The sequence below is a fragment of the Cyprinus carpio genome, chromosome B21 (assembly GCF_018340385.1).
Source record: "Cyprinus carpio isolate SPL01 chromosome B21, ASM1834038v1, whole genome shotgun sequence".
Classification (NCBI taxonomy): Eukaryota; Metazoa; Chordata; class Actinopteri; order Cypriniformes; family Cyprinidae; genus Cyprinus; species Cyprinus carpio.
The window spans coordinates 6197474-6341652 of record NC_056617.1 but is presented as its reverse complement, the minus strand read 5'-3'; the positions used below and the strand labels follow the sequence as shown (position 1 = coordinate 6341652).

The following is a 144179-nucleotide window of genomic DNA, read 5'->3' as shown; positions in this document are numbered from 1 at the left end:
GTTTAGGCTATATCTCTCAAATCTGAGTTTAAAACTTGCAGTTGTGAGTTTATGTTGCAATTCTGATAATGTTCTCAAAATTGCGATATTGCAAGAAAACCATCTCAAGTCAACTGTGAAATATAAACTCACAATTCTGAGAATAAAAGTCTGAGTTCTGAGAAAAAAAGAGAAGAAAAAAAAAAGTTCAAAAAATAACCTGAACTGAACTGCGAGATGTAAAGAGCAAAGTCAGAATATCGGGATTTAAACTCAAAATTGCAAGAAAGAAAGTCAGATTTGTTTACATCTCACAATTCTGAATTTTTCCTTCAGAATTTTGAGTTTATATTGTGCAGTTTAGGTTTTTTCTTAGAACTGTGAAAAAGTCTGAATTCTGAGATATAAACAAAAAAAAAAAAAAAAAAAAAAACTGAACCGAACTGTAAAATGTAATCTAAAAATTCCAAAGAAAAAAGAATATCGAGATTTAAACTCAGAATTGCGAGAAAGTCAGATTCGTTTTATCCTCAGGATTGTGAGTTTATATTGTGCAATTCTGATTGTTTTCTTAGAGTTGTGAAAAACAAAGTCTAAATTGTGAGATATAAAATCATAATGACGAGAAAAAGTCTAAATTGAGAGATAAAAAGTCAATGAATATTTGTATTATTTTAATCCATGGAAACAGGCTTCCATAGATGTAAAACCCCATTTAAACCTGACAATTAACATAAAGTTTAAGAAAATGTAACATTTTTTAAATGTATAAATACTGTAACATTAATATATTAATGTTAAACACTAATATAAGATATGTAGTGTATACTGGACAGCATGACAAACCGTTTTGGAGATTGTGGTCCTTCCCCATTCAAGCAGAAGCTGTGCTTGCATGACTAGAAAATAGCTGCCAGGGGGTTTCGCCAAGATGGCTGCCAAGTGAACAAACTTGCTCCAATACGGATTTCAGTTAAGCAGAGAAAAGACTGGAAAAGATGGGAAGCGAGGGGGAGAATGAGATCTGGAAATGCCACAAGCTGGATTCAAATTCAGAATGCCTTAATGAGCCCCACTGCTCAATGCGTCAGAGCATGTGCACTAACTACTAGGCCACAGCTCCAAAAAATGCATGCAATCTTCTAACGAGCTAATAAGTATTTTCATTTAGTGGTATTAATCTTGTCATCCAACACCAGGGCTATTGTTTCCACATGTATCCTTGGGTCAAGCCTATGTGGCAGCGTATATCCCATTAGAGGATCCTGTGCACGACTTTTGTTGTCCCCCTTTATATTTTCTTATTTTTCTCTCTTCATTTTGAAGGACATTTTCTGTCACATATTATCTTGCCTGAGCATTGGGCCCACAGGCAGGGAAGATTCTCTGGTGGGCATAAGGTGATTACACAATGCCTGGCACATGCACCACAGAGGAGCACCATGCTGACTCCTGGACAAACACTTGGCCAAACTAACGTCTCTTTCTCAATTCATCCTTCTGTTCCATTTTCCCGCTTCTTGATTTCCCCTTCTCCCTTATCTATATCTTTATTTTTCTCAATTTTTACCATTTTTTTTTCTCTTTCAACACAGTTTTCTCCTCTTATCACAGCCCTTAAATGTATCATTTCAGATGATACGTTTAATTAATATACCGTTTGGATGGATGGATATTTTTATTATATTTATTTTTATATACTCTACTTGAAGAAATATTTTTTGAACAGCAAATCAGCATATTAGAATGATTTCTGAACAGCCCTTAAATGTATCATTTCAGATGATTGAAGAAATATTTTTTGAACAGCAAATCAGCATATTAGAATGATTTCTGAAGGATCATGTGACACTGAAAACTGGAGTAATGATGCTGAAAATTCAGCTTTGCATCACAGGAATAAATTACATTTTAAAATATATTTAAAAACAAAACAGTTCTTTTAATTTTTTTTAATCAAATAAATGCAGTCTTGGTGAACTTTTTTTCTAAAACAAACTGAGAAATAAACATTAGTCATTACATTTCCGCTCATATATCTCTAAAGCTTGCTTGAGTTTTAGATTATGATGATATTATGTCTTAGACGGTAGAAAACCTTCATACAAAACGGCTGCATGGCAAGTCATTGACTTTCTGGGCAACGAAGCAGCAAGGCAGCCTTCGGTTTCAGATACAGCCTTGGAAAGCATTGCAGCTGAGAGAGGATGGTGCAAGGAATTGTGGGATAAGCAGAGAGCAAGAGCTGCAGTGCAGCCATCATAATCTGTTTACGGCGTCTGTCTGTACAGATGCCAGCTTCTCTTCTCCTCTCTCAGAGTTCATACTCTAAGCTTTAGCACTACACAGTGCAGTCAAGGCAAATGGAGGCTGTCATAACATCAGCATCCATCATTGTCAGACAGGGACCTGTCAGCTAGAATACAGGTATGTCCCACAGTGCTATAGCTTCAGACAAACACCCAGTCCCTGGGGCACCACAAACCCACGCACATATAAACCAGCAGTCTGCCTGACCACCTGAAGAGAGGCGGTGCACGGTGCTTGTAAATATGTATACATGTAAATACAGTCATCACCCACATATGTTTGTTTACAACTGATGAACCCAAAAAATTACATAAGCACATTCTGAAGTGTGCATTTTATTATATTTTATTATTATTTTATGCACATAGTGGTATTTGCCCATGCAAATTACCATGATGCCATATATGTGTTTGTGTGTGCATGTGTGTTTATGCAGGACGCTAGTACTGAATTCCTAACATACTGTAGCCACAAAATTACCTATACGTCTCTATGGTGGTCATGGTCTGGCTGATTAGTTTCAATTAGTTCCTGCTAGAAATGTCATAACTGCAGCATTATGCAGGGGGGAAAAAGCATGAGTGAGTGATGAGAGTCTGCAGGTAAGATGACACTGCTTGTACAGTTCTTGTGTAACTCCAGACACAGTGTCTCCACCTGAGCACACCGGACGGCACCGGACCTGCTGTCCTCTGGCTGCAGTCCACAGGGAGCTGCTGTCACTGTCTCGCCGACAGGCCTGATAAGACAAATTATTATGTAAATTGTAATATAAGCTATTTAAAGCTATGAAGGTGTAGAAAATGTGTCAAATTATATATATATATATATATATATATATATATATATATATATATATATATATATATATATATATATATATATATATATATATATATATATAATTAAATATACTGTATATATTAAACAAAGTATTATTGTTCTCTTTCAAATCATTATATAAGTAAATGAGATCTGTAAATAATAAAATGCAAACATTTCATAAAAAAGACAAATCAAACTTTGTAGTCTTGAAGCCATGAATAGAGTGTTAGCAGGTTAAAACTGTTCAGAACAACCACTGACATTCAACAAACGTAAATCCGATTGATTCAATCACAGCATTAGAGATCATTAAATATCCATATAGAGCCGCTGAACACATCTGAATAACTAATCTGCATTATAATAGACAGCAGCGACCTTTCCATCTGACCCCAATCAATATACCTTACTGCATATCTGTAAGTCTCTTCCTTTATAATTACACCAAAATGGCTTTTAACCATTTTTATCAAATCGGATCCATTCTGTGGCCTTTCTCTCCTAATGGCAAAACAAGAAGAAATGTAAAATTCTATGATTATATAATTCTTGCATATGAAATATTCTGTAAGTATGCCAGTGCCGTATGCTCAATACTGTCAGTGCTTGAATGAATGTTCCATTCTCAGATGAAATACTCTTGTAAATGCATGTTGGAGATTGATGCAGAAGTGTTGAAAACTGTTGATTTCTTTATTATATTTGCACATAAAAATCTCAGAAAATTGAGGTTGAGTCATATGGACTACTTCAATGATGTCTTTACTACTTTTCTGGGCCTTTACAGTGGTAGTCCTGTAGGCTGTCAATGGAGGGACAGAAACCTCACAGATTTCTTTATGAATATCTTCATTTGTGTTCTGAAGATGAACAAAGTCTTGAGGTTTGAACCAACATGAGGGTGAGAAATTAATAGAAGAATTTTCTTTTTTGGTGGACTATCCCTTTAAATGAATTGCTCTCTTCAATGTAAAGAAAATATATATTTGCATATCATATCAACATATTTGAATTTATAAATGTGTTTTCCCTAATGCATTTAAATCATAATTATCTCTGTCTCTCTCTCTTACACATTGCCTTTATAGCTCCTTAAATGTCACATCTCAAAATAACAGAGGCTCTGATTGGCCCCGGAGCAAACGTCCTGCCCACCCTCTCAGTCTGAAGCTGACATCTTCATCTCAGGGATGAGTACATGCACTGAGGAAGACGTCTTGGAGTATATTGACTGTCTGTGTTTCTTACGTCTGTTTAATTAAGTGCAGTAACAGTGTACACAACACGCCTGATGATGTTGCTAAAAAGAACATTATTTTGTGTATTTGGTGTAATGAAATGTGTTTATGCACTTTAGGGTTAAAAAAACACATTATTTTCCACATACTGTACGTTATTGTTTCTCCTCTATGACCCGCCTTTCTGAAAAAGGAGCCATTTGTTGCATCCAGTGTGGACATAATTACAGATTATAATGACTTATACTGTGTATTTATAATGACAGTCCTCCGTAAAATGCGCTGCACACATCTGAATATGTGGGTTGAACTGTTCTGGAACAGTGTTGTAAATACAACTTAACCACTGATTTCTAGTTGTGTCCACTTTTGGAAGGCAACACAAAGTAGTTTCATTTTCACAAGGAAACACAGCGTCTCCACAACATGACGCCGGCGGCAACAATGACAATCAAAGGTTACGGCTTCTTTCTTTGTGTGAACATTTGGGTGGCGTTATGCAAATCTTCCCACATCGTGACGTAGACATGTGGGGGTGTGTTTAAATGAGGCGTTTAGGAGGGCGTGGACGAGTCTTAACTTTTATAAAGAATATCTCTTTGGATTTCAGACTTTAGTCTTTGCAACTTTACAGATCTTCTTTATGCACCAAGAGCTTGTAACACTCCAAAGAGAAAGGAAAACTTGAAATCACATCATATGACCCCTTTAATGAATCAGTGACACCAAGCTGAGATTGATTCCTTCAGGACAGCTGTAACACCACGCTGTCGGCTCATGTCAGTGGCTTCAGTACATCACATTATTTGGCTGTGCTCATACCATGGATTTTTATTCAAGGTTGTCATTGAGTTTCACAAAAGCATTTTCCATATTTGCTTTAATGCTTTTAATTAAGCAGGCTTTGACCCTCTAAAACTTGCACTCTCTATTCAATTTCTTTTTCATCTGCTTGCTTTCTTTTTATTAAAAAAATGACCCTCTAACTCTAGTGTTCTCTGTTCTTTTTCTATCCTTTTGACTTGTTTTCATGCACATCTGATTGACAGATGGAATAAAAAACAAAAAAAAAGTTAATTGCGATATTATCCTCACAAGCTCACAATTCAGATTTTTTTCTTACAATTCTTAGAAAAATGTCAGAATTGTGAGATGTAAATTCAGGATTATAATGTTAATTCAGAATTCTGACTTTCTCACAATTATCAGTTTACACTGTATATATCTCGCAATTCTTATTTTTTTTCTAGTATAGAATAAAAGTTAAAAAAGTAACTTTTTTCTTACAACTGCGTGTTCATATCTCAGAATTATGACAATTCTTTGTAATTGCAAGTTTATGTCTCACAATTGTGAGTTCTAAACTTCCTGTGGCTCAGTGGTAGAGCATTGCGTTAGCAATGCAAAAGGTTGTGGGTTTGATTCCCAGAGAACACATATTAGGTAAAAAATATTAGCCTGAATGCACTCTTTGGATAAAAGTCACTTTGGATAAAAGCATCTGCTAAATGCATAAATGTAACCTAACAATTGAGAGTTAACATCTTGCAAATCTGACTTTTTTTTTTTATCTTACAACTTTATTTTTTTAATTTCTTCACAATTCTGTGTTTACATCTCAAAATTTAAAAATCTTATACTGTACTATCTTACAAATAAAAAGATAGCACAAAAAAACTCACAATTGGGTCTTATCGCAATTCTGCATTAAGAATTGTGAAGAAAAAAGTCTGAATTTTGACATATAAACTGAATTGTGAGAAGAAAAATCCCCAATTGTGAAATAAAAAGTTGAAATTACCTTCATTTTCTTACCCTGTGGTGGAAACAAGCTTCCATAAAAAAATCTTTGTCCATTAGTGCATAGTGCAGAGATTTCTGGCTTATTTACTTTAAGATCTCAGGTAATGTCAATGGTACAACCCATTACATTTCAAAATTACCAGTAAAAATCATTCAGACCTATTATAAGTATGCTACTTTCTAGCATCCTGTTTTGACATCCTTCAGTGGGTAATTTGCACCCTGGCAGTACAATTATGGATCAGAGTCGAACACTCTGTCTCCTGTATAAAGGGGTTAAGTATTGCTGCTACCCCGTGACAGCCGTCTGTCTTTCTGACTGAACATTTCTACCTTACGCAACACAAAATTGAAAGCCAGTTCTCCTGTGTTTTGTCCTCCGGAAATTTAACAGCTCCCGGAGAGAAAATGAAACACCTTGTAGTCACATCCTGACCAGACTAGAGCGACAGAAAAAACAGAAGCTTTTGCGCCCACGTCTACCACGTTCTCAGCACAAAGGCTTCCTGAGGACAGCTACACTTCTGCTAGCTGTAAGAATGGGAATATGTCAGCTCATCTGACAGATAAAGGACATATACACTTGAGATATCCCATAATCCCCTTCAGACAAGGCTGTACTGTTTCTACAGGAACTCGGTGCATCGATGGCCTGAGGTTTCAGTCCTTCCAACCCCTGGAGACCTTCTTATTTAGCCATGCATTTCTGCACACACAGACCAGCCCTGGAGGTCACCACATTAGCCACACACTAGCGGCACTTCAGCGTGACATATGTTCGCAAGATGTGCAGCAATGTGTTTTGAACATTTTGTGAAACATATATTGTGCTGTTCTGAAAAATTATGACCTGATTTAAACTTTTTATTGTGCGCAGTCCAAGACATCTGAAAAGAATCAACTGTCATTGTAGCAATGAATTTCCCCCCCATTAGCTTTATGCAAAACTGCTCTTCAGAGAGTGCATGTGGTTCTTGATTCTCTAATGCAAGACAGAAATATGTTTGAATGATCCTCTAGGACATGCTAAAACAACACATTAATAAAATGACAAATAGTGCAGATAAATAATATAATATAATATAATATAATATAATATAATATAATATAATATAATATAATATAATATAATATAATATAATATAATATAATATAATATAATATAATAATATTATGTGTATGATTTGTAACAAATAGTAATAGAAATAAATAAATTTTGAACAACATGCTTTTCAGTACAATGCTGGAAATAACATTAGCCTAAATAATAATAATAATATGCATTGAGAATAAATTGAGTGAGTACTTGTACCATTTGTATGTTTTGTCTGTAATAATAAAAATAATAATACATTTAAAATAAAAGTTATAAAAATAAAACAAACAAACAAACAAACAAAAAAATAAATTTAATTCATTAATTAGTTTCGAATGACAACCTTTTCAATGCAATGCTGGAAATAATAACCAACTAAATAAATTTTGATTCAATGGTGAAAATAAGATTAGCCTTTTAAAATAAAATAAAAAACCTTAAGAGTAAATTCATCATTCATCACAAAATCAGTAGTTACAACAATTATTAAACAGTTAATTTTTTTTCTTTCAATAGATGTTAAAAATGTACTGAAAATTAATTGGGGGAGTACTAGTTTTATGTTTTGTCACTAATTAACTAACTAACTAAAAGAAAGAAAGAAAGTTTTTTTTTTCCACCATGGAATAAATGATTAAAAAAAAGGTAATTGCAACTCTTTTCTTCTCAGAATTTTTATTTTCTTCTCAGAATTGTGAGATTACAAACTTTAATCAATTTAACACACACACACACACACACACACACACACACACACACACACACACACACACACACACACACACACACACACACACACACACACACACACACACACACACACACACACAATCAGCAACTGTTAAAATTTAAATGTACAGTAACATATTGAAATTTAAATGCAGTTAGAAAGAGAATAACTTTCCATAAATTGCCAAGATTTTCTCTCAGTAAATGCTAAAAAAATAAGTATTTTGAATCATTAAAGATCATAAATTGCCCTGTGATGCACATGTGTTTTTAGTGCTGTTTGGATGCAACTGTTTGGAAAATGTCAGAGGTGTTGGTTTCATAAGACGGAATAGCATGTCCTCGGCGTATTTTCTCTGATGTTTCCTCTCACAGGCCCCATTGCACTGGAATAAGTGACTGCTCACACCATTCTGAATTTTTCATTGGCCCCTGCAGTTCGAGACTCACATAGTCTCACAGGTGTCTGCTACAAGAATGTGTGTGTGAGAGAGAGACAGGTCACCTGATCTCTACCTAAATCAGTCAGGCAGTCATTCTAGACTTTAATCGGACCAAGTCAAGAAGTTTTGACCAACAAGGGCAAGTGTGGGAACCAGAGACTGAGTATTTGTGTGTTTATATGCCCTTCATTCAGCATCTATCTATCTATCTATCTATCTATCTATCTATCTATCTATCTATCTATCTATCTATCTATCTATCTATCTATCTATCTATCTATCTATCTATCTATCTATCTATCTATCTATCTATCTATCTATCTATCTATCTATCCCTTTTCTAGTAAATAAGTGATTAAGCAAGTCTCATTTTTGTATTTAGTTCATGGCATGAGTTTAAGTATTTTAGAAAGTAATTTGTTTAAACAGCATGATGTCTTCTAGTGTTTCAGAGCCAGATGTTGTGGCTGTAGGTGACTGTCAATCATGTGTCTCCTTCACATCAATGTGACATCCCTGCCTGGAAGACCAGACAGCATATCGTTGTAAATGTTTGTGTATTTGTGTCTGTTTTTGTTACATTATCAAACTAACAATCCTAGAAATCTCTCGAAATCCCAGTCTAAATTTGTATAATGCAAGTACTACCTCCTAGGGTGATACTAAAGTTATGAGCTGTCAGTCAAGTCACAGAAGAGTTGATCCATGAATTGGAAAGTATGGTTTCTTTTGTGCCCTTGAGCAAGGCACTTACAGTTTTTCTCAGTCGCTTTGGTGCATTTCTCAAATCAGAAATGAAATTCTCAAAACAACTTGCTCAACCTCCACATCATAGTCACTTGCACATCATAAAAGCAGTTTCTCTTTCTTTTGAACGAGTTGTGACTGCTTTGGTACATTCATGCAACTGATTATGCACATTTGTATAGACCACTATAGTAAAAGTGTAACTGTAAATCCTATCCAGTCTCTTTCAATCAATAGTAAAAGTGTAACTGTAAATCCTATCCAGTCTCTTTCAATCAATATCCCACATACAATGATGTGTAAATTTGTACTTTTGAAATGGATATATGGCATACATAAGCATATGGCATACAATACTATCATCCAAACTGTTGCCATAGTTACAGCAGGTAATACTAGAGTGCACTGTTATATTTGATAACATGACTAAGCATTTTGACTATCTTGTTTGTGAACAATGACACATGGACTTTGCATTCTGATGGCACTGATACAGTATGTTTATTGACATAAATACTTACTTTTGAGAGATGATCTAAGTGTGTGGTGCTGTTTGTACGAATTGTTTTGAGAAATGCACATACTTCTTTGCAAATATTAAGGATGATCTGAGAAATGCACTAAAGCGACTGTGAAAAACTGTAACCCTACAGTACAGATGTTTTTTGGCACTGATGTCACTCATTTCTTATGAAGAATCTTTTGGTTTGCATCCATAAAGTTATAAATTACATTGAAAAAGTATTTAAAACATACTATATAATAACTACTATTCAAAAGTTTGGGGATCTCTTATGCTTACAGAGGCCGCATTTATTTAACCAAAAATACAGTGAAAACAGTGATATTGAGAAATATTACTACAATTCAAAATAACGGTTTTATATTTGAAATGTAATTTATTTCTGTGATTTCAATTTTCAGCATCATTACTCCAGTCTTCAGTGTCACATGATCCTTCAGAAATCATTTTAATATGCTGATTTGCTGCTCAAAAACCTTTATTAGTTATCAATGTTGAAAACAGGTGTACTGCTTATTTATGTGGAAACAATGATACTTTTATTTTTCAGGGTTCTTTAATAGAAAATGTAAAAAGTGAAATGTAAAATATTATTAGAACAGGAATCTTTTGTAACAATATAAATGTCTTTAATTTAAATTTTTGGATTCCTTGCTAAATAAAAGTATTGTATTAAAAAAAAGTCTTACTGACCATTTTGAATGGTTGTGTGTGTGTGTGTGTGTGTGTGTGCGTGTGTGTGTGTGTGTGATATATAACCAATGGTATAATAATCTATATATGTGTTTAACATGACACCACTGAATTGCATTATTTTGTATATCCTTGTTCTGAAAAGTCTCTTAATAAGTCACAAGAAGTCAATTAATTTGTTAAAGGAGTAGAATTGGTTTGGTATGGGTTAAAGGATAGTTCTGTTTTGTTTAGGTCCATCTATCAAATTATATATTGGAACTGAAAGCATAAACTGGATGCAAACTACATCATATGTGTTAACAGCAAAAGAAATTTCCAAATCAACACAAACCAAAATAAAAAATAATTTAAAATAAATAAAAATTCCAAATAAACAAACATAAAAGTAAAAAAAAAAACAACAAAAACAAACAGAATATCCATCCTATTATAAAATCACAATCAAAGCATGTTTCACAGTGGAAAAAAACTTTGACATTAAGACCTCAAGAGCAGTTTTAGGCTCTTAAGATGAAGGTCTTAATCTAACCACTAAGATCTGAAGGGTTTTACACTATCACTTTATGGAGCTCCTGTGGTCAGATATGATTGCAAAGGAGGCTTTCATCTACTGCCCTCAGGTTTGTTATGTCAAATTTTTTAGTCTCAAACAAATAGATTTCTTTTACAGATCTTGATAGATTTTTGACCTTGGTCTGAAGGTGCATTATTTAGACAAACACATACATAATTTATGGTGTGTCCATCTGCCACTCTCTCTGCCTGTCTTGTTTCTGGCTTTCAACCCATTTCAATCATGGATAAAATCGGCCACTTCTGTAGTCTAGCCCTGGGAAACCACACCACTCTGTCCCACAGTCCAGCTTTATACAACATCTGCTGAACTGAGGTTTGATTTCTCCATATAATCATCTGTGATTAAATGACAACCGAACATGAAGGGCATCCGTGTCTGTTTTATAGTGCCCGCTCTCTTTTTATCCGGAATCATTTTGCATTCTTGGTAATCACGAACATCTGGTGATTCCCATCTGCTGCAATGATGTGTGGATGGGACACAGAGATTATAAGACCAAAAAATATATTAATGTTAGGGTTCCGGCTGGCAGGGTTATTTAGAGACAGCAGAAGGTCAGAGTTGCTCATAAATAGAAACATTTATAAATATACATATTCTGTATAGGCAAAACAACTATCCACAGAAGCCTATTTATGCTTTCACTGAACACTTTTATTCAGCAAAAATGGATTCAGTTAATCAAAAGTGACTGTAAAGACATGTTTATTAAATTCTATTTAAAAAATGCAATAACTTTATATTCATCAAAGAAAAAAAAAGTATCACAGTTTTCAACTGTTTTCAACATTGATAATGATAATAAATTTTTCTTGAGTACAAATCAGCATATTAGAATGATTTCTGGAGGATTATGTGACACTGAAGACTGGAGTAATGATGCTGAAAATTCAGCTTTACCATCATAAACTAATTTTTAACATTTATACAATTATAAAACAGTTATTTTACACTGTAATAACATTTGACAATTTTACAGTTTTTACTGTATTTTTAAAAATTGCATTGGAGGGAATAAAAGACTTCTTTCAAAAACATAAAATACTACCAACCCCATCCTTTCATGATTTTATTGATCTGATTAATAAAAAGGCATAGTGACCATATATACACATATATATTTCCTCATAGAAAGATAGAGAGACTTGAGAAATTGATGAAAGGATGATGCGGCTGACTGAGCATTATGATCATTAAATCATAAAAGGCATTTCAGAGAGCACTGAGAACCACAGTCACAGGAATATTTAAACCCCTGTCTGACTGCAATGCATGAGGCAAATAAAGAGAGAAATTTCAGAAAATGACTTCCAATAAATACAGTGATCTGATATTTAAAACAGAGCTCTCACTTTAAGCACTGTTTCTCTGATAAATGATTTAATTATTTTAAAGGTGAATAATGTCATTTTATTTGATGTTTTTGTTCCTTTATCCCACAGTTTAATGTACAGAGAAAATGTCACCAATTCTACAAGCTTACTGAAAGAATACAAGACTCAAATCATCTGCTTGAATGAAATGAATGCTACAATTTGAAATCTGTTCTCCAAAAGATTTGTTCACTGATTTGTTGAATAATTACACAGAGTGATTTACAAATGCATGGAATTAAATGAGAAAGATTCATCCATTAAAAGATTCATTAAAAAACGTTTACAAAACCGCAATACCAATCGAAAATGTTCCACTAGTGGTTTGAAGGTTTAAGGGAGAGAATATTGATTTTTGATTGTATAATGTGTGTGTGTGTCTGTGTTCGCTCTGTAAGAAACCTAAAAGAACGACACTTGTTTTCTAATGTCTGAGAATGATACATAATCACTAGCGGGACTTTTGCTTAGTCATCAGGGCAAGAAAAAGTAGACTCGAAAAGAAGTCAATAAAAGAGAAACAAACAGAGCTACCTTTAAATGCCCACGTTATATGGCCATAATATCTGTTCCTCTCAAACACAAATCTTCTCAAACTGGAACACATTACTCATACAGAAAGTTCATATTTGTGGATTGTCATTAAAGGTATTATTTGTGAATTTTAGGTTTGGGGGTTAGAAAGTAATACCTCAGAATCCATTCTATGACTCTTTCTCACCAAAGACTATGTTGTAAGATTCACAAAGCTGGAATTTATAGCTGGGCTGCCGTTTGTCTTGTCCAAGGCCAAAGGAACGTCACATACTGTATGGAGCCCTGAGCAATGGAAGAAAATAATGAGTCATCTTTCACATTTCCAACATCCCGATGTCTTTATAATTGGAAAAAGCCAAAGTAAGCTTTAACACATAAATCGAGCCACTCTATGTATATGAAACACACTTAATTAATCAATCCTTCTATAATGTCTTGTGGCCAGTGCTGGATAGTAACTGATTACATGTAATCTGAATTATGTAATCAGATTCCAAAAATTAAGTACTTGTAATTACATTAAGTTACATTTTAAAATACTCATAATCAGACTACAGTTACTTTTGTATTGATTACATGATTACATATTTTTCACACAATAGCAATAAATTATTATTTTAAAATTATTTATTTTAATTTTACATTTTTTATAATTTAATTAATTATTAGCATTTAATTAAACTTACAAACACCCTGCAGTTCATTAAGAACCCCAGTTTGGGAAACCTTGACATAATGTAATGTTTAATGCACTTAAACGAATGGAATATATTTTCTTGCGCTTTATTTTGGAATATATTTTCTTGCTCAAAAGGTAGACTGATTTATACATAAAATGTGTACTGTAATGGATTATGTTAAAAACTAAAATTTTTGTCATGTACAGTAATTTGGAATAAGAAACGCATTAAAATTAGTAAGTAATCTACCCAGCACTTCTTGCTTTTCTTACTCTTTGGTATTTTTTACTATTTTTTTTTCTCTGTATTGTTTTCCATTGTCTCCTTTCATGTTCATATGTAAATAATGCAAGCTAATTTCGCAATATTGGATCGAAAGAACAGAAAAAGCCCATACACACACCCAACCATATACCCTCCCCTCAAAGAAATCATGAAAGTAGTTGAAAGTGGAGAAAAGAGATAAATTAAAATGCTTTCAGACTACAACCTGCTGCAACATGACGTCTTTTTATTGGCCAAAACCTGGAAACTAGTCAGTGGGTCTTTCAATGTTTTTTCCTTCTTTTCAGATATTTTCACATTTTACGCTACAACATTAAATACATCAGTAATGTGTTTATTTTTTTAAAGTCTTCACTTGTCTTAAAAATGCAGTTTTTAACAATATGACTACAGAGAATGTCAGGTGCATTATTTTGGCTTCAAAAATCATAAAAGTTAATTATGATTATTAAATGTAAATTTTTAAACTATGTTAGTCAAAGTGCTTTTTTTCTGTAATAAAAACCAAAAGCCAATGGAAAAACAGGACAGAACACTTGAGAGAGCTACACATTCTTTGCATGCTGTCTTATAGTGCATACAGGGTTGTATTAAGTCTTTGAGTAGTCGGCTCATTTGTTTTCTCTGGCCCATATATGTTGTCTTACACGATTTTGTCGTCAAAAGCTGCAAGGCCATAATTCAATGGGTGATGCATCCGCTGGAGCCTAGATAACTACATCATCAATCATATAGAGGCTTCATGCCGTTTGTGCGTAGTTTGAAAATCTGCACATTCAACAAAACCAACTTTACCATCTAGTCTGCCGTACCCTCCGATGCCCCAATTTCTGTCTCTCCACGGGAAGTCATCATTTTGTGAGGTTTTATTCTCATCTCCATGGCAACAGTGTTTTTTTTTTCTCCTTTTTTTGTGTATGTTTGATTTTGTGGAGCTTATTTATTAATTAATGTGATTGACTCTTGTAGTTCAGACAGAAATTATTATGCTTATTCAGATCCACCGCGGTGGTAGATTCAGCCTTGCTGATTGACGTTGTTTTCCCCAGCACGTTTATCTTCACAGTTGTTTGACTGCTCAGAGAACGCCCGTGAAAATGAAATAATGGACCATCTCGAGAAAATCTTAATCACACTTCAACACAGGAAGCAGAACGCTGTTGTTTGCAGAGATGGGACCCTGGTAAGTCAAACCCTGTGGTTGTATGTGAGAGGCAGGTGAGGTGGCTTGTGTTTCAGTTGCGTGTAAACACATCCCAGCTTGGTAACAATGAAACCGGGCACATGGTAATCCAACCAGCCCAGCCCATGCCAGGGTCTGCCCTCACGCTCACCTTGGTAAACACACGCAAAGCTGCTTTATCCATGATGAAGTAATACGGCTGTCCTATTGTAATATTTCAAAAGATGCAGCATGCATATCTGAGCAGCAGCATAAACTATAAATAAAGTAAATCTACACATATTTGACATTTATTTTGGAGTTTGGACCAATAATAGCATTGCTTTTTGCAGAATTGGTTATACTAAAAACTAAATTAACATGGAAGAGAATTTTAGCAAAAAAAAATTTTTCATTTATTTTTTTAACTGCATCACACCTGGTCAGGATACAGTATAAAATTATTTAAATTTTAAGGATGCAGCATCTAAAATGAAACAAATTCTTCAGTAACTCAAAATTCACAATAATTCCACAATAAATTCCAAAAATAAGAGCTGGCAAATATGTAAGTCAATGCAATTGTGGTTCCAGCTCAAAAATGTCTATCCTACTTAAAGAAAGCTTACTATAAAAGTTAGCATTTCCATTCACCTCACTGTTCAACTACCGTTCAAATATTTGAAGCATTAATTTATAATAATTATAATAAGCATAATTTATGCTTGTGATGCAAAGCTGAATTTTCAGCATCATTACTCCATCAGAAAACATTCTAATGCTGCTAATGAAACACTTCTGTTATTATTAACGTTGAAAACAGTTTACTACTTAATATTTTACACAAAATTCCAACATCACTTTCACAAAAATCTTTCATCAATAGAAAGTTCAAAAGAATAGCATTTATTTGAAAAATATTTTTTTGTATCATAAAAAAAAAACAAAAACCTATACTCTAAATTCATCCCAATTCATCAATAAATTAAAAAAAATCACTCAAAAAAAAAAAAAAAAAAAAAAAAAAAAAATAGACTGTGATATGAGTAAATAACTTAACTTCAGGCAGGCTATGGTTGTAGTCTAACAATGAGCCCATATAGAGGAGCTAATCTTGCTAAAAGATCTTGCTCTTGAGTAAATCACTTAACTTCAGGTATTTCCAGCGGGACTGTCCTAAAACTTGGCATATTTTGAGTTGAATGAGGAATATCTACTAGATGCCAAGTTGCTAATTTGACATTATTATCTCACGTAATTTTTTATTTTTCATCATACTTTCTATTAAACAGACTAGGCAATGACAATCAAGCATACACAACTTACGTTCTAAACGTAATAGATATGCCAAGTAGAGTGTACAGTTATGTATGTTCACTGACATCAAAACAGGATCTAATAAACATCTAACGTACTAGCAGAATATGGTTCAGTGCGTTTCCTCCAGGCCTCAAACATGGAAAGGCCAGAAGATCTCTTTGGTAATGCTTCGCACCCTCATGCCTAAGGGAAGACCTCTTTATGTCTTTGATTTTTGCTTTGTTGTTGTTAGTCTTGCTAGCCTCATTAGCTGGCTCAGAAAGCCTTTCGATAAAGCATCCAAGCAAAAGGAGTCTATCCTCAGACGTCCTACAGAGCTGGAGCCAGGCCACGAGACCTTTTACCATTACATTTTCTCTTCATTGGGTTTTCTTTAATCTTCTCCTGTTTCTAAAATGAGATTTGTGGATGTAAGTTGTAAATAAAACGTTTATTAAAAGATTATTGGTGTACATTTTACAAGAAAATACTATTTCAGTTTTTCTATTTAATTTAATGTGTCACTTGCCATTTATTTGTAATTATAAGTGAAAATTACTAGCCACTGCTGAACGTAAATCACACCATATTTTCAGTGCAGGTTCAAATAATTAAAAGTTAATGCATTAAGTATCATAATGAACAACCATTTTTAAAACGTTTATTATTTGTGATTAATGTTAATTATTTGTGATTAATGGTAATGTTACTCATTGTAAATTATATTCAAAATACATTTAATAATGTTAATTTATGCATAACATTATTTTCTTAGGATGTAATTTAATATATGTAGAAATTGACATTAATTATTTTGCATCATAAATAAACATATTGTTAGTATTCCAAACCAATGTTAATGTATTCAACCTTATTATTGAGAAAAAAAACAAAAACAATATATAATAACTTTAACTCTCGGACGATGAAAAATGTCCCTTTTATTTTTTTATTTTTATTTTTTATTTTATTTTGTGACACACAATTTTGGACAGAATTGTGAAATATAAAATCAGAATAGGGAGGTATAAACTTTTACTCACAATTGTGAGTGCACATCTAGAAATTTATGATATTTGTTTCATAGAATTGCATGTTTAAATCTTGCAACTCTGACTTTTGTTTACACTTGCATTCTGTTGATATTCTATAAAGAGTCTATAAAATTCAAATATTTCACAATTTAGAAAAAAAAAGTCGGAATTGTGAGACACTTATTATTGTGAGGAAAAAAACTGAATTGATTTAATTTTTTTTTTTTATTCCATGGCAGAAACAAGTTCCCATAGAAATATGTAAATACAGAAGTTTATTGTGTTGCAAATGCCATTTCGTTAACTTTAAGGGTCTTGATTAATTATGTATTGGCTTTTATTGGGGTATAAACTGCAATCTTTCAGTGACCAGAACAAAACATTAGTATAGTTTAGAATTTCTGCACCAAACAAAACTGAAATCTGAAATGTTTTATCATCATGTGTGGTTCTGAAACTTAACTTAAGTTGAGGAAAATTTTGTTGACAGTTCTTATTTTGCCATTGTGATGTTGCTAATGACAAAGATACTCACCTTAAACCACCATAACCTAATGGTCATCCATGAGTCCTTCTGCCCATGCTGTCTGAACAATCCACGTCTAACTGTTTTCTGTGAATCCGTGAATAGCATTTTAAATGATTCTGCTACTCAAAGGCATGACCTCTGGGGAAACTGCATGATATAAGCCACATCTCTTTTGTTCCACCCTAATGACTGCACTGCCAAGAAAACATATTATTAGCAACCATTACAGATCAAAAGAGAATCATTATGTAAAGAATGAGGCAAAAATAGTTTTGCTGACCTTGAGAAACATGGTGGGAAACATTTCAGCAGATCATCGCAACCAGCTGTTCCCCTGAGCGCAGATAAGTCTTAAATGCATTGTTAGCGTGATGTGATTTTTATTGTTGCATAAGAGAATTTTGGGAAAGCTTCAGAGAGCTGATGAACAGACTGAGAGAGAGATGCTCACACATCTGGGAGCCGTTCCTGACATGGGTGACTGGCTCTTTCACTTCAATAGTGCCGATGTGAAGAATGATCAATCATGATACACCTCATTCCCTTTATGGCTGAGTGTCACATTTCTAGGACAGCTGCTGCTGTGTCTCATGTACCTATTTTTGTGAGTTATGGCAAGTTGCACAGGGAAACAGGGAACTGTGTTTCTGCAAACACACATGCAAGCATAAATATTAGCATATGTACAATGAATGAAGCATGCACAATCAGAGGTCCATTGTATTACAATTCCAAATAGTTTATTGCAAACATTTGATAAATACCAAGCAATTCATAGCAACAAATGAATTTAAAAAAGTAAGTTAAAGGAATATTTAGCCCAAAAGTAAGAATAAGCTGAAAATGTACTAGCCCTCAGACAATGCAAGATGTGGAGTCCAATAAGAGTCCAAACCGCTGAAAAAAAAAAACATCACAATAATCCACATGACTCCAGTCCATCAATTAATGTCTTATGAAGTGAAGAGCAGCGTGTTTATAAGAAACTTTAAATAATTATTTCTGGCTAAAATACGAGTACATAAATCAATAATAAAATTTCATAAAGTGAAAAAGACCATTCCCTGTTGTCCAAAAACAAATATTTTTGCTTCACAACATGTTAACTGATGGAAGGGATTTGTTTGGTTTCTTGTGGACTATAGTGTTTTTTTTTTTTTTTTAGCTGTTTGGACTCTTTTTCTGACGGCACCCATTCACTGCAGTGAATCCAATGGTGTGAAAGTGATCCAATGGTAAATTTCTCCAAATCTGTTCCGATAAAGAAACAAACTCATCTACATCTTAAATGGCCTGAGTGTGAGCAAATTATATTTTTTCAGTGAACTCCCTATGGCTCTACGTAATACCATAAAAAAAAATGTGTGAAATACCTCTATAATATTAATATCTAAATTTACACAAGAAAGAAAGTCACACAGGTTTAAAAAACATGAAAGCTAATAAATCTCTCATTTTAATAGTTAGCATATTCTTAAACCCTTTTAACTTTTCTTAACTTTTGGGTAGTTATTTTTTCTAAAGTTAATTTCAAATGGCACTTTAAATTTTGAATGTCTTTTGGAGTATCAAAATAGGGGGGTTATGAGCAGCAGACAGTCATGATGGATTTGTTCTGGGGTTGAAGGTCAGGTACACCGCTTGGGTTACTTGTGTGTAAGACGTCGAGTTTAATTTCAGGTGATGCCAGAGAACGCAACAAACCGAACATGATTCCTTGAGGACTGTAGTCTCTCACTCAAAGGTCCACTGGTGACAGGTGCACATGTGTCTGGAGAGGTTTCTTTAACCTGTTAAGCAGACACAGGGCTAAATCAATCCACAGACCATCAAGAAACAAGGCAATGAGTTTTTTTAAATGTAAAGTACTAGGGTAAAAAATTCAAAATTAGATTGAAAATAGCTTCCACTTAGATGGATGTTCACCCAAAAATTAACATTGTCACCGTTTACTCATCCTGCGGTCATTCCAAACCTGTAAGACTCCATAACCCATAAGGTTCATCTTTGAAACACAAATTAGGATATTTAAAAGTGGGTAATTCAAAAATTCGAAAATCAACCAAAGTTTTGTTGATTTGGAATGGCATGAGGGTGAGTAAATGACAGAACTATCCCTTTAAGAAGTCCACATGTAGTTCATTTTTATATTTATTAATTTTATTTGTTCATCAATCATTAGCAGCTTTTGCTATGTCTGTAAAATCTAACTGCAATGCCACTTACCTTATCCAGGTACTAAAATCTGAGATCCAAGAATAAACCAACCTTCTCATTCATTCACCTCTGCAAATGTGATCACAGCAATTATCCGATAATTAGCATTGGTGCACCACAACAAACTGCTAATTGCAGAAAGCTTTTAAGAAGTACGTAACCACAAACTCTGAGCTGATCTAAATTAGAGGCAGAGAGGCGATTCACGCCCTTCATTTATTTGTAATTTGATGTTCACTTACTAAACTGAAAGTTCATTATGGTAACAATTAAACACGTGGCTTTTGGGAAGGACAATATCATTTTCTCAGCACCGGGGGTGACAATTATCAGAAAAGACACTGGGAAAAGAAAGTGGTGGGTATATAATTCATGTTCATTGTTTCATGAATATTGCTCAACTGTTAGCTTTTTAAATAAACTGAAATTACATCTGCAGATTTGCATATTTGGTTGTATTTCTCAATCTCAACTAGGCTATTCTTTCCACATTCATTGTTTTCAACAGCATATATTTAAATACATCTTGGCCAAAAGAGATATACATACATACAGTGCATGTTGGCCAAAATTATTAGAACACCTGACAGATCTGAAAATATTGACCTTTTTTGCCTCCAAAACATTATTTTATTTTATAATGTTTAGGAAACATGCAGATGGTTGCTCTGAGCACAACAAATATTAGACGAAGTGAGTCGTACAATTTTTATCCACTTTTAACTTTAATATTTGGTATGTCCACCTTTTGCAGCAGTTACAGCAGCACACCCCCTCTGGCAGTATATTTCCTGAGAATTTCAACACTAATGTTATCCTATGCCTTCTGCAACTCAAGCTAAAGGCTTTACTTTGAATGTATAACAGATGGGATTTGTGGGGCCAGTCCATCATTTTCAATGTTCCAGCAGATTCCTTCCGTTGCAGGTAGTTTTATGGGTATTGTAATGGCCAATTCAACAAAAACAACGGAAACCTTTTTAATTTGCCAAGTGTTCTAATAATTTGGCCACTACTGTCTCTGTGTGTGTCTGTGTATGTGTGCATACATATGGGAAAGATTACTTGATGTAACAAACTATAGGACTGGTTTTAACATTTTAGGACTGGCATGGGGAGGATTCAGAGTGAAATATCTTCAGATAGCCTAATACAGCTGCTGTTTTCAGCAAACGTGAAGAAAGACCACATAAACAGATTTTTAGGACTGAGATGAAAGAGGGGCCTGAAGCCCTTCTAATTAGTGTCTAGCAATGCCTATGTTTTTTTTATGTGTCTATAAATGAGTCAAATGAGGACATAGCAAGCAACTTAGTATCAAAGCTACCATCTGAGCATTTGATTGGCAGGTTCTGTGATAAACTGTTCTTAAATGCTGGACTCAGACTCATATAAAGGTCATTGTGTGCTATGCATCTGTCAAAACCGCTGCCATTCCCCTAAAAAACAAGAACATCAGAGATTAATTATCAAATAGCCAGGGCTTTAGTGAAGGGAACAAAAGGTTACTAAAGCTCCATAACAGATGCAAAATGGGACATTGACCACCAGCTGAATATGACGTCTTAATCACAGGGGCATGTCAAGGGAAAAGCTTTGAACGGTAACGGCAGAGAAAACCTGACCTCCTGTTGTAAAGTGTGAAGTGGTTACAGATGTGTGTGTTTACCTCTGAAAAGCCTCTGCTATGTTGAATGCTGATTCATATGACTTGAGATGAGTCATATCTGTTACTGATAGGAGAACTGAAATAATGGGTTTTAGGATAAAGAAACGCATAGATTTCATAGAAACACATAGAAGTTCATTTATGATCAAGGAAATATTATGTAGGACAATGACTGTACAGTCAGCTGGTCATTGTCACAAAATAGATCCTGATGCAGAGCATATTAATATTACTCACAAACAACAAACTGTCAATCAATTTAATTTGGAAATGATTTTTAATTCAAATCTGCACTATGCAGTATGCTCTCAATATTGCAGTATTTTGAGAGCATAGGGAAACTGCATTTTTTGCAATGTATTTTTAATGAGATTGTCTGATTGGTAGAGATTTCGGTTACACTTAATTTTAAGGTGTCCTTGTTACAGTGTAATTATACATTAAGTACAAAGTAGTAGTAATTAAATACATGTACTTACTTTATGGCTAGGGTTACTTGCATGTAGTTATGCAGAGTTTATTGTTATTATAATAGTAATGAAATGTGTAACAAGGACACCTCAAAATAAAGTGTTACTAAGATTTCTTTGCAGAATCATGCATGCATAATGTAATTTATGACCTGGAATTTTAATGCTAAACTTGATTATTTCAACTAATAAACTGAAATCTTAAGGTTTCAACAAAAGCACATACCACTGATCAACAACCTTAGAGCTCATAGTAGGTCTGGTTTTTAAAGGTTTTAAAGGTTTCACATGAGGCTGAGACGATCATTTAGGATCTTGTTAAAGCTGTATGTAACAATATTAAATCTCTCACTATGACACAACTGCTTACAGTTTGTTTCTCAGATCTTGGTAAGTGCTAGACAGTGAGAATTGTGAGAAGAGCAGGACTCATCGGTCCAGTTATCTCTAACAAGCCTCTGGAAAAATGCCAGACGTCAAATATGTGCTCTAATAGATCATTACATGCGTGGACGTGCCTCAGCCGTTGTATAAAATGTGGTGTAAATGTATTCAAATTTATGCAGCCTGTTTTTGTTTATTTATTTATTATGTAAGTGAATTCATATTTTCAGTGGTCCTATTAGTGTGAATCTGTCAAGAACATTACATTACAATTCACCTCACAATGTAAAGAAAGAAATAAGAAATTACATTTTAATAAAGAAAAATGTTATATTAAGTATATTATATTAATATGTACTATTAAGATGTTTAAAAATTTATGTAAATTTAATAATAATAAGATATTTTGGAATAATTTCAAGTATATGTAAATTTAAAAGTAACATGGTAATGAAAATTTCTAAGGGAAAATGTGTGATGGAAATAACATCACACTGCAAATAATGCAAATTAACTTATTCTAAAATAAACCTATTTTTTTCATGAAAATAACATTATTCTTTTGTGTAAAATGTGTAAAATATAAAGAAAAATGTAGAACTATTAATATTTGCATTATTAAAAATTGCAAATAAAATTTGTCAAAAGAAAGTTATAATGCAAATAATCTTAATGTATTCATTGTTAATATTTTTCATAGTTGGATTCTTTTTATTTTGGTGAAATGCAACCTAGAAATATTTTCACGAAAAAAACAAAACAAAAAAAAAACAGGACCTCTATCTAATTTCAGTCCTATACAAACTGTTTCAAATAGCGAGTGTGGAAAGTTAATATGAAGACATAGTTGACTTGTGGGAGCAACTCAACATCTCTGATTAGGTTTGGATCTTAGCCAGACAAACAGACGTCTCTGAGGATCCACCATAACTCGACAAACATCTCTCCCTCACTTTCTCTTCTCTCTCTTTCACACACACACACAGAGGCAGATACACATACATACTGTATGAGCTCACAATGCGGCACCTGTATATCTCTGCATTATTATGTAGATATTTCTTCACATTTGGATGTGCCTGTCTGTGTGAGTTGTTCAGCGTGGGACCACGTGTTCTGGGTATCTGACCTGGCGAGGCATGACACCAGCTGGTTTTACAAACGCGTTAGCCTCCCTGGCTTACAACCCTAGCTCATTATCCAGAATCAGATGTTGTTCTGCAGGGCAAGAACAAATGTCATCAGGGTATTCAGCACTGAAGGATTGAACAAGCACCTTGGCTCTGTCTCAATTTACATACAATTATACAGCCAATACGTCAGTTTACATAATTGAAATTAAATGGATGAATCTAACAAAGAAATGTTCAGGGCCATGTTTCACCTAAAAACAAATATTGAAATATTAGCATTTAAATTAGCAGTCCCACCTGTCTCAATACATAAAAATATATGGTTAACATGGTTGCTGTTTTACCTTTCAGTCAGATCAAGATACACAGTCTCTCAATTTACAAGACAGGTAGGCCTCGACTTCCTGCATAATCGGTTTCTCCCCAGACTGTTGTTGTCCAGCAGCTCGATCTATACCAGGTAATGAGGTGTCAACTAAAAAAAAAATGTTGTGTAGCATTGTGGGTCAAGAGGGTGGCCTGCAGATAACTTGAGGGGCTGAAAAGAGAACTTGAACTTTAAGAAGAGCTTTGAAACTATAGAATGTCACCAAAGTTACATGCAAAAAGTTATTTCTAAAGGTTTAAGGTGAAGTGTGTCATATTAATGTACCACTAGTGCCAGGCTACTTATATCTCTACAAATTGATCTGGATAGGAAAAAGTGCTTTATCATTAAAAAACGCAGCTTTAATGATCTGGTTCTGATTCTAAAAAAAGGTACTGGGGTTAATATATGTGTGCTAACAGTAAGTGCATTGATCTTGGACAGTGTTTGTGAACTAAAGGTGGTCTCCTTCCCAAGAGGGACTTTGTAAGCAGTTTGATTGAGGTCCACCCAGTGGTAAGACCTCTGGAGGTCACCTTACTCAACTCTACGCCGCAGGACGCCAAACTGCATCTGACAGGCATTTAGCAGCGCATGGGATTGTTGAGATGAAAGCCACCCTTCCATTTGTCCATCGACCCCTGTGGAGACAGAGCCATGTATCCATCAACCTGCTCAGGAAGGAGAGGTGAAAGAGCAAAAGAGAAGGCAACTGATGAGCAGCTCTTCAGAATTCAATAATTAAGTTGTTGTCAGGTGTAAATACCCTGAGGGAAATAAAAACGGGCTGGTGCATGGGAGGAAAAAAAGAGGATAGAAGGACATTGTGTACAGAGAAGCGCTGATGGAGTGAGCTGGACCAAAACAGGTGGAGGAGAGACGGCACGTGTGGACGGATTGCTTTAGGGGGGAAGTCATGCGTGGCCTGCAAGATGATGAGAAGATCAGATAATTAAACGTGATGACAGAGAGCCCGACTATCCTGTATGAATTTTAATATCCATTGTGCCAACAGATGGAAGCATTGCAAATGTAAATTACTGGTTAAAAGTTTGGAATAATTAGGTTTTTTATTTATTTTTTAATAAATTATTAATATTAACCAAGGCAGCATGTTTTTAAAATAAAAAATGAAGTAAAAACAGTAATATTGTGAAATATTTATTAAACAAATATAATTTAAAACACTTAATTTCTATTTAATATATTTTAAAATGTAATGTATTCCTGTGAAGCAAGGCTGAATTTTCAGCAGAAGCATTTTGAAAGTAGTTATTGCAGTGTAATAGTTTTATGGAAATCAGACTGTGGCACTGCTGAGGCACTATTGAGCCTTCAGGTCATCTGTATTGTTGGATCGACTGTTTCTCATCTTTCTCTTGAAAATATCCCATAGATTCCATATGGGGTTCAGGTCAGGCATGTTGGCTGGCCAATGAAGCACAGCAATATCATGATCAGCAAACCACTTGGAAGTGATTTTGGCCTTGTTGGCAGGTGCTAAAGTCCTGCTGGAAAAGGAAATCAGCATCTCCGTAAAGCTTGTCAGCAGATGGAAGCATAAAGTGCTCCAAAACCTCCTGGTAGAAGGCTGCATTGACTTTGGACTTGATTAAACACAATGGACCAACACCAGCAGATGTCACGTCACCCCAAATCATCACTGACTTGGGAAACTTCACACTGGACTTCAAGCAGCTTGGATTCTGTGCCTCTCCGGTCTTCCTCCAGATTCCAGACCTTGATTTCCAAATGAAATGCTAAATTTACTTTTATCTGAAAAGAGGACTTTGGACCACTGAGCAACAGTCCAGTTATTTTTCTCTTTAGCCCATGTAAGATGCTTCTGCTGTTGTTTCTGTTTCAGAAGTGGCTTGGTAGCCCTTTTCCTGAAGACGTCTGAGCGTGGTGACTCTTGATGCACTGACTCCAGCTTCAGTCCACTCGTTGTGAAGTTCACCCAAGTGTTTGAATTGGCTCTGCTTGACAGTATACTCAAGCTTGCGTTCATTCCTGTTGCTTGATCAACTTTCCTACACAATTTCTTCCTTCCAGGCAATTTGCATTTAATATACTTTGATACAGCACTTTGTGAACAGCCACCCCTTTCAGTAATGACCTTCTGTGACTTACCCTCTTTGTGGAGGGTATCAGTGATTGTCTTCTGGACCATTGCCAAGTCAGCAGTCTTCCCCATTATTGTGGTTTCAAAGAACAAGAGATACCCAGAATTTGTACTGTAGGGATGGTAATTTAATGAAACTCAGAGAGTTTCATGAGCTGTAAGCTCTAATCATCAAAATCAAAAAACAAAAAACTTTTGAAATATTTTACTTTACACATAATAAATCTAGGACATATGAAAGTTTCACTTTTTGAAATAAGTTTCACAAAAAAATGGATGAATATATATATATATATAGATATATATATATATATATATATATATATATATGTATTGATGAATAGAAGGTTTAAAACTTTTTTTAAAAATTTTTTGTAACACTATAAATGTCTTTACTGTCTTTTCTGATCAATTGAATGTGTCCTTGCTGAATAAAACTGTTAATTTTCTACAGTGATAATAATAAAAAATGTTTCTTAAGCACTAAATAATGTGGATCATGGGGCACTGAAGACCGGAGTAATGATTCTGTAAATTCAGCTTTGCAAATAAGCCATTTAAAAATAATATAAGGTGCATATATGGTTTGTGGTTTGAGTTTGGCAAACAAACACTATGAAAATTATTTTTGCAGGTCTGCTTCATCAAAATATCAAAATTACCTCAAGAAAGTTGACAATTATGTTGAGATTAGCTGGTGAGTTGGAACCAGGTGCAAGTCTGATATAAACAAATGTCTGTGACGGTCAAAGTTGCCCTCTGGCTTGAGTGCATTAAATTCACAGCCTGCAGTAATGAATCATGACATCTGATCATTAAATTCGTCCTACAAAGTTTGCTAGAGCTGAAGTACACTAATGAGAGGGGAAGTTTTATAGAAATATGTTTTATAGCCTCGAACAAGCTCAGAGTTCAAGAGTAAGAGATCGTTGTAGTCGGTTCTTCCTTAATCACTGCAAAACTTACTAACAAATGCAACTTAAAGGGATAGATCATCCAAAAGTGAGAATTATTATCCAAGATATTGATGAGTTTATTTCTTCATTGGAACAGATTTGGAAAAATTTAGCATTGCATCACTTGCTCAACAAAGGATCCTCTACAGTGAATGGGTGCCGTCAGATTGAGTGTTCAAACAGCTGATAAAACCATCACAAAAATCCACATGACTCCATTATAAGATTTTGATGTTTTTATTAGCTGTTTGGACTCTCATTCTGACGGCACCCATTCACTGCAGAGCATCTCTTTGTTAGTAATGTTGCATCTCCAAATCAGTTTAGATGAAGAAACAAGATAACAGAGTTCCCAACTGGATTATGAAAACTGCAACAGAGACTTACATTTGAAAAAAGTACAAAGGGATTGATCTCCACCTTTTGCACATCAATTTCAAGCACAACTCAATCAAGCAAACCCTGGAGCGACATCTATAATTATCAACCTTCAAAGCTCAGAAAATTGCAGGTTTTGAGATTCTCTGTACTGTATGTCTTGAAGGTGAATCCTTGAGGTTTTTATCCAAACAAGGTGTCATCATTTTCCCCAAACAGAGGGCAGAAGATAATCATAGATAATTGCAGTCATGTGTGAAAAATATATTACAACCTCCTTTGCTCCATGTCACATGACCTCCACCAGCCCATGCACGAAGTAATATGCTTCCGCACAGATAATTGCAAGGTACTAATAAATTAAATACTGATGAACCACCATTTAAATTGGTGTCTATGTGTGTGTGAGGAAGAGGAAACTACCTGCTGTTTATCCTTATGGAAGTGTTATTATTTAAGGGCAGGGTGTAAGAAACGGCTATAGCTGTGACCGTGCAATCTCTAGGGTCTGCCATAATGATGGCGGCTGACATAGATTCATGCTTATCATTACTCTGTGCTGTTTACAATAACACCTTGGCCAGCTTGAAAGTGTCAGCGGGGAAGCGGTATTAAGAAAAATACCCAGCATTACATTTTTGCCTGCAGCGCAAAAATGCCTATCCATCTCTCATTCTGGGTGGCTAACTGATGGATATCAGAATATTGCAATAACACGGGCAGCATGGTAAATTGTTGGTACGCTCCTCACCTTATTGGACAAGGTCTTGTGTCGGCCTGTGCAAGAGGAAACTGCCTAATCTTCAGTCGCATGCATTAAGACTGCAATCCTGTCTTTTACACCAGTGGTTTTCAACTGCTGGGTCACGACCACAAAAATGGACTGCAGGTCAGGACAGCAGGGAAAGAAAAAATGCTAAATGTAAATAGTAATATACAACATCAAACCACCAAGAAAAACACTTTTTTTTTTTTGTTCTTGATGTCAAAAAGTAAAATGTCAAATTTCAGAAGTGTTAAGAGACCATGAAGGCTTGTTTTGTCATGATCAGGAGAACAGTCATAACAAAAGCTGTGTTCTTGAGATCTCAAACTAAAAGCTGCTTTCTTGTGCTGTTTGGTGAGAACAAAAGTTTCTGAATGTGGACAAGTGAATTGATTTTTGTTTTAATCAGGGACTCACTCAAGATGAAATATGTTCTTGTCTGTCAGTGATGGACTGAGCACTTCAAAATCAACGACTGACACTTGAGAATGAGACTACAGCGTTATCATTACAGTCACTAAAGTCACTTTAAATATAAGTGAAAGTGACGTGACATTCAGCCAAGTATGGTGACCCAGGGACAAATGGTTTGAATTCTACACAAGAAAAAAGTAGAGATCATGAGATAACATTTGTCATAATCACATCAAAACAACAAGAAAACAAAAAAACAAAACAAAAAAACAAGAAAAAAAATAAAATAAAATAAAATAAAATAAAATAAAATAAAATAAAATAAAATAAAATAAAATAAAATAAAATGGTTCTTCCATAATGTTGAAAGAAAAAATGGTGTGTTCAGCGTCATGTGATCCTTTAGAAATCATTCTAATATGCTGCTTTATTAATGTTGGAAGCAGTTGTGCTGCTTAATATTTTTTGGAACCTGAGATACTCTTTGATAAATAAAAAGATATAATTAAAATTAAAAAGTTCAAATTGATTAAAAATAGAAATTCTCTGTAACATCGGGTGGTATAAATAGAGAGAAAGAGAGAGAGAGAGAGAGAGAGAGAGAGAGAAAAAAAACAAGTCATATACTGATATTCAATATGCATGAATTTTAAAATGAATAAAAAATTAATAATATATTACTGTTTTACATACTATTAAAAGAATCTTGCTTGTCTTCAAAACTTCAGATCAGACACATACAGTACTTATCAAAGATATATTTAAAACTAAAACATCAAGGGATACCAAATCTGACAACTGTCTAAAGATCCACTAAAAGCTTCTGCTTCCTCTTTACAAATTTGTCTGGACAGTGGACACACATAAAGAATCTCTATTTACTACCCTTCATTTCCCTTTATGGAGCTTAATGGGTCTATGCAGCACATTAATCCACCACTGATGCATTCAAAAAAAAAAAAAAAAAAGAAAAAAAAAAAGAGAAAAACATCCACCAGCTATGACTCTCTGTCTCTTAAAAACAGACATTTTCCCTTTTCTCCATCAAAAGACACAGTACATAAACCCACTTACATCTGTGCCACAGTTAAATTACCATCAAGACTAATGGGGAGGTGGTTTCAAACTTGACTGGCATTTGAAAGTGTCTTTCTGACTGAAGAGCTATTATTGACACAGATGTGGTGGTCAAATATACACAGTGATACTATTTCAGTGACGGTTTCATTATCTCATGACAGCCCCATCAACACCTCCGATAGCGCATTCAACATGTGCGGGGATTCTGAATGGCCAGGCCCCTCACGCGTGTAGAAATGATGAGCATATGTTAAAAGAGTCAAATTAAGCATCTGTTAGGAAATTACTGATGTGCAGCACCAGTAATGAATATATCTGATATGCAGAAGCGAATCCACAACACAAACTTGGGGTCTGACAAATGGATGTGGTGATTAAATTCACAGACTTGATTGGGGAAACATGGGCCATCTGTGATGGTAGAAAACATTAGCAGCTGAGAGTTAGCTCTCTGCAATCAGTGTTGAGAGGGCGCACGTATTTTACATACCTTTTCAATCAAAAGCAATCAGTATTTAACCTTTAAGTTACAGTACCTGCTTCCTGGCCACACACAGCTCATGCACACTGGATCTATCTATTCATCTATCCATCTAGCTATTTATCCATCCATCCATCTACTGTATCTATCTATATATAAATTTGCTTTTGTTCTATTGAAATTGCATTTCTGCAAAAATACTGTTTGCTTTATTAATTCAAATTCAGAAACTGAAATGGAATTTAAAGTTCCAGCAATAAACAGGAGGAACTTCCTTGGTTTTAGTGTTGGGTTACTTCATCCCAGCCTTTACATTAGCAGAATCTCATCAGCATCACCTCTGAGTAAATGGATGTGAATAAACTGGGGCCTGAGTGATTGATTCATTAGTCTGATCTTGAGCACCTTGGTTCAGGGACAGTTAATGTTTAATGAGGTGGTTTAGCCCAATGGCCTTAACCTGGATTTGGAGTTCAGTCTCGGCTGATTCCATCACACATGATAACCTGTGAAGGGACCACACAAGGAGATCAATAATACCTGGAGAATGTTCTCAATGGTACTTAAACTGGTGCAGGACTCCCAAGAGGTGTGTGAAAAATCATGACATCATGAAAACAATTATTAACTGAAGGCACCACAATAAATAAATAAATAAATAAATGAATGAATAAATAAATAAAAAATATATATTTAAAAAATATAATAAATAAATACATAAATAAATATATAGAACTGTGATGCATCATAATTGTCCATATATTTACATACATACATTTGCATATATTGTTACACAGGCCATTATAAAGTTAAATCTAAATAAATAATATTAACAAAAAATTGTCAGTCTGTTTATCTCATAATACCTACAATAAGCAAGATTAATGATATAATATGTAAAACACATGGCTCTTACTTTTATCTTACAATACTTTACATAACACTTTTTTTATTTTCTATGTTTTTAAATGTTTATATGATAGATAAATAAATAAATAAATAAATAAATAAATAAATAAATAAATAAATAAATAAATAAATATGGTATTTAAATATGGTCAAATAGTATTTTCAACCAGAATTAGTATGTCCATCATCAGAAGCTGGATGATGCTAAACAGCAAAACCTTGACCTCTTTGAAACCACCAAGACCAAAACGACACTATTTTTAAAGACGTTATAGTTTTCCATTGCCATTATGAATGTAAGGAACTGAACTGTGAATGATCCAAATCCACTGTGAATTCCTCTGGGAGTTGATTGTTTGTTCTGTGCTGTAACAAGCTAAAAGGAAAGCAGAGCCTTGTTGTTTTATTCAGGGATATATTTCGGTCAGTGGAACATGAGTCCAGACGTTGCTGAGATGCTTGATCCAACAAATCTATGTCATTTCATGATTTCAGGTTTTGAGAATAAGATATATTGCAAAAATAGCTTGGATGTGAAGGTCAAAAATAATTAAAAGATGTCAACACATTGACAAAGAGGGTCAAAGAGAGTGACTGTCTGGTACTGTCACATACATCAAACATGCACGCTTCTCACCTCTGATGCACGAGTGTGCAGTTCTGATATCAGATGCATGCACACGTCCTTTAATAGTGGATGTTATAGCATCTCAACACCACATGATGACATCATCGATGACATCGTTGAGAGACATGAGGGCATGGGTTAATGACCTCTGGCACCAAGCCATATCCCCTGTCCATTTCATATGCAGCCGAGTGCAGAGGACACGGCACGTCCACTTCGTCACGATTAAGCCTGAGTTAAGAGGCGTAACTTTACATAGACTATTAATGAATAATAGGTTGGAGATTTCGTTACGTTGCCACACAACCTCATGTTACAGGTATGTTTAAACATTCCATTAAGGCATACAGTAACGCTCAGCTGGATGTCCAAACCAACTGGTGTCGAATCTTGTCACAGATCAGATAAAAAGCAAACAGTGCTATTTAATAAATAAATAATGCCAAGACAAGAAAAATGTCATATGTAAAAGTATTCTAGTGTGGCTGGAATGAACTAGAAAATAATATATTTGCCTGGTGATATTATTTATAAATTACATAGAATGAATAGAATGCAAATTGATTATTATTTAATAATATAAAATTATTTATTATTTACTGACTTTGTAGAACATTGTTGACAATTTTTTTTTTAAACTGTTTTCACCCATCATAATTATCAAGCCTGAAATGTGTTGATTAAATTGGGTCTACTTAAAAAGAGAATAGTGTTTTTGCATGTGTAAATAAAGAAATACATTTACTTAAAAAGGGGTAACAAAGAAAAAAAGACTAACAAAAACAAACAAACAAATAAATCAGATCAAACCTGAAATGTGTCCTTTTCACATTTTTGACAAAATTATCTTGGATCTACTTAAAAAGCGGAAAGTGTTAATGCATTTTATAAACAAACAAACCTGATTAAAGTTGACATTTGTCCTTTTTTACACTTTTTTTCCTGTTAAACTGGATCTACTTAAAAAGGGAAAGTGTAACCAAATAAATAAGTTCAAACCTGAAATATGTTCCTTTTCATACTTTTCATTAAATTGGATAGACAGACAGACAGACAGACAGACAAATAGATAGATAGATAGATAGATAGATAGATAGATAGATAGATAGATAGATAGATAGATAGATAGATAGATAGATAGATAGATAGATAGATAGATAGATAGATATATTAAACTGAATTGCAGGGCTAAAATGGCAATAACACTATTTGAAATTAGTAAAATGAGCTAAATAGGTTATGTGCTTAAATAACTATATAACGTAATACAGTTTAAGGGTTCTTATCACGTTCCTCCTTAAACCGGTTTAGTGAGACTCTACAGTAACGTGGAATGAACTGATTAGACTAACGCAAGAGTTAATCCATCACAATTAGACAGAATCCCGAACCCGGACCGCTGGGCTCTTCACCTCCTTCACTCGTCACATGGATCATTTTCTGCTATACATTATAACCCAAAACTTGATTCCTATTGGCCACTGAAATATTCAGTCTGGCTGGTATGTTTGTGACCCAAAGATTCTTATCTTTTTGTCTTCATACTGGCAAGACAAGGCTTTCAATTAATATTTCATTTGGCACAGAGTGAATGGGCAACCAAGGAATGACATGAAGGTAACAGTAAGTGGTTGTTGAGCATTACACCTTCTGTTGTGTCGTCTCAATGTTTCTCAGCTTTCCACTGAAAGCTCAAGTGCTGAGATACCAAAACATGTCAGAGACATCTGAGAGCACTGAAAACCTCGCCTTGAACCAAATCGAGCAGAATTACACATTTATTTAAGCATCAGATGCACTTTTCTTATGCTCTCATGCCACACATCCATTCAGTCTGAGACTGCCCAAATCAATCTCCAGATTTAAATCTGATTAAACATGAATTTCACCAGCTGAAGAGAAAACTAAAGGCAGAAACTCCTCAAAACAAGCAACAGTTGGAATTGGCTGCATTTAAGGCTGGGAAACGCATTTCAAAGGATGAGACCAAGAGTCTGGTGATGTCTTTGGGTCGCAGACACACTGCTGTGATTGCACGCAAGGGATCTGCAACTAATTAATAACTTTTAATCTTTAACATCTGACTTAAGTTTCATAAGTGACTTAACTTCCGATTTTCACCTTGTGGATGATAAAAATGTCAAAAAATCATGTTAAATGTTTGAGGTGCAGATATCCACAAACTGCTTTATCTAATGAATTACAGACTGCATTTTAACCACAGAAGACATCTGCATCATGTTTTCCCCCTATATAATAAAAATACATGCTAATTATAGTAACAGAACACATTTATGTCGTGTGTGAATTATGTATTTTAGAGCATCACACTGTTCATAGTATTACATGAAAACTCACATTATATGACACCGAGAGAAAAAACAAAAACAAAAAAAAAACCACTGTCCTTTTCCAGTTCAGTTGGTACTGCTATCTTTCCATCCTCACTCCTAATGCTGTGTGGAGATGATGGATCAGCCTCCACACCTGGATAACCCTGCTCTCCTCTCCTCCCTCCTGCACGGCTGTGTCCCCCTTCACATCAGCCATTCCCTTTCATCTGCCCTTTCAGAAATCTCCTTGACTCACTCTCACAGGACATTGTTCGGAAAAAGATTTTTTGCTGAAAGATTGTCTCAGTGTTCAGCCCCATAACCCCACTGGAAGTGCTGAGTGCTGATCAAAGCAGGTTGGGAGAAATGTACCCATGTACCAGAAAAGGATAAAGACTAATGCTTAAGAATAATGACTAATGACTAACTTAACCTTAAAATATGAACTACTGTTACATAAATAGACTGATATATATATATATATATATATATATATATATATATATATATATATATATAATATATATATATATATTATATATATATATACTGTATATATTAGTGCTTTCAAACAATTAATTGTGATTAATCAAAATCGGGCTTTGGTGATAACTACACAAATATTTAATCACTATAATACTGATTTCTTGCTAGAAGTAACATCGAAAGTGCAAAAAATTAGTCAGAAACATACATTTACACACAAACCGACCACCATACACAACTTTCAGATGCCATCTTTATTTTTTGGCTCAACCGTCATGGAATGGAACACACAGGATTGTGGGATATCAAAGGCAGTGAAGGATACATCTACGCTGCCTTCAAAATTAAATTAGAAGAATGCAAAATAAATCCAAAATAAATGCTTTTGTTCACATATATATGTGTATACTATGTATATTTATCATGTGTATATAAATACACACACATACAGTATATATTTTGAAAATTTTATATATTTATATTCTTATATTTTATATTATATATAAATATATTAAATATATATAGATTTTAAATACACGCATGTGTTTGTATGTATGTATGTATGTATGTATGTATGTATATATACACAACGTGAATTGAAGAAAAAAACACTTTAAATTAACTTAAAAAAAAACCTCTATTGCAGGTTTTGATGGATTCCAGAAAAGTGAGCAAACATTTGTAAAATTGCCCCTACAGTGGGCGATTATTAAAACATTCATCATGCACATCCCCACAGGTTTCTGCAATAAATAATAATTCTAACTCACAATACTCTAATTTACCAGCCAGTCCATCTAAATAGGCGCACACATTGAAGTGGATAGTTGGACTGAGACTTTTGCATTTGAAGAATTGTTAAGCAACATTATAATGACAATGTATTTAATTCTGGAGATTTAAATAAACATAACAATCATTTATATTGCGTCATAAGCAACACAGAAAATAAACCTTATGAAACTGCAGTCTGACACACATGCGAGGTAAACCAGAAATCTGTTATGAATAATTACTCAAAAGGTAATGATGGATCTAATTTTTCGTCAATATTAAGATACTAAGTGTAGATATTCTATTCTATACATTCTTCAGTTTTGTGCTGTTCCATTCAAAATATTTTCGCTGAACAAAACTGGTCTAATTTATTGTTTTTCAAGGTCCACTGAGATCTATTAAAATTTAAATTAGCGCCTCCAGCTCTGACAATGGTAAAATATTAAAATCAGTTTTGAGTAGAAATTGTTTTCTTCAGACCCTTATTTCACAGTTATAGCAGATGGAAAATAACAAATAATAACCACAGCAAATAAAATAATAACATGATGAGAATCCAAGTAACTATGAATATTAATTCTAGAATATTGAAAAAAGCATCTCCGATTCATATGATGAGAATGTTGGTTACTATTAATATTCATTCTGCTCTAAGGACATAATACTATGGAGCTTATAATATGACAAAACTAATTGAATTTGTATTGTGGAAATCTGAATTATTGACAAGTGTCATTTAACAAAACTGAATTTTATGTGGCATTTAACATAATTCAAATTTACACAATACAAATTCAATTAGTTTTGTCATATTATAAGCTCCATAGACATCCAGGTTGTTCTGCCCCTCAGCGTTTTTTTCTATTTTTACATTAAATGTATAATCAAGCCTGATCCTCTGGCTTGTGTACGTGCGCTCGGGCTTGTGTGCAGAAGACTTTATATCTAAAGCGGCCGCTGTATGTGCTAATGAGAGACGCGACAGGGAACATCCTGATTTTCTCACATACTCATCCTCCCATCTCTGCTGAGACAGCAAGGCCTGGCCCCAGGGGTCCCGAGAGGGAAAGAGAGAGAGTATGAGAAAGGTGAAAGGAAATGAGGACGAGAGGAAAAGAAGTAGAGGAAAAACAAAGAGGTGAGAAGATGTAAAGGAAATGTTGTGGTAACAAGTGCAAGTCCTTATTACATACAGACTCTTGTTATAAAATAAACATGTTCTTGTTTATAGTATTTCCCAAGTGAGTTTTAGAAGAGTGGAAAAAATATTAGTTCAGTGGACTTACAGTATATAATCACAATTAAGATTTGCCTCATACACTATATAACTAAGATGCATTTTCTTCAGGTACAAAAAAAAAAAAAAAAAAATCCAGTGAGCCTAATAAAGAAGAGCAATACTGTGAGTTTTCAGCATTGAATATCTGTCAGTCAGGTTTAGAAGTAATTGCAGAAGCTCATTTTGAAAGGAGCTGTAAAGCAGAGCGACAGGCAGGACTAGAGTTCTGATTAGGGATTTTCTTTCTTTGTCCCAGTGGATGGACGGTGGCGAGCCTCTGAACACTGATAGTGCTGGTGAAGAGAGACAACACAATAGCCAGAGCAGTTTAATTAGTGTTTACTAACTCTAAGTGAAGCTGAGCTGAGTCACAGATCCCTTCAAAGACAGACAAGCTCTTACTCTCAGAGTTAAAGTGACCATGATGAATTGACCAAGATTGTCTCTTAATCTGTCTCTCTTCCTTTGATTTTACCCCTCCTTATCATTCTTTCTTTCTTTTTCAATTTCTGATGTCTGCATGTCTCTCTTCCTTTACCTTTCTCTAAGCAATCTTCTTGTAAACAGCTTCGGAACCACACCTGGGCAACCACCTACTGTGAGTCTCCACCTTAGTTTCCACTTGCATCTCTCTCTCTAATGTCCTTCCATTAGAGGTAATGCCTCATGGCTGCTGGAAGGACAATTTCATTTTCGATGCCCTGATGCTTCTCGTTTGCCCCCTTCTGTCAAGGTGGATAAATCCATACCGGAAGTAGACCACTTGATTGCTTTAGTCCACACCACTTACAGTATTTTTGTGTATCAGACACTTGCTTGTGGAAGAGTTTGACTTCACAAGAAGAGAACTGGCCCTGAACTGACCTTCAGTTTCATCTGAAGTACAGTCATCAATCATTAGCAAACCAGAACTAGCAGATGACAAGGGTGAATAAACAAGATCACAGACCAATCTGAATTCATATTACAGTGGTGCAATGTGAGGAAGTAAAAAAACAAACAAACAAAAAAATCTTTCTGTGTTATTTGTCTATTTCATTGCTTATATAGTAAAATCCAAGCAAGAACAAAGTATTTTCATTACATTGTATTTTGGTTGCAGTTATGTTACATTGCAGATTAAATAGGTGTATATGACTGACCGAATGGTAGTACTGCCACATAAAAGTTATAATCCACACACAAAATTATTATTTGATCATGATTTCCACAAGCCATTGGAATATAGTGGTCTGCAAAACAAACAAACAAACAAACAAACAAACAAACAAAATTATTTGTGAGAAGACAGTCATTCAGGTTTGGAGTGACATTAGCGTGAATATATAATGACAAAGCTTTCATTTTTGGGTGAACTATCCCTTTTCAGCAGCCTATGTACATCATTATAACATTTTTATAACTTTTCAAAAATGTTTTTACAACGTTATTGTGCTAGCTGAGCTCTTTTCTTGCAAAGGTAAGTCAGGGGTGTCCAAAAGGTGGTCCTCATTTATTCAATGTTTCAAATATCAAAAAGAGATGACTGTCAAGTCCAGTCAAGTGAGCATTTTTGTCATTCTGCTATATGAATGTGGAATGGAAAGGAATGAAATGGTCACAGGACCACAGCGCTACATATTTAAATGTAAATATAAACTTATAAATAGTAGAAGTGTTATAATATAAATCAATATTGTGTCTTTCCTCAAGGAGCTTTTCAGTCTTATTGCTGATCAGAGGACAACAGCAAAGAGAGATCTTATAAACTTTACAGAGAGCTCAGCTATAATTCCCCTAATCCAGATAACAGATTCATATTCAGCTCAGTTAAGGTGAAAGCGCCCTGATGAGCCCCCAAAACATCGAACGTGAACTAGCACAAGGTCGAATGGAAACTAAAACAGGATCGTCCTCTGTTTGCTGTTCGTTTTCTGGTGCTCTGACATGGCAAGACAGAATCAGAATAATAGTACCTTGTTTCCCCAGAGGCCATAATGTAGACACAACGGCCCACGATACAAGACAGATCTGAGATAGGATTACAGTTAAAGAAAGTGAGCGAGAAAATGTTGCTGCTATTCAGAACAACACAAAGAGCTCTATATGTGTGCAAAGTAATCACAATCTCACCTACTAATGCATGGCAACATTAGAAGATTTTCTTTAACTTATATTTTCAAAGGGCTTGAATCCTTATGCCCATCACAGACACAAAATTTATCATCTGTCTTGCAAATAAAGGTGGCAAAAAAAAAATCATATTAAGCTTATATTAAAGAAGTGACGTGACATACAGCCAAGTATGGTGACCCATACTCAGAATTTGTGCTCTGCATTTAACCCATCCAAAGTGCACACACACAGCAATGAAAACACACACACCATGAACACACACCTTGAGCAGTGAGCAGCCATTTATGCTGCGGCGCCTGGGGAGCAGTTGGGGGTTCAGTGCCTTGCTCAAGGGCACCTCAGTCGTGGTATTGCCCCCCCGAGACTCGAACCCACAACCTTAGGGTTAGGAGACAAACTCTCTAACCGTTAGGCCACAACTTTTAAAGAAGGGGCTGAACATATACAGTACTTGTTTAATTAGTGACACTAAGCCTGCAAATCTTTGTTTTTAAACTTTTTTTTGAATATGACAGTATGATATTGCACTCCAATACAATATTTCTATGAATAAATCTCTGACAGAGACCCCTATCATCCAATTACTGTGTGCGTAGTTAGTAAGCATGCTGACATCATCCATAGCAACGAGGTCAACCCTGTCCTTACTCTTAGCTTAAGACTTCTCTATATTCCTTAGTAAAAGTTTGTCTCAGCCGCTTTGTGAATAGGTTTTAAGAGAAAACTCTTAGCTAAAAACTTTTACTGCTATTTAGGAGAAGTCTTAGTAGTAAGATAAAATGTTTTGTGAATACAGGCCCTGAACACCTAAGCAACTACAAAAAGCAATAGCCTATCAAAACATCCTAGAACAACCTAGCAACCACTTAGCAAGAGTCTAGCAAATGCATAGCAACACACTAAAAACAAATACTGAAAACCTTAGTAATCTGCATAGCAAATCTATACAAAATCCAAGAACAAAAACCAAAACCAGAGCAACAAAACACATCAGGTTTATTAATTAGCTTGAGAGCATCAAATCACATTTTCTGATATAAAAACATACAACAGTGATTTGAAATGCCCTTCACTTGTCTCATCTGTTGCAGTTGGCATCCAGCGAGACCTTTGCATATGCCAGAGTTTCTTTGGGCCCCCTGCACACGTGATCCAGCAGCACTTAAGCTCCGTGGTCAGTCTCTGTGAGTTATTACCTTGTGTTCATAAATTACGTAACACTTCGCCCCAAAACTAAAGTTACACAAGCATTCTGGACTGCCCTGTAAGGGAACAGTTGGTATGCCAACTAATCCAGGCAAAACTCTGGCTGAAAGAAAAGACGAAATAAAAAAAATGAAAGTCTAAAAAAGCTTTGAGGCATTTGGTTAACTTATATAATGACCTCACTGCTTGAAATCCCATTAACAGGAAGTTCACTGTACACAGATTTTCCAGTGGTGAATCATTATTTTTGTTGTTATATAGTCCATAACCATCATAAAACAAAAAAGTGGTGAATCATTATTTTTGTTGTTATATAGTCCATAACCATCTGTGCCTAAGAAACAAGGCTTACATTTTTTTCTAAATCATTATAAAACATAAACTGACTTTGTAAACTCTATCCTTGGACTAACAGAATTCACAAACTTTCCAATAATTGTAACTACTGTACTGTAAAGGAAATACATAAAAATAATAAGTATACACTTATAAGTATAACATTTTTAAAGAAATTATGCTTTTAATTAGCAAGGATGCATTACAATAATCAAAACCTGCAGTCAAGACATTTATAATATTACAAAAATAAAAACTATTGCTGTTTTGAACTTTCTATTCATCAAAGAATCCTTAAACAGTTACACACGACATTCTGGAGGACACAGAGGATTCAGTGCAATAGTGTTTAATGATATTCAGAGGTTTCAGACACAGGTGAATCTTGACACGTAATGACCTCAGCAATGGTAACACAACTTTCCTTGAGGTGATGGTGATACAGGTGGTGACTCCGACGAAGATGATGGGAACAGGTAGGCAGAGGAGGATGACGAGGGTACAACAGGTCAGGTAGGTTTGACGAAGGGCGTATAAAACATAAATAGGAGATCGGTGGACAAGACCAGACAATGAGTGATGGTGACTGTAAAGGCTTTAATGTGTGGCACTGGTGATGATGCACAGGTGTTCAGAAATTCTGGTGATTGGGAACGAATAAATCACACCAACATAAAAAATAAAAAACAGTACAAATGCTTCCAACAACAATAAAACAATGCATCACAGTTTCCACAAAAATATTAAGCAGCACAACTGTTTCCAACATTGATAATAAGAAATGTTTCTTGAGCAGCAAATCAGCATATTAAAATGATTTATGAAGCATTATCTGACACTGGAGTAATGGATGCCAAAAATTTAGTTTTGCAATCTAAGGAATCAATTTAACCAAAAACAGTTATTTTAAATTGTAACAATATTTCATAATATTTCAAAATTTTAGTGTATTGTTTAATATTAAAAAATCTTACTGACCACAAACTTTTGAATGTTAGAACATAAAGCTTTCAAAACATGTGAATGACAGTGCTAGCAATCCACCACTGTTATATTGTAATAAAAATAGTTGTATTATAATAAGGGTACCTAATAAGTGAAAATTATCATGGTTACCATGGTAAATTGTAAGAGAGTGGTGTATGTAGACCTACTTATTTAATGCTGTTAGTGGAATTCTATGTGTTGGATACAAACGGCAAACAAGCAGTTAATATGCTGAAAATGCCTCAGTTTTACCAAATCTACCATAGCTTCTGATTTTACCTCTGTGAAATCACACAATCCTCACACACACAATCACAGCAGGGTGGCAGGGTAGCAGGTGGACTTGGTCTGGATTTCATCAGTTCACAGTTTTTGCGCCGGATGTGCATATCATCCACAACTGTCCAGCATGCACAAATCTTCATCACCATCATCATCAACTCTATTTTCCTCTCTAAATCAGCTGGGAACAGCCCGAAAGGACTGTAAAGAAAATGAAATGAGCCAATATTGAAAAACAAAATCTGAATACTACTTGTTTAAATATTGTGTTTATGACTTTAAGTGACGTAGGCAAGTTCCATAAAGTAAATTTTTTTTTTTTTTTTCACAGATAATATCAGAGCACAAGAAAAGCTTTATTTTGGAAATCGATCAGTTCAGGGCCAGTGCTTCAAGTGTTAATAGGGAGCAGTTCTCTCATGGTTGAAAGAACCAGATGAAAGTGGGTTTTAAAAACCTGAAAAGATTGGTTAGCCATATTTCAAGCTGTTTTATCAACATTTCTTACTTCAGATTCAAAATGTCCTTATATTGGCAGGGAATTTAGAGCCTACAACCAGATTTACAGGTTGACAGTCTTGAATCTAAAAATAGCTATATGAGTCTTGCCATTGGGCTGACAGTATAATGTAAGCTATCATGTGATGGTAAAAATGTGTCACCTGGGAGAGATTTGGCTGTACGGTTTATACCATGGTCACTTACCTTCAATCTTTTGTCACCACCGACATCACAGTTAAAATGACAGCACTTTCTCTAAAGACGTGTTAAAAAAAACCCTTCTTCTCTCTTCAGTATACTGCTTGCTTTCTTCTTTCCTATCTATACCTTAATTATGCACTTGGAATAGAGGTAGTATAAATATTGTTGGCTCTGGTATGACACAAAAGGCTCCGTTATGATAAAAAATAAATGTACTACAGGTAATAAAATGTACATAATTTTTTACTGAATTTGCAGGAGAATAACTGGCTTTTTTAACCAAATGGAAGTTAGTCTTTCATCATATAATTATTACCGTCAATCCACTCAGAACTGTTTTATAATATTATATTGTTTAGAGACTTTTTTTTTTTTTTTTTTAATCTGTTACATAATGTGAAGTTGGTTTTGAACAGATGCCAAACTTTTGTTCAAATAATAATCTGTTGGTCTGCAGACATCAAGTAAAAAGAGAAAAGAGTCAAATGAGATTATATAATATAAATATAAAGTGGGGAAAATATCTACATAATAAATGTATAATACAAAATGTATAGAATTTTTTAAAACTATGCATGGTTTTGTCAGACCACAAACCCCTATGGCACATGATATTTTACAGATAGTCTTAACCACAAGGATATTAGTCTATCATAACACAATTACCATTTCAGTTCACCTCATAAAACATGCCCTTCCCAAATGCTTTACATAACCCTAATTTGCTTCTACAACATCATGTTCAAAACGTATTCCTTTGGCACCCTTTTTAGTCTGGACACATATCGGAGCAGCGCATTATGGCAGTGCGTCCGCGTCACGTTTGGAGAGCCACAGGACGCGGGCCGCACTCAATCCAGACAGTAGATGGCAGTAGCCCAAGAAAGCTGATCCCGTCGGGTTCACCACTACTCTGCCTCTCAGTTGTGCAGCAGCACTCGCACTGGAGGCAGCGGTGGTCTGAGGGACGTCCAATGAAACAGAAGAGCCGCCAGCTGCTCCTTTCGACTTTTACGCGTAGCCTGTCCTCCGCACCCGGAGACAGCACGTTCTGAAACCGCCATGGAAGACAAATCCAATTCGTTCTCGAGCAACAAGGAGGAGAAAGCGGATGGGAATAATGTGTTCCAGAGGCAAGACTCGATCTTGAAGAACAGCATGGGGAGCCAGAACATGAAAGACCACGGCAACTCAGTGGGTGCAAAGGGGGACCGGGAAGAAGCCATGGTCGGGTTTGACGATATGGACGCAGCGTCCAGACAATACGGGTTTATGCAGCGGCAATTTGGAGCCATGATGCAGCCCGGGGTGAATAAGTTCTCCTTGCGGATGTTCGGGAGTCAGAAAGCCGTGGAGAAAGAGCAGGAGAGAGTGCAGACGGCTGGATATTGGATCATTCACCCCTATAGTGATTTTAGGTAAGGAGTGTGGAAAGTCACCTTCCCACGCACACTCAGGTCACGGTAACATCGGCTCTGCGTGCGCCGCGCGCCGCGTTTGGGGTCGTTTTGCGTTGCGTTTTGGAGAACCAGAACCTAAACGCACACAATGCCCTTGGCACGAGTAGGGGTGAATGTCATCTCGGTGAATAATCAGTCATCATGGAACGTCTCCGACCTGCCATCATTGGGCATTCTATTCTGCTGTTGTGTAAAACGCGTATGCTGGTGCGCGCAGGGAATGATGCACCACTCTTTGGCATTGTAAACACATAGCTGTTAGTGTCTGCCGTGAGATGAGAAGGAACGAGGGTGGCTGCGAGATCACGTCTTGTTTTGAGGCAGGAGCACGCGGATTATTCTATTGTTTTATCTCGTGGCTCTGTATGATCCCATGTGGCTCTTACCAGGTAACAGCCCATGCCAATTTTAGCGCTGGGACAGTTGATCTAAAGCAGTTTAACGCTAATCGCGTCAGTCAGGTGAATGGAGGAGATTTTCAAACCCAATGCCCCCCACGAGAACGTTTCATGCACAACTTCTACTTTTAATTAGACTACTATGGGCAAAGATTTGAACATTTGTCACTAGATTATTGGAAAATCGCTTGTTAGGAAGGAAATTATTGCATAAGCAATAGCGTAATTTTATATTGTTGTGCATCATTTGGAGTTTGTTGGTCTACTTGGACGTTTGAATTCTCCAGTTACTTTCTCACCCCATTGCACCAATATAGACAAGATAGATAGATATATGCAGTCATGAATATAGATAAATGAATATATATATATATACTGCAAAATTGTCTTAAAAATATGTGGTTTACCTCACCATATATGGTAAAACATTATTTTATAAAACTTTTTACTGTATAAATATTTACTGTAAAAAATATTTTATAAGTTAAAATATCAACCTTATTTATGGGAAACATAAACATTCTTTCACTGAATTCTTATTGTGCATAAACCACCACATTTCTTTCAAATTATTATTTGTCAAATTATTGACAATTAACAACCCGGGTTATCTCCTGTACTTTTTACTGAAATAAATATCATGACATGTACAGTTAAGAACTAAATTGATACAGTCAACAAAATGCTTGAAACAAAATTTAAGAAATCAAACATGTTTTTACAGTGAAGTTTTGACAACTGCAGCCAGGTTTTTAACCATAATTGTATAGATAAACATTAGATAGATAGATAGATAGATAGATAGATAGATAGATAGATAGATAGATAGATAGATAGATAGATAGATAGATAGATAGAAGGCAGAAAGAATGGTGTGTCTGATCATTAGTTTCAGCCCGTAACGCTCTCCATGGTGCTGAAAACAGCCCACACTGTCTATGAATGTGGAAAACTCTATCCCATACAGGGTCATTAGCTCGACTCCCACCTGTCTCACTGTTTTATTCATCCCATGTATTTGATGTACTTTGCCTTGGCATATAATGTGTAACATGTTAGAGCAAAACAACTCAGATGTTGCACTTCCAAGTCACTAGCTAACTACAAAAGCAGGGTCATTCCTAATGTTTATGTATATTAAGCAAATCACGTTTTTTGAAAATATTATTCAAATTCATAATCAGCCTATCAGTTTTTCCTGTGTCCCCAATGTCACTTTCTTCTTAGTCTTGTAAAATCCCTTTAATTAACAAAAGCAGTGACATCATCCTCTAGGAAATTACATAGTTGGTTTATCTCATTTTAAAAAATTCCATTCGGTTTAATAAAATAATATATTTTTAAAAAGATATTTAAAATAAATACTAAGTCAAAGTCAACACCATGTAAATAAATAAAGAAACACAAAGTTAGTTAGTTACTTTGTGCAAATAATCAAGCCGTAATTAATTAACATTAAATACCTGAGCAAGTCCAAAAGTTAATTTCTCAAGTAAAAGGCTGGTGTACCTTAGAAGTATATAATTACAACACAAACATCCCCCCCCCCCCCGATAGTTCACGGAGTAAATCCTACAGCCTTTCAGGTCTTTAACCACTAGGCTACACCACCCCTGAAACAGATCAGAACAGTTTGTATAAAGCCCTCCAACATCAAAACAGGGTGGAGAGAAGGTGAGATCGGATTAGATGTCCAACACACACTGAACGAGATTAACATCGCTTTGAACCCTGTGATGTAACATGATTGACCTTTCTGCCATAATGTACAAAGGATGTGGCTGTTTAACAGTCACGACATACTATACGATATACACCTTATTAAGGTGGTAATTTTGAGAATCCAGTAATTAAAGCTGAAGTGTGTACATTTTCTGATGCCAGAATACAGATGTTAATTTGCAGAGGAAAATTATTTATTTTTATAAATTATATTAAAACAAGGTTAATTTTCCTTTAAAAAAAAAGTCTTTAAAAATTGGATCCGTGTCACTTTCAAAACATTGAAATAATTGGGCATCTCAACTCAGCAACACTATTTCAACCAATGGAGTGATTTGGGGGCGGCACTATCTGTTTGATTGACCAATGGCAGGCAGAAGGAGTGTTCTGGAAAGTTGTTTAAAAAGAAAATTATGGACTTAAGGTATAAAGACTTTTTTAATCGGTTAACATTTCTGTATACAGATGGTTTGAAAAAGTTATTTAAAAAAAAAACGGCCATAATTCATAAGGAGTGTTATTATTGTTTTATTACTATTAGTTATTATAGTATTTAAGACTTTAAGTGAAAATTTGAAATGTTGCCTTGGCAACTAATTGAATTTTTTTTATTTTTTAATAAAAATAAGTTGAAGTATTATAATTACGAAAACAAACAATAAAAATAAAGCAAAACATAAATAATTAAAAACAAATAACAATGAAAAAGTACATACAATGAGTAAAACTAAAACGTGCATGAAAACGTACATTTTAAAAATGTTCACAAAAATGAGAAATCTCACCTTGGAATCTGAAATAAAAAGTTAAAGTTGAAGTACTAAAATTACTTATAAATAAAAATAAAGCGTACAAAAACTAATAAAAATCATGAAAGCATGTAAAAATATGACTAAAACTAAAATTTACATGAAAACTAAAAAAAACAAATGAAAATTAGAAATGTTGCTTTGGAAACTAACTCAAATCAAATAAGTTTAAGTACTAAAATTAAACTAAATTTGGAAAAAAATGAAGCAAAACAGTAATAATTTAAACAAAAATGAATACAGTATTGCTACTAAAATAACAACTAAAATAACACTCTTTATGAACAGCCAAAAGGCATCGTCTTTATTTTAATAAATGAATTCGGTGCTAGCTACTTCATAGCATTCTTAGACGGCCATGCTTCAGTTCTGCAGGTGGTAAAAACAATATTGAGCGCACTTTGATCGCACTTGCCAAATAGGCTTTACATCAAAGAGAGAACCAGAAAAGGAGAAAACAGGTGAGAAAGAGAAAACAGAAGATATGAAGAGGGAGACAGTGGACAGAAAGAAAAATAGAGTGAATAGGAGGATGACAGTCATTATTGTTTCTAATGGTTGAAAGCCTGAACCGTGTGATACTGGCTACACTTGGCAGGCTTTGGTATCATCTGCTCATTTACAATGGCTTTTCTTTCTCACCCACACAGGGAACTGCTCTTTTGTTTCTAAGCTTTTTCCAGTTAATTTTGTGAAATTTGCTCATTTTCTTCCAATAACATCTCAGCTGTGAACCGAAAATGTTGCAATCAGCAACACTACATGAGTGACAACGGCATTCACCTGTGCTGTTTTGGTTCTGAAGCATTAGGAAACTCAATATCTCAGTGTGGTTCTTTAAAGATTAATAGGAGGTTAGTAAGATTCATTATTCATTGTTTTCAGAAAGGGCTCATGCTTGACTTGATGTGGCCTGAGTTCTTTTGTCATCTGCTTTTTTCATGCGTGACTCAGTTGTATGTTTCTTTTATCGGTCCTCCATATTGCATGTCATCTGTCTCTTGCTTTCCCTGTTTGTCCAGCCTATTGTTGTGGTCACAATTCTTCATCGGGAAAGAAAATCTATTGAAGGTCTTCAGACATGACTGACGTCACTTTCCCAGAATTCCTTCACCATTTCCAGTGACATTGTGCACGTTTTTTCTTTTTCTTTTTTACTGACAGGATTTATCAGGTAACGGATGAGCTTGGGTCAAATCTCTGACTTATAAATTAATCACACAGGTTGTGGAAAAGCAGGATTTGTATGTGAGCAGATTCCTTCTCCCTATCTCTGATTTCTAAACCCAGATTAACCTCTATTTTTAGGGCCATGCAAGTTTGTCTTGCATTATTGATGCTTTTTGCTGTTGCTTTTTGGAGGCTTGTCTCAAAGACATGTCCCAAAGTCTAATGAAGGTCTTTGTGAGTGCGTGTCTCACTCTTTCCAAATTGATGCCCCTTGGTATTCTTTAAATAGCCTAAGTCAGTTTTTTTTTCTCAGATACAATGCTGAATATATCTTTTATATATATAAAACATTATTATTTTATAATCTTTTACTTTTTATATAATATAAAACCAATAATTGGAATAAATAAATGTGTTTAACATTTTGCAAAGTTTCTTAAAGGGATAGTTCACCCAAAAACATAAATTCTGTTGTTCCAAACCTGTATGAGTTTTATTTATTTATACAGCCTTCGCAGGACTTCAAAACTCATGATTCTGACAGCATATAATCTGACAGCATGAAGCTATTTTGACAGCATATAATATGAAATGGTCATTTTCATTTTTATGTACATTATTCCTTTAAAGAATCCAATTCCACACTGAAATGGAGTTGAAGCTGCTGCAGAGAGACAGAAAAGCGCATTCAAGCACATACAACCATTGTGTCGGGGTCACGTCCTCTATACTTGTCTTTAGCATTCACCAGTAGGACAGATGGTCACATGGCAACCGTCCCACCTCTGACAATGCAGCCTGTCTGTCATTCGGTAGTCAAGGCTACAGTTACAAAAGCAAAATTGCTTGTCAAACCTCTCTCAATACGAGTACTGAGTACTCGATTCATTCACAATCATAGTTATACTGCAACCAACAGCAGATGCAAGATCAAATAATGAATTCTTTCATCTTTTTAGAGCTCCCAAAATAAAAATAACCAAGGTGGAAATTATTAACCAAAGATGCCTGTTTGGACCGAAGTACAGACAATTATTTGATACCGGATCAGTGGATATTTATAAAGCAAGGCCAAGAGCTTTTCTCATTCGCTCAGATCCATTACAGCCAAGTGCATCATCGGAGGCACCAGCCAGGGGTTTTTAGCGTGAGATAGGATTCTTGAAAGCATCTATTTTAGTTCATGGATGTATGCCGTTATCAGCGGCCAGGACATTTGTGTGATTCTCTAGGCCAGTCCGGCGCCCGTCAAAATATGTCTGGCTTTGGTTTTTACAAGACACAGAGGCTACATTAATGCTATTACAGCATGTGCGTGTGTGTATATACAGTACACTGACCTCTGATCATTTCAGCATTGCAAAAAAATCTCTTCTATTGTCTGCTTGATTCCTATCAGAGAGCTGACTCATGTCTGCTCACAGCAGACATAAAAACTGGCTATTTTTCCACTTTGTGCTGAGGAAGATTTCTTCACATTAGGTGGCATGAGTAATACCACCAACATAGCAGTGTTCGCTAATTACTTCACTTTTGTTTGGTTTGGCTTGTTGTCAAACATTAGATTCGCACTTGTAAAATGACAATGACGTCTTTAACCTGTGCTAAACAAGCAAAACATTCATTAACGACTGGACGTTTTATATGTGTTGCAGAGTCTGTAGCCATTTCAGGGACATGTCTGGTCTGCCAAGGCAGACAAACACTGCGAAACATGAAAATGGAGGCGGACTGACGTTTTGTTATTTATCAGAAGCATCTTCTTGACCAGTGCATATTTTAAAACAGCCCACAGGTGATCCTGCTGTCAGAAACGATTTTGACAGCTTTATAAGTGTAAATTAGCATCAAAGTTGATGATCAATTAAATTTCAAAAATAATATACATAACTAAAAATAAATAAATAACTATATAAAACAAACAAACAGTGATATCTTGAGGATTGAGCATATAAAGTCATTTTCCTTTTTTTCCCCCTCAGATTTGGAATTAATCAAATAAGCAGTCAGTCCAAATACTGCCGTTTTGTCCTTCAATTCTTTGCATATCTGTTTAACACTGGGTGTCTTGTTACGCAACACTGAAGGTTTGAAATCATAATGTGATTCTTCTCACTGTACGAGCTGTGCACTGCATCTTCTGCCAAGCAACTGAAAATCTATGACGAGTTCAGTGCTCTGGTGAAGAGAGAGAATGAAGGACATGCTGAGACTGCAGAGTATCACAAATTACAACTGATAATAATGAGTGAGCTTTTTAAAATGTTACTAACATTTTACATTATGATTATATAACATCAGCTAAGCAATGATAGATGGCTTAATGGTTTACTGTAGGCTGACAAACAAAACGTTGGTGTAGCAGTCCAAAGATAAATGCTCATAATTAATAATGCTGATATTTTTATAATTTAGATGTCTATAAACTAATGTTTTTGAAAAAAGTCTCTTATATGAACCAAAGCTGCATTTATCTGACCAAAAATGCAATTTATTCCTGTGATACATAGCTGAATTTTCAGCATTTTCAGTGTCACATGATCCTTCAGAAATCATTCTAATGTTCTGATTTGTTGCTCGAGAAACTTTTTTTTTTTTTTATCATAATCAATATTCAAAATAGTGCTGCTTAATATTTTTGTGGAAACTGTGAATATATATATTTTTTTTTTCAGATTCTTTGCTCAATGGATAGTTCCAAGGCATTAATTTGAAATAGAAATGTTTATTTATGAGGTTTACTATATAGCAACTGACGTCATTTGTGTTTTATCCATCATCCAATGGGCTGTTTGAGGACTGTTGGAACACAAAGGATAGTTAATGCTTCTATTACCTTGCTAAATTGTTAGCAGTACACACTAATAAAGTGCACACTGTGTAATTGCTGGGACCAGCAGGCCGCTAGTGGTACTGCATCAACAAACACCTTCAAACGGCTGCCTCAATTCCATTCACCCCTATGGTGGCTCCATTCACATGTTTTCAAAACACAAGCTAATTCCTGAGGGTTCAAGTGCTGCTGCCTCAGCAATTACAGCCTGTACCTTTAATTAGCTTTCTGTGTATTGTACAAGCAAAGCAGAATGTCGCACACAGACGCTTGTAAACATACAACTCTCACATAAGAGAGGGAAACCTTCTCATGTTACAATCACCCTCTTGCCTTTTCAGCCCTGTGGCTCTTTGCCTCCTCATCCAGAGACCAAAGCGCGAGCCGTGCTGTGCTGTCACAGGGCGGCAATCCAGCAGGAAGTGTTGGCGGTGATATCAAAAGCGACAGAGAAATGAGCTGTAGTGCATCATGTGCGGACTGCAGGCGCGAGCTGTACTGATCGCTGAAGGAAGTCTGTTAGACAGGACCCAGAGAAACATCACAAATATCTAAAGGCCGTCACAATGAGGGCATTCCAGCAGAAAAGAGCAGGAATTTAATCTTGCCAGTCCTGCTACATCATCTTCATGCTGAACAGGGATAGCATGTTCCTGCTAACGGGAATAGAATCAGGATAGGAAGGAATGTGAAAGTGTTTTTGAAGTGGTTGTAAAGTCAATTTATGGGTAAATCTTTGATAGTTAAGGTAATCAAAATGGTTAAGCCATAAGTTTGACCAGAAATACACTGAAAATACCAAATCCTGTATTGTGGATGCTGGTCTTTAGAATGAGGTGCCGATGTATATAAACCAGGAAATTCATGCTGGTATGAACTGTAGGGTCATGTGCCATTTAGAAAAGAAAAGAGAACTCTTTAGAAATTCCAGTTTGAATTGAGGTAGCAAACAGAAAGAAAAAAAAAATTGTGAATTTAGATTTTTTTAAAAAGTAAGCAGAAGTAAAATTCTTTAAGAATTAATTTTATCAAGTCAAAATGTTTTGTGAAAAGATTACAAAGCCTTAAAATATGAAGATGTATAGATTTTTTTTTTTTTTTTAAAGCAACCACAAGTTTGGGGTCAGTAAGCTTTTTTTTTTTAGTTTTGAATGTTTATGCTCAAATAGGCTGCATTTATTTCAAAAAGAGTCAAAACAGTGATATTTTGAAATATTATTGCGATTTTAAATAACTGTTATATTGTTGAATATAAATTTTAACATTTTTGAAAGTGGAATTTATTTGTAATCATTCCGATATACTGTTTTGGTGCTCAAGAAACATTTATTATTATTATAAATGTTAAAACAGTTGTAGTACTTAATCTTTCTGTGGGAACTTGGGAACCAACTTTTTTTTTTTTAACTTTTGATCAATTAAATACATCCTTGTTGCATAAAAGTATTTTATAAACTTATTTTTAAAATGTCTTACTGACCCCCTAACTTTTGAACGGTATGTATCATATTTAATAAATTACATTTTGTGGGTCAGGGCACAAAAACACTTCATTTCCCAGAATGCATTTTACTGTGTTAAACTCCTCTTCCGGTCATTCTAATTCATACTCCAATTCAACTTCCTGCAAGGTGTGGTCAAATCAATTCAAATCTGCACTCATGAACTGAAAGGGAACCAATTTTTAATTTGTTATTTTTGCTGGGAGAAAAACGGTTTTGCCTTCAAGTGGTTCCACTTTAACACATCACTTTCTGTCTCCCCTGCAGGTTCTACTGGGACTTGATAATGCTCATCATGATGATGGGGAATCTAATTATCATTCCTGTGGGAATAACCTTCTTTTCCGAGCAAACCACCACCAGCTGGCTCATCTTCAACGTGGCCTCGGACACCATCTTCCTGGTGGACCTGGTCATGAACTTCCGAACGGGAATTGTGAACGAGGAGAGCTCAGAGATCATCCTGGACCCAAAGGTCATTAAGATGAACTACCTGAAGAGTTGGTTCGTGGTAGACTTCCTGTCCTCCATCCCGGTGGATTATATCTTTCTAATAGTGGAGAAAGGCTTCGATTCGGAGGTCTACAAGACGGCCCGAGCGCTGCGTATCGTACGCTTCACCAAAATCCTCAGCTTGCTCCGTCTTCTCAGGCTTTCACGCCTCATCAGATACATCCACCAGTGGGAGGAGGTGAGGGGACAGCGTGTGTATGAGTGTGTGAGTGAACGAGCTATGACGCAGATGGCCTTTAGTAACACGTCTTGGATTTGCTAGCTTCCAGTATGAACAAGAAGAGATGTTAGTTGTCGTTGTGTGCGTTTAGGTGTGTGAGCATGTGTTTGACGCAATCAACCCAAGGTTCTTTCAGCTTAGGTGTTGTTCTGCAGCACACACCCCTCTCCAAGTCTCTGACGCACACTCTTTAGAGGTGGAGATATTTATTTGGGGGTTAAGGTAAGCATATCTGCCGCTTAGCCCTCGGCGACACCTCAAGAACGAGAGCTGGAAGAGGAACCGACCTCTTCAACGCTGCGAGAGCAGTTGAGCAAAACTATTAAATGCCTCTGCATTCATACAAGAGCTCTTCACTCCCACCTCTGTCTGAGACACCCTAAGCTAAAATACAAAGCATTAATCTTCACATGATGCATATGGTTTGCAAGCCCTCCCCAACTGGTTGGTTTCAAGAGAGCGTTGTTGCACTTTAAGGTCACTTTCGCCAGAAAAACACTGAATGTTTCTGCTTCCCACCTGCTATTATCCCTAGCCAGTTGTACAGTAAATTACAGCTTATGTTATGAAAGTTAACCCAACTCAGGCAACCTTTTCTTGCTGTTGCTTGATAAAAAAAAAATATGGTTAGCTGATCTTTCCAAGGTAAAAAATGCAACATCAGGGGAGTCGAAGAGGTTTGAAAGCTGGAGAAGGAAGAGATCGCTTTTTGTTTTGGTGCCCTGTGGGTTATTAAACTCTTAAAGCCAGTTCGTCTTCCTCTTCAGCTGGCAGACACCCAAGTCTGGACTTGTAGAGAGCAGAGTCGACGCTTTCTGATCTTACCTAATTGAAATACAGATGTACCTCTCAGGAAGAGTAAAACAAACTAAAGTGGCTGACAGTATTCAAGGCTGATTCATTACTATTGTTTTCTGCTGCAATCTACCATTGGATTAGTTAAGACAGGTACTCCATTAACATCTTTCTTTACGCTTGTGCAGAGAAAACAAAAACATTGCCAAAAACACCTAATGCTAAAAACACAGCCCAGAACTCTCCATCATGATGCAAAGGTGTTTTGTGAGATTGCCAAACTGTTGCTATGTGGTTTATAAGGCATTGCTATGTGGTTTCTAGCATGATTTTGGTGGTTACTTAATAGTCCAATTTAAAATCGCCCACTAAAGTCAATGTAAATCTAGGGGATTTCCTATGCAGCCACAATGTAAAAACATGCCATTGGCGACATTTCTGCAAAATGATTATACGTTGATTCTTGCATATTTTTTCAACACTTTCAAAGCGCAATGTCCAATGGGACTAAAAATATTAACTTGAATCTGGCAACATTTTATTACATTTCCTGCATATACAGTATAGTGGTAGTTTGGAAATGAAATATCCAGTGAGAGACGTTAAACGGTTAATGCTCTGTCACTCTAATAATGTTAAGAAAACCAAACTTTAGCTAAAAACACATTTGCTGAAGCAACAACAGCATTTTAGCTTGATTTTACAAATCTTTGCGCTTATTTATCAAGTGTCGTGACTCGCTTCACAGGACTCATACTCGGGAGTTTTACATTGCAAATGCAACACTGTTACTAGGTGGACTAACAAGCAAGTTTACCACATTAGAAAAGCCTTACATATGGAGTGTGGACACAAAATGTGTCTGTTTACAAATCATGCACTGTGATAACAGTTTTGAGGTGATAGCATCATTAGTATTATGCAAGGAACCCTGCAAAAATAAGTCTTTATTAATCTCCTTGTAATTATAATTAGTTAAAGGAAAATATGTTGTTGGTGTTTTACAGCTGGAAAATTAGAGGCATGCTTTTCTTAGTAGCCCAGGTTGTTTTAACATCCACCATTCAAAATGATAAGTCAGATGGCTTAGAATATTATATCTCTTCTCAAAAAGCCACGAGGTGTAATTCACATCTAAATGCTAATGTTTTGGGGCGAGAAACATGAAAAATGTAGGGTTAAGTTTGTGTTTGAACCTTTAACCCTAAATATGGCCTGGCTATGACCAACTAATGCAGTAAAATGTTTAAAATTTAAAGTAGTAATCCAGAACCACAGGCTAAAACGGGCCAGAGGTTTTACTAAGCACTTATTTACGGCATCCCCGGAAGCATCCACATTATACACACCATTTCCCCTCTCTCATGCTGCACTGATGCATTCTGGGAGATGACTATCAGCCCTATCTCTCCCTGTCTTCCTTTCTGACTTCTCATTGCCATGCTGATTCTTTATTGGAAAGCAATATATATAAAAAAGGTGCTACGTGCATATTTATATCTATACCTATTGCATCTTAAATGCATTACTACATATTCCCACACTCAGTTAGCTGTAAACCTCTCCCACCCTCTTCTCAGAAGGATGTTTTGAATGTCAGGAACGAGTGTGTGTTTGTTCCCGACCTTGGGTTGTGCTCCTGACACATGCTGTGATTCCAGGGTTCACTGTCTCTGTCTAAATTCTGCTGTGAGCAGGTCTGTGTGCTATATGCTGCAGTGTATAAGCCTCTGTGGATTTACTGCCATGTTGAATGAAGTCACGGTACCCTGATCTGCTCAAACACAGCTGTGGCGTGAGTTAGCGCGTGGATCACGATGCCGCAGTGTGACATGGTGCAGAGTCTAAATGGGTTTTAATCAAACCTGGAGTGTGAATCAAGAGGTCGACGCAGAGCAGATGTTATGTTTGGTAGAGCTCGAAGGGTTTACAGAAAATGTGGTTATATTGGGTTGCTCGTGCACATGCACATGCAATCTTGCATCTGTTTCTTATACATATGCTGTATGCACATCCATATCTCTTTCATTTATCCATATCTCGGTCTAATTTCCTTACCTACTCCTTTGCATTATCTAGAATTGCTTCTTTTTGTTTTCACTTAACCCTGCTTTATCACTCTTTTACGTCCTGTCTCTCACTTTCTCTGTGTCTGTTTCTCTCTTTCTCCTGATGAGACACCTAAATAGAGGGGGACTGGAGGTGGAAAAGTGCACACATGCTACAAAGAATGTTTTCTATATTATTTTTGTGTGAATGGTTTGTAAATCTATTCATGCTTGCATTTAACTGAATGTGGCCATTTACATAACAATGGTTTCACGTTCAATTCATTCTGCGCATTTTCTTCTGAATAAGGTCTATTGACCATAATTCCTTACATCCCTTGCTATAATTCTTCAGGGTTTTAACACTGTAGAACTGTGTTTACAAGGATCTTTCTGTTTTGATTTATAATAGTGATAGACAGACCAATATGTCACATCAGATCTGTTCTAAAAACATTACAATTTAAAAACATTTTTTTTAAATGTTTTGTCTCTTATGCTTACCAAGGCATTTATTTCATCAGTATAATAGTGATATATTATTACAATTCAAAATAACTGTTTTCTATTTGAATGTATGTATTTTACAAATTATTTTATTCCTGTGATGCAAAGCTGATTTTTTTAGCATCATTACTCCAGTCTTTAGTGTCACATGATCCTTCAGAAATCATTCTAATACGCTGATTTGCTGCTCAAGAAACTTTTCTTATTATCACTGTTGTGCTACTTAATATTTTTTTTAAACATATTCAATGTTAACAATGCAACATTTTCAATGTTTTTACTGTGATTTATAATCACTTTAATGTGTCCTTGCTAAATACAAGCTAATCAGCTGAAACTAATTCAAAAACATAAATAACTGACCTCAAACTGTTGAATGATAGTGTACTAAAGTGGCATTGTTTTAATACAACAGTTACATAAACAAGAAGTAGCGGCTGAAACTAATTCACAACCATTAGGAATCTCCTCAAAGGCTATCGTAGCTGACACGGGTAATGCAACCACTGAGACAAAATGACATGTTATAGAAGCTCCTCTTTTCTCTTCAAGGGGATCATCATTCTTGCTCTTAAAAGCTTATCTAATGCTATTTGGATTGGGACAGAGAGGAACAAGCATGCATGGGCGGTACAGTAGTAAAAGGAAAGAATGGAAAGAAAAGAGGTAATGGACTGAATTGGACAATCAGTGTGATTTTGGAAAAACAAACAGACGAGGGTGGGGGACAAGTGAGTGCTCGAATCCCCAAGTCAATGAGGGTCACATCTGTCCATTTGCTCTCACACCAGCGTTTTGTCTGCTCTGGAGGCCTGATGGTGTGTGTATGTGTGAGTATCAGTGTAGAACCCACAACAAAACACAGCTGTTCCCTCTCATTGCCCAGCACAGGTAACTTCACCATCTAAACCAGCCATCCATATATATATATATATATATGGGTGTATATATATATATATATATATATATTTAAGAAGATATATATATATATATATATATATATATATATATATATATATGTATATATTACACAATAACAAAAAAAAACACCCCACCCAAACTAAGATATCACAACAAATAATATTGTTCATACACAATAATTAATATCCATACTTCATCCATATTCAGAGTTCACCACAAATCCCCCTCCCCAAACTAAGTTATGATATTATATCCATATGCACATTAACATTCGCCTTGCAATATTTGCATATCAATGCATATTCAGTATTTACATGCTTAGTCTGTCCTGATAAACTACTGTGTTAAGTATGCCAGTATACAGAGGTTTGCCAAGCATAACAGAGCTATTGACATAAAGAAGTCTTAAAGAAATAGTAGAAAAAACAGCCTGTGAAAAGAGGGTGAAAATTGAACGTGTAAAGAAAAAATGTTTTGGTGTCAGATATCTAAAATAACATTGTGAGAGGACTTTTTTTTTTTTTTTTTTTTTTAAGTGCAGAATACGTCAGAAATAGCTGAAGTGATCAAACCTTAATTTCTTTAAATGGGGGTTGCATTTAAACCACATCATGCATCCGAATCAAACAGGTCACAGAAGATCATGAACAAGTCAGATGATGCTGTCTCTTTAAGCATGTCTCAACCTGGGAGAAATTTAAGCAGAATGTAAAAGGGGCAAGTCAGACCCACACTCTACTTAGGGGTCATCCAACAAGGCCCAATTTCACCTGCAAGGATTCTTAGGGTCATTGTGCAGGTTTTCAAATGGACTCTGCCCTCAAATATCTGAAAAGGATTCTTAGGGTCATTACTCAGCCCTCAAAAATCACAAATCAATCAAACAACTAAAAGTTTATTAATTTAAAATGAAAATGCAAATAAATAAATAATAATATTTTCAACAGTTTATTAATTTAAAACAGACATTTAAATTTTAATAATAGTTCATTTTATCAAATAAACAATTAAATTAAATAAATTAATTATCATATTCATATTAATTTAAAAACATTTGAAAAGTCATGTTTAAAACATTACATTAAAATAATACATAATTGAAACATTAAAATAATACATTAATAACTTAATAAATAATGTAATTATTATTTGATTAAAACAATTACATTTACATTACATTTACATTTAGTCATTTAGCAGATAGTCAAGCAGATAAGAGTGGCTTACAAATGGAAGCAAATCAAACTTAACAAAAGAGCAATGATATGCAAGTGCTATGACAAGTCTCAGTTAGCTTAATGCAGTACACATAGCAATTTTTTTGAAATAATATTATAATAAAAATAAAACAGAGAATAGAAAAAGAACAGAAGGTAGTGTTAGAGACCTTTTTGCTTTAGTTAACTGTAATAAAAAGAAAAAATATTAAATACAAGTTGAAGTTAGAACTAATAGCTGATTCTTGAATTTTTTTTTAAAGAATAGAATTAGAATAGAGAGTGCTAGAGTTAGAGGGTCAAATAAAGATGGAAGATATGTTTTTTTAGCCGATTCTTGAAGATGGCTAAGAATTGAGTTGTGCAGGTCATTCCGCCAGGAGGGAACATTTAATTTAAAAGTCCTTGAAAGTTACTTTTTGCCTCTTCGGGATGGCACAATAAAGCAACGTTCACTTGCTGAACGCAAGCTTCTAGAGGGTAATGAATTTAGGTAAAGGGGTGCAGAGCCAGTGGTGGTTTTGTAGGCAAACATTATAGTGCCTTGAATTTTATGCGAGCAGCTATTGGTGCAAATTGATAAACAGTGGTGTGACGTGCATTCTTTTCGGCTCATTAAAAATGAATCTCGTTGCCGTGTTCTGGATTAATTGTAAATTACTTCAAATAAAAATAATTAATTCTTAAAATATTGCATTAAAATTTTAAATAATTATAAAAAAATAAAATAATACATTAATAAATTAATAATAATTATAATTTGAATAAAATACATGACAAATAAAAATGTATGTTTAAGATATTGCATTAAAATATAAAAAATGAAAAATGTAAAAACGTAAATAAATAATAAATCATATTTTAAATAAATAATATTTAATTAATTACTTTTTATATTAACAAATAAACAGACATTGAAAAAGTTTATTTAATTCATGTTTAAAATATTACATTGAAATATAAAATAATCAAAACATTAAAATAATACATTAAGAACTTAATAAATAATGCAATTATTATTTTATTAAAATAATTACTGCAAATAAATTAAAATATTAACAAATAAAATAACACACAAGTTGATAATTATAAAAAACAATTAATAATTTAATTCTTATCTAAATAAAATATATACTAACAATAAAAAATAATTCAATAACAATTAATAATAATTAAAAAATAATAAATAATAAAAAAAAAAAAAAAAAAATAATAATATTTAATAATATTATAAATGATAATTAATATTAATGGATAATTAACAATAAATTAAAATAATACATGATCTAAATAAATAAATATTTGATTGAAATACATTTTAGAAATAAAAATAAATAAAAAATAATTTAATCATTTAATTTTAATTTGTAATGCCATCTATTATTATTAGATTAAAAGTGCATGACTGTAGAAATGTCTGTTGTTTGTTTATAGAAATTGAGAAGCCCTTGAAGATCCCAGAAAATATTTAGTCTGTTTATACAAATGCACGTACCGAATATTCTTTTAATTGTAACTTGATTCATTTTAAAGCATGTTTGTTTGGTGACTGTCTAGGTGCTCAGCACCTCAGAAATACACAGTGCATTCAAATGTCACAATCGACAGGTCAATACTGTCCTTTCTACAACAAAAGGTCACCAAATCCCAGAGTAAATGTTGCTCCTGAGAAGCGACTACATCACTTTTTGTTGGTTTCCTGTGTTGTTAGTCAGACTGTGTTTTGTTGTCCACCTGTGTCTGTTTCTGGTGACTCATCCCTTCTCCACAAACGTCCCGCCCCTGCGTGCCGCACAGGTGTCAGGAGGCTATGCTAGGTGAGGGCAGGTGAGGATATTGCCTGTTTGCCTCCTCAGCGAGATCTTGCATCTGTGCCAAGTATTAGAAACCCTAGCACAAACAGTTCAGTCACACCTTTAAGATGCGAGAGCAGGATGGCTTCTATAAGCATCCCCTCCCTGAAAGCAGAATTGGGCTGAGTCAGCTTGAGCTGGTTATCTTGACAGCAAGAATCCAGTGATTTATGCACTGTTATTTCCTCAGATTTGGAGGAAACTTATTTACTTATTTATTTGTGTGCTGACATGAGGGCAAATAAAGCAGCCTAGAAAACTGCTTTCATATTTTCATATCAACTTTTATGTCTCTTAACTCAACAAAGCTACATTTATTTGCTCAAAAATACAGTAAAAATAGTAAGATTGTAAAATATTATTACAGTTTAAAATAATGGTTTTCTGTTTTTATATATTTTAAAATGTATTTTTTTTCTGTGAGGTAGAAGCTGAATTTTCAGCATCATTACTCCAGTCTTCAATATAATATGATCCTTAAGAAATCATTCTAATATGCTGATTTGGTATTGAATTATTAGCAATTATTATTGGTGTTTATACAGAAAAATTGTTCTAATAATAGCTGAAAACTTTTTTTTGTGTGTGCGTGCTACCTAACATTTTTGTGGAAACTGGGATTTTTTTTTCTTTTTAGGATTCTTTGATGAATAGAAAGTCCAAAGTAGCAGCATTTATTTGAAATATAAATGTGTACTATGTAATAAATGTAATATTGTAAATGTCACAAAAATAATATATATATATATATATATATATATATATATATATATATATATATATATATATATATATATATATATATATATATATATACTATATATATATATATATAAAATATTTATTAAGTCTTTTAAAATTATTAAATTCAGCATTGCCATTACAGGAATAAACTAAAATAGTTAATAAATATTTAAGTTAATATAGTTATTTTCATTTATAATAATACATTTCACAATATTACTGTTTCTACTGTATTTATAAAAAAATAAAATAAAATAAAATACCTGTATTGAACATCCACACAGCCTTAAAAAAGTAAGCCCCACTGAGTGGAGGTGAGATTTCAGATATGCAAATAGCAGGTTAAAGTGTCACTCATGATTGGCTAAAGTATTGTTTCTGTACATGGTCTCTTACACAATACTCTTGAGCCACTGAATATCCTCATCACTCTGTGTGAGTGTGTGTGTGTAAGCTGTCTGTCTTCCTCAGCAGGCTAAAAGCTCTCATCACGCGGTGAGTGTATGTGACTGGCTGTTTGGACACGGCAGGTCTCTTTAGCAGGAAGTCTGTTTTAATGGTTTGGAAGTCCAATGCAGGCCTGAGAATCTAATCAATGCCTGTAAATGAGATTCATCTCAAACAACATTGTACACTTATTGTAACATGGTGTTAGGTATGATTGAATTTTGAGTTTTATAAGACTTTATATTTATTCATGTTGATAATTTTGTATATTTTCTTTCTTTTTTTTTTTTTTTGAGGTAAATTGTGCCAGTGATTCTTCACAATTTTTATACTCACTTATTTATTTAATAGAATTACCGGCCTATCCAAAATCACAATCGAACACAGTTCTCAATCTGTAGAAAAAAAACAAACAAAAAAACATTTTTTTTTATTTATACAGAATTATAATGTATTATATATGTATTATTATATTACTTCTATATTTATTTATAAAAAATAATATTACATATGCATACACAGATTATCTTGTTGATACATTTTAGCAGTCATTTGGACTCTAAAACCTCTTTGCTTGTAAATATTTTCTTTTCAAATTCTGCTAACCGCCATTGCATGTGCGGATCTGTAGTCATTTGAGAAGATAAATTCCAAGGGCCAGGTTGTTTTTTGTCCCTTTCACTTTTTTCATTGCTCTTTAAACTTGTGTGTCTTTGCTTAATTAGATTTCTCAAGAGGTTCCCTTTGTCCAGGCATGCTAATGCAATTTCTCCTCTCTTCCTCTCAATTAACAATTAATCTTTGCCCAAAACTGCACCGTACGGAAGAGCAGGCAAACTGCAGCTCGCAGGAGGATAAACAAGGACTAGTCGTTTCGTCGCTTGTTGCCCATGGGCGCCAGCCTCCCATCGCCCCAAAGGAGAAAAGGGGATGCTGGGAAAAACCATAAACAGAAAGTGATGCTGAATCAATCTCTTACCCAAAGCAAATTATTACACTGCTGTTTCATTCTCCAGTGAGTTTAGAGCAACTGGCAGATTAAAACATTTTTCGCAAACATGGTTTCACCCTCAGTGTTCGGTGTCTCACACTCAGTCTCTTTCGGTCTCTTTGCCTGTCTGTCCTGCGATTTGTGCATGTTTGTGTGCGTATGTATATCTAATATCACCTGACACACTGCAATTACACATGTGCTTATGCATCATGGTCTTACGCACCTCAGCGTAGATGTTAATGCACAGTAACATCTGTTCATTGAGTGTTACATATGCAGTGAACCTGATGTGCATTAAATTTTGATGCACATGCATAATGACTGGAAATTTTGTTTTAATTACAATTTTGAAAAATGTATAAAAGATTGTTGGAGTATGTTATATAAGAAAATACCATTTCAGTGTTTTGGCTTCAGAATTTCATGTTTTATTTTGAACCCTACCTACCCCTCACAGAAACCTTAATGCATTTTTACAATTAAAAAAAAAAAATGGTTTACTTTATTTTTATAGCAGTTGTACAAATGAGAACATCCCCAAATGGAGGTTTTTGTCAAATTTGTCCCCAAAATATGGTCAAGTAGGTACACACACACACACACACACACACACACACACACACACACACACACACACACACACACACACACACACACACACACACACACACATATATATAAGAAGTCTTTTTGATCATAAAGTCTGCATTTATTTAATCAAAAATGCAGTAAAAACAGTAATATTGTGAAATATTATAACAATTTAAAATAGTGTTTTTTTATTTTTATTTTAATATGCTTTAAAATATAATTTATTCCAATGGTGGCAAAGCTGAATTTTCATCAGTCTTCAGTTTTCATGACCTTAAGTCTTAAGTGTCACATGACCTTTGAGAAATCATTGTAATTTGCTGATTTATTATCAGTGTTGGAAACAGTTGTGCTACTTAATATTTTTTGGAACCGGTGATACTTTTTTCAGGGTTTTTTTAAGCATAAAAAGGACACCTCTCCTCTACAAACTGTATGCTTTGATACATCACTAATGATAAAAACAAAGAAACAACCACAGCAGTCTTTTTTTTCTATGGCATTGGTTAAATCCCCATTAGCGGCAGATGTGGGATCTGATTCAATAATTCATTATCTATCTCCTTGGCAAGAAGGTTGCTGGATTATTATCACCTGAGTTTTTTTTTTTTTTTTTTTTTTTTTTTCGTGAAGATGCTCCTATTCTAGATCCAATTATTAGAGAATATCCCCTGCTTCATCCCACACTGCGCCATTCGGTGTGCCAGTGGGGATGGACTTGGACGCTTCCGTTTTTGGAAACTCGGCTATTTCTCACCCCACTGCTTTTTAACATAACATGAGATTTGTCTGTTTTCCGTGACATTTAAAGAGCACCAACTGGGGTTCTTTCCTTTGAAAGAACACGCCGCTGGGGCTTTAGGTCTTTAGTTATACTTCACTACCTTAAAGCAGTTACCCACTTGGTAAGAAACATGGTATGGAAATGCTGAATCACCCAAAAGGCCATTTTTCCAAGCTCTGCCCCCTGTTGGCTTAAGCAGAAACAGCAGCAGTAAGGTGACTGCGTTGTTTATGACGAGTGTAGGACACAGTGTGACTAATGCAGACTTGGATTTACAGTCCCAATGGGATAAATTTTGTCTTCATTAAGGCAGATTAATATTACCTAATCAGATTAATTAAAATGAAAAATAAAGTGTTATTCAACGCTGACATTGAGATTCTTTTAAGCTGTGACTCTGTCAGCAAGCTGTTGATTTACACCGAGCAGCTTTAACGCAGGTTGACGTTCCATCTGCAAGACCACTCTGGATAATGAAGGAGGAACATGGACTATTTAAGACTGATAATTCCACAGATTAGCCTAATCTGTTTTATTCTAACTGCTGCTGTAGAGGTGGGCCGGTGGGTGAACATGCATGCAAGTCCTGCTACCTCAAACTTGCACACCAGGGAACCGTGTGAAATGAGGACACAACCTAGAAATTACTCCTCCAAGACAATTTTTGACATTTTGGCACCGTCATTGAATGATGAGTTTGTACAAGTAGAGATCATGGCTTAGTCAACCTGAAGGAATATTTGCAACATATTTTACTTCCATAATGTGATGTACACTACTTTTCAAATGTTAATAAGTTTTTTTTAAAGCAATTTACAAAAGATTTCTGTTTCAAATAAATGCTTTATATATATATATATATATATATATATATATATATATATATATATATATATATATATATATATATATATATATATATATATATAGTTTATTTGCAAAAACAGATAACTCAAATTTATTTCAAAAATCATGTTTTTATTGTGTTTTATTGTGTTAGTTAGCTAGTATTTTTTAGTTATTTTTACCTAATCAAAACAACCCAAGTGCAGTTTGATTGAGATTAACTGGAATGCACAATGAAAAAAAAACAAAAAAACACTTGATTTATATATAATATTCCCAAAAAAAAGGTATGAAAGTTTCCATAAAAATATTAAGCAGCACTGTTTTCATCATTAATAATAATAAGAAATGTTTTCAATCAATCGCACACAAATATAGCACCGTTGTGCTGGGCGTCCCGAGGTTGAATCCCAGCTCACGGTAGAGCACTGCACGGGCCTCAAATTTAGGCCTGAGCCCGGCCCTGGCCCGAGATGCTGAGGGTCGAGCCCAGCCCGTGTCTGACACCACATCATAACCACCCACCCCACAAAACATCTTATACCACCTTCTCACAAAACAAAAAATACTACTGTAAAAACTAAAAAAAATAGTTCAGTTTTGTATTTAATGGCAAATTGATTATATTTAGTTTCCTTTTTTTATTAAGTTAATTTCGAAAAACGTTTGGAGCATTTTTTTTTGGGGTAAATATACGTTTTTGTTTTTTAAAGTAATGACCAAGCGGCCAGCAGCAGACACTAAGCTGATCATATATGTCTGATCAATTTAGCCTTCTCAAATCATCACGACTTGCCTAAAATAAAGTCTATAGATATACTAAAACAGTTCAAGCATATAACAATGTTTAAACGTTAAACCTAGATAAATGTGCGCTATATCCAATAGTTTGTGCGGAGAGTGGAAGCTGCGCTGGACATGGAGGCGCCAGCAATCACTTGCATGTTTTCCGTGGATACGCCGTCATTTTTGCTCATAAGGTAAAAGTAATTCATCATTCGTAACTGTAAAGGGACTAATTTTATTTTTGTTCACTCACAATATCAACAAAATGTTAAACGTGCTTTTATAAAATAAATAAAACAAACATGATGCGCTCACTTCCGTCTGCTCTTGAATAGGAGCGCTTCACAAAAATGAACCGAAACTCAGCGAATACAAGCTTCACAGACATGATAAATATATCTATAGAAAGCCTTAAATTAGTACTTAACGAAATAACACATATGAAAACAAAAACTCTTTTATTATAATCATAATCCATATAGAGGCATTTCTTAAAGGCGCGTCTAATGAGGAGATGGCAAGCACTGCACATGACCAATTGGCTCGTTGTTTGTCGTGGTAATCAAATCAAAACTCTTTCAAAATGCAGCTTTTCCCAAAACATTGGGAGCTTTTAATAAATCCCCATGCTCCAACTTCTCCCTGATGCTCTGCATGGTCAACTGTCACCAATGCAGGTGTATATGTCTTGCATATTGCGTAGGAGATCTATAATATTTATAATAGCCTATAATCATTATAACAGTATTTCATGTGCGTATATGGGCACAATAAAAGGAGAGAAGCTAATGAGCCCGACCCCAATCTATAAAAAAAAGGCCCGAGCCCTGGCCCCGTCAGGACCCTACAGGCTTGCAGACCTCTAGCTCACGGCCCTTTCCTGATCCCGCCCTCCTCTCTTTCCCACTTCACATCCTGTCTAAATAAATGTTGACAACTTCTTCTATACTTATTAAATCAGACCTCCATCCCTTATAGTTGTCTATTTACAGCTATTTATCTGGTAGTAGGTCCATTTTAATTCCAATATTACACAATACACAATATTAAGGGGTTATATGATCAGCAGTCTCGATCTGGCAACACATGCACTGATGCAAATTTGATTGGGTCTCAGAATCTTGAGGAGTGACATAATGGCACCAAAGTTGATTCATTAGAATGTATTAGTGCGCTAATGTCTTGTTGCCAAGTGGGTTGTGGGGTTAATGTACTGAGACATGTCTTTTGATGCAAAGGAATGAGTTACATTTGTCACAGATTTTTTGCCCATCTGTATTATGCTACCATGGGGAACTTCCAATTACCGATATGTACTGTAGCTGAAAGCAATCTTTAAAAAAAGGTGGTCATTTATACATTTATACAACTAATATTAATGTGCTAACCGTGCTAATGGGCTAAAGTTCATGAAGCATGTTGTCAGGCTAACGCAAGTTGTTCTATAACTGAACAAAAATTGGAACAATTCTTTTAAATTAAACATATCGTCACCCTAGTAGTGTGATTAGTTGGAATCGGGCCAAAACAAAATGAGCTTCTGCAAGAAAACAGTACTAGTTCCTTCCAAACATGTGAAAAATTACACAATCATAAGTGATAATCCACTCAAATCCTGAAGATGTCACAATGAGTAAAGGAGGTTTTATACAATAGCGTATTTTCATACCTCAAGTGCTGAAGCTGAATCGATCACACTTTCATTGTGATGATGACATAGATGGTAGCGTTAAAAAAGGAAGCCCAAGGGGAAATGATTCTTATGCATGGTTATGAAAAGCCCGAGCTTAATATCTCTGCTGGATTTTTGCACTGAAACCCAGAGCTGTTAAGTAATGCACCAAGACATGTGATAGAGAGAGCGACACTAAAAACAGGACAGATGCTCTTCAGAGAAAGAGGGTAGAAAATTCAAATCCTGCTTTAAGAAGTCTTTGCGGTGTTACACTCTCAGGAGAAATTAAGCCCCTTTATTCACCCTCTTTCATGTTTGTGTGTTTCTCTTTCATGGCTCAACTGTGCGTGAGTGTCGTCCAGACATGAATTTACAGATCTTGGGAAATTGTAAAAATCATTTGCTGCTCTGTTCCACTCTGAGACGATTAACTAAAGCAGATTCCATAAACACAAATAAACAAGAAAAACAGTCTTTTTGTACTTGAGTTCATCCTCAATAACTAGTCTTAACTATATACTAAACAAAAAGTATAATACTTTTTTGAAAATATATTTATTTACTTATATCTCAGTTCAGGGAATTAGAGCTCATACTGAATTAGTGAGTTAAACAACATGAGTTCAAGATTGAATCATTCATAAAAAATTTGTGATTGATTTGGTGTAAAGAAATGGCTCTTAAGAGTCTTTGAAGCTTTCATTTAGTTCCACTTACATTTTGAAACTATTAACTAAAGCGGACATCATAAAGATAAAAAACAAGTTTAATTTCAATAATGATTTGTTAGTATTGGAGTACATCCTCAATACCTGGTTTTAACTATATATTGAGCAAAAAATGTAAAAATAAAAAAATTATAATAATAAATAACAAAAATAAATAAATAAATAAATAAATACAATAAAACAAAACTACAAATTGGCTGTTCATTGAGTATTGGTACTTCTACTGATTTAGTGAATTAAATAACATGAGTTCAAAACTGAATCATTCATGAATCATTTATGATTGATTTGTTATATAGAACCGGAGTCATTTAATCATTCATTTAGTTCCACATTCACTCTAAAATGTTAAACTAAACAAGACAATTTAAATGCGACAAAAGAGTTCCAATAACGATTCTTTTAGAACTTGAGTACATCCTCAATAATTGATCTTTATGGAAGCCCATTTCCGCCACTGAAAAGAGTTTTTGTTTTTGAGAAAAAAAGTCAGAATTGTGAGATATAAACTCGCATTTGCGAGTTATAAAGTCCAGTTCTGAGGGGAACTGATATGTTATCAGAACTGTGAGTTTGTATAATTGTGAGATAAAAAGTCGCAATTACATTTTTTTTTATTTCAGTGGCAGAAACGGGCTTACATATATCTTAACTACATAATAAGCAAAAAATATGACACTTTTTGAAATATATATATATATATATAAATGTATTAACATTTAAACAAGAAAAAACTGGAGGTGCAGCAAGTAGTGCTCTTGCTGATTTAGTGAGTTAACACAAGTTCAGACTGAGTCATTAATAATCATTTGAGATGTTCATAGTTTCTCCTAGACAGCAATGAAATGGAAAGCAAATGAAGACTTTTACTAAAGTTTTCTGTCTGTCCTCTTTCTCTCAGTGAGTAAAGGCCCTGGGAATCTTACATGCATATTTAGAGTTTCAGAAGACAACCCAATGTCTCAAACTGTTCTCAGCTTTGCCAAGACAATAAATTCTACAATCAAATGCCAGAGATCCCAATAAAATCTAAACTATTTCTCATCAAAATCTTGCAAAACCAGCCCAGATTTCTGTAACCTCGCCACTGCAGATCCTCTTCCATGATCTTTCTGCCTCTTTCTCTCTCTCTATCATGTCCTAATCCGTCCAGACTGCAGTCTCAGTACACATGAGCATTGCCAAATTGCTGCCAAGTCTCTCTATTGTGACGGGACGAGCCAACGACAGACACAGTGGGCGTGGCGTCAGGCCTCGGAGAGGTTTTTATTTAACAGAAAAAAACAAAAAGAGAGGGAATAAAGTGTCCAAAAGGGGAACAGTGTCCAAAACAACAGGGAATCTGGTGTCCTCGTCGTGCTGCGGGGTTCGTGGGGGTCTGGCAGTGTTCATGGAGGAAGGGTCCAGGTAAGGGGCGGAGTCCGGCGGCCGCACGCGCTCCCCTCTTCGGTCCGGGGCGCGAGGGGCGGCGGCTTCTTCTAGCGGCTTCATCCTCCTCGCTGGCCGCGGCGCTTGCAGGGGATGGACGGCCCGGCATCCTGGCCCGACGGCCGTGTAGACGGGTGCGGTTCTCGACCGGACCGCGGGTCCGGCAGCTCACGTCTCTGGTGGCGCGGGAGTCCCTCAACGCACCCTTCCTGGACCCACGAGGACACCAGTGTGCATGCACGGGGAAAGAGACCGGTCTCCCGAGGAGAGGCGCATTGGGCTTTTAAACAGCGGCGGTGATGAGGCTCCATTTCCTTCAGGTGTGCCCCATCACACGCCGCCAGCCCTGACTCGTCCAGCGCCCCTCCTCTCTCCCACACCCACTCCTATCGGGAGCCTGGTGAAGGGCGGCGATTTAGGACGGGGTGCCGGTGATTATCAGGGAGGCAGCTGACTCGCCACACTATCCACCCTCTTTTTCTCTCTATCTGTTCCCATCACTCTATATTTCATTTACTCATTTGGCAGATGACCTTCAACAGTGGACAGAAGCACACTGGACTACTTCCTAATGAACTGACATTCTCTTCAGAACACACTATCCCTGTAGCCACTGCTGCAACTCCTTTTTCATCAGCTCTCTCTCTCTATCTCTCCACTGACTGCTTGCCTTCCTTTCTCACTCCACCTTTGGCAAGTACACATCATGCTCAGCCAGTAGAGTGAATGAACCAGGATCTGTTTAAGCTCCACTCTGAAGATATAGATGTTACATGGGATCAGGAATCCTTTTAAATGTGGAAGTGGGAACAGTACTGGTCCAGAGACACCAGAGAGAGAGAAAGAGAAAGAGAAAGAGAAAGAGAAAGAGAGATGTCAGCCATTTTTAAATCAATGTGCTTTTAGGCTCTCTGCTGGTATTACACTGCGACAAATCTGTCATTGGATCAGTACAGTGTGTATGTGTGTGAGAGATATCTGCATGCATCTCTCTCTCTCTCTCTCTCTCTCTCTGTGTGTGTGTGTGTGTGTGTGCAGCGCAGTGCTCCCATTGGAATGAATAAGCCAGCATGGCTAAATATGGTCCTTTAGATTAGAAACAGTGTTAGAGGTTAATGAAGTAGCTTCTTCCTTTAAACCTCGGAATGGATTAGTTGGTTGTAAAACTACTCTGACCGCTCAACATCTAACTAATCGAAATTTCAGTCTCGCTCCTTCTTTGAATATCGCAGCTGGGATTTTATTGTCTTGCACTTAGAGTTGCTGTGATTTGACATGATTGTGTCAGAAACCTTTGAGCCTGGATGCTCTGCGTCAATTGTACTGCAAGACCAAAAAAAAAAAACATTTCTTGATCATAGACTTGATTATACTAAGAGATCAGACAGCTCTGGTAGTCTCAGATGCTTTTTTTAGCTATGAGGCCAGTCGAACACCCCCCCACAAACATAAGAACAGAGCTGAGCAAAATTTTTGGTCTGTTACAGACGTCTGTTTGAGATGGAGACATCACTGAAACATTAAACAGTCACTCAGATCTCACAGCAGCTGAAGGATTTATATATATTCAGCCCATATGCTCTGACTATCAATACATTATATGTCGCTATACCAAATATTCACTATATGATGGTTCTGATTCATTTTAATATGTTTAGGCCTCTAAAAGTTAGTTTGACAGCAATATCTTACAGTCAAGTTTTATGTCTTTATCTAATATATTTTATTTTTATGATATAGTCCTGCAATGCCAGATTTGTATGGTGTCCAGATTTTTTTTAACAGGTAAACATATGTTTTGCAATAATTACTAGTTAATTTGCACTTACAAAAATAAATAAAATATAAATAAATAAATAAATAATAAATAATATATAACTTATGTATTTATGCATAATTATGCATATTTTTATTTATGCATATATAATTATACATTCTAAAAATTGTTTATATATAAATATATACATATGTATATATATATATAAACAATTTATAGAATGTATAATTATATATAGATATGTGTATATATGTATACATACATTTGTACATATATACAGAGAGAGTACAAAAAGTATCAAATTTAGTTAATGTTATAATTTAGTTAATATATTATATATACAAAAATCATATATAAACAATGTTTAGATCATCGTACATTTGATAATAATTGATTTGATAATGAATACTATTTTTAACTTCTAAGTTCCTGCTTCCTCCTTTAAGACAACATCCTGTGGTTAATCTGTATCTACTGTATCTCATGTTTTCAAATGTCCAATGATATAAATAATTGAATATATGTACTTACTGAAATGTCAAACCTGTAAGATGAGCGTGCCAGGTCATCATTTTACATCAAACATTGCACTCTGTTATATTTGCCCGAAGGTGCTGTTTTACAGGAACTATCTAAGGTTCCCAGAGTGTCGAAGGGAAAGAATTTCCCATTCCGACCCACATGAGGATATTCATTTGTGTGAATGATCACAGACGTGCTGAGCGATGTTGTCTGGGATCAGGAGTTTGGCATTTGAATCATGGAAGATCAACTATCTGACACAACCATTATCTGTGGCCTTGATCAATAATTTAACTCTGGTAATTTAGGCTCTATAATTAGGGATAGTGGATGGTGTCTTGGTGTTTTTTTAGGTTGTGGCTATTGTAGTGATGTTGCAAGATGGAAATAACAGGCAAGAAGTTTCTCTTTCTTAGCCTCTCTGTTTAATATAGGCACTTTGGAAGAAAACTTAATTCAAGATCTGCTATCTGAAAACAAGTCATATCAAAAGTCAGTTTATCTGATTTTCAAAGATACTTTACTAGTTTAATGTTACACATATAACTAATGAACTGAGTAGAGCTCAGAGAAATCGGATAAATTAATGATATATCAAAAAGGAAAGCTATGCATGGAATTTATGTTCTTTAAACAATTTTTTTTATGAAAAGTTTGTCATTGCTGATTGCTGCTAATGAGTGTACATATGAGAAATGCTGTTTTAACAGAAGCTAGCTAGATTGTGTTGTTGTTTTGTTCCATGTTCTTGTGTTACATCCAAGAATCGATTGCCTCTACCCTCAGACCATAAATAAGTTCTGTTTAGCATTGAAATATGAGGCCTTGGGCATGATAGGTTTCAGTGTTTGTTTTAGAAACCTTCCACATGATGATGGTTTTAAAATAACACACAAAGTAAGCTGCTAATGCAACATAGGACTTTTGTCTCATGTTATTATTAATAGGCTTGTAAAGTATCTGTTCTAATTCTCTCTTTCGAAAATCACTATAAAAGAAAAATTGCCACTATCTGCTTTTTTTAAAACATGGTCCTCTTGCTCACAAAATAAAATAAAATAAAATAAAATAAAATGTGTTAAATATATTTATATATAATATAAAATATAAGAATATAAATATATGAATATATGCATGTAAATATTTTCAAAATATATACTGTATGTGTGTGTATTTATATACACATAATAAATATACACAGTACACACAGATATATTATGTAAGCAAAAGCTTTTATTTTGGATGCAATTAATCATTTGACAGCACAAATATATATATATATATATATATATATATATATATATATATATATATATATATATATGTATGTATGTATGTATGTATGTATGTATGAGGGCGAGAGAGAGAGAGAATAAGCTCTGTGAATTTGTACCATAATACCACATATGATAGACACATACTATATATAAAAAATATAAAGCTTACAATATGGGTGCTGTAAGGATTTTTTTTTTAACTTTTTGTCAGTGTTGTGCACCGTTTTGACTCCTTACCAAGATGGTAAGGAGAAGACAGAGGTGAATTAAAAGAGCTGCTCTGCATCTCGTTGAGGCCGCAGATTAAAAGAGCAGAGGAGTTGAGGTTATCACGCTTCTGAGACCAAAATAGACCCACTGCAGCCCAGACCGGCCCAGCCCAGCACAGACCGAGCTGCGACACACAGGGAGGATGTGCCACTTAGGGCACGTAAAGATGGAGAGATCAGCCAGCAAAAATCCTAACTCATTTCTGTTCCACAGCAGCACTCATTACAGACCACTACACCAGACTCAGCATGTGTTCTCAGCACAAACCACAGAAATATCAGAAAGAATCTAGACTTTTACATTTTAGAAAGCGAAAGTCACGGCCTTAATGTCCGTGTTGTGTTCTAAGTGGTTGCTAGGGCTTTTTGGGTGGTTAGTAGAGTGTTCTGGTTGCTAGGGCATTGCTACATAGACATAGCACATTACTATACAGTTGCTTGGGAGTTCAGGATGGTTGTTATGGTAGTGCTATATGGTTGCCAGGTTATTCTGGTTGGTTACATTGTTAGGTGGTTGCTAGAGCATTGCTATGCTGTTGCTGGGGTGATCCAAATGGTTGCTACATTTACATTTATGCATTTGGCAGACACTTTTATCCAAAGTGTCTTACAGTACATTCAGGCTATACATTTTTTAGCCATGTGTGTTCCCTGGGAATCGAACCCAAGACCTTTTGCGCTGCTAATGCAATGCTCTACCACTGAGCCACTGGAACAGGTTGCTAAGATGGGGGGGTTCAGGGTGGTTGCTAAGACACTGATATGCTGTTGCTAGGGAAGTCCAAATGGGTGCTAGGGTGTGCTAGGTGTACTTGCTAGGGCATTGCTATGCAGTTGCTAGGGTGTTCCGGGTGGTTGCTAGGGCATTGCTACATGGTTTCTAAAGCATTTTCAGGTTGTTCTAGGGCATTGCTATGCAGTTTCTAGGGAGTTCAAGATGGTTGTTAAAACATTGCTATATGGTTATTATGTTATACCTGTTGGTTACATTGTTAGGTGGTTGCTAGAGCATAGCTATGCTGTTGCTAGGGTGGTCCATGTGGTTGCTATGGTGTTCTTTTAACTAGGACATCACATTATTCTTTAAGTGTTCTGGATGGCTTTAGGGCATTACTATACAGTTCCTAATGAATTTATGGTGGTTGCTAAGGGTTTGCTATGCAGTTGCTATGACATTCTGGGTGCTTCATAGTTTCTTATGTGTTATTGGTGTTTCAAGTGCATTACTATGCAGTTGCTAAGGAGTTCAGAATGGTTGTTAGGATACTGTAATATAGCTGCTAGGTTTATACCAGTTGGTTTCATTGCTAGGTGGTTCCAGGGCATTGCTATGCAGTTGCTAGGGTGTTCTGGGTGGTTGCTAGGGCATTACTACGTAGTTTCTTAGGTGTTGTCATGTGGTTCCAAGCCATTGCTATGCAGTTGCTAGGGTGTTCCAGGTGATTGGTAAGGCAATGCTACATAGTTTTGTAGGTGTTTTCAGGTGGTTCCAGAGCATTGCAATGCAGTTGCTAGGGTGCTCTGGGTGGTTGCTACATGGTTTCTTAGGTGTTTTCATGGTGTTCCAGGACATTGCTATGCAGTTGCTAAGTATAAAAACCACTAATGACCATTTCCAAACAAGTTAGATACTATATATGTTGTAACATCCAGTTTTTATTCTAGTTATATAATATAAAAGAATAAACCTTACAGTAGATCTTTTTCCAAAGGCCATAAATCACCAACATCATGCTATGGCTTACAGGAAAACCCACTAATGGATAGAAGATTAAAGAATGATGTCTGTCCATGTGATTTACTCACATTAGAGTTGAAAAGATTTTATAGGATAAAGATATTTTCTCTGATTCCAAGTAACAAGCATCAGAATGTCACATCAGTGAGAAGACATGCTTGAAATGCTCGACAGATGGACAGACACGTGAGCGAACACGTTTGTTATTTGTTCCTCCATTCTTAACTGAATGTGAAAGCCAGATTATGGCGGAATGTGATGTTTACAAGTAGGATTTCTAAATATCCCATATCTTATCAAAGAAAATAAATCTCTCTGGCCACTTCCCCTCACACTCATCTGATACATTAGATTTCAGCAAGACGTCCTAGATTTCAGCGCACTGAATCGTGATGCGCTGACAACCCCTGAACTTTCACAGACCTTTTCTGTGTTTCTGGAGAAAGAAAATGCATTTATCAATTGGTGAAAGACGCTGCAGCAAGATGACTTTTGGATCAGCTGCCTTCTCTTTACAAAGCTTTTGAACTTCAGTAATCGAAGTGTCAGATGTTTTTGTGCTCTGAGGTAAAACATAGCCGACAGGGTTGAGTTGCCAAATCCTCTACACACACACATGCAGCAGCGACCCAGGGAATGTTTTTATTGATCGGTACCTTGGCTTGAATTAGTCGGTAAATAAGGGACTCATCAGAGAAAACTGCCTGTTAGGTCACAGAATCTGGATAGTTTTAAGATAATTCTACTAGGTCTGAGCTTAGTAAACTGTACAGTTTGCTTTTATTTCTTGTCTGTGTCTTCATGTAGTCTCCATAACTTGGAGTTGCATTCCTATGAAAGGGACAGTTCAGGCGAAAAATGGAAATTCTGCATCATTTACTCACCTTGATGTTGTTCCACAGTGTATGATTTCTCTTTTTCTGTGAAGCACCCAAAATTATATTACAATTATGTTATATTTACAAATGTAAAAGAGGGATTAAAAAACAGATACTATTATGGTTTCTGATAATTTTTGAATTAGGTTTTTATTTTAATATTTTCTACATACATTTTGTTCATAATTTTTTTTAATGTCTATATAGTTTTTCAGTTTTAATTTTAGTTATTTTAGTACATCAAGTTAAACTAAATAAAAATGAGAAATAAAATAAGTTTTTAGCAATTTTAAATTATGGCAAAGGCAATATAAATGAATAAAAGGAGGAAATTAGCATGTACAATATCTTATATCTGCCAATGTATAAACACTGGTGACAAGTGGAGGGAAACGGGTGTGGAATGAGAGAGAGAGAGAAAAAAAAGTACTGTTGTGCCTTTGGATGTCAGAATTGGAATGCAAATATTTTTTGTAGAAAACTGTCATCAAAGACACCATTTGAAACCTACACTGAACAAAATTATAAACGCAACACTTTTGTTTTTGCCCCCATTTTTCATGACCTGAACTCAAAGATCTAAGACTTTTTCTATGTACACAAAATGCCTATTTCTCTCAAATATTGTTCACAAAACTGTCTAAATCTGTGTTAGTGAGCACCTCTCCTTTGCCGAGATAATCCATCCACCTCACAGGTGTGGCATATCAAGATGCTGATTAGACAGCATGATTATTGCACAGGTGTGCCTTAGGCTTGCCACAATAAAAGGCCACTCTAACATGTGCAGTTTTATCACACAGCACAATGCCACAGATGTTGCAAGTTTTGAGGGAGCGTGCAATTGGCATGCTGACTGCAGGAATGTCCACCAGAGCTGTTGCCTGTGAATTGAATGTTCATTTCTCTACCAAAAGCCGTCTCAGAGAATTTGGCAGTACATCCAACCGGCCTCACAACCGCAGTCCACGTGTTACCACACCAGCCCAGGACCTCCACATCCAGCATCTTCACCTCCAAGATCGTCTGAGACCAGCCACCTGGACAGCTGCTGCAACAATCGGTTTGCATAACCAAAGAATTTCTGCACAAACTGTCAGAAACCCTCTCAGGGAAGCTCAACTGCATGTTCGTCATCTTCATCAGGATCTCGACCTTACTGAAGTTCGTCATCGTAACCGACTTGAGTGGGCAAATGCTCACATTCGATGGCGTCTGGCACTTCGGAGAGGTGTTCTCTTCACGAATGAATCCCGGTTTACACTGTACATGGCGGATGGCAGACAGCGTGTATGGTGTCGTGTGGGTGAACGGTTTGCTGATGTCAACGTTGTGGATCGAGTGGCCCATGGTGGCGGTGGGGTTATGGTATGGGCAGGCATATGTTATGGACAACGAACACAGGTGCATTTTATTGATGGTATTTTGAATGCACAGAGATACTGTGATGAGATCCTGAGGCCCATTGTTGGGCCATTCATCCACGACCATCACCTCATGTTGCTGCATGATAATGCATGGCCCCATGTTGCAAGGATCTGTACACAATTCCTGGAAGCTGAAAACATCCCAGTTCTTGCATGGCCAACATACTCACAAGGGGGATGTTTGGGATGCTCTGGATTGGCGTATATGACAGCGTGTTCCAGTTCCTGCCAATATCTAGCAACTTCGCACAGCCGTTGAAGAGGAGTGGACCAACATTCCACAGGCCACAATCAACAACCTGATCAACTCTATGCGAAGGAGATGTGTTGCACTGTGTGAGGCAAATGGTGGTCATACCAGATACTGACTGGTTTTCAGACCCCCCCCCCCCATACAGTAAAACTGCACATTTTAGAGTGGCCTTTTATTGTGGCCAGCCTAAGGCACACCCATGCAATAATCATGCTGTCTAATCAGCATCTTGATATGCCACACCTGTGAGGTGGATGGATTATCTCGGCAAAGGAGAAGTGCTCACTAACACAGATTTAGACAGATTTGTGAACTATATTTGAGAGAAATAGGCCTTTTGTGTAGATAGAAAAAGTCTTCCGCTCAAGAAAAATGGGGCAAAAACAAAAGTGTTGCGTTTATAATTTTGTTCAGTGTATATTTAAACCTATATTTTTATTTAAACCTAAAACATTTTGCATAACATTTCCCTATTCTATCTTATATTGTCACTTTTCTTCTCGCTAAAGTTTATATCTAGCAGTTTGGACTTTATAACTCAAAAATTGTGAGTTGGTCAAATCTGAGGGAAGAAAGACAGAAGTGTGGCATATAAACTCACGATTCTTGGAACTGCAAGAAAAAAAGTAAGAATTTTGAAATATAAACTCAAAATTATATATTTTATTCTTTTATTCCATGGCTTCCATAGACTGCTGCTTTAAAACTGACATTTACTGGCACCAGTTAAGCTCCGTCCACAAAAACGTCATTGCTGTTTGCACCGAAATAGGTTTATATACAATATATACTTTATACTTTTCTATACTTTCATCACCATTCTCCCTCCCTCCAATAAACCCATCATCTTTGCTATTTTTTTTTTCACACATATTTCACTGACAGCAGGCTACCCATTGGCCCTCCTCTCTCTTAGACTGTCAGGTCAGTGTGAGTAGGACGTGAAAGTGCTAAATGGCTCTGTAATGGGTTGAATCAGAAGGTTTAATGACAGCCGGTGAGGCTGCGCTCAAAGTTCTGGCCCATTCTCTGTCACCCCACGGGGGTCCGGTTCACAGGCCCTCACTGAGTGCAGAGAGGCTGATGTCATTTCCATGCAGCTGTTTGCCAGGGACACTGTAAAAAGCCCTCTTCCTCTGGAACAGTGAAAACCCCTCAAAGCAAACGCAGTGAGTCACATTTCCTCTTCTGTGCAAAGCCCTTCCACTTCATTTAGCTTGTTAGGGTGTTTAAAGATTCTTAAAGATGCATCTTAGCCTGAAATCGGTAAGCAAAACATGGCTGCATAATGCCGAACACATCAACATGATGTTATAACACTAATATCTTACTGTGAAGTACTGTATTTCGAGATTCCCCTTTGTTAATTAAAGATTAGCATTAATACAAATACATATGTTTAGTGTCAGCATATCAGAATGATTTCTGAAGGATCATGTGACACTGAAGACTGGAGTAATGATGCTGAAAATTCAGGTTTTCACAGGAATAAATTACATTTCAAAATACATTCAAATAGAATTTTTTTTTTTTTTAATTGTAATAATATTTCACAGTATTACTGTTTTACTTTATCTCAGATCAAGTAGATGCAGACTTGCAGAGCATTTAATGTTTCTTTAAAAACATTTAAAAAAATCATAATTCTTATTTACTTTTGACATGTAGTGTATATAAATAATATATACATGTATCGTAATAATATTGTTATATTATATGATGAATAAATCAAATTAATGGAATTTCAGTATTCGCTAAAAAAGTAAAGAAAAGAAAACAAGCCCCAAGACATTATGTTTTTGTAATGCAATGTAATATATATATATATCATTAAATAATAATAATAATAATAATAATAATAATAATAATTACCTGGCACTATTTTCTTTCTTTGTCATTGTAATGAATTCAGTCGTGCATTTTAGTACCAGCAAATTAGCAAATTAGTCCCTGTTAATACTTGAGGTTATGCACATTCACAAAGTCAAATTAGGCAGCGTTTACACTTGGCATAGTGACAGAAGCCATGTCAGCATGCAGTACTGGATTAGATACATATAAGAAATATTTAAACTGTGAACTATGCATGAATGCATTGTCTTTAACAGAGCTGTTATAATGATAAAGCTAATTCTGTTAGCATACTGTGAACCCCACTCAGGAACTGACTAATAAACTCTGTAATGAGGATTAGAGATTTGCATACTCAAATCTGATTGAGACAATTGGAATGTTTCTTTTTCTTTATCACCCACAAATCTCTTTCTATCTCTCCTTGTCTCGTGATATTTCTATTGCAAACCAGGATCACTGGGAAAAACATGCCTGTGGTGGCATTTATGCAAAATAATATTACCCCAGCACTCCGCATTGAAAATGTAATGCTGTACCAGGTGAACTACTGAGCAAGTTTACTACACCCGAAAAAAAAAACGAAGAAAAAAAAAACATACATATGGAGCTGCAGGAAAACATGAAAATGTGTTAGTTTAGAAATCATACTCTATGATAAAAGAATTTTGAGATCATAAAATAGTGTGAGGAACTGCATGAAAATAAGTCTTTATTCATTAATATACACTCCCTGAAATCATAATTTTGCCTGGGTTGTTATATCATGCTATACTGCGTGTATTTGTAGGCCTCAGTCAATATGCAAATAAAGAAAGAAAATCGAATTCCTACTTGAAACAGAAATACTATTTTAAAATCATAGTCGCTTGCCTGCCAGAACCTGGTTAGGCCCCAACAGAGTGGAACATTAGCAAAGCTAATGCTGTTTTGATCATAGTTATGATCACTGTGTACACACAGTCTCCTCCTTTCAACCACTGTTTCTTTTTTTTCAAAATTTTTTAGTTGATGAACAGCACCCAGGCGGCTGTCATGGTCTCTCATCCATCCAGAACTGTGAAACATTAGCAATGCTAATTGGCTAACAAGTATCTTCCGGTTAAACCTGTTTCATTTTCCCCTTTTCATGTCTTTTCTGGGTCCTAAAGAGCTATTAAACCCTTAGATGTTGTTTACACACAAGTATGTAAATGCTTAGCTGATGTACTGCAAGTGCATGTTTGTAGTAGCCTGCAGTACATACTCCACCTCAATTCTCAAACGGTGGAGATTCATATGTCTGTGCCATTAGGCTTAATGCTCAGGTAGCTACTGTAACTATAAACAAGGCAACATTATCTAACTTTAACTAGTTAGCTGACCATAGAACAAGAATGTTTATACTAATTGCCAGTATAGCGCCCCTTGTGGCAATGCTAATAATGCAATGCATACTTGCACTATATTATGACACATTTTAAAACAAAGTTGAAAATGATCATTGACCTTGTCAAAGTGCAGTTAAATTGTCTTTAAAGTTGATTAATTTTGTACTCTGGATATGGAATGTCTAGCTTTAACTAGTTTTCTCTGCAAGATTTTCTTCAAATTTTGCTCCACCATGACAGTATCTGAAAATATTCTCACTATAATGCCCCTTGTGGCAATGCTAATAATGCAATGCGTGCTTGCACTATATTATGTCACAAGACACAGTTGACATTTCCATGTGCTATCTTAAATGAAAATGATCACTGCCCTTGTCACAATGCATTCTGGGATTGCAGCCTCATAGACAAGGTTTCTGTATCTCAGTAAAACTTCACGTATTACAAAACATTAACATGACTAGTTAAATAGTCATTACAGTCCATTGTTATTTGCATTTGATGTTTAGAAAGTGTTAATTTTGTACTCAAGATTTGCATCTGTGTGAGTGTGATTCTTTATATATGTTACTACACGTACAGTCTGTGACGATATGTGTCTTTTAGTGGTGTGTGAGTGTACTAAGCATGCGTGCATGTGAGATAGTGCTGGAATGGTGATGGGTCAGGGCACTGTGAAACATCAGGCCTCACAGCCGTGGGCTAATTTTAGCCCTGGCGCACTGTACACCGCTATAGTATCTCTCACACGGGCAGATTAATAGAGTTACAGAAGCCTCTACTGTATCACTGCTGTTGCCCGAGCCATTCCCAGAGACAGCGGTGGGAGGAGAGAAAGAAAGAGTATGGAGATACAGAAGGAGGTCGAGAAGACGAATAGAGAGGAAAACAAGAGAAAGTATGAAGTTTGAGCAGCGTTTCCTGCAGAATTGCAGTTCATTGGGTTTGCATAGGAATAAATGAGAGATTGCTGCAGTCAGCAAGATTTTCAGTCAAATGTGCAACCCAGGCTCTTTGGGGAAACAGGATATTATGGTGCTTCTTGCACGTTTTGCGACACGTTCATAGTTCAGTTATCACGTTCAGTTTTATCCGAAACAAATGAACAATCTTACCATGTTTTATTACTTTGGTTATTGTACATATCGTGGTGGTTTGGAAATTGAATGTCTAGTTAGTAGTGTGAAAAAGTTAATGCCATATTACATTTGAAAGTAACATACTGTAGAACCTACACTAAACCTAACTAACAAAAGCAAATGTGAGATAAAAATGCATATACAGCTGGTTATGGGTTGTACAACGTCATGCAAATGTTTACAAATTATGCACTGTGGTTAAAATTGCTTTGAGATCATAAAGTATCGTGCAAGGAACCACATGAAAATAAATCTTTATTGATTGATAATCATTCCCATAATCATAATTTGCATGAAAAGGAATATAAGTTGCTGAGCTTTTACTCCCACTAGCGTTCATTTCAGCTAGAAACTTCAGTGAATTGTATGTATAGGAAAATTTTTGAAGTTACAGTAGCTGAAATTTAGGTTGAAGTACATTTTCCAATGATTCCTAGGGTGAAAATTCATTCATAAACTGATTGGATTTATTTATTTTTTTATCTGGACTAGAATAAACTGTGACCTTGCAAAGCCATTTTATATGCTTTTCCTTTATACAAACTGTTAAATTACACAGTAACATGATTAAACATGGCACTAACTGCAGTTCAAAACCCAGGAAAACACTTATCACAGTTCTTGAATCAGAAAAAAGCATGATCTGAAAGCAATTACAAATAAAAGCATCAGTATAAGTGAACACAAATGTTCCTAACACATTCACTATGTACTGTAAATTAAATGACATTACATTATTAACATTCATTTACCATGACGCAAATGTAGATGTTCCTGCTGCGGTTCTAGTTTAATCCACAGCACAAGCCTTTCAAAACTATGTGTTAGCTACTATTATAAGTAACACAACATCAGTGTTTTACCATATTTTAAATTTTTTTAAAGATTTATTTTTGCCATTTTTATTTTCATAGGATAGTATAGCAGTGACAGGAAGCAAAGTAGGAGAGAGAGAGGGGGCGGGATCGAGAAAGGTCCACAAGCCGGACTCGAACTCGGGATGGTCAGGGTGCGACAGTACTATATGTTGGTGCACTGCCCACAAGGCTATTGGCGCCGACGTTTGGATAATTTCTTTAAGTATGAGTGCATCTGTCCTTAGTTCCCTATGGAAAAATTTACAGTTTTTTATGATAGTTACTGTACATACAGTATGTAAATAAGCAAAAGAAAGGAAGAAAATAAAAGACAAATAATATATATCTGTATAAACATGCATTAGTTTGTATTCCTCTGAGAGACCTGGGTCTTGGGATGCACTGCTCTCATAAGCCTGATCATACTTCCCATGAGGCACTAGGGCACAATGGAACACAACTTACAAACCCACTGGGGTTTATACATCCGGAAGAGACAACACCATCACGGAGGGATGCTACTGATACACAATCAAATCAGCAACTAGAGGAATCTTCCTCCAAACATTACTGAGAGGAGAACAGAAAGATTAACAAACTAGTTTGAGAAGGAGACCGAGTTGGAAAATAATTGATAGTATGTGAGAGTAGAGTGCCTGAGGCTTGCTCTGGAATTCACCGAACTCTCCGCTTGACTTAGCTGCCCATGTTTTTATAGCCTACTTATTAGCATTGTAAATTATTTTCCTTTGTTATGTCTATTACTCCTACTCAGTTTAGCTTGTTCATCTGCTGCTCTACAGTTTCTCACCAAGCTTTTTATTTTATTTTATTTTTTGTTTGAAAGAAACATTGATCACATTTTACATTTACAGTTATATGAGTAAATACTAAGAAATAGCTAGAAAAACTAGAATAAGGAAACTAAATAAGGCATTTTCAAACTGGGGTTTCAACCCCTGGTCTAAACAACTCATGATACGTCTGTATTCTTTCTTTTACTTTTTGTAAGGCAAGAATCACTATTACTGTTGCTCATACTTAGGTTTAGGGATTTGAACACCCTCAAATGAATACCTCAAACCATGCAACATGTCAAGGAGACAAAACTAATACCTTGCAGATGTATGATTTTCCCCTAGTGGACAATAAAGCAGAATGCCTTGGGCTGGCTCATCTATTCGATCTGTGTCCGTGGCAGTACCTGGTAGGGGTTACCTAAAGCTGGTGGTCTGATCTTTTAAGTGATGTGTGCCCTTCCACCAGTAACCTTGAGCATCAATTGAGTGCTGTTGGTTAGCATTCCCATAGTGCTTCACCTCTACACCTTGCCATTGTATGTTAGAGTTGAAAGACCTGAAGGAAAACATGTAACACATTATTTGTAAACTCCAAAATAATGTCCTCAAGCTATTATTTGATTATTCTGTATAGTGAAATTGCTACAGTAATACAATTTAGCTAACTCTTTTATCCAATGTGACTTACAGGAAAACAATCACGGAAATGGTCCCATTGCAGCAACCTTGGGTTAATTGCTTTGTTCAAGGGTAGAATGGGGTTTGGGATCTTAGTAACTCTCCAATGGTGAATCACCTCCAACCACTGTATAACGGAAACTTGGACTTTTTGCCTAGAAATATGTATGTGAACACAGACACTTCTATCTCCCAAGCTGGAAATTGCTTTCCAAAATGTGCCAGAAAATTCTTAAGCAAACAAGTATGGATTGCATTGCCACTGCTACAGACATTAGCATAAACAACTTACTTCTACAACTTACTTCTACAGCTCTAATTTTCTATGTCAGGTAAGATAATGACATGATGGAGCAATAGTTTGATAATCTTGCAGAGAAAGTTAAAGTTAGCTACCGTACATTGTCAACATGTTTATAGCTAGCTATCTGAATATCAACACTTTTGCTTCTCTATCTTGCAACTCTATCTCACCCTTCAGTATTGAGTCTTGTTACCACTATAGTAATGCAAGAGTTGTTTAACAAGACACTTGCTATGCATTGGCTAAACATTAGTGTCTGTTTTGCATACTTGTGTAAGGCATGTTTAGCCAAAGAAACCTTGCGTCTGGGACTGTTTGTGGATATTGACTTCAGATTGGATTGATTCATTGGCATTGAGGGTCTTTCACATGTCAGCACTTTCTGATATTGTGCATCAGTCCCATGAGGTGTATATGCAAGTCTAGGAAAACCAATCTAGATAAATTGCTAGTCATGTGTATGTAAGATACAGCCATTTCCTCAGGCCAATTTGAAGGTTAATGCATTTTGATAATATTGTTGAACTCAGTGACTGTTACAGCTTCAAATCAGGAGGTGCCGCAGGATTTGTTCAGCAGCCATTTTTTTTCACAAAAACTTAAAGGTGAAGTGTGTTATTTCTGTGTCAAACTGGAATCATAAAAATAAGGTTTTTAAACAGGTTTCCAAAAAAAAAAAATCCACCTGCCATTGGTAAATAAAGAGATAGCCACACCCCAAACTCATGCCATTGGCTGAGACACTGTTGCTGGTCAGAACTGCATAAACAAAGCAATGTTTTGAAACAACACAAAGCTAAAATGTTTACACTTTTAGAGTAATCAACCCATAAATGGGATGGGGAAAAATACTACACACTTCACTTTGGAGCTACATTCACAACACATTTAACTTCCATAATGTGAAGTATTTCAGAGTAAAACAACAAGGGCTGCATCCAAAAACATAGGAAACTGATTTCGGACAGGCTTCTGAGGCAGCATAACAGTTAAATGATATACAACAAAATAGAACGAGTTTTGGTGATAACTAAATGAATATTTAATTACTATCATATTAATTTCTCGCTAGAAATAACATCAAAAGTGCATAAATTTAGTTAGAAATATACATTTACACACAAACTGACCACCAAACACAACTTTCAGATGCCATCTTTATTTTTGTTATTTAGCTCAACCATCATGGAATGGAATGCATAGGATTGTGGGATATTAAAGGCAGCGAAGGATACATCTATGCTGCCTTCAAAAATCAATCAAGTGACGGTATCTCGTGAGACAGGAAGTGAATCTAACTTTGGATTCAGACACACCTTGATGCCTTTCTACTGTACCTTGGAATGCGTCCTCCGAAGGCAGCATTTTTCAGTTTTTGGATGCAGCCAAGAAATGATGTAGAGCAGGATTTTTCCCATCCACATGACCTTGCTTACTAGAAAAGAAACAAGAAAGAGACAAGAAACAAGAAAGTTACATTTTGATTAAACTATTCACAAGTAAGGGACATTTATGAAACTAAATACGGTCTTTTTTATACATAGATTTAAGACATCTGTTCTTTTCATAGCAAAATGCATCTGTGATGAAAGAAATTCAACAGCCTCTGTACTTCATAAAGAAATACTTTTGTATTCCGTTACAAGTGTCAAACTCTGAGAGAAATTTGCAGAGACAGTTTTGGCAGCCTGTTCTGTTAGCTCACAATGACGCCTCGGCTTCTTTGCAGTAACTCAAAAATAGTGTGAGACTACAAAAGGTCACCACATCTCACTGTGGGTTTTGTGGAGCATAAAATGAACTTAACCCATCACCGCAGCATTCAGGCCCATACCATAAGCAGCCATTAAAACACCATCAAATTCACACCTTAGTAATTCCAGCCGTATGTGGAGTGCAAGAGCAATCCCATCGACTTAAAAATAGATAACAATTACCTTCAGCTTTAAATCCTGCCTTAATTTGGCAGGGGGAATATCCACTGCAATTCAGGGTTTATCATGCAAAACCAGTGACCACTGGAGCTGGGAAAAACATTAGTAGAGATCTTTTTTGGGGGTAAAGTATTGAGTTTCTCCGGCCAGGGCTGTATAATGAAATAACTGGCCCAGATAGAAAATAAACTGAGTGATGTGTGGAGTTAATGGGCTTTTCATGCAAATGAGGGATGGCTGAATTAGTGAGGGTGCCCATGGAGGCATTCAGGAGAGAACAACGGCTTTGTTCAGAGTCAGTGCCGTTGAAACCTTTTATCCCATGCAGTTCGCTAACGATGGACGAGCGCGCTGTGCTATTACATGAACTTGTCTGATTAACCAACGGGATCTGTCTCTTTATTCATGTTGGATGAAACGGACCAATTCAAATTATCAAGCTGTAGGAGTTGATGTTAAAAGTGTTTGGAGTTTCATCCATAATTGTAATGTCAAAATATGTCATAGTAGCAATATATATATATATATATAACATCAATATATTTTGATGTTTGCATCACATAACCAGCTCTATATGTATAGATTTCTGGTGTAGTAAAAGTGCTCTGTAGCTCACCTGGTAGCTGATCATAACACATGTGATGCAAAGCACTCGTAAAACAAGTTCTGATAAAGACTTATAGAAACAAGCTAAAATGGCATGGTTGGTTAAGCAATTGATTTTTTTTTTCTTAATCTCATGTGTGCTTTTATTAACACTAAGTTTTAAGGTTTAGGGTAGTTGGTATGTTATTTTCAAATAGAATAAAGCATAAAAAATTAATTTCTGAACTGCTGCGATACGTACTGTACGTACAACAACCAAAGAAATACAGTGTTTCCAGATTCACATTCAAATTTCACATAATTTTGCAAAAATGTCACCACATGCATGTTTTTCTAATGAGCCAGGGTTGATCAAAATCATTACTTAGTACTTGTTTAATATACATCTCTGGTCTTTTGTGTTCATCAGTGCATGCTATTCCAAATAGGAAAAAAAAACTGTTTACCTTTACTAAAGACAAATTCCTCTTATTTTCCAACTTTTTACAATTCATTCAGTTCCCAATGGATAAAATCAAGTCCTGCCATGCATTTTTACACCTTGAAAATCTTGTTTCACCAAGCAGTGTGTGTCACATTATGGGAGTAAAATGCAATTATATTGTTGTAAATAGTCTGAGAAGTTGTGTAAGTCTAAATGTAAAAAGTGACACTGTGAGTTATATAACAACCACAGTCTCTTTCGGTTGACTACACCAAATAAACAGCAAGACAAAACAAGAATAAACGTGTATCTCTTTCGCGTACACACACACACACACACACACACACACACACACACACACACACACACACACACACACACACACACACACTTCCTCTAACCCCTTATCCATTTCTCTGCATTATTTCACTCCATTTAAAATCGCCACCCGCTTCTGTCTTGCCAAGCCTGAATTGATTTTTTTAGCAATTCAAAGCCTTTCACCCCTCTGAGTCTCTGTTGTGCCAGCGCACAATGTAGTTTGCATATGACCAATCATTTTTGTGTTTACATGTAATCTCATCTCATTTCAGGCCTTGTCCCCTGTTTTGTATCTCCCTCTCTCCTCTCCTTTCCTCGGTTCTTGGCTGTATTGCTCTTGTGAAACAAACCAAATCTATCTTGGTTGAAAACACATGCAAATATCCCAGGCGTTCACTAAGACAGACAAGGACTCTTGCAATTGTGTGTAAGAGCATCTAATGTTACACGTAAGAGACTGTGGGCGGCATTCTCAATGAAACCTCTAAAACAGTGTTCTCAACGGGTGGGTCGTGACCAAAACAAGTAGCAGGTCTGCTCTGACAATGCTTAATGCAAATTATGAAAAGCAACTTACCATAAAATTGTGGATACCTAGGATAGCACAATAAGTTTGCTTTTAAAAGGAAGAAGAATCTCTTTTTATCTCAAAGGTTATAAAGGTTTCAAAAGAACCTTTTAGTGAAAAGTTCTTTAAAGAACCATTATTTTAATTTAAGGAAATTTGAATAAACTAAAGAACCCTTTTCCACTATTGAGAACCTTTTGGGTAATGTAAGATTACATGTATGTTTATAGTTCTTCATGGAATGATCAATGCTAATAAAGAACCTTTATATTCAAGAGTGAATTCCACAGAACAACAATTTTTGTGTTCCCCAAACAACCTTTCAGTGAGCAGTTCTTAAAAGAACCTTTTTACACCATGAAGGACCTTTTGCAGAAATGAAAGGATTCCATGGATGTTGAAGGTTCTTTTTGGAGCCACCGAAACCAAAGACCTGTATTTTCGTGCAAAATCATCTGTCACTTGGTAATATGATACATTTGTAATATTTGGCCAAATCTGTAAATCACACTTTGGATCGTATGTATTGTCAAGTTTCCCATTTAGCCTATGTCAAATTAATTATTTTGCTTATAGAGCCATTGCAGTTGATGGTTAAAAAGGCCTGAGCTGGTTTTGGTTTGGTCTAGTTTAAAAGATTTGCCTTCTAGGCAGGAAAAACATCTCAAGATTGTTTGTAAAGACATTTTAGTGACTTTTATATGATGTGGTATCATGGTGAGTTTCCACTCAATGTCTAATGTGAATTCTGGACCCTCAAGCAAAGCCAGTTGAGAACCGCTGCAAATTGTAGAACAGCCCTTTTCATTGCAGTTTTATTGATGCAGAGCTATTAAGTATCAGACCTTTTAGTAGGCGGAGATGAGATGGATAACACATCTCTTCTCATGTTGACTGTTGTCTTTGGGGTCGAGCATAATTGTTTTGAATCCTCCAGGGCAGTGACTCGTCATTCTGTGAGACGCAACGCTCCCGTGATGTTCGCTTTCTTCTCACTGCATTATTAGCAATATCAATCTACGAAGAGGTGAAAAGGCATGACATTCTCAGCTCTGTTTACATAGCGGTTCTGATACAACACAACACTGCTTATTAAGAACAAGGGAGATTAGAACAGGAAACAGACTACAAGGCATATCTAGTAGCTTTTCAGTCTTATAGACAGTTGTTATAGACAGAATGAAATCAAAATGTAGCCAATTTACTTTCTTAATAAATGTCACTGATTTTATTGTGCATGATTCATCAGTGCATGTTATACATATAAAAAAATCTATTTTTTTTTTTTTTTTTTTTTTTTTTTTTTTTCATGTAATTACTTTCTTTGAACTCTTAAATGACTTTCCTGTTGAATAAATCACCTGGGCATGTGGGATGGGAAATACAATAGCAAAACATACATATATGCAGTACAATATAATTTAGTTTATATTTGGTAAGATTTTTTATATTTTAGAAATAAGTCTCTTATGCTTGCCAAGGCTGCATTTATTTGATCAGAAATGCAGTTAAAATAGTAATATTGTGAGATATTATTACAATTTTAATATATTTTGAAATGTAATTTAATCGTGATTGCAAAGCTGAATTTTCAGTAGCCATTACTCCACTCTTCATCACAACAAAAAATACTTTCTTAAAAAAGATATATCACACAAAAAAAAAAAAAAATTCATTAAATAAACTACTCCACTTAACGTTGTTCCAAACCTGTAAGACCTTCATTCATCTTCGGAACATAAATGAAGATATTTTTGATGAAATCCCAGAGCTTCTACGACATTCAAGGCCTAGAAAGGTAGTAAGGACATCGCTAAAATAGTCCATGTGACACGGTTGAACATGAACTAATTTAACAATGTCCTTGCTACCTTTCTGGGCCTTGAACATGTCAGTTGCGTTGCTGTCTATGCAGGGTAAGAAAGCTCTTGGATTTCATCAAAAACATTTTACTCTGTGTTCCAAAGATGAACGAAGGTCTTATGGGTTTGGAACAACATGAGGGTGAGTAATTCATGACAGAATTTTCATTTTTGGGTGAACTTTAATATGCAAGATAATGATTTTGTTATTCAACAAAACGCCATCCTGTGCCAGTTTCTTTAATATAACCACTGATCTTTTTCTCCTTGTGTTCCTCCTTCAGATTTTTCATATGACGTATGACCTGGCGAGTGCAGTGGTAAGAATCTTTAATCTGATTGGCATGATGTTGTTGCTGTGTCACTGGGATGGATGCCTGCAGTTTCTGGTGCCTCTCCTGCAAGACTTCCCTCCTGATTGCTGGGTGTCGCTAAACGGTATGGTTGTAAGTATTCAAAACTTTTCATTACTCTTTCAGAACCATTTTTTGGTTTTATTTTGAACTACACATTGGATCAGGTCAAAATGATCATTTGATCAGTGGACAAGAAAATGATTTAGTGAAAATGTTCACTAAATGTTTAACTGTTCTTCATTAAGAGACTTAATAATGAGAGTAAATATATATGCCACGTTCACATATGTCGGAATTACCGTAATTACAAGATGACAACTCAGATCCTGAAACGTTCACTTCACGGGATTTAGAAATTATTCGTTTCTATGGCAACTTTTACAGACCCAAGAGTGGCTTTGTTGGTTATGACAGCAAAATTCTTAATCATTACATAAATTCACCTTCTGTGAAATACAGAAGAACAAAGAGAGCACCTGCTTACACTGGTAATAATAAAATGGCACATCAAACTGAAATATGTGTAGAGGTTGATACCTAGCTGTTTGTCTGACTGTCTGATGCATAATTAAAAAAAAACAAAAAACCACTTAAAAAAATAAGTAACAACCAAACTGACTCCCCATCAAACATATCTATTTATCAATCAAAAATAATTTTTTTTTTTTTTTTTTTTACCATTCTGCCGGGACCAAAATCATGTCTTTACCTGTGTTGAAATTCTTAGTGCTTGTGAGGAAAATCTAATCATTAAATTAGTTTGCAAGTTGGAGAAAAAAAAAAAAAAAAAATTGAGGGAATTAGTAACAAATAAACTAGATGTTTCACAGGTTGAATTATATACACTATCATTCAAAAGTCTGGGGTCAGAAAGATTTTTGTTTTTCAAAATTTTTATTTATTTTTTTATTCTGCAAGAATGCACTGAATTGATCAAACGTGACAGTAAAGAATACTTAATTTTTTTTACAAAAAAAAATAAAAAACCTCAAATAAACACTCAAAATCACTAATGTTAATTTTGAGTTTTATATTTATCAAAAACCAAAAAAAAAAAAAAAATTAAAAATTAAAAAAAATCCTTAAAAACAAAACAACAAAATAAAAATAAAAAATACACAACAAAAAATTACATTTGAAAATATATTAAAAGAGAAATCTGTTCTTTTAAATTTTGTAATAATATTTTACAATATTAGGTTTTTTTTTTTTCTGTATTTTAATCAAAGAAATGCAGCCTTGGTGAACATAAGAGACTTTTTTCAAAAACATTAAATCATATGGACCCAAGATTTTTAAATGGTAGTATAATGTGATTTATGTTTTGATTTGTATATGTGAAATAATAAGTGCCTAGTTCATCCAGACAATCAAAAGTTCTGAACACAAAGTTTCCACATAAACTCTCTTCCTGTCTAAGTGAGCAGATTTTGGCCAGAATAAGCTGCAATGTGCAATGCACTGTGTCAATAACTATTAGAGTTACAGTAAATCCACTGTAATTTTGGTGGTTTTACATGATGTCATGACATAGAAGTGGGGAAATTGAGAGAATTTCATAGCAGTCAGAGTTTCAAACTTTAATATGTTTGACAAAGTCATGAACAAACATCTGAACCTGCTTACACAACATGATTGCCGCAATAATCTCACCACTTATTCTACATAATGTTTTACGAAATCAAAAAGGAAAAAAGTAAAATAAACAACCCTAGCATACGAAGATTTGGACTTGCACATCCTATTACTGTTAAAATCCAAGATGCAGTGGGCAGAACATTTTACACTTGACCTTTATCATACGAGAGCTGTTCAGCTAATCAGGACAGATGGCTCGCTGTAGTTTTTCACCGCACATCATGTTGGTGCTAAATGAATGTTAAAATGCCAAGATAATTTTTTTCTTCTTCCAGCTTTTTCGAATGAGTTCAACTCACATTCCAGGTCAAATTGCAGTGCTGGTAAAAGCATTAGGCTTTTTTAGTTCAAGGCCAACTGTGTCACGCTGTTTTAGGAAGTCAGATTTCTCAGATTTCCCGCTAACAAAAATTATGCATTCACTTTGAAAGCATGCGCAGAGTTTAGCAGACCGCCTGTAATGGGCATGTGCAAATCTCTTTGCATATTTGTCTGAGCTTGTTAGCTTGGCATCACATTAGATAACAGTCTTGGGTGGTGGTGGTGGTGGAGTGATACGGCTGTTTGCAGTTACGCAACCATATCCCCTCAAGTGCTAGGGGGCTCAATCTAACTTTGAGGTGCTCTATGTGATACTGCAGACCCCTCAGCTCTGGAGGGCCTTACCGCGAATCGTTGATAGTTGGGTTTTGAAATGTTGCGAAACCTCTGGCTATGTTGAACGTGACATTTCTGACAAATTCAAGATGCTCGAGAAGCCTTAGCTTGGTCTGTTTTACCTCAGAAACCTCTTATGTTCTTTTACCTCTTCATCTCAGATGAAACAGATGGAAATTATGCATACACCCACGAAAACAAAGCTAAGCTAAGTCCTTTGTTATAGCTTTAATACTTACAGGAAGTGACATTACTGTGCTCCAAATATGTATTTTTTTTTCAATTCTAAACATAAAATGCACTTAAAAAATAGTCTAGTCTTTCTAAAGCTTTCTAAAGCTAAAGAAGAGGTCAAACGCTTGTGGCGTTTCACTGCAGTTTGATGTGATAGGAGGTTGATATTGCCCCTTGTGGCTCTGATTTAAAATTCTAGCCTTTGGGGTTTTTTTTTTCTTTTTTTTCTTTCCTTTTTAACCAGAGATTAAGAACTTATTGCAGTACATAAACACTTGAGATCTGTTACAGAACCTAGTGAGTTGCCTATCTAGACAGCAGTTGAAAAAAAGGAAGGCTGTTCCAAATCAGTTAAAACAGTTTTAATGCCGCCTTCACATCCTTCTGGGAAGTTCTACTTACAAGCCTAGAAGTCATAATTACAATGTGCTTGCAAGTGAAAAAGTTGATGTGGGCATTTCTTTTTCACATATTTTGTGACTAATGCAACAAAATGAAAAGCAAATGACGCACACTGAGTGTGTTGATGCTTATCTTCATGTTTTATCCCGTGGAGCCACAGCTGATGTTGGGAAATGTAATATAATGTAATGTAATTTGGTGTCTGTAAGATTTTTGAATGTTTTCGAAAGAAGCATCATATCCTTACCAACGCTGCATTTATTTAATTAAAAATACTGTTTAAAAAATTATATATATATATATATATACATATATATATATTATATATATATATATATATATATATATATATATATATATTATATAGATATATATATATATATATATATATATATATATAAAAATATTCATAAAAAAAAATAATTTTGTGAAATAATATTACAATTTTAAAATAGCAATTTTTTCATATAGAATATAATTAAAAATATAATTTATTCCTGTAATGCAAAGCTTAATTTTTAGCATCATTACTCCAGTCTTCAGTGTCACATCATCCTTCAAAAATCATTCTAATATGCTGATTTACTACCCAATAATTTTTTTTCATGATTCTTTGATGAATTGAAAGTTTAATTTATTTGAAATCTAAATTTTTTGCAAAAATTTAACAATGTTTTTACTGTCTCTTTTGATCAGTTTAATGCATCCTTAATTAATAAAAGTATTTAACAATCAATCTTTCTGATCCCAAACTTGGCTTTGTATAATCAGACTTCTGTAATCAGTATTTACAATGAAAACACACCAATTTCTATGCTACTAGTGTCAACAAATGTAAAATAAGGACAGTGAAACTTGTTTTCAAACTTTGAGCTTGTGTAAATATGATCATTACTTCATAACTTATCTCTTGAAATGTCAGTCGCCTACAAACATGCACGTCAACCACGACTACTGAACGCAGATCGCTTAATATTGTAAAACAGTCATTTGTGCCAGGGTTCATTCTCTTAAAATGAGCTTTTGTTATTGAGTCATCAATTCTGCAGGTGTTTTGATGCCACATTTCCTCAGCGAAAAGGTTCTAAACTGATAGAGATGCATCACCTCCTCCTTTCTGTAAATCATATCAAGACTGCATCATGATTTTCCATCTGTCTCATTCCCCTGAGCTTGGTTCAGATAAATGCCACAACCAGAAAATCATAACAGAAACAAACAGAAAATCAAAAGCCAGGGAAAGTGTTTTGTTTTACTTTTCTGTACACATACATTTTTATGTACCTTCTTAGTCTAGGTACGTTTTCCTCCCTCTCTCCTTCCCTCAGCGTCTTTGTGTGACTTTGAATCAATGACCTCCCTGTTTACCTCTGCACCACTTTCTCCTCCCAACAAAATCAATGCAGATGAAAAATGAGCAAAGATTCCCAGTGCTGTCTTTTCCCCGTGCACGGATGGGGGTCCCAGAGGGAGGCGGTGGCCCTGCTGCTCAGTAATTCAGGGTTTAGGCGGGCGAAGTGAAGAAGAGGATATAATGCCCTGGCAGGGGAGTGCTAATTGGGACATTGAGTCGGAGCAGACAGGAGGCGACACCGACTGTGTTACCGGCCAGGCTGTCAGGTTAATTTAGCCATCAGAGAGGTTAGAGTTGAAGGAATGTCTGTGGATCTCGACATGCCTTCCTCAGCAGGATCCAAACCAAGTGAATGTAACTTTAAAACACAGTTTAACTCATTATTTGAAAGAAATAGCACAAGATGGGTTATATTCCACACGTGTAGTATCATTTTTTCCCTACAAGTCCACTTATAATGTTATGTAACTGTCAAAATGAATTGAGAATCTGTATACTATATTCATATACTGGGTCTGTTTGGACCCGAAGAATAATAATTTTATAAAACAGTCGTAACTTAATATTTTTCAACTAAAACTAAAACCATATTGTATTTGATCTATATATATATATATATATATATATTATATATATATATATATATATATATATATATATATATATATATATATATATATATATATATAGATCAAATAATACATTTAAAAACAATTTATCAAAACAATTAACCTTTACAAACTTTATACCCACAAAAAACAGAAATCAACAAAAAACACAACACAGAAACTGTAACAAAACACATACAGAAATAAAAAACATGAATATAATTAAACCGTATATATATATATATATATATATATATATATATATATATATATATATCTATATATTAATTTATATTATTTATATTATATTATATTATATTAATTATAATATTAAATTATATTATATTATATTATATTATATTATATTATATTATATTATATTATATTATATTGATGAGAACTTTTATTTGAAAGCATTATGTAATTTATAGGAAAATATAATTATAGAACTGACAGTATGAACCCTATTGAATTAATTTATAACTATATATATTTCTAACAAAACAGCTTCTGAAAAGTTTTCAAACAAAATAAATTCATTTTACTTGCATAAACGTTTCACTTTCAGATGAAAAAGTGATCAGTTTTTCATACTGCAGTGGTTCTCCAGTAGGCGTACATATTTGTGGTTTTCAAGGTCTTAAGGCATTTGCATAGTTTTGTTTGCTTGCTAAAAAATGCATTTTTGTAGACATTTATGCGCATCTTTTCTGGGTCAAAATGGACACAAATGTCCATAAAAAAGACTGAAAGAAATGACTGATGTAGCCAATTCAAAAATAATAAAATCAGTTAAATAATTTAAAATCACAGAGAATGTTATCATCTGAATAGGACATTTGTTAAATGTAAGTTTATCTTATTTGAAGTATGAAATATTGAAAAATATTCATATATATAAACCTAATATATTACATTTAATAACTTTTTGTATGTATATATACTTATGAGATCAGTAAGATTTATTTATTTATTTATTTATTTATTTATTTATTTTTGTTTATCAAGGATGCATTAAATTGATGATTCAAAGGAAAATTCTGGGGTGGGGGGATTACTACAAAAACATCAAGCAGCACAACTATATATAAAATATTTTACATGATGTACTGTATATCCAAATATATATGGCAAATATAAAACAGCAGTTGAACAGCTTTAACAGTTGAATGTCATTAACGTTAACAGTATCACATAGATAGATAGATAGATAAAGATAATTATGCTAAATTTAAATTATAAAAAATTATGCCCACTAAATTATGCCAAAAAATTATGTTTTTTCACTTGAGCTATTCACAAAGGTTTTTTTGCATAAATAATGTGAGAGAGTGATTATGAACCAGTGGTGGAAACAGCCAAACCAGCACTGAGGTTTTGTGAGAAACTGTCCATAAATCACATTTCTAACACAAGCCCTCTGCAAAAACAGAGTGCAAAGAGGAAACATCAATAACTATAATTGTTTTCCACATAATAAATAATAAATGAGTTTTTAATTGAATGATGTGTTGCACGCAAAGTTCTTCTGTACATGTGACTCGGTCATGAATTTTGCATTACTGTCCACACTACTGCTGCCAAACATTAATGAGACGCTTCATTTGATCTTCTGTACATAAAATAATCCACAGCATTCCCATGGATGTCTGTAATAAATAATTTGAATACAACTCATGCAAGCTGTAGAAAATGGTCGGAGTGTTTGGAAAATCCAGTTGGAATTGCAATTTAATTTGATGACACCAGTGGTGCAGAAATGATACTTTTATTTTTATCAAGTTAAATCTACATCAGTAAAGCATCTCCCAAAAGGTCCTAAACACTTCTAGGTCTCAAGGAACATTCATGACATTTTTTGTTTTGTTTTATTTTTTGCTAATTTCCATAAAACGCTGCTCGATAGTTGCCTCAAATCACAACATTTTCATATTTAAACTCTCTATTCAAAATGACAAAAAAGACAACAAATAAAAAAATAATTAATTAAAAAACAATATATATGCATGTGTATATACTGTTATTTGTTTGTTCTGAATATATCAAATTGATATCTTGTATAATATATCATTTTATGTATACTGCAATTCTTCATGTTTTTTTTTTTTTCTCCTGGATGTAGTATAATGTGCGTGTAGTTTTACCTCAGGGATGGACTACATGTGATCTTATACCGCTCTCCCAGCACATGCTGTCTGCTGTCACCTGATTGGTTCACGCTTGAATAGCTGGATAGTAACCGGGGTTGTGTGGGTGTGAGAGTGAGCGAGAGAACGAGAGAGACAAAAAGAGAGGGAGGGGGATATAAAAACATTTTCTACACACCTTTAGACAACACTCACCTCATGTTAAGACAAAAGGTTGGTGAAGTAGTGACACTAAAATCCCGCTGACCTCTCAGAGTGCAATTTTAATCAGCTCTTGTTTTGTATTTTAATCTTCGGTTTTATTGGCTGTGGCCGTATTTCTCTCGTTTAAACCATTATTTCAAATGCCAGTCTTAACAGCAAGTGCATCTCGTATGTTACTGTTGCACAAATCGTGACTATTGCCTCTGCTATAAATAACCACAGATGCATAACAACACACACATATCCCAGAGGGCTTTCTGTGTGTCTGTGGATTGGATGGTTTGTTTTGGTGTTAAAGGTGACGTAATTACGGAGGTTGGGTGTGAGCGATCAATCTAAGAGCTGCTGTATGGGACAGGTTTATGTGTGTTGAGTAACAGGCCACTGCTCTTTCACAGTAATCACCAGACATGATAACAAACCCTGTAAAAGCCCCATAGACTAGAATAGAGCGCACCAGTTGGGTTTATCCAATTTAGTTTCTCAATAGAGAAATTGATTTTTAGCAATGATGTATAAACCTTTTAAAGACAGACCTGCATGAGCTCCAAGCAAATATATGCTGCTGTAGCCCCAAGAGTGATTTCAACTTTAAGTTTTTGATAAAAATTCTGGTTTATTTCCAAATTCCCAGTGCAGAATTAAACCACCCACAATCCTTATAGGAGATCCACCAATCAGAGAAGCTCTTGTTACCATGGAAACAGCAATAGCAGCTCAGTAATGGCCACTAACTCTAATCAAGCATTGCAAATGACCCTACCAACACCGAATATGTTATTTTATTTTATATGTTATTTTATTTTCAATAGTTTGAATGAATAATTAAAGTGACTATGTGAATAAATCATGTTCAAACCAAAGAGCTTTATTTTGGCCAAAGCAATAAATCTGCCTAACCGACATTGCGAAAAATCCATTGCGAAATCTGCATGGGGAAATTGTTCTCCCTCGCATGAATTTCCCACTGGATTCCTATTAAAATCCTTTTACCATCAAAAATTCACCAAACAATGATAAATGTGATCGCAACTTAAGAGAGTCATTTGTTTTGGCCATGAATGAATGATTTAGTCATCTGGAAGAATCTGTTAAGTAAATGATTCTGTGACTCACTCATTGAAAGGCTGTCATTAGTTTTGGTTGTGAATGAAGTAGTGTTTTTGAATGAATAAGTTGAGTAACTGATTCAATTAATCACTCATTAAGACAGTCCCTTGTGTTGGTCATGAATGAATCAATGTATTGAATGAATCAGTTTAGCAAATGATTCAGTGATTTCTTTAAAAAAAACAAAAAAAAACAAAACAGTCACTTACTGATATAACAAAGCGACACGCAGAATGAGTCAGTGAAAATAGCATTGGCCGAACAATGTACTGTTGTTTCAGATTTGAGGTTTTCTGTTTGCAATGCTTCATTCATTGCCTAGTTCATTCCCTCATAAAATAATTTAAGCACACAAGCTCATACCTTTTCTCTCTTTTTTTTCGGTTTTCAAATTAATTTTTCTGTCAACAAAATGCTGCAATGTTCTGATTTATCTTGGAGCCTATGGAGACAATAAATGGGAAAATGTTACTGGAACAAAGACTGATGAATAGATTCACAAAAACATACAAATTCACAATGAAATGTGTGCACATTTTTCTGTTCTGTTCTGTATGCACAAGCACACAAAAAGAAACCCATCTGACCCCTCTGAAGAGAGCAAGAGCCTATAATATGTATTAAATCCAGTAATATCATGCAGCCCACAACTTCCTTAAGTCGTCTTATCTCCCCCATATGGCTCTTGATCTTCTGTAATGCTGATTTAAGAAGAATATCATTACCGTACTCTCTAAATGACCCCTGTTTTCTAGACGCTTTGAAACTTGTGACTAGCTAAAAAGATAAGGTGTAAAAAAGCAGAAATATGGATGTGTGTGGCCTTTTGTTAAGTGTGTGTGTGTGTGTTTTAGGAAAAAGGCTACACCTCATTTGAATTTTTATTGCACAGTAGCTCATCAGAGGAGAAAAGCCCAGTAGAACAAAGGTGATTTCCAGCTTATTTATAATAAGAAGCGCTACTACCTGACTCATTATCTTCCTGCTTAAACTTCTCACCCACAATGCATGGCATAATGTACACTGTAAGCTCCAATGGTATCCTCCCATATTCTCAGTCACGTTTTTGTCCTAAATGCATGTAAAAGGCCCATGTCTATTTGGAATAAAGAGTAGTGACCTTTTTGCTGCTGGTGGGCTTGAATAGGGGGCGCTGTTTTTCCACTTGCATTTTTATGGCAAAGATAACAGCAAAGCTATGTTTTAATAGTATACTACTTACTATTTTTACAGTATGTATACTGGGCACAGTATGTCAGCATTATTTTAGCATAACTGAGGTACTATTATAGTTTTTAATAATATTTTGAATCATTTTAGTAGTTTAATTTTGTTAATGTAAATATTTTGTTAATGTAAATATTATTTCAGTTTCTGTTTTTTTAGTTATTTTAGAACATTGAGTTAAACTAAATTTAAAAGTTGCCTTGCACTTTATTTAAAATAACAATTTTTCATAGTTTGTAGATTTAGTTAAATATAGCAGTATGCAAATTTGGTATTATCAATATCTTAGTTACCAGAGCAGGTTGCATAAAATACCATACAATACAGTAATATCAGCTGTTGTTTACCATTTCGACTCATTATTTGATCAGACTACCGAGAGGTTTTTACACAAACCAGGAAATGCAAAAACTACCTGCTTTTATTTCTGGTATAGCATGCTACTGTTAATCATTTATCAATGCATACTACTTTGTTTCACATACTGCTTATATAATAGGCTGTTAAAAACTAATATGCTGTAATCAGTGTATACTGCACAGTATCTGCAGACTGTGAACAGTATTCCATTATGAACAAAAGACTGCATTTCCCAAGGCAATTATAAAGAGACGATCATAACGAGGAGTCATTTTGTGAGAGATTATGAGAGTAGATACCATTGCAGAAAACAAAATTAGAACAAGTAAGAGATCATTAATTCTCTCAGGTTTATGAAAAGTAAATAGTCCTAAACAAAAGGAAAAACATAGCTTTGTCTTTTTGTCATATACTCAAAGTACAACGGCGGACCAGAATATGCAGGGCCAGATGTTTGGAAATCTTTTGTCTTAATCATGATGTTTAAACCCTTTTTAAGAGTTTAGCCACTCCCTGACTGGATTACAGTAACGGAAATGCGATATGGTTAATAAAAAAAATTGATTTTAAATTGATTTACGTTTTCTATCAGTAGTATCTGTGTTGATTTCCACAGAAAACAGTTTTGTCAACCAGCAAAAAATGCTTTGACCAAAATATACAGAATTTCAAACCACAAACCTGTTTATGATTTACAGGTTTGTGTTATGAAATGGTGTACATTTACATGAGATACTAGTCAAAACTGTTTTCTGTGGTAATCGACCGCCTCGGATAATGTTGATAAAGCTTAAACTGTGTGTAACGGGCACTGGTCCTTTAACTTTGATTTCCATCAGTTTTGCTGTGTCTCATGAGATGCAGCCAAATCAATAGCTCACACTTTTATTTAATAAAGTCTCCTTGTTATAGTAATTAATTACCAGATGTAAGGGATAAAACAGGGATCTTTTTGGGAGCTGGTAAAAGATTGCTTTTAATTCTCAAGAGGCCTGTTGAGACGATTGCTTGGCCTTTCGTTTTATCTCACACGTCACTTTAGATAGCTCAGCTGACATCCATCTGGTGAATTACAGAGGGGAGAGAAGAGAAAAGGTGAGGGAAGAAGAAAAACAGATTGGTTAAAAAGGTAGAAGGAGATAGACAGAGGGCGAAACCAGAAGATAAAAAAGGGCAAGAGCTGCTAGTCAACAGTGAACCCAGAAAACCAGTTTTCATAAATAACAGATTGTGGTCCTGGGCAAAAAATAAATAAATAATTATATATATATATATATATATATATATATATATATATATATATATATATATATATATATATATATAAATATATATATATATATATTTTTTTTTTTTTTTTTTTTTTTTTTGCACGTTAACTTCCTCCCATTAATTCTTGTGTCTTTTCCAACATCATAATTTTAGAAGCACATACACTGTTAAAATAACTGAAACAGGGTTCAGTAACCAATCAAAAGACCTTTCACTCTCTACACTTTCCGTGTATAAATGAACATTCAGAAGATTAAGAAAATGAAATAGCCTACTGCATGCTCAGATGCAAATGTCTCTTCAGGTGGAGGTGGTTTATTCGAGCCACTGATTACCCTTTTCTGACACACTGGGCCTGGTAACGTAGCGTGTGATTAGCTGGAATGGTAGAATCGGATTGAATTTCAATTACTGCATGTCTGGTCACTTCTGAGAGAGTCACACCTGGGTGAGGAGAACGGCCACACGTTCACAGTCACACAAGGGTCACGGCTCTGATACGATGGAGAAAGAACTTCCCAACACTGTGTATATGTGCAAAACCATGTATGTGTACAAGTTTTAGTGACTTATGTTGGATTATTAATGTGTGTGCACGTGAATGTCTGTGGCTATTATGTGGATTAACTGAGCTTTATGACCCAAGCAATACATGGACATACGTAAACACCTGGTGTGTAGTTGCATTTGTATCTCCCCCTGCAATGCTCTATGTGGTGCTGTCTGGCTATGACACCTACTGTAACACTACAACATACACACAGATTATCAACCAATCAACACATTTCGCAAGTGGGCTCTTCTAATCATCCGTAGACCACTTAAGGACCCTTAGCTATCAAATACGCTGGACTGAAGTGTTAGTTAAAACAGTGTCTGAGTGACAAGGATGAGAGATTGTAGGTGTTTATGGAGTGAGTCTGATGACGGATCCCTTCTCTTGACATCTGGTCATCAGCAACTAAAGAGGAAGATCCTTTGGGTTTTACACACACAAACCCACATTTACAAACCAGATTCTCTTCCGGAAAGGTTTAATAATTTAATAATTTGGAGTTGTCACAAAGCATGACATGCTATTAACATAAACCAGATAATATTACACAATGAAAAGCTGAAACAAACTTGATTTTATTATTATTATTATTATTATTATTATTATTATTTTATTTATTTTTTGTAAGCACCTGATTTGACTTGTGATTTGTTTTTCCCTGGTGGACAACAAAACAGGTAAAAATCTCACATAGACATGTAAAACCTGAGCAATATCTAAGGACCGGATCAGAATAAAACTTGGTTTTGACTTCGGATAATAAGAACCCAACCAGAAAATCTTATCAACGAACTAGAAACAACTTTGAAAACCCTAGCAAATTCCTAGCAATATCCTAGTAGCACCTTAGCAATCGCTCAGAAAACTTTAGAAACAACATTGCAACACCCATGCAATGATGCAGCCAGCACCCAAAACACCCTAGCAATCCACCAGAACACCCTAGCAGCCTGATACAGCACCCTAAAAGTTCTACCCAGAACAACCTACAACACCCAATCAAAAATAACATGGGAACACCATAGTAATTCTGTAGCAACTACCCATAAAACCCTATCAATGACCTAGCAACACCCTAACAATCGCTCTGAACACCCTAGCACCCCCATAGCAACACTGTAGAAATGCCTTAGCAACCATTCACAACACCCTTGAAACTACATAGGATCACCCTAGAAATTCTGTAACAACCACCCAGAAAACCAACCACCTAGCAAGGCCCTAGCAACAAGATAGCAATACCCTAGCAATTCTGTAGCTACCACCCAGAAAACTCTATCAACCAGTTAGCAACGCCCAAGCAGCCACTCAGAAACCCTAGAAATATACTGTAGCAACCAACCAGAAAACCAATCACCTTGCAAGGCCCTCACAATCCATCAGAAAACCCCATCAACCACCTAGCAACACTCTGACAATGACATGGAAACACCATAGCAGCTCCCTAGCAATTCTGTAGCTACCACCCATAAAACGATATTAACCACCTAGCAACGCCCAAGCAACCACTCAGAACACCCTAGAAATTATGTACTGTAGCAACCAACCAATTATAGCAACCAACCAGAAAATGATATCAACCACCTAGTGTAACGCCCAGGTCCTACTCGCACCGCTCCAAGCGGTAGTCGAACCCGGGTCTCCCTCATCTTGAGATCAGGGGAGTGAGGTTGACTAGCAACGCCACCCACTCAGAACTAGGATTGCAAAGGGGCAGAACATTTATGGTAAAAAAAAATCCACATTTTGGGAAGTTTCTGTAAATTTACTGGTAATTTTCTGCCCCTTTGCAACCCCACTCAGCAATTCTGTAGCTACCACCCAGAAAACCATATCAACCACCTAGCAATGTCACCCACTCAGAACTATGGTTGCAAATTGGCAGAAAATATATAACTAAAATTCTGGAAATTTTCCAGGATTTTTGGAAAATTTGACACATTTTGGAAAGTTTGCAAAAATGTACTGGTACAATTTTCCTAGATTTTTTGGGAAATTTCAGAAAAATTTGCAATGTTTCCGGAAATTTACTGGTAATTTTCTTCCTCTTTGCAACCCTTCTCAGAAATCCCAAGCAATTCTGTAGCTACCACTCAGAAAACGGTATCAACCACCTAGCAACACCAATCACTCAGAACTAGGGTTGTAAAGGGTTGTAATTTTTTTGTAAAATTTTGTTTCTGGAAATTTAATGGTAATTTTCTGCCTCTTTGCAACCCTAGTTTCCCGAGCAGTTCTGTAGCTACCACCCAGAAAACTATATCAACCACCTAGCAACGCCCAAGCAACCACTCAGAACACCAATCACCTTGCAAGGCCCTAGCAACGCCCAAACAACCACTCAGAACACCCTAGAAATTCTGTAGCAACCAACCAGAAAACCAATGACTTTGCAAGACCCTAACAACGCCCTAGCTACCACTCAGAACACCTAAACAATCACATAACACAACATAAAATATTTTAGTAACAAACACGCCCTGGCAGCCACTGACATTCGTTTTTTTCAGCAAACGTAGTATGAGGTGCAATGACAACATAGTTCTTGATGTCATTCCAGCATAGAATGCTATTGGGAATATCTAATATGATGCGGTTTTTCTCCCCACAACCTCTATGTGTGCAATTACGCCTTCATTCTTCCATCAGTCTTTGAAAGAAATCAACAATCAGCATAGAGATTAGATTTGGCAGTAATAGGTGACTCAGTTTTGGAGTTAATACAATCATAGAGAGAGAAAGCGAGCACATCAGAAGCACTTTCCTGAAGTTATTCTGATAGGCGCACAAAGTCAGCAGAACTAGCATGTGTGATACCAGTGTCCGGGCTAGCGTTTGAGGGCCCTGTGGGTTGGCAGGCAGCGCTACGAAGGTTTAAGAGCGGCTTCAACGTGCATTTGTCGGCATCCTCAGCACTTTTTCCTCTTCAAAATGAGCAGGATGAGTTTCAAACAGTCAGCAATTCCATTCCAGACTCCATCCATGAACATGGAACCCTCACATCCCTCCAGCAAGCTTCACATAAACATGAGGAGCTGAGGCCATCGGAAGTCATATGGGTCTTGTTTTAGTTCGTGTTCTCAGTTAACTAATGTCTGTGAGTAATGCTGACATTGAGGAGTGACAGAGCAAACTGAAAATAGCTTCTGGGTATAAAATAAGTCAGAGAAGCAAATTCATCTGACCTAAACAGAGCACTGCTACATTTGGTATGACCTCCCAAAAAATATCCAATGCTGATTCAACAGGGATTTTACAAACAAATGGAAAAAGGAATAGCGTATTTTTATAAAAAAATAAAAAAAGTAATAAAGCACATTATATTTAAAGTCTTACAAGATTGTAATTTCAAAAAAGAAATAATTAATTATATTTTTCTAAATAACTAATACTATTTTTTATACTATTATTTAAACAACATAAACTGGAAAGATATATATGATATGATATATGATATGATACATGATATGATAGGATATAATATATGAATTACCAAAAAAAAAAAAAAAAAAAAAAAAGCTACAAATTACAGTATCAACAACAACAACAAAAGAATGCCTGGAAAGTTTCAGCCTTGTTTTCATGAGCTGATGTATTGATTGTGAGCAGGGTCAGACACGCTGCAGTACATCTGCAGTACAGTTTGTCTCTTTCTATTTGCACAGTTCTCCATTAAAATCAGCTGCGCTAATAGACTGTGAGAGGACTGAAAGTGTCCTTCCTCTTCTTTTTCTGTCCGGCATGAGGGATCCACAGAGCCGTACATCAACTGAAGGCAGCTAATGGAAGTAATCCAAGTTGATTAGCAGACACCAAAGCCATCACTTCTTTTAAGACCCCATTGCAAATGACACAGAGACTAAAAAGATGGTGTAGAGATGGAGTATTTTCTCAAAGAAAAAAAGGTGAAAAAAAATCATCAATATATATTTCCCCACACAAATACAACATACCCATTTAAAAGTCATTATAACACATGTACAAATAAATGTAAATTAATAACTATTAGAAAAAGAGAGAAAGAGAGAGAAATTTAATAATCATAATATAATTCATAATTCATAAAATATACATTTCTAAAATATACATACATATATACATAATATTGGTCAATTGTTTAGTTTTAAGGCAAAATAGTGATACAAATAACTCTAAACATGTAAAATCAAATGGAATATTACACTGGACAAATGAAATGAAATGAAATGAAATGAAATAAAAGAGATATAAATGGACAGTTGGATTACAACAAATAAAAGGGACATGAAATACAATAGAAATACAGGAGGCAATACAGAGAAGTAGAAATACAGACAACAGAATACAGAGAATACAGGGAAGATGCATGGAGAGAGATAGTTTGCCATGCATGAAGGTCAAGTTGGCAGGACGCTGTATGCAGACTCACTGATACACTGAATATTTTGCCTGCAAGCGCACATGTTAAATTCACTCCACCTGCTTTTCTATTGCTGACTCTTTCTTTTTGTTTCATCTTCTCATCTCTGTCTCTATCGCTCTCTTAGAACGACTCCTGGGGAAAGCAGTACTCTTACGCCCTCTTTAAGGCCATGAGTCACATGTTGTGTATCGGGTACGGAGCCAGAGCACCCGTCAGCATGTCGGACCTTTGGATCACCATGCTAAGCATGATTGTGGGCGCCACCTGTTACGCCATGTTCGTGGGTCACGCCACAGCCCTCATCCAGTCTCTGGACTCATCTCGACGGCAGTACCAGGAGAAGGTAAGCACAGCCTCATTGGTTTCATTCACCTGGCTGCTTTGTTTGCAGGTATTGACATGTTATTATGATATTTACACCACCATGCCTTCGCTGGATGTGCATGTGATGGTACAATATCTCGACAGCATAGTAATCTGTGTCATCATCATGTATCACATTATGAGCTCATTGCTCATTAATCATTCAAGAATGACATCAGTATTGATCTCACGTCAAAGAAATTCTACCTCTGCTACATGGGTTGCATGCTTCAGAGAACATGTACAGGTTGATCAACATCTACAGGGCTAAAGTTATTGTATATGTTTGGATGAGCGGTATTACCAAAATGAGCCATTTTGTATCACTGCAACTGTATATTACAAAAAAAGATAATAATAACTGATGTGATAATTGAAAATTATATTTCATAATTATTTTATTGATAATTATTAATAATTGTTTTTGAATATCCAAGAATATAAATTACTATTAATATTAATTATAAAAAAATTATAAAAAAAAAAATATTAATACCATTATTTGAAAAATCATGAAAATCATTTTTGTATTATTATTGTTATTGCTGTTATTATTATTGAATAATCAAGAAAATAATTTTGTAAAATGAAAACTGATTTTTATTAGTAATTAATATTATTATTTATCCAAAAATATTTCACATTATTATTATTATTATTATTATTATTATTATTATTATTATTATTATTATTAAAAACTGGGAGGAATTGTTGTAATAATAATAATCATAATAATAATACAATTATTAAATAAATGTTAATTTGTAATTCATATTCTTGTTATTATTATTATTATTATTATTATTATTATTATTATTATTATTATTATTATTATTATTATTATTAAGAACTAGGGACAATACTACTACCACTACTACTACTACTACTAATAATAATAATAATAATAATAGTAACCAAGAAGAACTAATTAACATTTGATTTAAGTTGTGTTTTAATTATTTTAATGAATAATAATAAATTATTTAATAGTAAATATTAAATCATTATTTTTTACTATACAATCTTTATTATTATTATTATCATCACTTTTAATCAAGTAAAAGTTTTTAAAAAGTCTGTTTTTTAAAGTCTAGCATAAGTTAAATAGTAAACAAACTTCACATTTGTAGTTTCTCCTACACATTCTGCTCTACATGATCTCTTTATACTGTCACTCTCACTTGTAAACAGCATATAGCAATAACAGCAGAGACACATCTACTGTGTGTGTAGTTCTCACCTGCACAGGTTTCTGAACCAATGCTGTCACTGCTTGATACATTCCTGCAGTTCTCTGACCTCAGCTGTATAGTTCATTACTAAGCTCAATCGAGGATTGTGATACTTAAGTCATCAACTCAGAGATGCCACTGTGTATCGATTACACTTCCTCTAAACAGCATGCCACTTCCTCCCTGAGAAACCATGAGAGGACGGATTGGTCTTGTCTTTGAGGGCTTGTTGTACTGTTAGTGGATCATTATATCCCTGTGCTTTCAAAGAGGGATTTATTCCAAGTGAACGACAAAAACTCTCTCTCCGGGCCAAAGCATGCGCAAGCATGCGACCTCAGTGAGCTGGGTTAACGTCACAACACACGCAATGTCATGCCAACATGAGCCATCAGGTTCTCCATTTAATGCCATTACAGTGGATAAGTGGAAAGACGAGATTGAAACAGAGAGAATGGGATTGTGCTTCAGGGAGCTGGCACAGACTAAATGAAAACAAAAACGTACACAACACTGTCAGAGAAAGACTGTACATTTTAGTAAGCTTATCATGGGGCAGTATCCTCAAAAATGGAATATTTGCACCATATCTACTATGAATTTGTACCTTTTAAAAGGTACTGACCCAGTTAAAAGATGTTGTACCTCTTAAAGTGCTTTTTTCTGACCGTGTACCACCAGTGAAAAGTTTGAATACACACTTAGTAAAGAAATAACACAAATGGGACCTTTTCAATATCTTGACTTTTTTTCTGAAGCGGTTAAATAGAGAGAAAATGGAGAACTTTCTTTGGTTTCTCGGATGTTCCTTTAGAAAAAGAGCCCAGCCTTACATCTGAAGGTGTTGAAGAGATCTCAACGTCTCAAAGATAAGTTCTAAAATCAAGAGTTAGTGAACAAATTAAGACTTTTGCTGAGGTTTCTCCAATGTTTCCTGAAAAAATACCCCTGTAACTTCACTTAAATCTCTTCAAGAGATTTCAAGAGACCTCAAACTAAACTCAGATTTGACAAATCTGCAAAAGTCTGCAATCAAAATAAACATTTCTCATTAAATTCTTCCAAGACCAAAATTTTAGCTACTTTTACTATCCACATTATGTACATATTATTCAAAAGTTTGTGTCAGTTTTTAAATTAAATTAAATGAATAATTTTATTAATCAAGGATGCATTAAGTTTATTAAATATAAAAGTACAACTTTTACATTGTTACAAAAATATATATAAATTTCAAATACATGCTAAAATTCTAACACCTTTAATAATAAGAAATGTTTTCAGCAGCAAATCAGCATATTTGAATGATTTCTGAAGGACCTTGTGACAGTGAAGACTGGAGTAATGATGCTGAAAATTCAGCTTTACATCACAAAAATAAATTACAATTAAAAATATTTTAAAATAGAAAAGAGTTATTTCAAATTTTAATAATATTTCACAATATTTCTGTGTTTACTGTATTTCACTGTACTGTATTCATCAAACAAATGAAGCTTTGGTAAGAGACTTTTAAATACATTAAAAATACTCCCAAGCATTTTATATTGTAGCTTTAAACTTTAAACTCTTACTGTAGAAAATAAATAAATAAATAAATAAATAAATAAATATATTAGTATATATTTATATACATACATACTATATACATACACACACAATTTCTCTGTTTACAAAATAAATTTTATGCATAAGCAACTTATGCATTCCAAAAAAAAAAAAAGTTTGCATTTCTTTATCAAGTGCACTATAAGGTGCCTTAAGAAATAAAATATCTGCTTAACAACCAACTAACTGTCAGCATCCTCTAAATTTATTGTAGTAGCAAATAAACATTCCGACATACGATCCAATCAATATCCAGGGATATTTTCAGTGTAGCTCATTTGTGTTGCTGTTACAGGGTTTTAAGATACCATCTAACAGTTTACTCGCATTCATAAAGTTGCATTTTCTCATTACAGCCGGCCCTTACATCTTCTTGATTGGCAAAGCCATTCAGCTGAAACCCTTTAGCGGAACAAAGTGTGGGATTTCCAAGCTAATGAGATTCCTTTACTCTGGATAACAGGGTGCTGCACACATCCATGGCTCATGCATACCATCAATTTCCCTGTCATGGCCGCCGTGCACAGGCTTATCTGAGTTGAACACGTAGCCGGTGTCACCTTCACCGTGACAATGACACAGCGGTCTGAAATGGACAGAGGGCTTTGGTGAATTTACATCTCTCCGCCTGTCCCAGCATGGACTCTTATCTCCAATTTAAATATGATTTTTTGACCTTGCGGTGGCCGTGTAGTGTTCGACACAAACGAGTCTCGCGTTCCTCTTCCATTTAGGATCGCAATGTCACCGCTGTGGTTTCATCCTGCCATAATGTCAATTAAAATCTGGCTCCATTGCAAATGGATATTAGATACGGCTCCCCTGCCCAGAGATCTGCAAATGGCATTCATATTGAACGGTCCTTTCAGTGGTCACTATATATAAACAGCGGAGGTCAAATGACAAAGCCAATGTCACTGGCCCATACTGCCGAGAAGAACAGCATCGCTGAACGCCAGCATGCGAAATGTCTTATTTTGGATACTGGTGTGCTGATGTAGTATTTGACAGCTAAAGCTCTGCATTGGCAATTAAAGCACTTCAACTAAAATATCAAAACTAAAAAAAAAAACTAAAAAAAATCCACAACATCTAAATACTAGTTGAGCACTAACCTGGCTAATTGGGATGCTAAACTCTAATGAAAATCTAATAAACTGTCTTGCTGTGTATTTCTTATAAGATAAAACAGAGAAAAATAGTGAATTTTCAGTAATACGGAGTATTTTTATCAATACTATTTACTATTGAATGAAATACAATATAAAATGAAAAATCAGCATATTTAATCACAACGCTCACAGTCTTAGATTTATTATCGTTGTTGTTGTTATATTTTTTCTAATTTCTTTTCACTTCTTTACAGTTTGGCCAAACTTAAAAAATAGTATTAATAGTAAATTATTGTTGTTTTTGTTATTGGTGATATTATTATTAAAATACAAAAAATACAATATCATATTAAACTACTATATATATATATACAATTTATTACAATTTTAATAATAACTTAATACTTATTATTATTATTATTATTATTATTAAAATACATTATCATGTTACAAAATTATTAATAAATGCATTAATAGAAATTATAATAAACATATTTATATTATTATTATCACTGCTATTTTTATTAATGTCATTTTTGCCATATTTTTATAATAATATTTACCGTACCAAATTAAATAAATTGAGAAATTAGAAAACAGTAGTAGTAATAATAATAATGATAATAATAATAGTAGTAACTGCTGTAATCACTGGTTTTATGAGAGATCTCAAAGATCTCTTTTCTGATTCAGCTCTTGCACAGTCTGACTCATTGCCGAACCTATCTGCTGTTCCATTTGCAAAGACAAGCATAAGAAAGCCAACTAATGGAAGATAACCACGCACCAGCGGCCTTATCTCTCATCAGTCCACTCATCTGTGGCTTTGCAGTAGCAGATCTCTTATGATCAGCAGATCAAACCGGCACATGGATGAGATCACACCCAGAGAGCAGCCACGGCACGGGCTTGCGTGCTGAGAAGAGAGTTCTTTCAAAGTGCAAGATCAAAGAAGATCGGCAGGAGAGTGCTTCAAGGAGAAGTTTCTCTGATGTGAGGTCAACGTTCACCTTATTCACCTGATGTCACTTCTGATAGCAGTATAGAAATAAACACAGCCATTTTTCCTGGCATTTACAGAGCATTCCACAGCAGGAGAGTAAGGCGAGGATCTTCTTCAAAACGGCATAAACAGCTAGAATCCCTGGTCAGATCAGCAGTCCCGTTTTGTAATGCTTTATGAATACATGTTGTTGTGTGATTGGATGCAAAGGTTAAACAAGTGAATTGTTTGTTGGATACTACAAGACATCTAAAGCCAGGTGCACACCTGTTTTTCTGTTCTTCCTTATGATTGTTGCTTGTCAGGTTCTTCTGTGTCCCCGAGCTTGAAATTCAAAGTAGACTGCGACATCAACAGCCTTTTATATGTCAGTTTGTGTGATATATATCTTGGGACTTTGGTCATGACTGACAGTGTTGACTGAGGTGATAATTCACGGCATTGATGTTGTCAGTGTTTTCCTTGAAAAAATAGAAAAAGCGTCTGAAATTTGTTGTTTCTGGGCGAAAAAGGAAAGGTCGTTTTGGTTGTATGATCATGACGTGAGGGGAATGCTAAATAAGGATATTTATATTGCATATTATATTATATGAATAACCCTTAACATGGATTTTTATGCAACATAAATGTTTTATTATTGATATATATATATATATATATATATATATAATATATATATATATATATATATATTCAATGTTGATACAAGAAACTAATTATATATAAACAGTGAATGCATTTGCTGTGCTCCTATTTTTCTGAAATTGCAGCAACATGTGCGACTGACATGCAACAGATGGTTTATTTTGTGTGTTTTTCACTTTAACAGGATCCAAAATATAGATTCGAATTTGCAAAAGGACAGAATAATAAAAGGCATTGTGACCTCAAATCATCTTGCCTATTCTCATCTTCCCTCGTAGCAAATAAGGAGATCTGTATTATCATCCGCTGCGCATGAGCACCACAGTCCATCCTCCCCAACCAGGTGGCTTTGCAATTTGCTGGAACAAAGCACTTTTTGGGTAGTTGTGTTATCTCTTCACTTTGAGGGGCAGCTGCAAGCACCTGAGACGCAGGAGAGATGCAGACAGGCTGGGCGGATTGTTTCTGACATCTAATATAACCCTGCCAGAGCCCAGCACAACTTTAATGTGATGACCGCTTCTGTGAGAAGAAATAGAAAAAAAGAGAGCGTGGTGATAAACAAACCTAATCTTCCCAAAGCATTTCTGTTCCCACGCTGATAATAAACCTGAACATGGATTAGCTTTCTGTGCTTTTGCACGAGATGTAGTGGAGAGGACAAATCTGAACAAGCCTAACACAAAGAAAAGAAACTAAAAGATAATAAAAAGGAAGGAAAGAAGAGGAAAGTAAATGGAAAATAAAAGGTAGTGAAAAGGAGAGGAAAACCTTAGGAAAATGAATAGGACAGAACAGGAAAGGGAAAATGTAGGAAGGTAGGGAGGAAGGACAGAAAGCAAGCTGGAAGATGAAGGGAAACTGAAAATGAAAAAGGCACAAAAAAGGAAAAAGAAGGGACAGGAAATGGAAAGTACAATGACAAGAAGAGGAAGAGGAAGAGACAGAACAGGAAAGAAGGAAGGTAGGTAGTAAGGAAGGAAGGAAGGAAGGAAGGGAAACAATAGAAAAGGAAAAGTAATAGAAAGAGTGTTAAAAAAGCAAAGAGGGGCAGGAAATAATAACACAAGGTAATTGAAATGACAGGATAAGGGAAACGCCAAGACAAAAGGAAAAGGGAAGGATAAGGAGAAAAGAAGGGAAGAGGGAAAGAGAGAAATGAATAGTGCAATGGAATGAAAGGGACAGGAAAAAAGAAAACTAGACAGTAAATGGAAAAAAATCTAAAAAGGAAAAACACAACAGGAAGGGGAAATGGAATGAAGGAAGGACGACTGAAAGATGAAAGTGATGGAAATGTGAAACTGAAACTGAAAGATCACAGTTTGAAAATAGGGATGCATGATAAATATCGGCATGATATTAATGCGCATCTCGTCAGTAAAGCCGGTTCTGTAATCAACGTGAAAGCACGCACATGTAGAGATTTACCGCTGATTACTGAACCAGCTTTACTGATGAGATGCGTATTAATATCATGCCGATATTTACTGTGCATCCCTATTTGAAAATGAACAATATGAATGGGACAAGAAAAGGATAAGGTGGCAGAACAAAAGGGAAGGGAAGGGAAGGGAAGGGAAGGGAAGGGAAGGGAAGGGAAGGGAAGGGAAGGGAAGGGAAGGGAAGGGAAGGGAAGGGAAGGGAAGGGAAGGGAAGGGAAGGGAAGGGAAGGGAAGGGAAGGGAAGGGAAGGGAAGGGAAGGGAAGGGAAGGGAAGGGAAGGGAAGGGGGGACAGGGAATAAAAAGGAAAGATAAAAGGGAAGGAAGGAAGGAAGGAAGATGAAAATAAATTGGAAAAAACATGAAAGGAGAAAAGAGGGGACAGGAAAGATGGGCAAGAAAATAAAAAGGGGGGCAGGGAAGAAAAGAAGGAAGGAAAGCAGAAAGAATGAAAATGATTGTGCAAAAAATGTCAAATTCAGGAAAATTGGCACAAATAGACTGGTAAATCATGTGTCAATGGCCTTTTTTAAAGTGGATATATAAACATGCTGCTGACACTGAAAGGACGCCAGCTGTCATTCACACAGACGGCTGAAACATTTTAGCATTACCTCAGTGGGAATCATGAAGTCCATGTAAGCAAGCTTTATGAAATCCCCTCAGGATGAAGTGAGTTTATCTGCTCTGGCAGTACCAATGATGTTTGTGCTTTAAGCCACATGCCCAAAACAGCTTGACTTCTCTGTGGCATCTCACCACCTCAGGACTGCTCCTTTAAAAGCCTCTGCACTTCCCAAACCACCAACTAAAAAGTTTCCTTTCTTTGTGATTTCAGAGTAAATCAACGCACTGCAAACACAAACAGGCCTTATCATCCTCTGACAGACACACTGTAATCAATGTAGAACAAGAAGTGACATCGTTTTTTGTTTTCACCCTCATTTTCGTTGCTACCCGCCATCTTACCTCAGCGTCACTGGCCTGCAGTGTGCAAGACGATGTTTATTCACAGGTGCTGTCGTCACCAGGCTGTGACAATCCGTTAAACAGGCTGATCCCCTGATTCCGCTTCCTGAATGTGTGTGTGTGTGTGTGTCTATGTAAGCAGACCTTGATTAAAATGGATGAGATTCTGGAGTTTTTGGCCTCCAGCTCGTGTTTTTCCAAAGTTTCAATATGTGTTTGTGTAAGGATAGGGTGGCCATCTGTCCAGTTTAGGCATTTTTTTAAAAATGCTATTTCCAACTACCTGCACAACCTCAAGTTGGATGCTCATCTGTCCTCCCATTACAGTCATCACTATTTTATACTTTATCCAATGGTATATAATTACTAAATGAATAGATTTAAACATGGGCTAAGTTTTAACTAATAGTTTTAACTAAGTTTTAACTAATAACTAAACATGGGCTAAGTTTTAACTAATAATGTAGTGACCTACATTTTAGACAATATTGACTCCAAAATAGTTCCAAACAGTCACAGCAGAAAATCTGTGGTTCTAATCAACAGTTTTTTTGTGTGGTTTGAGTGTTTCAACGTTTTTAACAAATCATCAGTAGCTTTAGATTATTTGTGTTAAACTTTTGTGGTATTTTTTAAATGTAAATAAAAAAAAAATTGTCGCAAAATTACAGCATTTCCATTAACTGATGTTATACGACTAAAATGTAATTTTTCCTTTCATGATAAGTCATGATAATGTTGGTAGGTTTACGTATATCGCAGCCGCCACACTAGGCATGGTTTTCAATGAAAGGATACGTAGGCGTGTATTTTTTGCGAAGCAGCATGGAGAGCAACTTCTGGGATGCTTCTGAAATATAACAAGGTGCAGCTTTTGTGATATTTTATAAAAATGTAGATAAAAACTATTGCAAAATGACACAATTTTCATTAACCAATGTTATATTAATAAAACTTTTTTTTTTTCCTTTCGCAATAAGTCATTGTAAAACATATTTTTATATTTATATATATATCACAAAAAAACCCACAAAACACAAAAAAAAAGTTTTTATGCTCGTATTAGGTGGTTTTTCAGGCAATTCGAAAAAAGGAATATTTTGGGCTATATTATACCGCTTATTTACACGGCACACGTCTACGGCAGATTATGACTCTGACTCGGCACCCAGAGCCGATTGCGGCCACTCTAGTCACTGCTTGTGTTTAAACCAGTTGCAGCACGTTTTAGAAGCGTCCCAGAAGCAACTCTCCATGATGCTTCACTAAAGATACATGCATGCATCTCTTTCGATTAAAAAAATGATAACTTCTGCTGTAGCTGCAACATACATAAACCTACTTATATCCGTCGGCATGACTTTTTGATTTTGCCTGACCTCATTTGATTGTTGACAGCCCTGCAATAGTCCTATCTTTCTACTGTAATTGCATTTATTGAATAATTAAAAATAAATAAATAAATGTAAGGGGACATATACATTTAAAAGGGTTAGTAGAGTTCCCTTAATAGAAAGGCTAAAATGCCACAGGACATTGATTTAATATGATCCCCCAATGGAAAATTTTTGAAAATGTTTCTGTCATTGCTTATACAGGTTTGGGATTATTTAAGTTTCTATCCCTTCCTTACTGTATCTTAAAAAGTGTCCTCCTTTTTGGTGTTATAAAAATGGCCAACCATGTAAGAGTCTTCCTCCTGGTAAGCTACTGTCCAAGCTTTTTAACTAGCTTTAAAAATGTACACTACGGAGGATTTCTCATGCACACTAGTCTAGAGTATATGTGTGTGAAAATAAACACAGTGACAGTGTCTCAGAAAGGAAGCCCATATCAGACCTTTGCTTTTGCCCTGATGCCCAATGACTCACTGTATCTCTACAAGAAGCTGATGGCACTCGCATCGCCACCGACTGACTGACCACAGGTCACTCTTACTCATATTATGAATATTCAGCACTCTCTCTGACTCGTCCAGATTAGAAACATAATATGGGGAATTCACTAGGAATTAATTGTGCCCGCACTGTTTATTTGCATTGTTTTAGCATTCAATTCCATTACCTGAATTATGCAAATTATGGCACAGCGTTAACTAGTCCAGCCAAATAATCTGGGCCCTCATTTATCAACAGTGCATATGCACAGTTATTGAACTGAACTGCACCAACACTGAACTGACTGGAGCTCAATAGTGGATGGATTTGGATCTCTGTTGTCCAAAGCATTATTGAATTAAAGGTGACTTCACTGTATAAGACTTACACTGCAAAACTATTTTAGCAATTGGTTAAAATGGATTACAAGTGTCTGGTAAGGACAAATTCATGTTTTGGCACTGAAAATACCACTGTTAGTGATTTCACCCTGCTGTGTACTAGCACTCCAGTCTTACTATCCTCAGGGACGTATTCTAAAATCAGCATGGTCAAGCTAAAGCAGTCTGTACCATCTTAGTGTCCCACAGCCTGAAGACATTATATTCTCAAGGCCTCTGTCTAAGAGACAAGAATAAAGACTTCCTGTCGGGACTGTAAGTAGCCGTGGGTCTAGCTGTCTCCCCACCGCAGATGCAGCAGAGAGAGACGGGGAGGTTTTGGAACATTAGTCTAATTGCTTGGTGCTTGAATTGTCCTTTAAAGCTGTTTCACCCACACTGATGAAGGATCACATAGTCTTCTGTTCTGTCCTGTTTCTGTCCTGTTTCTGTGCTGCTGCATTTCCCACTCACTGCCATCATATAAAACACATACTGTTTCTCATGTAAAACAATCTGATTATGGAAATAAACATTAAGTGTTGTATCCTACATGTTTAGAGTACTTACGGGCACCAACTTAGGAATAAGCATGTTGTTTTTGCAACTGTGCTGTTCAAATTTCTAAGAAAATGAATTGTTATCATCGGCTAAAATGAACAACACTGCTTTTCTTACATTTTCCATCCGTGAAAGGGATACTACATTTGTCAGATCAAGCACTGCTAATTTGTACTGCAATGCAATGCATTCAATCTAACCTTCTATATCAAATGTAATGAACTGAAATCAATGATTTTTAACATCAACTTTTGGCAGTTTGATCATGGAGATGATTTTACCTAAATTGAGATAAAAAAAAAAAAAAAGTTTTTATTTATTTTTGTTGATGTTGTTGTTGAGAAAATATACTACTATTATCAAAAGTTGTAAGATTTATTTATTTATTATTATTATTATTTATTTATTTATTTAGAACTTTACACTTTTATTCAGCATGGATGCATTAAATTGATAAAAAAAATTTTTATTGAAGACATTGTTAATACGGTACAAATTAACAGTATTAATTAACAGTAAAGACCTTTAAAATTTTACAGAATAATTCTATTTCAAATGCTGTTCTATTAAACTTTCTAGTCATCAATAATAATAATTATAATACAATTTTAATTATATTAATATTGATATAATTTTCATATTTTCTTATAAACAATTATTTCATTTTAGATTAGATTAATATAAAATTAAAATATTGATATTTCATTTAATATTATATTAAGTGTAAGATACATCATGCAGATGCACTGGGACACATCATCAGTGATTTATTTGTTTTTACGTTTCAGCAGCACAACTGTTTTCAACATTAATAAAAAATGTTACTTGAGCAGCAAATCAGCTTATTAGAATGATTTCTGAAGGATCATGTGACACTGAAGACTCTTGACAAATTCGCTCTGCATCACAGGAATAAATTACATTTTATAATATATAAAAATAGTAAACAGTGGTTTTAAATTGTAATAATATTTCAAAATGTTAGTTTTACTATCATTTTATAAAACCTCAACATGCTTCTTTTTACAAATGGAGAGTATGGCATGTACTGTACTGCATAGTATGTCAAAATTATCTTATTAAAGCAAGGAAAATCATAATACAGCCAGTTTGAATTTGTGAAACAGATTCTTTAATCAATCTAAAAAGTACACTAATAGAAAATAGATAAAACAGCTCGTACAGAAATAGAGTTCATATATCTAACAGCATTTATTGATTAATCATGAACAGAAGAGCTGATATGGATATGTAAGTCAATCAATGTAGAAGTTTAAAATAGATTGCTCTGGGACAGATATAGACTGTCTTGGTATAATTTCCTGTGACGATGTGGAGTGGGCTGTCTGCGTAGCTACAGAAAGCATACCAAATTGAATTTATGTGTAACCAGAGATAGGTAACAGGGAGCAGGTGCTGGATTAGACATTCCTGCTCTGATGTCATCAGCTGAGTTGGCAGACAGGAAGTGTTCATCCGCACGCACCACCTGCCCACAGACAATGACCCAGCACAATTCCCTGTGTGCTTGTGGATGTGTTTACACAGGGTTCATCTGAAAGGTTCATCACTAAATCATGCATGAATTAAAAAGATCATTTCATCAAACGCCTACACTGAGGGGCATTTCATTGCTCAAGGCTGCTCTTTCATAGCTCAGGTAAATGTTCTGAGTTTTGTTTCATTTAAGGAGCAATTCCTTTGGGGACATAAAAATAGAAACAGCTGAGAAAATAATAGCAAAGATACTGTATTTCTATCTTGGATGAATTTGATGAAAAGTAAGTATCAAAATCTCTGACTTTTGATTGGAGACTTTGATTTCCAAATAAAAAGAACAACAAAATACAAATTTAAACCATTTCTAGTTCACAAACTTTTCTAAATTGCATTTAGTAATTAAATACACCTGTACTACCCTTCAAATGTGTAAAAAAAATACAAAAATAAAAAATACAGAAAAATACTAATATTAAATAGTAAATATTATTACTAATTAAAATAACTTTCTATTTGAATATATTTTAACATTTTATTTATTCCTGTGATGCGAAGCTGATTTTTTTTCTGCATCATTACCACAGTTTTCAGTGTCACATAATCCTTCAGAAATCATTCTAATTATGTTGATATTCATATATTTTAATATGTTGCTGTTCAAGAAACATTTATTATTATTATTATTGTTGTTATTATTATTATTATATCAGTGTTGAAAACAGTTGTGCTATTTATTTATTTATTTATTTATTTATTTATGTAATTGTGGAAAATGTAATTAGGATTATTTGATGAATGGAAATTTTCATTTATTTATTTAAAAGAACAGCATTTATTTAAAATAGAAATATTTTGCATGAATGTATCTTATTATTATATTCTTATCACTGTCATTTTTTATCAATTTAATATGTCCTTGTTGAATAATTAAAAAATGATGATGATTATACATTATTATACATTATTGTAGTATTATTAGAATCAAAATAATAAACAACAATAATAAAGATAATATTTTCAGAATTTTCAGCAAGTAAATTGTCAAGAAAGTGTTTTTGTATTTATTGGTACATTTTTTTATTTTTTTATTTTTTTTTAAGAAGCAGGAGACTAACTCCCGTGGTGTGCAATGTTGTGACTGAGGTCAAAACACCCAGTCCTGTCAAATGTAATCAATGAAATATAAATAGCTGATGTTGCATATTCTGCTCAAAATTGCACCAGACTCATCATAATGTAAAATCTGACAAGAAACAACTGTAAAGAACAGAAAAAGACAAGCCTTAAGCAAAAGTCTCCATTTGCCCTCCATTTAATTAAATTGCGATCTAGGAGAACCAACTGTGATGTTATTCCCTACTAGTCTTTCTTGCTTGCATCAGTTCCAGCTTTTTTTTATTCTTAATTTTTTTTCTCTTACAGTACAAGCAAGTGGAGCAGTACATGTCCTTCCACAAGCTGCCGGCTGACATGCGGCAGAAAATCCACGATTACTATGAACATCGCTACCAGGGAAAGATCTTCGATGAGGACAGCATCCTTAACGAGCTCAACGACCCGCTCAAAGAGGTGAGACACAAATAACTCATAGTAGTGCTGACCCAGGGTCAGAGCTTATACGGCCACGGGTACATTTCAACCTAAGCATATCAGAAAATAAGTGCTGATCTCGGATAATCTCCCTGTCTGGATGCATAATCGCTTTCATTTGGATGTGAAAGGAAACATCTTATCTAAGATCTTCACTACTTTGCTATTATTTCAATGCCACGTACAGTTCTTTAAGCCCTAGTAATGGCTTATGGCAGATTTACTCATCTGTCACAGTAACGCTGTATCAGGTTATTGGTAGTTTATATTAGACTGAGTTATAAAAATCTGATATCAGTCCCCCAACAGCCACAGCTGACAGCTGTCAGAACACACAGATGTTCTTATAGAAAAATTAAGACTTTTAAATTGTTATGATGTCATAAGGAAGATTAACATCTACTGAATATCTGATTGAATATAATGAAATATATTTTTAAAATAACATATGATAGCTTTATATGTTATTTTAATAGTAAGTAATGATTTCCCTACCAACATTACATTAAAACTAAGTCTAAGAATTAAATGCCATGAATACAACTCAAAACACCCAGCATGTTGAGTTAAATATATGAAAGTAAGCCATTAAAATGAAATCAATATGAAATGAGTGCAATGCTTAATGCTGTAAAAAAAGACAACAATTCATATATACATAATGAATTACATATTAACTACTGTTAATAAATAAATAAATAAATAAAATTCTAGGTTGTTTTGCATAATATTACAAATGTGTTTTTCATAATATGTATAATATTAAGCATACAAATAAATGATACCTTTCTTGTTTTGCATAACATTAAAACATTGTCTTGAATATAAAATTAAGAAATATTGTGATTAAAAATGTCATTTTAATAAATAAGTATTGGGATATATATTCAAACAAAAATATTGCACCCTTCTAAGGGTGTTTTGCAATAATAAAAATTTTGTCTTAAAGGCCTTAATTGTCTAAAAAATTGTGATTAAAAGTGTCATTTTTTAAAATAAATATTGAGATACATCTTCAATATTGTCAGAAGGCGGCAACATAAATAAATAAATGAATAAATGGATAAATATTTTTCTTCACAATTTCTAAATAAATAAATAAATAATAGTTGAAAAAAAATGCTGCATAGTTGAAATCCACTATACAATAAAAATGAAAAGGTCAAGCACATTGCATTGTGGGATACAGTACCCAACACAATGTGCTCTATTGTACAGTATATACTGCACATTTTGGTTAATATTAAAAAGGTCATCCAGATATTCTTCAAGTACAAAAAATTAGCATGCAGTAGACATGTGTGCATTGGAAATGTATCAAGATTACCAAGAATGCAGCACTCGTTTCATCGTGATTGAGCAGACAGAGTGAGTGTCTATTATGACACAGCAAAAATGAGAGATAACACTGACAGCTGGCTTCATCCCCAAAAAACCTTTAACTCCTGGCAGCACCTCCCTCCCTCCCTCTCTCCTCCATCTCTCTCTTTCCCTCGGTTGGTCAGGGCTGCTATTTTTACATGCACCGCCTTGTGACAAACCAGCTTTAAATAGATAAAGTCTCCAGCTTGTCTCCCTTGTGGAGGTAAAGGGTTGGACGTGGCCATCAAACTCATTATTCCTCCTGTGTGATTGCGGTCAGAACCTTCCTGACGCTTTTCTGACTACGCCACTTTTAAAGCTCAGTGCAAATGTATTCTTCACAACAAACAAACAACAAAAAAAAAAAACATCCACCACACCAGCATCGAGAAAACAAAAAATGAACATAATATTAATCACACCATGCCATCAGTTAATGGCTGAAGTGAGCTTGACACTGACTGTATGGGCACCAGAAAATAAGCTCACTGCAATGCAGTGGGAAGACAGTCTATAGAGGCTGGTGATTGTCGCAGAGGAGCACTAAGCAAAAAAAAAAAAAAAAAAAAAAAAAACACACCTTAAAAATCTATATTATAAAAACACATTTACACATCCCATACCCACAAAAAAAAATATAAAAAACACACAAAACATATTTTTTTTCTGATTATTTAAAAAAAAATAAACAACATTGTGATTATATATAATTAAAGACATAAACACTGAGATACATATCAAATATTGTCAGAAGGCAAAAACATTAAGACACTTTTTAATTATTTGTTTATATTCAGAAAATTGTGAATATGAAATTAAGCAACAGTGTGATAAAAAAACCCTTCCTATCATTTCAGATATAAATATTGAGATACATATCAAATATTATCAGAAATTTAAATCATTTTAAATATATTAAATGTTTTACTTTTTTACATTTATATTTAGCTGTTGATTTAATATTGAAAAACATTTAGATAAATAAATAAATGTTTTGTTTTTGTTAATATTACATCTTTATATTACTTTTTTTTTTTTTAAATGCTATCTTAAATGCGATTTATTTATTTATTTATTTATTTCCTATTCTATGTGTATAAAGAATATGTATTCTTTCCTTTTTGTTCCACTGGAAATTGTGAATGCAAAATTAAGCAAAAAAATTATTTGTGATAAAAAACTTAAAATTAATTAAAAATTTAAATTAAAATGATCAATAATAATAATAATAATAATAATAATAAATTGTTTACACAATTTCAGTTATAGATAATACATACATATCAAATATTTTTTAAATATAAAAAAATAAAATGTTTATATTACACATTTTAGATTGTTCTACAAAAACACAAAACATCACAAATACCGTTATCCTGTAAAACATAAATGCATTTTTCTTTCTTTACTGTTTGATGTTTGTTGATCGTTTTAGTTTTTCCTTGTTTTGTCCAACAGGAAATTGTGAACTTTAACTGTCGTAAGCTGGTGGCCACCATGCCGCTGTTTGCAAATGCAGACCCTAACTTTGTGACGGGAATGCTGAGTAAGCTAAAGTTCGAGGTCTTCCAGCCTAACGATTACATCATTCGGGAGGGGACCGTGGGTAAAAAGATGTACTTCATTCAGCATGGAGTGGCCAGCGTCATCACCAAATTCAGCAAAGAGCTGAAACTCACCGACGGATCCTACTTTGGAGGTCAGTTCAAAACTCAGATTGTTTCCTCTGTTTCAATCAGATTCATTCATGGTTTAAAGCACAATTACAGCACAATCAAATAAAAATACAAACATTAACCCTAACCAGAGCAATGCTGCAAGTACATCATTTCGTACTGATGGACCAAAATCAAACTGACATGTACAGTACAAACCACAAGCTTTTAACTCTGAGAACAGCCACACAATGTTTTATAATTCAGAGATTATGTCACGACCTTGATGTCACATGTTCTTCAGTGTTACCCAAGCTGCAAGATTGTGGGAACAAAAATTTAAATTAAATATATTTTTCCTCACGATTCATGAAGGTTGTGCCTGCTCTAGCATGGGTGCACTGCGATGCCAGCCACCTGCTCCAGTGGAAAACCATCTGCTACTGGTATTTTGGCCCGTAACAGGAATGCTGCAGGCATGTGTGCGTTTGTACACGGGGGCGAACGTGTGTCAAAGCTGCTGGCAGTGTCAGGAAATCTCTTCCTCCTCACTGCCTTATAAAATAAACACAAATACACATTGACCCTTGAACTTAAATTAAATCAAAACAACACAAAAGCATGCAGGACAACCCAATTTACACACTTGTTAATGGGTAGCATTAAGTCAAACTGCATTCAGTGTAGTTTTTTGACCGCCATGCAATTTTCAGTGACCAAAACCAAAGCTGACACTAAAAAATTCTGAAAAAAGTGGTTATTATTTATTGACTGATTAAAAATAGCTGAATAGCGATATACAGCTATCAGCGATTAATAAAAAAAAAAAATTAAAATTCTAGCTAAATCCTAAATACTATTTATTTTAGTTAATTATAATATTTATAATAAAACAATTCATTATGAATGATAACAATGATGACTATTATTATGTTGTTGTTATGATTATTATCATCATTATTGTTATAAATAATTAATAATAATTGAAAGGCTTATTTTTAATACAATTAATGCATTTATTGTTGTTGTTGTTATAGTTTAATAATAATGAATACAGAAAAAAAAATCATTATTATAATAATGATGACTTTTGGAATGATCTGAAATCTTTGCACTGATTCTAGCATCTTAAAACACATGCTGTGGTTTAATTTTAATAATAATAATAATAATAATAATAATAATAATAATAATAATAATAATAATAATAATAATAATAAATAATAATAGTTATTGTTAATACTAATACTAATAATAATAATAATAATAATAATAATAATAAATAATAGTTATTATTATTATTATTATTATTATTATTATTATTATTATTATTATTATTATTATTATTATTATTATTATTTTACATGCAGTGATTCAAAGCAGCCATGTAAGTAAACTAAAGTTCTGGCAGTGTGTCGTGAGGTGAGGGACAGTTAAGGTGAAGCGCTGATCACGATAAATCAGGCAAAACCCGTCCGTTAGCTCACAGCTGGGTTACGTGCCAAACCGACGGGCCTCCAAGGCTATGAGGTCAAGTGTCATTTCCATTTGCAGAGGCCCGAGAGGAGGGCTGGTTGATTGGACGCTCTTTTGTCAGGGTGAGAGAGACACCTTCACACATTTGCTAGCTTAGGCGCTAACTCGTTCAGGCACTCATCCACTGCTGGCAGCCGGCCACAGACGTGCAAAGTAAGACAATTACTACCGAAATCTGAAATTTCATGACGTTTCATCATGCTTTCAGACTCTCTCCATCTCTCTTGACTATTCTGTCGCTGTTATTGGGTTGTGAAAATGTGCATTATGGTGACATTTGAGCCTAATAAACCAATCAGAAATAGAACAGCAATCGCAAAGTACTTTTGCCATCCTCACCTTTATACTGCACCGCATGATGCAAGAGAGATGGCACTTTTCCATTAAAAAACTCCAGCACCTTGTTCCCAATCCCAGCTGGAGAGTGTTGTTAGCATGTCCCATGGGCTACACATACTTTTTCCACAGCATTTGTCCTGTCCAGGACAAAATGTCAAGGGTATCATCTCTAGACTCTGTAAATAATGCTACAAATTTGTCATTTTGAAGCACAGGATGATCAGTCCTACATTTACAGCAAATATATTCACAAAATCAGTAGTCATACAGTATGTTATTTACTCCAGCTTACAGACATTACATATAAGAATATATACCCATGCACACCTCAAGGTGAAAGACAGGACCATTTGTTCTTCTCTAAGCATTAAGGACTTTTCTTCCCAAGATTAAACCAAATTGTGGACAAGATTAAACTGTCATTGATGACTCTGGTTCATTGACAACAAGGTTCATTACAAATCTCTCTGTGAGATACTTTGAGTATGTACTTTGTTCAATGATACACTTACTTCTGAACCATTGATGGGGCACAGTTTCAGGTATTTGGGTAAAAATAAAATGCTTCTTTTCAAAATATTTACATTAATAATAATAATAATAATAATAATAAACACTACACAATAATTTATTATTATTATTATTATTATTATTATTATTATGTTGTTGTTTTAAATAATACATATAATTATAAATAAAATGTTATTGTTATACAAATAAAGCAAACATATTAATAAAACACAAACAAAAAAGTAAATCAATTGAACAAATAAATGTAAAAAGTATTATTATTATTATTATTTTAAATAATACAAATACTTATAAATACAATTTTATTTTTATTATACAAATAAAGTAATTGTATCTATATTACAAAAATACAAACAAAAGAAACAATCAACTTAGCAAATTATTTATTAATATCATTATTATCAATAGTAATAATAATAATAGTTGTTGTTGTTGTGGTGGTGGTGGTTTCTTTGTATAATAATATAAATAACATTTTTTGTTTTAAAAGAACTATTAATCAATATGATTATTCATATTAGTAGTAGTGCTGTCGAATGATTAATCGTGATTAATCACATCCAAAATAAAAAAATTTGTTTACATAATATATATGTGTATACTGTGTATATTTATTTATACAGTACAGTATACATTTTGAAAATATTCCCATGTATATATTTATATTCATATAACTGATATTATATACAAATAATTTGAATGTATAAACATATATTTTTCTTAAATATATACATGCATGTGTGTGTATTTATATAAAAATAATAAATATACACAGTACAAACAAATATATTATGTAAACAAAAACTTTTATTTTGGATGCGATTAATCACAATTAATCATTTGACAGCACTAATTAGTAGTGGTATTACTATTAGTAGTAGTAGTAATAATAATAATAATAATAATAATAATAATAATAATAATAATAATAGGCCTATACAAATAAATTTTTTTATAATCCAAACAATTAAACTACTACTTGAATTATTATTATTATTATTTTTATTATTTCATATATGTGATACGAACAAATACTTCATAATACACTAGTATAGTGTAGCATAGCATAGTCAGTCCAAACTTTTTTCTTAATTATAAAAATATATGTTCTTGGAAAGCTCACCAACCAAGCCACACAAAAAACCCCTCCAAAAACCCAAAAAAATAATTAATTTCAATTTCACACACCCCCCACAAATAAATTTTTTCCAAAAAAAAAAACAAAAAAGCGATAACTAATATTAATATATTAAAATCAAATAATAACATATTAAACCAGATATGTCACGTGAATTCACACCCTCATGCTATGTTTATACGCTAATCATTTTCAGCTAGCCTTGAAGATGCTCTCCGGCCTCCTTCTCCAACGAGTGACCTCCATTATATAAAACATGTAATATCTTCAATTCATCTGTTCCCCACAGAGATCTGCCTGTTGACGAAAGGTCGTCGTACAGCTAGCGTCCGCGCTGATACCTACTGCCGACTTTTCTCACTGTCCGTGGACCATTTCAACGAAGTCTTGGAGGAATATCCCATGATGCGCCGTGCTTTCGAAACCGTGGCCATCGACCGCTTGGACCGCATCGGTAAGACCAGAAACCCAACCTTCGCCTTCTCTTCTAGTCTAATGCCTGAACCTCTTGTGTGTTTATTGCGCATTTGTCATGTCCTTCATCGCACCTCAACCATCTACCATTGTGTTGCATGACGTGTCTATATATGCTACCTTATTTTCTCTATTTTTTTCTTTCTCCAAATGTTTCGTATGAATTATAGCCATTATAAATCGTTAGAACTAACTGTAAATGTTAGCGTTAAGTAATTGTTAATCTGTCGGTAAGCGACAGTGCATGTAGCCGTTCTGCCCGGGGCTGGTCGCCCTGCTGGTTTTGGTTTAATGTCATCCCCAAATGGACGCATGGAGGGTGGACAGAGGCAAACCCTCACCAGCATGAGCCTCCGTTCCACTCCCCCACCTCGCACACCTGGGTATGAGCACCACCCCGTCCTCCCTTGACCCCTAGCCGCAGCAGTGCGCCCCCTAGAGGGGGTTTGAGCTGGTGCACTAAAGGGCAAGGGCTGAAATAATTACCTATCAATTAGAACCAGTTCTTCACATGTTAGTATAGTCCCTGGTCGTTTAAAGCGCTTAATTTATTATATTTATTTACTTTTTTTTCCCAAAACAAAGAAATAGTTTTTAAAACATTATAACAGGCTTTTCAATTTAGTTTAATTCAATGCTAACACTCATGTATAATTTTATAAGGATCCATTTGTAACATTAGTTAGTAGATTGGGAACCATGATCTAACATCGAATAGTACAGCATTTATTAATCTTTGTTAAATTTTTATTTAGAAACAATTTTCACTCTTTGTACGGTTTGTAAATTTCACAATTATTTTACAAAGAAACACACCGAATTAAACATGAAATTTTGAAGTAGAAAGACTGAAAATGTATTTTAAAAACATACTACAATATCCAATATTTTACTTATTTCACATAAAATGTTTTTGAATTTTATGAATTTATATAAATAATATATAATAATTTATATAAATTTGAACCCAACATGCTAGCAATGGCATGTTTATGAATTAACATTAATTAATTAACAAATGTTTTGGGGGGGGGGGGGGGGGGGAGTTCAAGATACCTAATGTATTAACTAGAATTTATTTGAACAACTCTGTTCACAAAACATATTGTTCCAAAGCAGCATTTAAAGTTTATTATCCAATTGTGTTGTTTTTTGGAGTTTATTTGTGCAGAATTTGCATGAGTCACCTCAACATTCATTAAATGATAGCATTAACATCTGAAATATCACATTTAAATTTAAGAAACACCTTAAACACCCTCCTCATTTTTCACTACAATACATTTACACCTTAACAATGGTCTTTTTTCCATAAAAACATGTCCTAAAATTAGCATAATTTTCTGTACTATGCTTTAAAAAAAGCTTTATTTTATTTTAAAACCAGTCGGCTTGATGTACTTTTTAGCATTTCCCCACTAAACACAAATCCATTATCACTCACACCACTCTTCACAGAAATACTGAAAAGAAGGATTTCTCTTTCAACCTGTTTCAAAGGAACAATGGAAAATAAAAAAGGGATTTTATTCAAGCTGTCTTAAGACACATCAGGTTCTGTAATGCTGCATATTTTAGTCTTTGTCTCATTGTTGAGATACAGGCCACCATCCATCATGAATTTGAATTGTGTGGAATTCAAATGTGAGCTAATGCATTTTGAACATTCGTAGAACATTGGTTTGATGTTCTGCACCATTCAATGGGTTTGGTCTATGACCTTGTCACCACTTTTTTGTGCTATTTAATTGAATTCTCTGTCACTACGGTTTACAGTATAGGGTCTAGAGCATGAGCCTTGTTACTCTTCACCCAACATTTCCATTAATCTTTTATTCAACAGGAATATTAAACTAGTTTGTGACAGAGCAGATTTGAAGTGAAGCACAAATGCATCTTAAATTCAGTGGTCACATCCAAGCATAGCTTCAAAATATGTATTTCTTTAAAAAAGGGGTTGATATGATAATATGATCACAAAGTATAAACTGTGTCTTGTTTCTTTGTGCACCTTTTGATTTCACAGTTCATAAGATAAAACCAGAAGATAATTTAAGATGTGACCTGAAAAAGCAAAGTAAATGTTTCTCCTTTAAGCATATGAATCGGTTATGACGTATACTAATATAGCATGAAGCCCTGCATAATTTCACAACTTGAGTGCATGAAACATGCTCGAAATATAAAACAATATCCCTTTTAAAGGTCCATTATACAGTCATTGGGATTCAATAAAAAAATTAGCACCTGCTTGCCTGCATCCAAAAAAATAAAGTTAGATATAGGTTCTAATGTTATTATTTATTTTTTTTACCTTTTTCCTTGGTTCTTTTTATTTTTGTGTTTATTTTCTCAATTCTGGCATGTTGCTATTGACTTGCCTTGCACTAAAAGTTGGATTGGATTGGTTTGGATCAATATGCCCACACTATTGTGACATGCACGTCACAACTAGTCAATAACAGGCCAATCAAATCAAATTCAATTCGATTAAATGAAACCCTAAGACGACAGTAAGCATTACGCTGTCCGAATTCAAAACTAGGATTATATCTACACCCATCTCTGTTTGTGGCATTGACGTTAACACCCTTTAAACGGCAATCACAAAACACGAGACGACCGGTTTAAACAAAGCCAAGGCGTGCATTTGTCCTTTCATGTGGAGAACGGGCTTGTAGTAGATTACCACTGCAAGTTGCCAGCACTTCCAAAAACTTTCGATTTGACATAAGTCCAACTAAAACAAGGGGTCTTGTCTCATACAAGGGAAAAATACGGACCGTGACATGATTGGTGCTCCATGTACTGTTTTTTGGACTGCAAATGCTTGTCTTGTCCTAAGCAAAAGAATTTGACAAAAAAAAAAAAAAAAAACTAAAGTTAGTATGCATTAACCAGAATGACATGTTGTACAATTGATGTATCTATCTTTATTTAAAAATTATTTGACCAGGAGCCCCTCTTGAGATGAGCTCATCTCGTTTTCAAGAGTGTCCTGGCCGACCAGTAGGCAGCAGGTAAATTCCTCATGACGATCCAGATTTTCCCCCCCTCACATCTGAAACGATCCACAGGCTTAAGGCAGCCAGCATGCGTTCAGTGCACCAAGTGGACCTCATAACGAAGGTTAAATCAAACTAATAAAATGCTATTGTAAGTAAAAACAAGGCTGCATGCTATTGTTAAAGTCAAGGCAAGTAACTTTTATGTCATGTTTGGGCATTTATCCTATGTAACTGTCTTTATAATAATAAATGCATGCATACTATTTGAATGGTTCTAGAAATTCCAAAAGATGTGCTTCACTTAAGGTTTTTAATGAAAGAAAATAATCATAATGATAACAACGCTGCTGCTTGTTGTGATGATGTTGCTAAACACACACAAAATGTTTCATTCTGTTTGAATTCTTATTTGTCTGTATCTTTAATAATGGTGGGAAAGATGCTTTAAAATGAGCTTGGTAAGCCTATTTATAGTACAGTAGTCAACATTTGAAGTGGATCCAAACCTTTCATCAAAGTTGTCCTAAAAACAAAATACGTTCTTGTCTTAGGACAACTTTGATTAATCTTTTTTGATCCACTTTAAATACTGACTACTGTACAGTCAAGCTACTTTAAATGTTTAGCTATACATAAAGATACCATACTTAGAGGGGTAATTTATTAATACATTATTATTTATACAAGATTGTATTAGCAATGTCAGAGACTCTAAAATAAAAGAAAAAATAAGACAGTTCATTTAAAAAAGACAAAAAAAAGTACATAAATTGATATCATTTAAATTAACTTTTCTTTATATAAAGAAGGTAACCTAAAATGCTTACTATATGAAAAGAAGAAAGAAAAAAAAGAGCAGCCCACAAAAAAATTGACTTTTTTAAAAAAAAAGATAATGTTACACTACTGATAAATGTAATAAAAATAAGTAACATTGCCGCTGATTTTAGCTATAGCTCTCAAACACAGATTTCCCACACCTTTAGACAATGCAATTCCATGACTTTGTCATTTGCGATAAAGATCTGTATTACTCTTTTGCACTCACAAAGAGCCAGTTAAACTTTTTAACGCTGGCCTGGAAATTACAATTTTAAAATTCTCTGATATTTCCAGGTTGACTGTGTACTTACCCGTTACATCCCTATCTCTCAAACTAGTTTACACAGATTCTCAAACTAGTTTACACAGTTTTACATGTTAGCAACAGAAGCTAAAATATACAGCAGGCAGCTTTCTCTCAGCCTATTTATAGCCGTGGTCCAAACGTCATGGCGGCCACCTGGCAAGGTGTTTGAGCTCAATGGTGTGCTGCATTCATGGCTCACTGTGTTCCACTCATTAATTAGAGAATGGGAGGCAGACTCCAGGTTATTAGGCATCTTAAGTGAGACAGATACAAAGAAATGAAGCCCAGTATCCCCATTCAGCCCCAGAAGAATGCAGCAGAGGGCTAATGTGTCTCAGCGGAGGCCGTCAAGCTTAGAGGTGAAATAGAATGTTCCGTTCTGCTGAATGTCTAAGAGCGTTCGGTGGAGATGTGTTTTTCTCCATACAAGCCCCATGCAATAGGTTTTGTTCTGAAAGACACTGTGGGTTACTGTGAAGTCAATGCTAAATGCTAAATCAATGTTCAGAATGTCTTTTTTTTTATAGGTCTTCTTGCTCACAGTCAAATGTTGTGGCAGTCTCAAATGATATGTTTGCAAAAACTCCCCACAGAAAAAAAACAAAACTCAATTATTTATTCGAAAACAATGAAACTTACTTAAAACTGAGCATTGGTCCCAACGGTGTCTCAAACTTTGGTTAGATTAGCCAAAATACCCAAGTCTGCCATTAAGTTGTTATGATATGAAATAAAATTTCTCATCAAATTCTTTTGAATGGTACTCCTAGCAATTGTCTTTTTTACTTCTAAAGAATTTTAAGAGAAACATCTGAGACATATACTTGAAAAAAATTTATTTTCATATGTATTATTTGTGCACAATGTTTACATTTGTATTCAGTTAGATGAACTGAATGTACAATACAACACTGAGACATACAATTTGGATACTGACAGCATCTAAAGCATAGCATATTTAAGCTTGCACAGCTTTAGAAATATAATAGCGTACATTTTGCAATTTTATAGAAATGTAATGATTATATCAAAATGCATTCACCTAATTTGACATTGTTTTTTATTAAATTAGAAATTCAATTCCTTTTTTTCTATTTCATATGTTTTGTATAGAGAATATTGAATTAATCTGTTGATAGTTTATTTATTAATTGACAGAAATATTAATACACAGAATTTGTTCACACTTTTGTATACATTTTATATATAATGCATTAAATATGATCATACTGAACATTATTAATGTGATTAATTAACTACAATAAAATCAACATATTAATTCAATATTCTCTAAGCCTTAAAGGGTTAAACTTCATCAGAGACCTACAAATGTTTATGTTTACGAAGCTGATTACTAATTAGATCAATTTGGTTTGAGATGGCATTCTTTCCATTTAATGCTACCATACTTGGTTTTCATATTTTGTTACAGGTATGTAATGCAATGACATGCATGCATTTTTAAATGTGACTGAAGTGTCTAAATATTTTTGGGGTTACTGCAAGCCAAATTCTTAGTTTAGTACAACCCAAGATTATGTAATTTCCTGTAGAAATCTCTGTATTTGGTATATGGCAATACTTGGTCAATAAAACATGACATACAGTATCAACTCAAAGCTCCTGCAAGGGTGTCAGAGAACATCTACACTTTAAACATATCAAGTAGATCATTTAATCGACTAGAACATTAAGGTCATGATAGATCTGGAAGGAGCTCCTCACTGGCCCTTTAGAGTCCTGTGAATAACATGTTTTTGATCAACTCCTCATTCACAGAATTCACGATACCTCCAAACCTCTTTTCAGACATCACGTAAGTCTATAGACATACAATGCGTGTTCATTTAGAGGTAGACCTAGTCTCTTCAGTGTTCATCTGGATTCATTTCACTGTGTCTGCCAGTAGATTACACATTGTAGCCTTTGCCTTCTGAGAACGAATACACAAAGGCCATTTCTCTCAGGATGCGTTGCAAACATCGGGGGTAATCAGTCACTATTTTTCCCCAAACCAAATTGCATCTCAGGTCTGACTGCCTCTCCACAAAACTCACCCAGCCATGTTTACCGCTACCTGACTAGTCGATATGCACCGCGAACAAGGAAATTGTGTATATTTGGATATGCAAGGGCACGACAGGCATGTTAAACCTCAGAGACATCTCCAGGGAGGTCTTACTGTGATTATGTACACGTTATTCCTGTCCCCCTGAATAACCGTTCCTGTCGAGACCAGACTTGTTCATCCTCAAGAGCCCCTTTCTTTCTTCAGTGACATATGATATCTCTCATTTTCTGCCTCAGCTAATAACAAATGACAAAGTGCTGAAACTCTGTGTAATTGGTTATTGAGAACGGCCTTAAATAAAATAAAATATACATATTACAGTAAGTTATTAGGAGACAGTGTTTAAATTCCTTCATCCTGACAGTTACTGTTCTGAGCTACCACATTATGCTCTTAATAGCAGATCATACTGTTCTTTTTTTAATTTAAACCATCATCCATCTGGTGCTGATGGCTTATGTCCACATACTTATACTACTTGGCTATGTAGTATAATATTTAACAACAAAAAAATCAATATTCTCATAACACAAAAAATCCTATACCCCTCCACACTTAAAACAAAATCTTTTTTAAAAACTTTTTACCATTTATTGTTTGTATAGGGATTAAAAAAAAAAAAACATAAATAAAGACTTTAAAATTCCAACATGATATTATTTATAAACATAACAGCATTACAAAAAAAGTAAAATAATAACATTTCTAATCAGTGAATAAACAATCCCATGACTGAAGCATTGCAAATAATAATAATAATAATAAAAACAATAATTCATATTTTTTTTAAATTGCAAAATACTTAAATTCAGTTGGTATTGAAAACTAGACAAGTGATTTCTGAAATGAACCACTATTTCAGTGACAATTTATGCATGGTTTTCAAAAAAAAAAAAAAAAAAAAAAAAAAAAAAAAAAAAAAAAAAAAGGAAAAGGCTAGTAGAATTAACTCTATGGAATTGTTCATTAAACTTTTGCAAAGTTTGAAGAATAGTATTTATATTGCAACGATGATTCAATGACCTCCTGTCATGATGAACTGAAAACCTATTAGCATTTGCCCCCATAAACATCTAAAAATCTGACTAAAATTGCATTCTTTCTCTAATCAGAAAATTGTGTAATAGTCCTTCCTTAATGATTAAATATAACAATTCTGCACTCAGCACTGCAGACAGCTTGATTGTAAAAGTTTATATGTCCCAGAGCAGCTGGGTCATGAAACTGTGCCTCCTGCCTGATTCGCGCTTACAGCTACGGCTGAGAGATTGATAGCCTATTGCGTTATGCCTTCAGCTCATAAGAGCCTTACTCAGTCATCTTGTGTAACAATAGAGCTGTGCTCAGCTATTGTATACAAAAGGGCAGTAATAGTAGAGGTTCATTGAAAAATCAATACATCCCTCATTTATGATAGAAGCAAAACTGTGACTTGAGTAAAAGAAGCAGATCTAAGTCCATTTGGCACACTGGAGTGAAGTTAAATTCATATTTGATAATCATCTCACAGCATTTTTTTACAAACCTTAGGTGATCAATCAGATCATTTTCTTTATTGCTGGTTCAAACTTTGGCATTTATTTTACAGTAACCCACAAATAGATGACTGTTAACAGCACTAATCAATTATTCTTTTTATATGTAGACTATGGAGGACTAGCAGTTCCAAATAAATAAATAAATTAATTAATTAAAAAGGCATAATCAGTATAAATAAAAATATAAATAAATTTTCAAATTGACAAATAATTTTTTTTTTATAACCGTTTAAATTGTAGCAAAATATGACAAACTATAAATTATATTTCATATTTAAATAGATTAGAAAAACTTTTGCAAACTGCTTTGCTTTATTTTCGATTTATTTTCGATTTTTAGATGGACAATTAAACTATTTAAGAGAAGAGACAATAACAGTTGTGAATACAACTACAACAATGTTTATTCACAAAAATATCCTAGAAGAGACTTTTTAAAAATGTTTTTGCAAAGAAAAGCCCTACTATTACTCAGTGTGCAATAGAATTGTGTGTTTGTCCTATTACAGTAGTACTAGATACCCTGCTGGAAAACAAACAGCTTAGACATACCTGATATATCTCGTCTCCTAGCCTGGCCAAGCTTGTCCACAGCTAAGTTTAGCTGGTTGTGGTCTCAAAGTCCTTCTGAAACCAGCAAACAGACCAACCTGACCAGACTAGGAGACCAGCAAAGACAAGCAAACCAGATTAGAAAAAAAAAAGCTTGACAATTGTTCTTCAGCAGGGTTAAGAAACTCGTACCATATCTATGGTGTGCTCAGAGAATGTGATGTTTTAGACTCAAAATGTGTGTATTTGCTCTAGCGATTGAGTGCAAAACCATATGAGGTAAGCACCTCCAGATGTTGAATCCAACATCAGTCCGACTTAAAACCTCTACTTAGGAGTGACTAGCTTCCCCTTTCTACATTTGTGAAACCTTTGTGCTTCTCCTCTCACTGTTCAACACCCTTTGTTGGCCCATTTGGGCTAGATGTTACCTGCTCAGCCCTGACTAAAAACTGACCATCTTCTGGTTTCACCCCCAAAACAGGGAAGAAGAACTCACTACTGCTCCAGAAATTCCAGAAGGATCTGAATGCTGGCGTCTTCAACACTCAGGAGAACGAGCTACTGAAGCAGATCATCCGGCAGGACCGAGAGATGGTGATGATGGTGGATCGGAAGCAATCGGTCACGGGGATGAACTCCACGCCGATGTCTGGAAACTCCATCATTAACTCTCCCGCCCAGCCACCGTTCACTACAGCGATCGCTATTCTTGGGAACAACCAATTACAGCAGCAGGCCGCCCCACTAAGCTACAGCACCTCTGCCACTATAACCCCATCAGGCCGCATGCCGCCCTCACAGGGCGTCACGTTTTCGGCACCGAGCGTTTCTCACGGCAACTTGAGCACCTCTTCCCCGAATCCTCCTACGCCCTTGCAGCAGCCGGTGGGGGCCATAATGTCCCCTTGTTCATTCACCACATCAATTTGCAGTCCCCCGGTGCAAACCCCTATAGCCAGCCGAACATTCCAGTATGGATCACCGACAGCCTCCCAACTGTCCCTTGTACAGCAACCCTTACCCCAGCAGCCCTCTGCTGCCTCCATACTGCAACAACCACAGCAATCGCAAGGGGCGTCCCCTCAGAGGAGCGATGTCCACAAGAGCACACAGCCACTCCAGTCAGGCAGCCTGAGCAAGGACATACGCCACCTCTCTGCCTCGCAGCCCTCACTGCCCCACGAGACCTCATTGGCTGCCCGGGCACATCCCACATCGGGCGAATCGCTCGCTTCCATTCAGCCACCCATGGGATCCGCGGCAGGAGTCCAGGCCCCGGGCTCCGTTCTGCAAAGCGGCATTCGCAACAACGTTCCACAGAGGGTTGCCCTTTTCCGGCAGATGTCATCGGGTGCATTACCGCCGATTCGCACGGCGCCCTCTAGTGCCCAGCACAGGGATTCCATGGGCTCCAGGAGAGAGTCGGCAGTCTTAAGCAGTACAGAGACGGAACAAGACAAGATGCGGTTCGCATCGAATTTATGATCCCATTTTACTTTTTTTTGTTAATTTTTTAAAAAGATATTTTGATTGATTTTTACGGAGAGACTAAAAAATTGGAAAAAAAAAATTTTCTCCAACTTCCTCTGAGAAAAAAATAATAACCTTATAGCTATCCTGTACAGAATTTCCTTGTACTATATTTTAGACACACTTCCCCTTCAACATAAGAATGTATATTATACAAATATATATATATGTGCAAATCCAACTAGAATATTTGGCATTGACCATATGGGAAAGAAAAAAAACTCTAGTATAAACGCAAGTCTTCCTCTAACATATGTGACTATAACAAATTTTCGTTATCGTTTTTGGTAATGGAATGCTTTTGAATGTGTTTTCTTTACCGTTTTTGTTCTCAATGAGAAGATGACAAAACAAGTCCAGCATTCAGCAGCTTTTGGCATCACTGTGGAAAATGTTTGCGCAAATCAAACCTGGGAAATACTGAAAAGTTTAAAAAGCACATCTAAAAACTTTTAGCAGCTGGAAAAAAAAATATCAGAAAATGCTCGGAGCATCAGATCAAGGTGCAGTTTTTATCTCTGCAATACTTTGTGTTGTGCAGTAATTGCGTTGCGTTTCAAGAGAGCATTTGTGCATTAAAGGGAATCAATGTATTTATTTATTTATTTTAGTTTTTTATTTTAATTTATTTGATTTTTACAAAGGATGTGTGGTCAAGTCGGATGGTTTTATTTTCTATATCTGATTTTAGAACGAGATGGACATTATGAAATGTCACTTAAATGTACATTTACAATATTTATAAAACTAAAGATTATCACCATTATGCAATAGACTGTGATATAAAGATTACCTATATGTGTGTTGTACATAGTTTTGTAGAGCTAGTATTTACAAAAGTAATGTGTGGTGCATTTCTCAAACATGGCAATGTCTTATCTCTGTCAGCCGCCTGGGTAATGCCTATATATGCATATATATATAAATATATATATTCAAATGGTAATATGTGACAACAAACATCAGAAACATTCATTAGAGATAAGAAAACCTTAATGCAAATAGTAGCATTACACTGTAGGTAGTAGTAAAGACAATATCTGCATTCAAAAATATCATGCTGGTCAAAGATAAAGGCATATGAGCGATTACAGCGGCATGACACCACTGCGGTGGGGGAGGGGGGTTATGCATCATCAGCAGCAGCAGCAGCAAAGCTTAATGCATTTTGATCATTTTAGGATATTTATTAGATAATTTCCTGGGCTGATGTAACAAGGAAGCCATATGCTGCCTGCATATATCGATAGATGCTTTGTTTTATAATAGTTTCATATTAAATAGTGTTTTATTGTTTTGTTTTTGTTCTTCTCACATGGATCAGTATTAATGGATGTACACACTACTCCAACTTCATAATATTACATAGATGCAGATGTTCTGGTTATGCATTTTCTGTTATTTTTGCATTTAAAGACTGTGAAAAACATTCTAACCTAACATTTATTTATGTATTTATTTACTTATGCTCTGCAAGATTTACAAAACACATCAACCTTTAAGTCTGAGATATGAAACAAAAAAATCCGTAAACCAATGGCACAGCAGACACAACCCAATTATAAAAACGGCCAGCAGAACTACTCAATATCAACTAAATAAAAACAACAAAAAACAGAACAAACAAAAAAAAAAAAAAAAAAAAAAAAAAAAAGAAAGTAAAACAGAAGCTGCTTTGCATTAAGGTTTTTATCTCTCCCGTACGTCAATTCATCCAGTTCGGGGCTTAAGACTTTGAAATAGCATGTCAGTCATCCATATTGGTGGTAAAACAGATTTTACTAGGGGTAACTAACAGCCCTGACCCCATCTATTTTTTATTTATTTTTTCAATACCGCTACCAAAAGCTGGTAATAAAAAAAAAAAAAAAAAAACACAAAAACTCATCTGGCCTGCGCAAAGTCTCCAAGCCCCCTTGCACAATGTTTAAAAGATGACAATACTCAAAAAAAAGACCAAAAAAAAAACCCCACTTGTGTCAGTACTGTACCAGTGCAAATACAGCGACCATAAACGCATGCATTGTCACAAATACTTAAAAAGAGGAACTATTTAAAAAAACGTTGATGTTTAAATGTATTGTGAGATTATGTTTTTTTGTTCATTGTCTGCCTAGACGTTCTCTGTGCGTATCAGAAACACTGAATTTTCACAAAAAGGACACTCTTAAGTATTTGTGCCTAAACTATAGCCATGTTTCATCCTGTTCATTTTATGAGTGTGACTTGTGTGTGCGCGCACATTCACGCACACGTGTATGTAAACAAGTGTATACGTGTATGTTCAATGTTTTCTGATGAGAACAAAAAGCAATGGGAATGGCCAAATGTATCGGAGCAAAAAGGCGAGATTTGCTCGGCGTGTGCGATTAACATATTAGTGAAAGTATATCTATTTGCAAACAAATCAGTATCGGCTGGAATCATGATAGATCATTGGTTACATGTGTGTGGAACTTAACTTTATAGCCACTGATGTTGTGTGGAATGAAACTGGCCAAAGTGAAACATTTCAAACTTTCATTGCGAATTGCACTTTCTGTTTAAAGAGCGAGAGAAACCTAGAAGCAGAAACACATACATTAGTGGGTTAACTAAAGGGGTTGCTACATAATCCAGAATCACGTCCTCTGGCCTCTGGGTCGATGGGAGGACCTGTGTGTTCAAATACAACAAAAAGCGCTTAACTCCTGCTATGCCATAGTGTATAGAAACTAGTGTACAGATAGGACGGTCAGCGGTACTCTGGGTATCTGCTTTTTTGATACTGTACTTGCCTTCGGAGGGGAACGCTTCCCATGTTAATGTGCTTTTTCCTCTCAGCTTTAAACACTGTAAGAATTCCGGATTGGGAAGGAGAGGCGTTCATACAACAATACACTAGAAAAAGTGAATACTGTCATTTTCTGAAGAGGCGTTTAAGAAAACCAGCACATATTTTCGTATGTTTGTTTTTTATTTGTTTTGATCATATATGTGTTTATGTGATGGGAAATGAACAATGCAAAAGAAAAAGGGAGGAGTGACGTTTAAATAAAGGGGAAAAACCAAAACGGTTGGTTTGCAGCCTCCACGATTCAGGTGAAATCATTCTGTTTGATATGTTGAATGACGTGATGCAAATGATGGAAGATTCTAGAACAGGCCTCAAGCTCTTCTTAATCTCAGCTATTTTTTTCCCATTATGCTTGTTCATGTACACCAATGCTTGGTTTAAAGAATAAATAAAAAATTAAAATAAAAAAAAACTGGGGAAAAAGAAATCATTCAATAAATACTGTATACATGAACAATTAGTTACTTGATCCTGAATAAAGAAAGGTAAATGTATACTTTCTTACACCTATATGCAGACAAACGGTGTTTGTCAAAAAATTCTTTTGATTTTCATTATTTTTTGTTTTATTTTGTTTCTTTGTAAATAATAAACCTTTAAAATATAGAGAAAAAAAATAAAAGAACTATTGCCATTTACCACCAGGCTTCAGTGTGTTTTTTTGTAGCGAGTTGCCATTTTGCTTGTTTTATCTATTATTAATTTCTCCATCTACAGACATGAAAGATGACTCAAATTGTGTGCCTTGTAGAGATGTGCAATTACATTTTGCAGCAAGACGCTTTACCTTGGCTTACCTTGCCCTCGTGGGGGAGGGGGGTGTTTGGGGGGCATCTTAGGCATGGTTATGAAAGTTTGTATTATTATGACACCAATGTGGAAATGCAGTCCTAAAAATTAAGACTCCAAAAAGGAATTTTCCCAGGTACATCATAGAAGAACCATTTTTTCTTAGTGTGAAGAACATTTTAATAACCTGAAGAACCTTTTGTATAATAGAAAAGTTGCATAAATGAGAAAGGTTCATCAATGCCAATAACAACAACAAAAATTATTTTTAAACGTGTGCTTGAGAAAGTAGCAGTCCGCTTCAACAGTGGGATCTTCAACAATCTTACAAACAATGCCCTGGCAACATACAAAGTCATCCAAAACACAATGCAGTGGTTTAGAAACACTACTGATAACACATATAAAGATATTAAATTCAGACTTTGTTGTTAGTTGTTATCACTGAATCAATTATATTTTTGCTGCTGTACACAAACAACTAACAACAACACAGAAGTAATCCATCCACTCCCTGTGAACACAAAATAGTCCAGTCTCTAAAGCCAATCTCTTCACAGTCGAAAGTAAAAGGACATATTGATCTTACCATATGTTTTTCTTCCCTTGTACTAGAACTCTCCATTTTGTGTCCAAAAACTAAATCCATACATGATTATTCCACATATAATTTCTGTAAGTTCCAGTTCACACTAGAAAAGCCACAACCATTTTGTCTGTTTGGAGAAAACAGAGTAACTATCTAATGTAGGCATCCACAGGCCCTGAAAAACACCTGCAAGGAGGAAATACAGGTGGAAGAAGGCATAGAAACCAAGTTAAAAGTCACCTACATTTCCTGTTGTGTCCAGAATCTTAAAATTACAAAAAAAATGTTTTAAAAGGCTGTAGCTATAAATGAAACAGCCTTTCTGACAAGTAATAAAGTTGTCTTTATGCTCTTTTAAAATGAATTACTGAGATTTAATGTCGTAATGAAACACTTTGAATGTGTTGCAGAAATATAGATGACAGTTTCTTAGTATAAAGGTCATCTTGCTTCAGCCTTTCTCTTCTTTCTGTGTACAGAGATAAAAAGTAAGTGTGTGACACAGCGACAATGGGAAAGTGCGAAATATAAATTTGGAGAAAGGAACAGAGAAGGAATGTCAGTGGTGAAAATGAAAAAAAAAAAAATTCTTTGGGATAGTCAGGATTTCCATTCATTTCCCTCGGATGCAGTTATCAGTCATGAAGTATTCATACATTGAGACAGAACCCTCTCACGGTTGGTTCTGATTAACAGGACACCTTACACACAGTTTGGATTCATAATTCACATTCCACAATAGGGGATATTAGACTACTGCATGCCTAATAAGTATGAGCTACAGTGAATCTCTTCATATGTAAATCCTCAAGGGTTTCATTAATAACCAAGGTTATTAATTAGAGATTCAAAATACCCTTACCCTCTTTTACCCTTAAATATGAAAACACAAGCATATTGAATCAGACCAAAAGCAACAAAACTCTAGGCGACAGACCTTTGACATAAGCCAAATCCGCACATTCTAAATTCCGAATGGCTCTTAACGGAATTTGTGCAAAGCAGAATACAGATGAATCCATTAAAGAGGACCTGTCCATAACATAGAGATTAGCAGAAAAATTCACAAACATACTGTAAAGTTCAAAAAATAAACTCGCCTTGCCTTAACATTCAGTTTTTTTTTTTAAGTAAATAAAAATGTAAAAAAAAAAAAAAAAAAAAAAAAAAAAGAAGAAGAATCAAATATTCAACTAAAACGTTGCAACATTAAGTCTGAAAAATCTTTCCTTCATGAACTGTATTGCATCAGTGCATCAATATGATGTCAATGATTGAGGAAAGAAAGTCATGGGGTGAATTCAGTTTTTTTTTTTTTATGTTGAAATGACTGGAGAAAAATGTCCTGATCATTCTGAATTAACAGGTTTGGAACAACATGAGGGTGATTAAATTACTACAGAATTTTCAATATTAAGTTAATTATCTTATTATACTAACAGTGCACATATTATAATACAACTTTAGTTTAATTCATTATTAAAACTGAATTTATGCTGTTGGTAAATCCTTATTTTAAACATTATTCTCATCGGTTCAGGCAACCCAACCTTCTAAACGTCAGCAAAAACAGCAGGGTTTCACATGACACCAGTTCAGCTAGAATTTCTATCAGTTGCAAATGTCAATTCAGCATTTTTTATATTCCAAAAGTAATTTAAGAAACCAAGCTGTGGGTTTGGAAAAGGTCAAAAGAACAGTCTTCATAAGTACTGTATATAGTCTGTGGTTATGAAACAATGCTGATGTTTTCATATAAGTACAGCATACACATACAGAAGTATATATTATTATTATTATAGCATATATTTCTTTTCTTCCTGAATAGCAAAACATATATGTGACCTTGGACCACAAAACCAGTCTTTAGTGTCAATTTTTCAAATTTGAGATTTATACACATAGATAAGCTTTTCATTGATGTATGGTTTGTTAGGATAGGACAATATTTGGCTGAGATACAACTATCTGAAAACCTGGAATATGAGGGTGCAAATAAATCAAAATATTGAGATTGAGAAATTGTCCAAATGCAGTTGGCAATGTGAAGTTTTGATATGTTTACGGTTGGAAATGTATTAAATATCTTCATGGAACA

The 144179-nt window shown here is 34.9% G+C and overlaps 1 protein-coding gene and 2 long non-coding RNA genes across 3 annotated transcripts; 1 reads left to right on the top strand and 2 right to left on the bottom strand.

The window, feature by feature from the left end:
* Positions 1–17771: 17771 nt before the first annotated feature.
* Positions 17772–19796, bottom strand: LOC122141310. The gene is made up of 3 exons (XR_006157687.1): positions 19570–19796; positions 18146–18512; positions 17772–18059 (listed from the first exon to the last, which is right to left on the bottom strand). It is a non-coding gene; the product is annotated as an uncharacterized LOC122141310 (long non-coding RNA).
* A 23058-nt stretch (positions 19797–42854) lies between these two features.
* LOC109045556 (potassium/sodium hyperpolarization-activated cyclic nucleotide-gated channel 1-like) lies at positions 42855–137867 on the top strand. The gene is made up of 8 exons (XM_042748534.1): positions 42855–43763; positions 52507–52930; positions 90476–90637; positions 106843–107061; positions 120834–120980; positions 123822–124062; positions 127852–128016; positions 136819–137867. Exons 1-8 carry the CDS (start codon positions 43408–43410, stop codon positions 137820–137822), a joined length of 2718 nt encoding a protein of 905 aa, XP_042604468.1. The 5' UTR covers positions 42855–43407; the 3' UTR covers positions 137823–137867.
* Positions 112184–142280, bottom strand: LOC122141342. Its single transcript, XR_006157729.1, has 3 exons — positions 142082–142280; positions 125894–126030; positions 112184–113203 (listed from the first exon to the last, which is right to left on the bottom strand). It is a non-coding gene; the product is annotated as an uncharacterized LOC122141342 (long non-coding RNA).
* Between the last annotated feature and the right edge of the window lie 1899 nt (positions 142281–144179).

Coding starts and splice junctions, on each gene's coding strand:
- LOC109045556 (XM_042748534.1), top strand. CDS start 43,408: ATGGAAGACAAATCCAATTCGTTCTCGAGCAACAAGGAGGAGAAAGCG. Junction 90,638..106,842: donor TGTCGCTAAACGGTATGGTT/GTAAGTATTCAA, acceptor TCGCTCTCTTAG/AACGACTCCTGGGGAAAGCA. Junction 124,063..127,851: donor CGACGGATCCTACTTTGGAG/GTCAGTTCAAAA, acceptor TGTTCCCCACAG/AGATCTGCCTGTTGACGAAA.